The sequence below is a fragment of the Molothrus ater genome, chromosome 8 (assembly GCF_012460135.2).
Source record: "Molothrus ater isolate BHLD 08-10-18 breed brown headed cowbird chromosome 8, BPBGC_Mater_1.1, whole genome shotgun sequence".
Taxonomy (NCBI): domain Eukaryota; kingdom Metazoa; phylum Chordata; class Aves; order Passeriformes; family Icteridae; genus Molothrus; species Molothrus ater.
The window spans coordinates 31,158,222-31,302,400 of NC_050485.2; the positions used below are offsets into that span (position 1 = coordinate 31,158,222).

General features: G+C 43.2%; 1 protein-coding gene across 3 annotated transcripts; it reads right to left on the reverse strand.

Moving 5' to 3' along the window:
- Positions 1-29,297: 29,297 nt before the first annotated feature.
- Positions 29,298-110,585, reverse strand: FGFR2 (fibroblast growth factor receptor 2). 3 transcript variants are annotated; one of them, XM_036385652.2, is made up of 18 exons: positions 110,190-110,585; positions 105,706-105,962; positions 90,539-90,805; positions 89,743-89,817; positions 82,718-82,887; positions 76,623-76,746; positions 58,821-59,011; positions 56,126-56,270; positions 53,715-53,911; positions 45,357-45,508; positions 42,619-42,740; positions 41,866-41,976; positions 40,921-41,111; positions 37,938-38,060; positions 36,605-36,675; positions 34,731-34,868; positions 33,836-33,941; positions 29,298-30,282 (listed from the first exon to the last, which is right to left on the reverse strand). In XM_036385652.2, exons 2-18 carry the CDS (start codon positions 105,878-105,880, stop codon positions 30,118-30,120), a joined length of 2,523 nt encoding a protein of 840 aa, XP_036241545.1. In that variant the 5' UTR covers positions 105,881-105,962; positions 110,190-110,585; the 3' UTR covers positions 29,298-30,117. The 3 variants fall into 3 exon arrangements, with proteins under 3 accessions (XP_036241545.1, XP_054371587.1, XP_036241548.1); XM_054515612.1 differs by lacking the exon at positions 56,126-56,270 and adding an exon at positions 57,839-57,986 and having other exon boundaries at positions 45,357-45,507; positions 53,708-53,911; positions 110,190-110,451; XM_036385655.2 differs by lacking the exons at positions 89,743-89,817; positions 90,539-90,805.
- Positions 110,586-144,179: the final 33,594 nt, after the last annotated feature.

Here is a 144,179-nt window from a genome sequence, read left to right on the forward strand (position 1 = left end):
TTTAGTCACTGTTGACTTTTCCAGCATTGGTGCCAGCTTTTCTCATCTTGTTGGAAAAAAGAAAAACCCACAGTGAAGACCCTGGCAGTGCTATAGTGGAGGTTTCATGGTTGTAGAAATCCTAAAACTATCATGTATTCTTCTAACACATGTGTTTGGGAGTGCTAAAACACTGACTTCACCCACAAGTAGTTCAGCATTTTTCAAAGTTCCACTTCCCTGCCCTCGAGAGCTTTCTATCTTAAACAGCAAAAACAAAAGAAGGAAAGAGAACAGAGCAGAACAGAAAAATATTTCTTTTTAAAAAAAGACTCTGGTCCTTTGTTTCATCATTTTTGTCAGTAGTTGTAAACAACTTTTATTGCAACAGTAAATGAACTAGTATGTCTATGAGAGAGCACTGAAAACTAAATATAAAACAATGTATAATTACTTTTCAGTAATTAAATCTTTCTTCTGTCCTTCAACAAAGGTTGAAGGTTGAAAATACCTAGGAATTGTTCCCTGGGTTATAATAGGAGTCAGTCCAAATTCCATTAGCTCTGGTGGGAGATGGTTCAGACCCACAGTTTTATTCTGTGAAATGAATGGAATAATTTCCCAAGAAGATGGCACTGATTCAGGAAGACTAATTGTAGAATTAAATATGAATAAAGGCATCTCTAAAATTATACCCCAGTAAGGCTGGTGAACATTTCTTACTCTGTAGCAATACTACATTTCTATACTGAAAAAGTTCTGTAGTATCAACAAATGTTTACACCAGCCCTGATGCTAAAAATATTAAGAAAAATAATTTGCTACATGAAATGCAACACTTGAAACATGGATTTATTTGATTTATGAATTAAATTAAGCACATTTAGGAGTTTCAGTGCTAAGGAATGTGTTATTACTATTGCTGTAGTAGGCATAGCAGTTCTGCTCAGAGAAGGATGCTGGTAATTCTGAAAAGAAATGATCCAGAATCTCTGCAGACGTCCCTGGAACACCAAGAGGAAGCAGAGCACCTACAAATTCAGTTCCTGAGAGGAGGAGGCAACTCAGACAGCTGAACTGGCATGGGGGGGACTGAGAACAAGCAAGGATAAATGCTGCAGTGGACCAGGCAGGGGTCTCTGGGAGGTTTTTTTTGCTCCATTACTCAGAACAGTAGGATTTGAAAGCATTTTTCCATTAAAATAAAAAAAAATACACAAAATGACAACAGCGAGGCCCAGCTTTCAAGCCTGCATATAAACATCAGTGCTCAGTTTTGAGACTTGTGGTCCTTAAGACCTCCTATTTTATTTTCAAACAGCATACCCCCTGCCAAGAAGTTACATTTTTTCCCTCTTTAAATAAGCAGCTAGGGTAATGGCGTGATGAACAAGTTTCATTTCTTTCTGTTCAGCTTTTTCCATCTTTAATACAGCCTCCAGCAGGCCAGATGGCACCAATGCAATTGCTAGTAAGTCAATACATCTGGCTGCATTCCTGAAATGACAAATCTGATGGATAGAGCCCCAGCTCCTATACAAAGCCTCTTTTCAGAACGCTCTCCCTGGTACTTGTCTGCTTTAAGCAAAACCTAATGTGTGAAAACAAAATAAAATTGAGCTCTTTCAGCACCCTGCGCTAACGTTTCATTTGCAGTGTTTTTATTAACGCTGCCCTGCTCCTGTACCTCGGCCCTGCTCTGCCCAGAACTCACTTTTTGGCACAAGACAGGCTCTGTTCCTCCTCTGGAGCTGCCAGCAGTTCAAAGCAGGTTACAATAAACACTCTGGGTTTTGCTCATTAAGAGCAGCAAGATTGTTTAGGAAATTGTCCTCGAAGAGAAAACAATCTGAGAAAAGCAGAAATTGAGCAAATGTTTCTTTCAGCCTCAATCATGTCTCTTTGGGGGTTGGAAATAGGTGTGAGCTCCTGGCACCAGCAGAGCAGGAGCTGTCAGCGAGGCTCTGCGCTGGTGCTGCTGCAATCCCAGCCACGCAAGGTGCAAGGACTCGCCCAGGACCCGTGGGTTATTCACAAATCTGCAGATAAACCCCTGGGGGGAGTTGTTCAGACCAACAGGAGGGTGTGTGCTGCTCTGATCTTTTAAGTTTTTCTAAGCTTTCTGATGTTTATATCCTTATGACAAACTTTCTCACACACTTGATGTAAATAACCTATTGTTTTGCATTCTTTTATGGAAGAAGAGAAATTTGATAGACTGCTGCTTTGTCCAGTGTCATTGGAGAGGTGGCACTGTCACCCTCCAATCCACTGTCACTTTTAGAAATCTATAAATGTTAAAGTCAGACATTAAAAATTCTCTTTTTACCTTGAGAAAACTGCGTGCCCACGTCGTGTTATTTCGTGTCCTATAGTAACAGGAGTGTAGCAGAAAATCTGCAAAAAAACCAAGTCAGGTGTTACCCATCTACAGAAAACTGCAGCCCACAGCATCCATCAGGTGTTCACCACCTCTTAGACAGCATTAGACCTCATCTTATTTTATAGCTATGACTTGGGAAAGCAACCAGCAGCAGATAAAACACAAAAACCCAAACTTCGCCAAAGAACTGCTCTGTCCCCATAGTTGTATTTCACAAAAAACATTTCTATTAAAAATATTTATTTGTATAAAAAATAAAATTAAAAATATTTATTATTAATGTAAAATAAAATTTCTATATTAAAATATATAAAAATTATAAATATATATTTGATATAAAATATAAAAATATAAAATATATATTTATATATTTTATATAAGATATATATTTAATATATTAAAATATTTAAAATATATTTCACCTCACTCTGTGAAGTGTGATGCTCATAATTTGTGTTTATTCATCACTGACAGACTGGTGGAAAGGGAGAATTTATTTCTGTGGTAACTGCAGTCCCTGCCATGATAAATATCAAACAACTGACCATTTTAAGTTATGTTACTTACACAAGAAGTGGCTCAGTCCTTGAAACACCCTTAAAGAAAAAAGTACTTTGTCTCCTGACTATACCTGCTGAAGGCACTGAGATGGCTCAGGGAGTAACAAAGCCATGAGGAAATCCAAACACAGAAATCAAGAAACTCATATTATAACCACTCACTGCAGCAGTTAACAAGGAGTGAGTAAAATGCTGTGTCCAGTGGGTTCAGGATCCACCATCCCATCACAAATACAAGCCATGATTTTGGGTCTGAGCACCCCCATGGTGAACATTTCTGTCTGCAACCTGAGCTGGAGAGTCTCAGCCCAGAATATTAAGGAGTGGAACAGGCAAAAAATGTCTGATTTATTGGGTACAGTCTTTGGGCATAGAAACAAAAATGACGACAGCGAAGCTTTCCCAAAGTCTGTGCTCTGTACCAGGGCTTGGACTCCCTCACTACTCAGGGTTTTCTTCTTAAAGGGGCAAAGCAGCTCAGGGGGAGCATTTCAAAGACACCTCCTGCAGCTCAGAGCTCATCTCCAGGCAGAGAGCATCCTGTGCTCAGGGGCAGATCCCCTCCAAAAATCCCTGCCCTACTCTTCTTAAGGCTTTTGGGATCCTGTCTCAGCTACATCCCACATGGAGAATTAAGTTACTTGCACAGGGGCCTTTTGCATAGCTCAGTAATATCAAAGTTTAACCTCTATTTAAGCTGATTTCATTGTTTTAACTTTATTTTTTATGAATCATGGAAATAAAAGTTATTTAAGCCTGCAGCAGGACTCAGGGTCTGGGATGTACAGCACAGATAAGGACCCATCTGTCCATTTCTCTGCACCACAGCATCTTTGGCCTGTTTCTCTCATATGTGTTTGGGGAGGAAAGGAGAGGAGTTGTGCTTTTTTTAGTCTCTTGCTAGATGATGTGGGTAGCCCTAAAAATCAGATTCACATTTTTTACATTTTTCAGTGAGCAGCGAAAATAAAATCCTGGGCCTTATCAGTAATTTATGTGTAAATAATTTCAGCATTATTTTAAAAACAGCATTGCAAAAAAATACTTCACATACCTCAAATATCAGCAATGAGCAATAAAAAAAGAAAAGAACTTTTTCCTTACCATATAAATTAGAATGTAAATATCTATACACAAAATGACACATGGAAAAACCCAGCAATGGATTATTTAAAGTTATCACTAAATTTATGATACAAAACACGAGTCTTTACAGTATTGTTTCCAGTGGTGAAGACACTGAGATTTCAGACCTGAGGGTTCACATAGTGAGCTACTATTATTTAAAATACCACCAAACATCAGAGAGATCTGTAGAATTTTTCTCTAAATATTTTACCCAAGAGTTAAAGAAGCCTAGACCTGACAGCTATCATTATGAGGAGTGTTTAGAAGAGGAAAATTGAGAATAAGAGAGCACCCCATCAAGTATGAGGGGCTCTAGGATTGGAAGAGAGTGAAGGAGCTTATTCTTCACAGCTTTCCATCACGTTTCCCTCATTGTCTTACTGCTTGTAGTTCTCACTTCTTAGCCAGTATTTCACCTTTCAATCTACTGCAACCATTAATTATTTGACTTTTAGATTCCTTTAATCTCTCCAGGTTGCTTGTCTAGCTGTCCTTTGACAAGATCTTATATGTGGGTGAATATTTTCTATTTTCTCCATTCGTTTTTATCAAATGACACATTTTAAATTGCCTCATTTTTCCATGCAATTTTTGCCTAGGAGTGTAATTGCTGCAAGGACTTAAATCATGTAATATTAGAACATTCTGAAATAGCAGTAATGATCTAAAAATAGAGAACTCTTTTGAAACAGCTTTCAGTTATGGAGAATCCAAATTATTCTAATTTGGAAACACATTTAAGCAAATTTGGATATGCTGTGCAGCCCGTGATTTTTCACCACTTTCATTTTGCACAGCCACGTTCCATGCTGATCACCTGAAATCAAAACTTCACTGGCCTTGTCACCCTCCTCAACTTGCTCAGTGAAACAGCACTGAGAAATTGCCCTGTTTTTGAATATTTATCCTCTGAGTCATGTACTGAAGCCTAAAACCCAGTGATTGAGGGGGAGTCTCCACACATTGAGTCACCTTTCAGGATTTGGCCAGGGAGAAAAGGAGAGCACGCTGGCTATGTTTGGAAAGACCCTGGGGAGAGAAGGGGAATCAAAGAAACCACTTTGAATGTGCTGATGATAGTAAGATGAGCATGAAAATCCGTGTTTTACAGGCACTTATGTCCCATTGGAGCTCTTTTTATATTTTAAATCTGCCCTTAGATACTCAGGTGATAGGAACTGTGGCAAACAGATGGTACCCAGCCCTGGGAATACTAATTATTAGAAAATTAGCACAGCTGAAAATGACATAATCCAAGTAAACAGGGATTGTACGTTAAAGCTTGTGCATTATACAAAATAATAAACAATACACTTGTCTTCTGGTTGAGTGAATGGACAGAGGCCTGGAGGTGGTTACTGCTCTCTCCCTTTTATCATTGGGCTTGATGAACTTTTCCAGTCTTTTCCCACTCCTGAGAGTGGTGCAGCCCCAGCCTCCACCAGAACTTCCAGCCATTACTGCAACATTATTGTTGATAGAAGAGAAATAAGTCCCAGCCACATTAGCAATGCAAATATACCTGAACTTTGGCTGGTTGTATTAGATCTGATGCCATTATGGAGAAAACCAGTAATCCCACTGTCATCTATTCCTAGGAAATTTAATTAGGCAGTTGGATGTGGGCACTGCTGCTCCATGATTAGCACATCACAGGGATTCACCATCATTAGCAAAGGTAATGACTGTTTATCTCATCCCTCAGGACCTTCCACCAGCTCTGAGAGCTTCACCTCTCTCATTTTCTAGTCTGAGTGGAGTCAGGAAGGTCTGGGAAAGGCTGTGGGATTTGGAGATTGCTCCTTGGAAACACGTGCTCAATAAGGAGAGGCTCAGGCATAACTGACACAGTTAAGTCTGACCCACAAGGTTTTATTCAACACAAAAAATGATGCTGGAATCATAGTTTGGGTCTTTACCTGCTTGGGTTGATTTTCTTAAAGCACTGGGTGCTTTTATCTGTTTTTCAACAAATAACATAGGGCTGATAATCAGTTTTGTGGGATTCTGAGGTTTTTTGTGCAGCAAAATGCAGTGGGGTAGGAGAGTCCTATCTCTGGCTCTCACTGCACCTCCTCAGATGCAGCATAAATGTCCTGGATTCAGATCTCCTCCTCCATGGAAAGAGCCCCCTGGCACCTGATACCCTGGTGTATCTGTGTAAGAGATATCATGTTATCAGAACAAAGCAGCCCATTGTTTTGCGTTCACAAGAAGTTATATGGATTAAATCATTCACCAAAGACTGTGGTTCTGGGGAAAAAAACAAAGTAGCATATATGAACATAATAACCAAGTATGTGTCCTACCATTTTGGGTTTTGTTTCAAGAGAAAACAGAAAATTGGAGATCATATCTAAGCAGGAGCAACCTGTGGCCATTATAAATAGAGGCTTTTCAAGGTCCATTAAGCACTAATCATACCTGAGATTAAGGGGAGAAGGGGGAACCACAGGTCTGAGAATGTTTGAAGGGTACATTTCATACTAGTAAGAAATTTAAGACAGAGACAGGTCAGGCTGAGCTCTGTTTAATTTAAAAGATACTCATCTCAAGCGTTAGTCAGAGGTCTCAGGATTCTGCATGTCTTTCTTGTTACAGTGCACAAGGAAAAAGTGAGGAGAAAGAATTTCAGGAGTAGAAAGAGTAATACAGTCCTGATTCAGACCTAGTTTCCTCCCTTTCCCCCAGAAAAGCACAGTTTAGGAGCCAGCTCTAGAATTATTCTCACAAGTTTTCAAGTGGAAGGGCCCAAGGCCAGGTTGTATGGGGCTTGGAGCACCCTGGGATAGTGGAAGGAGACCCTGCACAAAACAGGGGGTGGCAGCAAGATGATTTTGAAGATCCCTTCCAACCCAAAACACTCCATGATTTTATGATTCTGAATGTTGTTGATCGAGATGTGGTGGACTAAGCCCTTTTCTGATCCAGAGATGGGGCAGCTCAGAGGTGTTTTAAAAACTTCTATTCCATTTTCAGTCTCATGAGAAAGGTGAGACAGTACAGATGTTATAATTCACGCCATCACAATCAGGAGCTAATTATTTCTTAATTACGATACATTATAAGTCTTTCTTGGCCTATCAGCTTTTGCCACAAATAACCATGCTGTAAATGCCTTAAAGCCAATCACCTAAAATTACCCCTCATGGGTCCTACTCCAATGCAGCTTTCAAAATTCTATTTCTCCAAAGTATCTAGTCTTTTATGCAAGGCCCTCCTTTGAAACTCTCAACAATGTCTGTCCTATTCCATGACATTTCTAAGTCATTGTTTCTTATCTCAAGGTTTGCATACAGATGCACACTGTGTCAGCTTTCTGTCAGGCTTTGAGAGTTTTCTACATTTTCCCACCTAGATGGGCAGTGAACATTTTAAGCTGAGCCTAAAGGTGAGGATCTGGTGGTTTAGCACCCAGCTCTGGCAGCCTGCTCTGAGCTGGATTATCCAAGAGCCAGCAGCCACCCAAGGCACCAGGCACTCATCTCCCTTCCAACCTCAACGCTTTCCAACCACTGAATCCATCACCAATTTGGATAAGGGACCAGGGCACTCAAGGGCTTGATCCAAACCCAGCCAGACCCACTCAGCCCCAGTCCAGCCTGGCTCTGCACCCCCTCACCAAATTCCCTGCAAGAGCCAGCCCAGGCCAAGGCAATGCCAGATCCCTGCTCCACCGGCTGGGGAAACAACCCCAAAACAAGGTCAGGCAGCAAAACATCACCTTTGAAAGAGAAGGAGGTTTCTGTAGCACATTATCATGAAATGTAAACAGCAGTGACACCAGAGACAGCAGAAGTTTGCAGCTGGATTATAAACTTTCTTCCATCCCCCATGCCTAGGAATAAGTCATCCAAACAAGCCCTGGCAGTTTTGACTGCTCAAGAAACTTTATGGCTGAGAGCTGCACAGATGATTTACTGCCACGTCCCCTTTTCCCCCTCAAGCCTGCACTAAACTAAAACTTCACAATTGTTTAATGGGGGACAGCACACCCACCTTCTTCTTCTTCTTCTCCTTCTTCTTCTTCTTTGTTTTTTTTTCATTTTCCTTCTCATGAGGAAACTTGTTTTACAGTTCTTGCGAAAGAATCTGTGACGTCCTGATTACAACGTGGAGCTGTAAATCCAAGTCTTAAAAACAGTGTCTGTCTTTTTGGTTTTTGGGGGGTTTTTTGAGCTGTTTTTTTTTTGTTGTTGTTCTTCTTCTTCTTTTGTTTTTCGGTGGTTTTGGGGGGTTTTTTGCTTTTTGTTTTTTCTTTTTTGTGCTCAGCCATAGCACGCTTGTTTTAATGAGCCAGCTGTCTAGGTATGAGAGCACACAAGCAGGGAGAGAGAGGAGATAAGGCAAAGCTCCTGCTGCACCCCTGTGATGGATGCTGCTCTAGCAAAGCACAGAGCTGCTACTTAAAGCTGTTTATAAACTTCAGGCCAGCTCGTTTGTGCTTGTGAAACAGCCTGAAAAATGAAGCTCCAGGCCAAGCCCTGGTGCACAGAGGTGCTGCAGAGCAGATACCATTTTAACAACATTGCCTTCACCAGTCTGACATTTAATTATGGAAATGCTACAAGAGTCTTCACTTAGTCCATGAAAATTAATGCATGAAAAATAATTGGTTTTGTTCTAACTGGAGTAGAACACAACATCAAAGGGAATGCAACCACCACTTTTATAGGAACAGGTGTTTCACTGAATAAAATGCTTCAAATTCAACACAAAATATTTCATCTGGGGTTCTGAAAACTGAAAAAATCTCAATTCTCCTTTCTCCAGTTTCAGTTTTTTCATCTCCCTTCTGTTCTTCCTTTCTCTCTCTAAAAAGAATGAAGCAGTATGAGATACTAGAAATACAAGGAAGTCCAACTTTTTGATTTCACTAAGAGTTTTTAAGTTAGAAAAAATTACAAACATTAAGATGTTATAAAAGTGGGATTGAAACATGATTGAAATCATGTTTTCCCAAGGAAAACATGATTTAATGCTTAACCTCTAATTTGGAGCAATTTTAAAAGTAAAGTATTTGATGTGTAGATCTTTCAATAAGATATAATCTCTCAAACAATCACAGAACAATCAAAAAATATTCAATCTGATTATTTTTTTCAATGAAGTTTTCATTCATCTCTAAATAGCAACGAGGTCTTTGGGGAATAATTTGTTTATTTTTTCATTCATTGTGACAAATGCTTGACTACACCATGAGTTTTGCTGTTGATATTAATAATTTACTTTTCAGATTCATATACTGCTGTTTCAGAAACAATGGGGCTGACCTCTTCTGTTAAGAGCCATCAATGAAACAGCAATGTTTATTTATTTAAAAGAAAAACAGCCTGGTCTCTAACTTGCTTTGCCCAAGATAGAGCAAGATCTCAACAACAATCCACAAACTGCATTTTATATTAAAAACCCAGAGCTACAATTTAAATCTAAATCAAGGTTTGAATTTTCTTCAGAGAAAAACTCCTCAGTATTTTTCTGTTAAATCAGAGCTTTTCCAAGATCAACTTTTAAGCAGAGTTTTCAGCACCTTGCAAATAGGACTCCAATGGTATTTATATTTATATATAAATATATTTACCTGTCACTCTGACCCAAATCCCAAATGACTTTTCAGTTTCACCATTTAAGATTGAGTCTCTGTGAAATTTAAAGGAACTCTAAAATGAGGACAATACCTGATGTCTGTATATGGTTTTGTCTTTGTTTAGGAAAAAAAAAAGAAGCAGCAGGGGTACACATGATTTTATTTGAATTCAATCATTTTTTGTAATCTTTTCTTTGATGCCTTGGAACCATAATCAGAACGCAGCAGAAAATGAAAAGTCACTTGGCAAAACCCAGCAGAGGCTGAGAGTGCAGGGGCAGAAAATCTCACAGAGCTTTGGAGAGCAGGGAGATGTTCAGATCAAAATTCCCAATCTCAGACAAAGAACACCTCTAGTAAGTACAGAGCATGGACTGCCCTCCTGTCCCAGGTGGGCATTAGAGGGGACATGGACGCCTGTGTGAGATTAGATCCACACCCACACCAGGATGTTAGCTGCAATGCCATTGTCCATAAGCAGGAGTGGATAGCAAATATGGATTATGGTGCCTTCTGAAAACTCAGAATCCTTAAACACTGTGTTGTGCTCTTATGGCCTCCCTACTCCCCATAAAAATATAAATATAAATAATATAAATATAAATAATAAAAATATAAATACTCTAAATATATCTATAAATATAAATATATAATAATATATCAACTATAAATATATAAATATATAAATGTATAAATATATAAATGTATAAATATAATATATAAATATATAAATATATAAATATATAAATATATAAATATGTATACACACCAAATCTGGACTATCTAGGCAGCCTCTCAAGCCAGCCATGTGTAAAGTTAAACTTCACATTAATGGATTAATCAAAAAATCTAGGACTTTTCACATAGACTTATTATTATTTTTAAAAAAATTAATTTGCAAAGAGATCAGTCATGTAAGGACCCAGGGACAATGTCACTTTTGGAAATGCTCAGGAGAGGAGAAACGTTTCAGGCTGGGAGAACACTGCCTGCCCCTTAGGAAGGGAAACCATTAAAGTAAACAAGATTCTCTCATTTCAGAAATATTTGAACAATGGTTAGTTTCAGTTTAGCTGCTGAACTTTCCACAGGCTGGCTGTGCTCACAGCACAAGGTGTACCAGCCCTGGAAACCCATCCATCAAGCTGGAATGGCTCTGCATCTGCTGCTGGAGCTTTTTTTGACTCAGGCTGCACAATTTGAGCCCAGAAAGCGCCAGAACTCTGATTTTAGCCTGGATCTGCAGCCTTTAAAGCCCAGCACAATTTCCTGCACCCCAGCACCACCATCCCCCGCACCTTTCACAGCACACACTCCACTTTTACTCACCACTGCCCCAAAAAACGCTGCACACACATTTCTGGCTCCCAAGGAAAACATCAGGGAGTGGGTGTACTTCCTTCAGATTGCACTGTGCTCAAAGATAAGCCAAGCACGAAACAAAGAGCACATTATGAGCAACTGGAATAGCTGCTTCTGAGGTTTCCAGTGCTGCAGTAAGTTTAGAGTGAAGTGGATATTAAGGACAAACAGCCACTTTCCTGATTGCCAGCTCTGGCACGGCTTTTTTTACTGCGTGAATCAGGAGAGGACAGAGCTTGCTGATAATGCTGAGCTGGTGGTGTTGGTCAGTGAGGGGAAGGTCAGAAATGCTCTGGTGCACATCTGCTGGAGCAAATACCATGTAGGAAAGGGACAGAGAGGTAAATTTACCCAGGTTTGTTATTTTTCAGTACATCAGAGCTCCACAAAGCCTCCCAACAGCCTGGCTCACTGGGGTGGAACACCCTGGGTGAGATGTGCTAGGCAGGATGAGCTCCAAATGAAACTTACCTATGTTGCATAAAATCTTTCATCACAGAGGGATCTAGCAAGCTTTTCTGCAAGAAATCCTCTCCCACTTCTGGTGTTTGCAAAAAGCTTCTGGTACTTGGCAAGCTGAGCATCTTCGAGTTAGAAAAAAGACCTTTTATTCATCTCATCAAATTCTTTTTGGTTTGTGTTGATATGAAATTGTTAAAAATCTCCATTTCCCTTCTCCAGCCTGCCAAAATAGCAATTAACTGCAAAAGGTGGCTGATTAAAGTCTCAAAGCAACACAGAGCTTGGAATGATTTTAGCTCTAAGTGATAGTCTCTGCAAGTGAAACCATTTGTTTTACACTCTGTTATCTGGAATGTACTACCTAAGAGCAGCTTGTAACACACAGAGATTAAGAGCTGTGGCTTAGAAAAGAACTGTGAAGGCTGCATTCAAACCTTGGGCTGTTTTTTAAAAGGAAGAAGAAAGTACCATAGAAAAGTTCTGAACTGAACTTTACCATGAAGTTGTGTAGAATAATTTGCCAAATAAGTGCTGAATAATTGCTTGCTAAGACAGCACAGAAAATCAGGGTAGTTTGGTTTTAGGGGTGTTTCTAAGCATTATAGTGAATATACCAGCCCTAACAGGAAGGTAAAGGTTTCCCACATTGATTTTTCCCCAGTATAAAATTTGGACAGTGCTAGGATTGCCACTCTGAAGGATCTGGCTGCTTTAGGCAAGAATACACCAGAATTAACCTCTGGAGAGATTCTATCAAAGCTGTCCCTGAGTCAGTGTTGGCACTGTACATGATGCAGAATTGTCCTAGTGACAACAGCAAATCCAGTAATGACAGATGGAGAGATTTCTAAAATTACTGCAGAAATACTTCCCCTGGAGCATCACCAAGCCAGTAATACCTCCAGAGTTTTAGGGTCCCTGGATCCATGAGTTACATCAGGTACAAGAAATGACATAGAAGTCATGAAAGTCACTCATTGGCCATTGATTTTTTAAAATATCACATACATTAGCAGGCTCAAGATATGAAAAATTATCACAGTCATGTGATCCAGAGCAACTGTGCTGCCCTGAGTTCAAATATAATGTGGAAAAGGGTGGAAGCCTTCAAATGGACTCTCATACTTACATCATGTGTTACCATAATCCAAACCAGTGTAGAAACATCAATCACATGTTTTGATTTTTTTCTGTTTTTTTAAGTGGTTGTTCACAAATTCAAACCACTAAAAGGAGCAAAGTAGGGGAGAATACAAAAGTGGTCGAATAATTTGGTTGTATGCCTTATGATTGCACATATTACATTTGATATCTACATAATTCAGATAATTAAGCATCAGATAATCCACACAGCCTCTGCCTTGGCCATTTTACAGGGATAATATTGTCACAAGAATGATTGAGAACAACTGGCATGGTGTAATGTGTGGCTCTTTAGAGCCTGCCAATACCCCAAAGTGGGGAAAAGACCCACAAATGCATATTTAAAATTAATGGCATAGGAAATCTAAAATGACATGCATTTAACTGCACAAGAAGGAACAACATTTCTAATAACCTCTGTCTCAAAGGTCTGCTAGGCTGAGACAAAACCTGACTTTGAGAAGCAAGGTACCACAGAGAACACAGGAAGGAAAGTACTGGGAGTGGAAGGAAACCAATTTTTCCCAACTACAAAACCTGGTTTGTGTCCAAACATTCATCATGGGCAATCTAGGAAGACTTTCTTGCCACCACACTCCAGTTCTCCTAGAAAGCCAAAAATCACTGACATGATAAAAGATGTTGGATCTATCATTCTTATAGCAGGAAACCCTAAAGAAAATACACCTCTGTAAAACTCAGCAATTAAACATGGCTGGATTTTGAGCTTTCCTTGACATAAATAACTCAGTTTTTTTCTAGTTTCATCCTTTTGGATGACCTGCCATATTCTAAAAATTATTTGGTACTTTTTCTTAAAGTATCAATGTTTAGAGTGATCATATGAGGCTTCATTAGAAAAAAGGTCTTGTAAAGATGAACTCTAAAGATCCAAACCCCAGAATTTTATTAAAAAATATCTCAGATTTTAGCTGTTCTAGCACCTAGCTAAACATTAGAGATGTGTAGGACAGACAAGGGGGTTTGTATATTCAGGTTTAGCAATAGTGAGCTACAGACTTGATTTTTATTGTCAGAACAGATAATGATAGTTTAAACTTGAACACTTCACAATTTAGATCCTCATCATGCTATAATGTAGTGACTTTGCAAATTAAATGGTGTCCTTCCATTAAGTACTCCTACTGAAAATATATATCTGAATGAGAATTGAAGTTATTATAAAGCAGTTAAATATTTAAATCTAGTGTTCTAGGATTGTTAAGGAGTTAGATTTGCATTAATAAGAATTTCTTTGAGTTGCTAAAAAATCTGGATTAGAGAGAGGATGTCGAAGAAAATTCTGCTTGACAAACATAAGCCACACTTGAAACCAGCTCAGAAAAATGTCCGTAATTTACCTTGAAAGCCAATGGAGGGCTGACTGTCATAGAACAAGGCTGAAAAGTGTTGGCTGGCTTGCTAAATGCAGCTCGTTCCAACTCTTGGTGTATTCATGCAGGACAAACATCAGCTTTGACTCCTGAATCCCTGCTCTGAGCCTTCCCATTTCCCCTGGAGGGACCCCACCGACTGCAGGACACATGGACAAGTTCCAGTCTGTTCCCCTGATGCCTTAAGGAGCTGGACCTGAGGCCAGATGGAGTTCAGAGGAAAAAAGTGAATATTTACTGAAGTGCCTTCAAAGGCCACACCCTGGCAGTGCACAGATGGCCCCAAGATGGAAGCAAAAGAGCTTGGTCAGGACATCTCATTTTTATAAGTTTTAGTCCATTTGCACATAGGAGTTACCTGTCCAATTAACAATTTCAAATAATGAAGTTTCATCCTCCTTGCTTGCTTGCCTGCCCTCCTCTTTTCAGTTGTTTATGCTTTGGGCCTGAAGTTTGAAGAGATTGTCCTTGAGTCTCCAGCTAGAGCAGGATTGTTTTGTCTTCACCACCCTGTGAAAAGATCCCAGTAACACTTATAAATATAAAGCTAAAGCTGCACACCAAAAGAGAACAGAAAAACTCAAAACCTAAGGTATCACTCTGGCAGCCTGGTGAGAGCTGGCAGAGGTTTTTGAAGGCACAGCCCACGTGCATATCTCCTGTGCAGAAAAGATTCTTTGTTCAAAGCTCACTGCCTCTTCTTCCTCTCTCCAATTATCTGCACCCAGCTCCAACTTATGGTGTGTGTGCTCTTTGCACATTTCCTCTGCTTAGAGAAAAAAGAAATCAACCCCCCCCCCCCAAAAAAATACTCCCACACCCAACAAAACCACTACTTTTATAGCCATAAGCCAGGTCTTACACTAAAAATGAGATTTGTATTAAAACCAGCAGCTGGGTACCTTAATTCCTATTTTCCAGTGTCCTGTGATGTACAGAGCAGCCATGAGCTGTGCTACATTTGGGGTGCAATATTGTCTTATTTCACAGGACCCTTTGCATGTACCCTCTGTGCCTTGGTACAGGGGTTTTGCTATATATTTATTTCAAGTCCCAGTGCAGCACAGAAATGGGAAAATGCAGAAGCAAGGATTGAACTCTCAGTGTGGAAGGGGAGGTTTGAAGCAGGACCAGCCCAGGAGAGACTTTCAGGAAGAATAAAAGAATGATCAAAGTATGGAACTTCCTCAGGACTTGGTTTGTTAACGTTACCACGGGTTGGTGAACGTGAGGTATGAAAAACAAACAGATCCTTTAGCCATGTGAGCAGATTCCAGGAAAAATCACCCAGACTGAGCCTCTGCACATGGCAGAGACCTCACAGCTCCACATTGCTGCTTGTCCCTTGTGGACAACCCCAGTTTGCATAAGAAAATATTCATCTCTATAACCGCCTCCTTCATCATCATTCCAAAAGTTTTATGGTTTTATGTGAGTATGGTGGCATCCCTTATCAGCAAGAATCAGACTTTTGGACATGGCAAGCAGCAAGTTTTTAGGTTTTAAAAGCTTAAAGGAAAGTGACTTTGGGGAAAAGCCTCTGGGAATGGGGTGTAGGTAGACAATGGTGCTGGTGGTTGCTGTACCTAAACCTCAGCAGGTTCTCCTGTCTCTTCTCAGGTGCCCTTCCCTGTAAACCTGCAGGAATCCTCATCCCCAGGCTCAGCTTTCCAGGGAATGATGAGGACAGGAGAGGAGAGACAATTCCAATTCCTTTGTGGAAGAATTTTAAGAATTTAGGCAAATATTCATCAGAAACAAGCCAGAGAGCTTATTTCACCTCAACCATTTAGAAGATGGAAGGAGAAAGGTCCCAAATACTTCTGAGATCTCAACAGTTCCTGAAATATCCAGAAAAAAAGAAAAAGAAAGAAGAAAAATGACCTGAAAATGCAGGTTTCAAAAATAGCTGACATACTTTTCTCTTTGCTATAGCAAGCACAAGCCACAGGAGCAAGTTGAAACCCTGCCCTTTCTTTGCCCAATTATTCCAGTGAGGCAAAAAATTTTCTCCCTCCAAGGTGAATAAACTTCAGCCATAAGTTAAGTCCTGCTTAAATATTGACACAGACCAGTATATTCTCCACTACCCAGTGTTTTGTTAGCAATTAAAGTATTAGATAACAAGGCACATGTACACAGCTGGATGGAGAAACCTCAAATTTCTGAACAGCGGCCCAGTTTCAAGAGTCGGCATGGAGTCCAAATGACCTTTATCTTGCCAGTGTTAACAAATTTAGATTAAGTACACAGATACCAAATTCCTTGCATGATTTATCGACTGTGTAATGCTAATTTTTGCACCCATACCATTTGTACAGGCTCATTTTACTCAGCCCTGTATGAAGTACCACGTCAAGCACGTGGCAGTGCTGAAGATGAATAGGGAGGTTGGGTTTTTTTTCTTGGACTGTTTCCCCCTCTAAAATAACCTGTGAACACCCTGATAATTGGAAAATCACAGAGCACACCTTGCAGGGCAGGTGGGCAGAGGGGTCACCAAGATGCTGCAGAGCAAGGGCTCTGAGTGGGATGGAGCAAGGACCTGCTTGGGTGCTGCCTAGAAGGTGAGGCCAAGGTCCTTCTGCATCCTCAGGAGAGAGAAAGAGAGATGACAGATGGAAACAGCAACTTCATTCTGTAAATCAGAAAGGAGTGAGAAGGCTGACAGTGGAAACAGAACTGTCCTGCTTTATTTAAAGCAATGCTAAGCACTAAACTGGCTTTGACATGTAGGTAAAAGTGAAACTCAGAATATTGCTCTACTCTCCAAGGTTTAAAGCTCTTGTTAGAAGCCTTGTTATGACATCAAATTCCAAAACAAATGCATCTATTTCCAGATGTCCACCAGTAGTACTTCAATTAAATCTGTGTTTGTCTCTGTACATCTATGTCTTTCTATTCAATGCTCTGAAATAATTACATTTTCATTTGTAGGTCAAGTCTGGCAATCAGGATGTAGCAACATCAGCCTTCCTCCAAAAATAAAACCAATTTTAAAGGTTTCTGCTTTCACACCCTCCACACATGATCATCCCAGCATCACTGTTCCCTGCCCACCACTTGCACCAGTACAGCATTTTGCAGTGGTCTGATAGAAAGTGCATTGGTGAAGTCCTAAAAGTTACAAAACTGAAAGCAAAAATGTGCGTGCAGCCTTGTCCAGAGCTGTGACTGTAGAACAGGGTTCTCAAAGAGCCCTTGCTTGGCTGGGTGATCTCACACCACTCATTGCACAGGGAACTCTCTGCCAGCTGATCTGGTTCCTCACTAAGGCATGGAACAGCTCCTTGTATTTCAGAATAATTCATTAGTGACCCTCTCAGCCCTACAGCATTTGACTCTCCATATCACTGTATGAAAACCCACCCCAGCTCTGTTTCATGGGGTATTACTCTTAAAGAACAGCAGAGCAGCCCTGTAGTTAAAGTGGAATATTTATCCATACTCACATTGATAAGGAGAGGCAGTCATAAATAACATTTCTATCCTGGTAAAAATAAGGGTTTTAAGCATGGTGCTATAGTAGCTGTGTCTTGCAGGCTGGAACATGCTGTGTCTCTGACTCTCCTTTCTATGAAAACTCAGAATAATTTTTAAAATTAACCAAACACAGGTCTGTATAAAAAGAAATCATTGAGGTATACAATTCCCTGAATACAGCTGTGAGGTCAGGAGGTCAGACACATGCTGTGTGCCAACAGCAAAAGGTTAGAGTGGATTTTTAAATCCATTATGCTCAAGAGTATGTTCAAAATCATGAAGAAAAGGTTTGCTTCTTATTTGATATCCTCACAGCACATGAAAATCCTGAACACTAAACATGGATTTATATCAGAAGACAGCTTCTTTATGACAGAATTATTTTGTAATCAAATGCCACAACCAGGTACCACAAGAATAATTTAATGATGTAGGAACACAGAGCTGGCACAAAATAAAGTACAGCTCACAACCTCAGGCTGTGTAAACTGATGCAACTTCCTTGGTTATCCATTTATACCCTTTTATTCATTTACTTTGGTAATTCAGAAACCCAATTTAAGATTTAATATGATCTCAGGAAAGAATCCATAACCCTCAAACATCTGCAGTGATAGTCAACTGATCAATACAATGATGGCATTCACATGAATTTCAGCAGAGCACAATTGAGGGCTTGTGCTGAGCTCTGGGATATGTGTGATAAAATATTTTGGTTTAAATCACTCCCCTCTGAAAGCTAAACCTAATCTAGCAACTCAGGATTCTGGCTTCTCCAGAAGGATAAAGGAAAACAGATTTACCAGGCTGCAGTTGGGAATCTCAGTTTTCTGCCTCATGACAGTCAGTTATTCTAGAAACTCAAGTTTATCTGTCGGGCTTTGTGCTTATTTAGGAGTTGAATGAACAACCTGATTTCTCAACTGAATGTTAGAGACAATAAAGTGTTTGACAGGTTTCACTTCCTTGACTGCAGAGACTCCATGAACAGATTACAACCTGGGTTTGGATGCTCTCCTTAGGAAAACCACAGCAGGGATATTTTCTTGTATTTCTTTATTGCCCATCTTTCATCAGTTTTTCATGGAGCTGCTGAACTCTCTGTGCTGAAGCCATTTTCTGTGACACTGATCCACCCCTGTCTCCCCAGATTTATTTCTCAGCCGCTGCTGCCAGGTCGTTGTGCCCCATTGCCTCACACCCACACTCAGCCTGTGTGAGACAGCCTGGGGACAAACCCTGGGCACAGCCTGCACAGCAGCACACAAACATCACCTAAAATAACAGAAACTGTCCCCAGTGCCAGCAGAAATCCTGCTGTAGAGCCCAAGTGCCCTTTTCCACTCCCACACCATCACCTGAGATCTGCCCCTCCTTTGGCATCACAGGCTGATTTCAGGACTGGTGTGACCACTCTGCGGATGAAATGCAGCCTTCAGCAAAAGGCAGGAACAAATACATTTTCTATGCTTTTTCTTTTTTCCTCCCAGAATTATTCTCCTGCCATGCTTACAAGGCAAAACTGGCAGCATCATTCCCTTGCTCATTGTCACTGCTGTGATCTGACAGAAGTGCTGCACTCACTTTTTTCTCCTTTCTTTTTTAAGTGTTGGGCGAATATCTGCAATACAAAAGTGGCAAATACAAAATTCAACTTCTGCTGATGCAAATTATTTTAAAGGCTGCTTTTATACGTGGTCAGGGATGGCAAGGCTACAACGCTCTTGGTGTGTGAGGTCCAAAGTAGGAAGAAAAAGTGAATTCACTTCAAAACCTAAGCAAATACTCATGGAATATTTTGGCAACTATTCACCAGGTCTAGTCTGCATCACATTTTTAATCTGTGTCCATCTCTCATTGCCAAACCAGTGAGACAATCCTGCTGTTTAGTGTTGTCCAGAAAGGACAACATCTTTGCAATGCAGAATTTGGAAGGGGATTAAGCAAAAAAAAACCCCTCCAGAATTAGTTGCCAATGGTAAGAAGTAATTTATTTATATTTGTTTTCTCCTCCTTGGCACATTTTTGGCTTGAGCACTGTCTGCATGAGCATGGAGGTGGCCCCAGTCAGGTAACCCAGACCCATCCTGCCACTGAAATAATAATGCTGAGAAAGAATAAGCAAAATATGTAAATAGAGCACACTTTAACTCTAGCAAATAATTTACAGTATGATCAGGAGTGACTGAGAGTTAACAGGAGATAATAATTGCCCTTCTGCACTAAAGCATGCTTGCTCCCTCTCCTCATCCTCATGGTTTTGATTACCTTAGGATAAACAGATTGTTCAGGAGGAGATAAACTAAGGACAACACCTTTGAGTTGGGAGTCTGGTTTATGTCCTTAACCAGTGAGTTTGGCAACTACACTTTGTTATTTATGTCCCCTGATCCCAGTTTGCATGCCAGGATATAAAAAATCCCAACCAAAAAAAACACATATCAAAAAGCTTGTCAGTCCTGTGGTGGCTGCAGACATGGCTAAATGGCTTTGGATGCCTCTTTAAACCCCCAAAAGTCCTCACTGGAGTTCCTTTATTGCTGCTGGCAGAGGAGGGTGCTTCATCCACTGGATCCTTTCAGACTCTGAGGTTGCTGACATTCTCACTGCATTCTGTGCCAAGTTTGTATTACTATATCTGTAACTTTAAAAAAAATGGTTTCAGGCATCCAGATATCCTGCTGGTCATATGTGCAATTTGGAAGCAAACATCCAATGAGAATAGTTTCTCTAAAGGCAGTTCCAGTAAGTTTGCATTAATTTAGGGGTATTTTGCATGCACCTCTTAGATCCTCAATGTCAAAACTACATTTTTTATACATTCATTTCATCTTTATCTAAAACAAAATACAAATTGAAGAGCCAGTCTTTTCTGATACAAACAAGAAGCTGCTGGGCTGTGTATGGAGATTACTTCTACCCCAAGAAGGCAATTATTCCACACACTTAATTCCAGCCTTATCAATTAACTTCTTTGATGGAAGGAATTTTATCTAGTGGAAACTGGACAGAGATTTAGTCTGAAAACTTCCAGCATTTTGCCAATGAACTCGTTGCAGAGACTCTACTGTGCATATCCAAGGTCTCCAACTATTTAAAATTTAACAACTCCTCCAACCAAGTGTAAATAAAACACAACAAAAACTGTCCAGCAAGTTCACAAATCACATTGAAGGAGTAACCCCTCATCCATTGAACAACTTACCCCAAATCTTTCTTTACCAAATATTCTTTTAAGTCTAATTAGGGGATCTGAGCAGAAACCAAATTTCTCTTCTAGAGCAAGTCATTGCTCAGACATGCCAGTAAGGACAAGGATATTGTGGTAGTACATGAAGCTCATCAGAACCTTTCATAAAATTGGAAAAAAAGAAAACCAGGAGGTTTTTGTGCTTTATCTGCAAAGCTCAGGGACAGTTGTGCCAGCAGCAGATGATTTTGGTCAGGGAAGGCTGAACACGAGTGGGCTCTTTTCATTGCCTGCCAAAGCAGAGCAGCCTTGGAATGTTCCTGTAGGAAGGGGAAGAATTAGAAGTGTCTCTCTGAATCCTGCTGTTCCAGCTGCTTCTCAGACTTTTGACTTCAAACTACAATCCAGCTGCTGGTATTTTCATTCCAATTAAGTTCTGAGTGTTTTTTAAACAAAATATTTTCACAGACTGACTATTAAACGATTTCATCATGATCTGATTTCAAACAACAAATGCTTACTGAACTGCAGAGACCGAGTCTGAGAGATGAAGAAACGTGTTTTTGGAGATTATAAAAATGCTAAAAGGATTTAACTTGGCAAGCAGAGGCCTGAGAGCTCAATTTGACTCAAGGGATGCCAAAGTATTGAGGGCTGTGGTAAACAGTAACCCAGGCCTCCTCCATAAGCTGTCCATTAATAAGGGACCTGAGGGACACATTATAAAATTAACAATTGGAAAATTTAAAACAAATCCAAGATTCCAGCTGAGAGCGTGCAATGTCCAGGTTATATGGTCAATGCAGTAGCTGTCTTTAGGAGATCATCTTGCAGAGAACCTAGAAGTGAGGTTTTTTTGTTCTAAAACAAAAGTGAAATGCATTTTTTGGGAGGTAAAGTAGGAACCAGTAACACCAGGATGAGAGCTGCTTGCTGCTGAAGCCATAGTGCTGATGTGGGCCTGGCAGACCTATCTTGGGGAGCTTTAACAAGGATGGGGTTCCCTTTTGGGGGAAAAAGCAAATCAGGGGGAGCAGATTTCCCCCATCATCTGCTTGTTCCCCTGGTGCTGCTGCTGCAGGCAGAGAAGCTCTGCTGGGTGGCTCTGCAACACGAAGCAGAGAAAGTGTCCATAGGGAGAAGAAAAATCTTACAAGCAACAATCCTGTCAAGGAGTTGGATTTGGAGTTGCAGGGCCTTTCTGGGCATGGAGCATCAGGAGAAGCAGCTCCTGTTGGACTCCATGGTCCAGGACTCTGGGCAAGAATTGGATCTCGACCAGCACAAGGTGAACACTCACCATCTTACAGGGTCGCTGCAGGATTCCAGAGAATCCAACACTTCTCTATCAGTTATGGGGAAAACATCACCATCTGGATTCTGCAGCCATTCCATCTCCAGGGGAATGCTGCTGGTTTTTTTCAGCGTGCTTAAAGCCAAGCATTGCACCCTCCTCACCTCTCTAAGAACAGCATAAAATGGGGATTTAGAGATGGAGACAACTTCTACACCACTTTACCCTGAAACCATAGGAAGCTCAATCATATGGCTCCTAGCAAAAGGCCAATTTTAATGGCAGCAAATGTCCTTGGACTCTGCTGAGAGAGATCCTTGTTCCTTTTTTAACGGTGAGTCTGGAGCACTGGCTCCACAGCACAATCAGAAGAGAAGTAATTAAGACAAAGATGAGTTTGTAAGGAAAAATAAATACACAAAAATAGGAACTGGCCTTTGTTGACTATCAAACACAGAAGTAGGTTCCAGAAACACCATATGAAGTGACCTAACATATGGATCAAGTAGAAGGACAAAATCCTTTTTTTTTTAAGTTGTTTGCTTATTGCTGTGGAAGTTGATTCCCTTTTTTTCCCCTCATTCTCAGAAAACTGTCAGGCTTTTCTCCACTGAGTAAAGAAGTTCTTGGGACATTGAAGCTTCCCAAGTGTGTATAGAAATATATTCTTTTGTTTTTTGCAAGAATCAACCCAATATGTGAACTGCATAGGAGCACAGGCACCATTACTTGAGTGTCTTTCTCTTTTCATATTATATGAAGAGCATATAGTAATATTCATATGTTTGTAGTGGTAACAGATATAACAAAAATATTGACATTTGTTAATGTGTGCAAGCTCAAGGAATACCAAGCATTTCTCCTCAAAAGATACACCATGGATGGAAGAATAAAAATTTACCTTTTTTTCTGTTTCATTTCCTGTGTATTACAGCCGCTTTGTGGAAAAAGGATAGCTACAAAGAACAAATAAATAAATGACTAAGTGAAATTAAGCTGCTTCTGGTTGATGGTGGTTTCCTGGAAGTCAGCTGGTGGACTAAGGCTGTACACAGCAGCACAGTGGAAATCAAGAACTCCGGAGCTGATTAAGAAAGGGTTTACAAATGCAGCAGGCAGCTCTGTCATGTTTGCATGGAATCTTTGTTGTTAATTAATGAAGTGGGAATGTTCCCCCTGAAAAGGAGCATGCTGTTCATGTCTGCTGTGCCTCTCAGAGCAAAAGCAGACACTGAGACTGCAGAAACCACACAGATTTAGCGATTTACCACTCTGGCATCTGATGCTGCTTCTACCCCCGCTTCTACCCCAGGACTGAAAGTAAACCCTTACAAGCTTCTCTTCCCCTTGGCTCTTTTTTTTTTTTAAATCCATTTAGAACCTTTGAGGGTGTATTTTGAGAGGCTGGAAACACCCAGGAAAAACCTGGAAAAACCTGGAAAAACCTGGAAAAACCTGGAAAAACAAGCATCTTTGCTTTGTTTTCACTCCAGGCCTCTCAATGCCCCAGCTCTAGTGACGTCTGAAAAGGATTTTGTGAGCAGAATCTGGAAGCTTCAGCCCAGCTGATTGATTGTGTTTAATTGCCTTTTGGTTTCAACAAGCCAGAGCCATAAATCTGCTCTGTGTCAAACAGAGGGAGTCGATTAATGGGGCAGTGGCTGTCTAGTCAGGTTACAAAGAACTCTCAATACAAATACAATTTTTTTTCCTTTTTTACAAGAAATCTCAATCGCAAATACAAAATATGGGTGTTTGAGGATGTGTGGGTTTTAAACTACTGAACCAAAAAGTCAAATGAAGGGCAAGCAAAGAGGAAAAAACCCCAAACCACCCCACTACTTTTAACTCCAAATAATAACATTTTTCCTTTTTCACCATTTTACCATTTTAATCTGGTTAGTAACATTTTTATTGACCCCCCTCAGAACCCTGTCATGATTATGTCCATTATGTGATTACCAAATATTTATATAGCATTACTCCCCTGATTTAAAAACCTGCAAACAGGTTTTTAATTTCTTTACAGAATTTCTTGTACAGACCTAGTGTGCATACATAATTAGAAAGAAATATAGTATTTTTAGTGAAAAATATGACAAAAGGGCCACTTAACTCTAAAGAACAAATCAACAGATTATGTTTCATTGACCAGTTGATAAATAAATATTACAACTCCACTGACATGACTGAAGTCTTGGATTACATCAGCTGAAGAAGCCCCACCATTTGTTATAGCAGCTGTCAAGGAACAAGTCTTGGAAATTTTAAAGGAGAGAGAAAATACCAATTTGAAAAATATATAGGCAAATTTTTACTACTTACAATTCCCAGCAGAAACCCAAATGTTTGGGTTTTTTTTTTTTTCTCAGTTGTCTGACCTGAAAAATGCAAATACTTTTTAAAAAGTAACTTACTGAAAATAACTGAAATAGACTCAAGAGAATAGGTAAGAATGGGGAGTATTCATGAAAGAAAAAGCTTCAGCTTTGTCACTGCAGGCCAGGTTTTCCCCAGGAGGTTTTGTGGTGGTGGAAAACTATTCTCAAGTGCTTTTGGCACCCAGGATTTGGCACATGACCCTTGAGACTCTGGGACACCATGTAAGAACATGAGCCCCAGTTTCCCCAGCAGGGTCACACCTGCTCTGTCCAGCCTTCTGGGCACACAGAGCCCCATTCCCATGGCAGAGCCCTCACTTACTGAATTTGGTATTCAGCAGGCAATTCGTGCATCTCTGGGCCAAGAAACTTTTGGAATAAGAAGTCCTGCATGCTGCTGAGAAACCCTAAATAAATTATAGTTGTGCCAGGGAAACACATCTAGAGAAAATATTGCACCTTGGCTACCTTCTCTCAGATGTCTTTAAAACAGTTTTGGGGGAGTATTGATTTTCTCCCCCCCCCCAATAAATTGTATTTCCCATTGGTTTCTGTATAATGGGCCATGGATTTCCAGCAGGACACCAGGGCTCCTGTTTGCTGGCCTCTTTCTCCACCCTCTCAGACAATTCAGAGATGCCCCAGCAGAAGAGAGGAGCTGCTCCCCTGCCACAGAGAATTGTTATTCCTCCCTGGAAATGAGGACTTTGGAAAAGCTTTCCCAGTATTTCACTATTTCAAGGAAAAGAACCTGGTCCCAGCACCCAGGCCTGGGCAAGGGAAATGGGACCAAGTCCCTCACAAGCCATCCCAAAAACCATCCTGGCCCCTGGCCTCCCTCTGGTTCCACTTCTCCTCTGGAAATAAAACATTTGAAAAGCAAAATTATTTGTGGTAACTGGATGCCACTTGGAGCTAGTCTGTTCTGGTTTGACAAAATCTAAATACTCCATTTCCTACTTTGACATTTTATGCCATTGTTTACTATTAAATAGCTGCAACATAAAATGGCTTCATTTCCTTCTGTCTTTATCATTCTGATAAAGTCAAAATACTCCATCTGATAAAGTCAAAATTCTGATAAAGTCAAAATACTCCATCTTCTGCAGGGCACTCTTGCTCTAGAAGGCTTCTGACAAAACACTGCACAGGAATCCAATCCCAACATTTTTGGCCAGCTGTGATAATCACAAACAAGCCAGGACCTGACATTTACCATCCTTAATAGAGGGGGATCTCTCTTGTTAAATGCATCACTAAATTGAATTTACTGAACAATACATCCCACTGACAGCCTCCACATGTGCCAGCACAGCTTTCCAGGACTCTGCTGCAGATCTGGGTTACCTTTGGCCAACAGCACAGATTTGCAAAATCACAAAGTTTCAGCTGGAAAGGACCCCGGAGATCATCTTGGCCAACCTTGTGTTGAAAGCAGGGCCTTAGATGAGGTTATCCACGGCCCTGGCAAGCCAAGTTCCTGAATATCTACAGCCAGGAAGATTCCACTGCTTCTCCAGGCAGTTCATCCCAGTGTCCAAGTGGTCCCAAAGTGAAGAAATTGCTCCTAAAATTCAGATAGAAGTACCCTGAAGTAACTGGTACCTCCTCCCCTTGTTCTCTCAGCGCTGTCTCCATCTTCTCTCTCCTCTAGGAGCTCTACAGAAAAGGTTAACAGGCAAATCTAATAAAAGGGGATAAAAAAGAAGAATTGCTCCACAAAATCTGCTGCATTTAAGCTGCTTGTAACATTCAGGACTCGTGGCAACAAAATCTCAGGAGTACAGACATTTTCACAGGCAGTCTTTCCAAGAACAAACTGTTGGAGGCACCTTATGCCTCATCCCAACAACCTTATTACATTTACTGTGGAAAAATCAATGAATTTTTTCTAATTGTTAGATCAAATTATGCAAGTACAGAACTTCCTGATTATGGAATGGACAGATGACCTTTCAAAAACAGGTGTTGGTTGGATTTTTTTCCCCCCTTTCTATGGCTGGGGGTATTTTTTAATGAATAGCAACTATTTACTTCTTTTTTTTTTCCTCAAGTATGTTTGGCCACTTAAAAAATGTAAAGAAAACTAAAACATAATAAAGTTACTAGGACTTGTCTTCTGACAATATTTTCCTTTTCCTAATCAGACTTACACATAAAATTTCCTGCACTACAGAAAAATCTTTAAAACTCATCACTGGTCTTAACCTTCTCTTGGTTTAATTTATCACTTTGAGATCATTGAACCTTTCACTAAAATGATGCTCTCTAAACCTCAGGGTTCTGTGGTGCTTTTTTCTCAAGGGCTAGACATGAAAACTGCTGCATTGTGCACACAGCTTTGCTCATCTTGCTTCCAGAAATAAAACAGTCAATTTGTTTGTCTTTAGGCAAATTTGAAACTCCCAGCACAGCTGAACTCTTTTGTAAAGGCAACATGAACCAGATATTGGATGGTATAACATCAACAGAAGAAAGAACAAGCTGTATTCTAATCTGATGCATACAGCCTGTGCTATTTGGTATATTACAGCCAAAAATTGCAGTCTTGTCTGATCTATATCACCCCTGATACTTGCTAAATTACAGTAAAAAAGTGGAAACCCTCCAAAACAGGCAATATCAACTTGTTCACGGATTTGAGCTGTAAGAAACCGCATTTCTACATTATTTTTCCATATATTACACAGAGTTGATTCAAATCAGTACCTAAGGGAAGGACAAAAACCAAGGAGATGCTGAAGGGAACTGATCACACACAGAACACGCCCCTCATTATCCACATGTTTCAGTGTAAATCCACTTCCTGACAAAATGCACTGCTCCCATTAATGGCAACTTTACTTTCAGATGAGACAGCAATCCCAAATCCTCAAGCCTTCTATTCATGAACGACCCACAGGTAGGATTTTGAACAGGTTTCAGTGCCGGTTTTTATTTTCTGGTGCCTACTTTCCTCTTGCAACTCCACACACAGAGGATAATCTGCCTCTCCCCAAAAACTGAGGCTTCTGTGCCCCGCCCTAGAGGCAGGGTTTCCACAGAAGGGGATCAGACAGCAGGCAGAGGAGAAGAAAGTCTTCAGACAGCAAGAAAGAATAAAAACTTAATCCAGGGATTACAGCATAAAATTAGGAAAAAGACATAACACACTTCAGATAACATTTGTGGAACTGTGGAATACCTCAAAGGTGCACATCTAACTCTCTGAGAGCTAAAAAATGAACACAGAAAACCCAAATCACCTGTTTGAAACAAAATCAGGGCAACAAATAAATTTCCATTAATTAACAGCGCCTTTCCACCACATTTCTGTACATTTTCAACTGTTTTTTAAAAAAGGTACCAAAGCAGAAGAGATGCACTTAAATCCATTTCAATACAAGCAGAGCAAGATTCAAGATCCTCTGAGAGCCTTTAAAAAAAAATCTTAAAACCAGACATGTGTCATTACAGCCATTGTGGTTTCTGTCACAGTAGCCACCACTGCTGCTGATTGGAATAGAGGTTGTGGGGAAAGGAAATTATGGTTTCCAGTGAAAGTCAGTGGGAATCTTCCAATCAGATAATTCTTAATTGAAAACCACCAGTTTTTAACAGGAATTTTTAAAAGAAGTTTCTTAGCGCTGGCATGGGGTTTTCAGTCAGAGTAGAAAGAGGCAGAAAGGAACCAAAGAACAGTTTGGTGTCTGAAGCACTTCCAGAGCACATCCAACATCCCTCTCCAGGCTAACCTGCAGCAATGTGACCATAAAGTTCTGCCTCAAGCACAGGCTGTTTTGGGGTGTCTTCCTTCTGCTTTCAAGTTTAAAAAAAAAAGGAAAAATACAACAGAAGACTTTTAAACTCTTGCCATGACACCAAACTTTTTCCCTCTTTCCATCTGTTATGATTTTTTTAAAAATCTCCCATGCAAATGGTCGTCCAGCTCCCCTTGAATGAATCAGAAACCTCACTAATTAAAGGATACAGCCTAAATAAAAAGAGAACATACTTTAGGTCTGCATTATGAACACTTCAAGCCATTTTCCACCCAAGACTGTATATATGTTTACTCAAATAACCCATGCTATTCATGAGTAGACTTTTAAAGGACAGAGGCAAAAGCATTATTCCTGAAAGGATTGCTTTGTGATATAGGATCTATGATAAGGTCCAAAGGAAGCTTTTCTGGACGTGTTCCATCGCTTGATGTTCAGGAAACCATTTTGTATGACACAAAGGATTAGGAAAAATAAGCTGCATGACATTTATTTTGTAATTTTAACATTAATATCTGTAGAAACATTTTATTGTCAGTACAAAAGTTAACAGATTTTAATACTTATTTTACCCAATTAAAAAATTATTTAAAAAAAAAAAACCCAAAAAACAAAACAAACACACCACCACATTAAACAGTGAAATTTGCATTCATATTCCATGGCCATATCAATGTGAATGTTCTGAAAGTAAAAATACAAGATTCTGTAAAAAAGATGCAAACAGTGATATTTCAGCAGCGGCCAGTGCTACACCTACTGTTATGGAATGGTTCAGAAGGAAATACTGGAGTCAGCATGAATTAATCCCCTAAAAAGATGCTGATATTCCTATGGCAAGCTGTCATTATAAACAACTTCTCTCTTTTTAACTTAAGTTACAATAGAGGGATAAAGGCAAAAGATCCAGGCCAAAAGGTCTGGAACCTATTATCCAACTGAGGCAAGAGAATTGTAGATAATTTGATGCATGTGCAACTCAGGGTAGAAGCTCAGCTCCTTTTAGAGCAGTCTGTTCTGCTGTGCCTATAGATCAATCCATGTCTCTCCTTACTTTAAGAACCTTCTTCAAAATGTCCTTTATTTTCTTTATTTTGGAGTGGAACGACTCTGCTTTTTGGACCTTAAAGGAAAAAGACTTTCTTGTTAAAGGATTTGGTTGTGATAAGAATAATCAGCTGACACTGCAGTTTTTAAACACAAATAAATCAAAAGTTTAATTTCCCCAAATTAGTTATATACTGTAAATATTTCTTTTCTTAAAGATCTGAAAACTAGTAAAGTCTGAGCAATATATCTACTAGTCCTCTGTGCTGCCTGCATAGAAATGCCATTTAAATTACAAAAACACAACAACCCTATAAACGATTAACTGTTTTGTACATTACCAATTAGTTAATAAATTAATGATATACCATTTTCCCTGAAAGCAAAGTATTTTCCACCTTTGGATGGTGAAAATTAAGAAATTCTGTGTAAGAACAGCATTTAGCAAATAGCTGTTAAAAAAGAGACTAATTTGCTAGGTGGATTGGGACATCCATTTTTTAAATCAATACAAAAAATAATTCATTGTAAATATATATAATATATATTTATACATATTTTTGAATATATTTACATACATCCAGCACCTATATACTGCATTTGTGCTCTGTAAGTGTGTGCCAACATATATTTTCTCCAAATATTACAAAATAAACAAGAAAGGCAGACCCAGAGTTTGCCTCAAGTCCAACTGGTCCATTGTACAAACAAAGTCTGTTGCAGCTCACAGGAAGCCAGAAAATTGATAGCAATGGGTATCTAGACACAGCTCATAAACATTCTTCTTTCTTGGGAACATCTGAAAGCTGCAAGTGATGAGAATCTTTATGTAGATTTCCTCCAAATTGTTTTTTTTTTTTCCGCATCTCCTATGTACAAGCAGAAACATGAAGGTCCTGGAGGAAAGCTTTAGCTTTGCATACGGTAGGTAGCTTGATGTTCTTGCCTCTTTTGTTCCTCTTTTCATGTTTTCACACTCCCGTTCATGTGCTGGTACTTGGGGAGACAAGGTTCGTAAGGCATCGGGTCGGGGGAGAACACGGAGTCGTCCCCCGAGGAACACGAGCTCCTCGTGTCGGGGTAGCTGGGTGAATACTGTTCCAGAGGTCCACTGAGGTCCAGATACTCCTGTGGCAAGAGGAATAAAACCAGTTTTTAGTCAGTGAGGAGAGCTGACAGTAAAATGTCACCACTGCGCAGATTTTGGAAGAGAGCGGTTTGAGAATGACGCTCGCTCACAGTGAATCAGCTGCGTTCAAAACTGCCTTGTTGCCTAAATACCTCATAAAACAAGGAGCTCGACTAGGGGAAGAAAAAACAAGCCAATAACACGGTATTTTCTGAACTCCAACATCACCAGCATTAGCTGTGTCAGTGGGAATAAACATGGCAACCACATCAAAAGAGGGCTTTTCACTCGCAATGATAAAAATGAAATTTCATCCTAAATAGAACCATTTTTCTTTAGCACATGGTAGTGATTTGGAGAGGGAAAGACGCTTCCAACTTTGTATGCCTTTGGTCACTTTGAATCTCTGTTTTATATTCTGTGATATTAAATTTGCGTTTCAACATGCAGTGGCATACGTGCAAAAAAGATCTGAAGGAAAAACAAAATCAAATTCACACGATTTGGGTTTTTGACACCACATATTTGTGTCTTGTGCGTCCCAGAGTAGCCATGACCAAAGCAGTCATTAAAAAAGGAAATATCATCTGCTGAATCCAAGTTTTGGGTTAAGGCTCTTTTGCTAGAAACAACAGTTTTGGCAAGAGAATAAAGTTATTTTTCCCCTTGAAATGTTCCTTCTCTTTTAACTTCTAAAGGCAGCTGCATTCATTTAAATGCAATCTCTTCATTTGCTAAACCACAAGTCATGATCGCACTGACGAGTCGAGTCTTCCACCTCAGTCAGTATTTTATGCTGCTGTGCTTAGGTTTGGGGTAATTTAGTCCTTTGGCTAACATTCCTTTTTTTAAGTCAGAGATTCAGTCATTACCATCTTAGAGTTTAAAAATGGTCACCATTTTAAAAGGAGGGTGTGGTATGTTTTAAAATGCTGGAAAATTTAATAGGGACCAAAAGGAGGGAGTTTGGATCTATTGATTACTGACTATGTGGCTGCCCAGGCTCTTGAAAAATCCACGAGGGCAATCCTGTTACATATTTGTGGATTAGAAAAGCAGCCCTGTGTGAGCAGAAATAATCAGACATTTTCTAAATAGATAGAAGAAGAAAAGATCCCAGTCTCTGAAGAACCAGGACTTTCCCAGGGGCTATCAGATATGGCTCATCATATGAGAAGACTTCATGTAACTCAGACATGAATTCAGCACTGAAGATATGGCCCTTATCCAGTGTCTACAGCCAGAGTCACACCAAGGGCCACAAGAACCAGCACCAGGTTGGTTTCTGGTGCTGACAAAGCACCACAGCCACGAGGCTGACTCCTGGTGACTTCTGCTCATGTGGGTCACAGAAACATGGGAATGGACGTCTTTTGGGAAAAAAAACACAGCAAGAAAACACATTAAAAACCCAACAAGCAATGATTCGACATGGTAAGGAGCGAGGTGTTACTATTTAAGCAGAAATCATTACTTGCACAAAAGCAGAAGAAATTATTGGCTACCCCAGCAAAACGAATTGTTGGGTAAACCAGACTGAGCCAGGGTTATTCTGGGGGGAAAGGGAGAGTGGGGAGAGGACAAGCAGAAGTGAGCCTGGAGGATCTGCACTTCAGGAAGACCACGCAGATTGCACAGAATCAGAGATCTCCAAAGGAGGAAAATGGGACACGTTGGAGCTCTCAGGAGGCACCGAGATGACGACAAGCGCTCGGGAACATGAAACGCGCTGCAGAGACAAGTGAAATGATTTGCTTTCTATGTCCAGGGTAAATAGGACAAAAGCAATAGCTGATGTTGAAAGATTAGAGATTAGGAAAACAAAGCAACAGGCTGTCCAGAGGCGATGCCGAAATACAGCAGTGGAGATCTGTGAGGACAAGTTACATAAACATCTGTCAGGAATGACAAACGTATAGTGGGCCCTGCCACAGGCCCATCAGATGGACTGGATGCGCTCCTAAGCTTTTTCCAGACGTTTTTTCCTATGATTCTAGTCTAAAGCAATTTACATAACCCTAAAGGCCTTTTCAGGTTAACTTTGAGATCATTCCAGGTCTATGAGCACTACGGGGTTGGGAAGGCTCGATGGTTAAACACACGCAAGAAAGAAAGCAATATCCTTTCCCAGGCTTGGAATTGCAGCCCAGAACCTCCCTCTTGAATTTGCAAACACGTATCCAGTCCAAGCCACCCAGCACTCTGCAGTGGCAGCCAGCCCACCTCCAACTGGTCTTGTGAAATCATGTATGAATTAGGCAGGAGAAGATGCAGGGAGTACTTGATGAGGTGAAAATGGTAACAGGACACAGGGCTACATCCATGGCTCCAGAGAGAGAGCATATTCCTTCATATCTCACCCTGAAGGTGCCACTTTTTAGAGAAAGCCTTAAAAACAGAACCCAGATAAATTTACAGCTGCTACTGAAGCCAAAGAATCTTTTTCAACCAGATCTGGGCAAATGATCATAAAAAATGCCACCTCTTTATTCAGGTTCTCCTGTCATCTCCATTGTGAAAAGGCTTTCCCAAAGCTGCTTCACAATCCATTTTTTATTTCTCTAACAATTGAAAAAAATTAGAACATAATAATGTTGAGGAGCCACATAGAGTGATTCAAATCTTTTTTTCTACAAAGAAGCAATAACAAATACCAAAATCTTGTTTTGAAATGGTCAAATCCAGTTGTTGCAACTTCCCTGTGTAACTGCTTTGTTCTTTTTTTGCTCCCATTAAGCATTTCATTTCTCATAAATAATAGGAGTTTGTAGAATATTTCTGGGACACCAAGTATTGTCTCTCAAAAGAAATTTCCACCAAAAGAATCAACATTTCCATCACTTGTGATTTTTTCAAAGGTGCACATGGTTCACTGATAAGAAGACTGATTCCTGTGTGAATACCCTAATCAGTGTGCTCCTTGCTAAAACTAATAATATCTCAGACCTCTGAAAGAAAGCTCTTCAAATAAAGCCTTCCTCATTCACACAGCCCAACCTGAAGCAGTGCTAGGCAGGACCTTTGGATAATTGGATGGCTGTTTGCACATCCCCCGTGGGTCCTCATTCCCTCCACAGAGAGCTGTTGCAGTGAACCTAATTCACTCTCAGACACATCATCTGAAATCTGCCATTGACAGTTTCTCCTCTCCTGACCTACATAGCATGGCTGGGAGTCAAACTGAGCCAGCAAATGAGAACCACCAGAACTCCACACCCCTCCCTCACGTGCAATTCCTGCTGAAACACAAACTCTGCCCCTCAACCTGCCACGTGCTTGTCCCTCGACACTAAAAGCATCCAGAGATGCAGCGAGAAATAAACAAAAACTCCTCAAAGATGTGTTTCTTTTTAGTTACATAATTCCAGGCGTAATGGCAGGAGAGCCAGGATTTCATAGGATACATAGCTTAGCTGCGTGTAACCTCAGAGGACAATGACAAACAGAATAAGGAGTGAACTTGAGCGGGATTTCATAATTGAAAAAATTCCATCTGTCCCCTGAACCATTTTTCCTGATCAGCAGCTTGTGGGGGGGAGACAATTTACCTACCTCATTAGTTGTGAGAGTGAGAATCCGATCCAAGTCCTCCACCAACTGTTTGAAAGTGGGTCTGTGAGAAGGCACAGCATGCCAGCAATCTCTCATCATCATATAGCTGGAAGAAACACACATTTGCTTGGCTTAATTAAAATCACACATCCTCCTCACAAACCTTTCCGTGCACAGTCAGTGCTGCCCTTCACAAGGAAAGCAGCAAGCACACACATGGGCCACTGAAAATCCCACTGAAATCCTGGCCAGCACTCCCTGCCTCACAGGGGCTTCCTACTCCTGTCTCTCCCTTGCTCAGTGTCTAAATCACCTTTTTGTGGGCCCAATTCTGTGGCCCAGCAACTTCAAAGGCATTAAATTACAATATTTTTAATATGTCAGGGATTGCAGTCTTTGTGAAGAGATTAAAACGCAAAAAAATTTAAATAGAGTTAAGGTCTGTATTGGAATATCTGAAATCACACTCCCCACACCACCAGGAGATAATGCTGTGTTAACACAGGAATTTCAGATGTATTTTGTTCTGTATAAAAGCAGCCTGATGTACCTCATCTTTGATTAGTGGTATGTGCAACATTTATGAATTTCCATGTTAGTAACATTAAAATCAACAAATATGGGCAGTAAAAACACTGACAGAGACTGGCTTGCAGATGATTTCTTCTTTCTGCAATAGGATCACAGCAGGGTGTGCAAAGAAGCATCCTCTGCCAAACATTTCCTGAAATCCTTCCCATACCTTCTCCTTACCCACCTACACCCTCACAAATACCCTGAACTTTTAGAGTCAAGCAGTTCTGAAAGTGTTTGATTCTTCAGGGGGTATCACTAAACACATGAACTCAGTGCAGCTGTGCCCTGCAGCCCTGGCACAGCAGGGCAGGGTCCTTACAGCTCGTTGGTGCAGTTGGCAGGTTTATCCATCCGGTGCCCTTCTTTAAGCAGCTTAAAAAGTTCCTCCACTGGGATTCCTGGGTAGGGTGACCCTCCTAAGGTGAAGATCTCCCACATTAACACACCAAATGACCAACTGCAAACCAAAGAGAAAACTGCATTAGTAGAACTCCCTGGAAACAGAGATCCCATCCCTCCTAGAGGTGCTTCAGCCAGGTCTGCCTGCCCAGAGCAGGACAGGGATCTGGGAAGTGCATCAGACGGAAGGACAGCATTTAGGATGGGGACTGACCCCAGCATGTTCCCAAATACCCTCTTTGCCTCTGTGTGCTGTGCTCTGAGCACCCGGGGGCTACTGCCCAGCACTGCATCTTCACAGCTTAATGACTTACAGAGCCCTCCCAGCTCAGCTGGGGTGCAATTATGTGGCAGGATATTTTGGAAAAAGCAGACTGTTCAAAACAAAAATATTTTGCGTCACCCTGCCTTTCTTTTACTTTTTTTTTCCCTCTCTTTTGTTGCTAACTTCTTCTGCTAGGAAATGAAGAGGGATAATTTTTAAGCCAGTTTTCTGCCTCATCCTGCCTGGCTGGCAAGCTGGGGCTCAGTGGCAGGCAGCTCTGCCAGGTGAGCACCAGCACAGAGCCTCAACTGGCTCCCCAGCTCCTCTGCAGCTCCCCCAGCTCTGCAGCACCGTATTTTAGTAAACTGTTTGCACAAACTTACAATAATATTATCTTTAGCCATCTTCAAAGCCACCATGGGGCCAAGAGTCTCCAAGCCCCAGCTGAAATCCTCGTGTTCCCTGGCTGCTGAGGAGCTCAGGCTGACTCTCAGTCCCGAGCCAGTGAAGTGGTTTACTTCACAGTCACTTAAATATTTTGCCAAGATGTTCTTTTAAAACACAAGTTTGATCCACCCTTAACCTGTGTATATAGTTTCCTTTGTAAATGATGTAGAGATTGCAGGAAACGCCTCAGCAAATGATTTTCTTAAGGAGAGAGCGGCTTGGAAACTGCACCCAGGTTAAAGAAAGAGGAGATAATTCTTATTTTCTCCATCCTGCCTTTTTCCTTTTTAACCCTGCACTGACTTGCCTAACCTTTGGCTCCTCTGTTGGGAAGCATCCAGCCCTTTACAGTTAATAGCTTTTCTTGGAGAAATAAAAAACAGAATCTTCATCTGTATTGCATAAGAAATAAATGTCTACTTCAAGCACATAGAACTGTAATAGGAAGCAGAATAAACCCTGAGCAGTTGCATCAGCCAGTGGCTCTGTGCACACATTAAAAGAGTTTTGAAGTGTCAGAGTCCAGTGATTTCCTATTACATGTGAAGTACTGCTGGGAAGCAACTCCACTTCTGAAAATCAGAGAAAACTTTTCCAGCGTACCCAGCCTACGTTTTATTGCACCCAATCTCAGCACAGATTTTTATAAGAAGTTTTCAGGAGCTCTCTTTTTTTTCTCATTCTTTTCTCTCTCTCTCCTTTTATTTTTTTAAACCTGAAGGAAGTCCAGAGCATGTCAAAAGGCAAGCAAATTAGATAGACTCTTTGTAGCTGCACATCCGTAAATAAGTTCAAGGGGGGAAACTTCCGCAGTGACAGAAGGAGGTTAGCATTTTCCACCTTTCATGTGCTTTGAAGCTGGGCAGATTAGTAACAGAGCACTGGTTAGCAGTCTACCATAAAATCCTCACTTTCTAAGGGCAAGTCCTGTTCCATCTATTAATACGTGAAACAGAATGAAAACTCTTAAAGGTAAAGGACAACAGCAAAACATATATGAAATAACCCGAATTTTAACAAACACAAAGCAAAACAACCCCCCCTTCCCATGCCCAAAACCCCACTGAAATCAGGCCACTTACACATCACTTTGATGTGTGTAAACTCTGTCAAACAGAGCTTCTGGAGCCATCCACTTTACTGGAAGCCGTCCCTGTGAGTTTGGAGAGGAAGAAGAATTAAAATGGCAGCAATTTGCAGGATGATTTCTCTAAGAGCTGTCTGCTAAAGCAACCAGCACATAATTTACCTTGAACGTTTTCAGTGAGAGAACAGTAAGATGGGCTAAAGCACAGAGACTGTTATAAAAATGGATACAAGCACTGAAGATAAACTTAAAAGCAATAAAGAGTTCCCAAAAATTTCCCAGATTGCTTGCAAGGAGAATGATAGAAAAAGCAGATCAAAATCAAAAGTATCATTCTGCTATGGCTCTTTAAAGATAAAAAACCCCACAATTAATAAACTTCTGAAAAACAAGCCTGCCTGCAAAAATGAATTGATTACTAAATCCAAAAATTTTGTTTCCTGTCCCAAAGCTCAGAGTCAGAGCTGCCTGTTGCTTTCCACACACAGAGCTAGGAATTGCACTGGGTCTGAAATGAAGACGGTTCAATCCCCTCCAGTGCTGCTGTATATTGTGGTTCTGGCTTCTGGAAGTAGGCAGATGTTACCATTAAAATGCCACTAATCACTTAGTGATTTTCATAAATAAGCCACTTAACATGATTGTTAATAAGAAGTCAGATTTATACAAATAAAATCTGTAGAAGTCAATGAGTTCTGCAGAGTTCCCATCAAAACCCAAGTGCAGCTCAGCAGGACCTTAAGAGATCCCCTGAGGAGGTGTCAGGAGCTCAAACCAGGTATCAATGCTACATCCCAAATGTTTTATCTTCCTGATTTGGTACAGGCTAAGCAGCAAAACTGTGACAGTGTGGGGAGAAAAATAAATTTCCTCTATCTCCACTTTGAGATCACCATCACAACCTGTAATAAGCTAAGTACAGGCAGAAGGCTGAATGTGACATCACCACAAGTAAAGAGGATTTTTATTGTGCTTGTTGCTGGCATTGTTTGTATTTCAAGATCCTAGGCTGGGTGCTAAACCAGCTGGGATCAGCAGGAATATTTCCACTTATTATGACTGACTGGAGTCAGGAACACAATAAAAAAAAAAGGTTATTGTATTTTAGCATTTCTAATCCTCCAATATGCAGCCTCTTTGCTTATCTTTTTAACCAACTATCCCTGTAAGAGGAGACAGAAATGCTCATGTCCTTGATCCCTGTTTTTTTGTCTGGGATGAAAAGTGAGTCTGCTGTACAAGAAGCCCATTAACTTTACAACCATAGTTCTGAAATGAATCACTGAAAGAAACACTTGTTTCCAGAGATTAGAAAACCATCCACTTACATTAGTAGTCTTTTTATAATAATCTATATTGTTGATGTCTCTGGCTAAACCAAAGTCTGCTATTTTCATGACATTGTTTTCCGTTACCAAAACATTTCTTGCGGCCAAGTCTCGATGGATGCACTGGAAACAAAAAAAGAAGAAAAAAAACAGCCCACTGAAATAAACTGCAGCAAAAGTGGAAGTGCTTCAACACCACAATTAAATCTCCTTTATAGATTTTAAGCTAAATTTCCAGGTGGGAAAACCACACATTCACTACAAGCCTGTGAAATATGATTTTTCTTAATTATTGCAATCCATCCCCTCAGCTGGTGTTTCCAAGCTGTACAATTTCCAAGCTGAACACTTTCTAAGAAGTGTCTTAGAAAGCCCTGGTCTGCTTAAATCTTATATTTTTGCTAAGGCTGAAAGCTGGGTGGTGACCCAGGTTGTGCCAAGCATTTTGTGATGTACTCTCCTTTACATGTGCCCAGGTACAGGTATAGCAGTTTCATCAAAAATACTGTTAATGAACATTTTTATTGGGTGGCTTCTCTTAAATTATATTGTCTAAGCAGAGATAAAAGCTGACATCCAGTCTGAACCAGTGCAACTGTTTTTAATAGAAAAGATATTATTATAATTGTGAGCAGCATGTCTAGGGTGTGTATAATTATTTCGACCACAAGATGATAAAAATGCAATTATGAAAAGGAAAAGAAAAAAAAAACCCAAAACAATCAGGGTTTGACTGTTTTTAAGATAGTTTTGATACTGAAACTAAACCTATTACCTCCTGGGAGATGTTTCCTTCATGCCAGCGTTACCCTGACACTGAGGGGCCTCTGTGACTGCTCTGGGTGTTAGTCCTGTGTTCAAGTAGCTTTATTAGGGTCGATATAAGGTGGCAGTGAGGGCGTGGTAAGAAACACTGCACTTTGAATCCCAGCAGGGTATTTTATTTATTTTCAACTTAAATGTATATTTTTTCCCTCCTCAGTTTTGGATAATTCTTGACATTGTATAGTTTTATTTCAATATGTGCATAGACACACTACAAAATGCTATGTAACAACCAGTATTTTTTCTTGCTCTTTCCTTGCCCCAGCAAACTGCTGAGATCTCTTTTCCCACATGGGTAAAATGAAGTTTCTGCTCCTCGCTGGGTTAGCCATGGGGAACTGCCAGGAAAAACCTGCTCCAGCAATGCCTTCAGGAGCAGCCAACAGTGCAGGATTTCTGCATCCCACCAGTCCTCTAACTCAGCATCAGCAGTGCTATGGTGGCAGAAACAACATGGGCCAAGCTTCCTACTTTTAAAATCATCCATCCAGCCTCGGAAATGGGATACTGGTTTTAAGTACAACTGCCTGTAAGGCAAAAACTTCTTGTGAGGCAAAGGGTAAGTGAACAAACATCACCTTCACCATTTTCTTTATTGAAGTCTCAGTGAGCCCCTTTATTGGACTGAAATAACAAGAACACTGCGCTTCTCACAGCTCATGCATGATGGCAATACCACGAGAAGAGCAGCTCTCTTATTATTCCAGCTCAGGAAATGGATCCCTAAGGGGAGAGGAACGGGTGAAATACAAACAGCAGTGGTGGGGTATCTGGAGCACAGGAATGCACAGCTCTACTCTGTGCTGCCCCTGCTCTCCCTCTGCCTTGGGCAATGCCTCTCAATCTGCCCAGCTCAGCACAGCACCAAGTGCTTTTGCAAACAAAAAAGGCTGCAGTGGCTCCTGGGAGTGTCCTACAGCAGCACTTCAGAGCTCCTCAGGAGGACACTTGCTCTCAAGATGGCTGATGAAAAGATTTATGTTTTCCTTCCACATCAGCTCTGTTTTCTTGGGACCTGGCTCGCTGCCAGGCAGGAGTTGCAATAATTTCAGAAAGAGATATCCTGAGGTGTGTCACCTAATCAATACCCCTGCTTTACTCCATTAGAAGAGTTGTGCCTTGCTGTCATGCACATCACCCTGCTGAGCTAAGATTTACTGTTTCGAAACAAAAAGAATAAAAGCAAAATTAAACCTGGATTCCCTCTCTTCCCCAACCTCTACAAGTGCAGAAAAAACAATAACAAAATCATGACTCCACACAACAGGAATGGAAGGTTACACTCAGCCCTGGTCTTTGGTTAAAAACAGCTCCATACTTGGGAGTGGACATGACTGGAAATCTGTATAAATCCCACTAACCACTCCACACCCTGCAGGAAGTACTTATCATTGCTATCTGCTGCTCTGGTTTAGCCTTTGGGTCCAAACATCACCCAGGGTATCCAGGACGGCTCGTCCACTAAGCCACAGTATGTTTACAGAGTTAGTTATACAGGGCTACTTAAGGTTTCATAACTGTGATTGAATCAAAATGCTGGTTAAAAAGAAATGTTTGAAGACAGGCTTTAGAAATAAGTGTCTGGGGACACGACAGGATAAATAAATTCTTTCAACCAGCTCACTTTCCTGAAACACCAGTTTACAGTAAAGTGTATCATTTAAGTGACTAATACCCTCCACTTATTTTTGCCTCTTCTGCCTACTCTTTTTGCCCTGCTGACTTGGGTCTTCTCAACCCTTGCCTGTTGTTATTCTGTAAGCCCTTTCAGCCACTGAAATCATTTGTTTTACACCACGATGTGAAAAGATTTGGTTGGTTTGACTGGAAACAGGAGGCAAACAGAGGCTGCTGCTCATGGGTGGAGTGATGTGAGTTGTGTAACCAAGTGACCACCTGTGCTCCTGGATTCAAACTGCAGATACATGCACAGTATTTACTTTAAATGACCCACTCTGGGCTTTATTTCAGCAATACTGCTAAACAAAGATGAAAAACCTTTTAAGTGCATGAATTTTCCCACTGATCTGCAGGGCTGTGGATTACACAACCTCTTTGAGGCAGCTCCCTCTCCCCAGCAAACTCCCGAACGCGAACGAGACGAGCGCAAAATCAAACTGAGAGAAAAAAAGCTCTGTATTTGCTGATTTCCACCCACTTTTTGGGAAGCCAGGTACTCCATGCCTCGTGCCAGCTGGTAGGTGCAGGACACCAGGTCCTTGAATGTCATCTGCTCCTCGGGCACCCTGTTGATGTCGAAGGAGTACTCCATGCCGGGCGGGCGGCGCGCTCGCAGGTACTCCCGCAGGTTCCCCTTGGAAGCATATTCCACTATCACATACAAAGGACCTGGGCATGAAAAGAACCAGTGGCAAAAGCAGGGTCAGGTACCAGGGTAAAGTGGTTTTTATGCAAAAAAAAAGCTTTTAGTGTGCTATGATTAATTAAGCGAATCAGTGAAATGGGAAAATGGCAAGCACTGCTTTAAAAAATAAAAAATAAAAGGTTTGGATATGAGGAAGTGATTACCCAAAGCTCCACAGCAGGAGTGGCAGAGCCACAATTAGTGCCTTAAAATACCTAAACCCTGCCCCAGTGCCTGTTCCTTTCAGACCATGCCATGTACTGAAAAACAAATATTTTCAATCAAAAAATAGCCTGAGATCTCCAAAGGAAAAGCACTTCTTAGTTGGTTTTTTTTTTTTTTATTTCCAGAGCATTATGCCATTCTGCATCACTTTATGTAGCATAATTAGCTTTTCCAGGAGTGAAAAGTACTCATTTCAAATTTGTGGGGTGCAAGTTCTCCTAAAGCAGGGCTGACAATGCAGAACAGCAGACTTGGATAAAGGCCCTGCAAAAGGTCATTTGTTCCTTACAGCAAGGGATTAGAGAGTTTTCATATGATACAGGACCCTTTCTCATATTAAGGCTGCAACTATAATGAGAAACAGAAGTTAAAATATTGCTGTTAAGCTAAAGAAATACCTAAAAATCCTATCACGGCATGACTGCTTCCTTAAAACCTCTTGAAAAATTATGATTAATGAGACTTTCACAGACCTGTTGGAAAGTCCTGGTTTACTTTCTTTTCTCTACTCACCATCCTGGGTACAGGCTCCAAGAAGATTGATGATATTTTTATGCTTCCCAATCATCTTCATCATCTCCATCTCTGACACCAGGTCAGACAGGTCTTTTTCTGTGGCATCATCTGTAGAAGACACAGGTTCAGTTCATAAATTTTAGTGTGCCAGCCTGAGCTGCAGTAAGGCTCATCAGCTGGTGTAAAATATGTGTGGCTCAAAATGCGAAATATGGGATTTGTTTTCCAGTTTACACTGCACATCATATACTATGGGCTGCCAAAAAATAATCTCAGCCTCTTTGGTGGACTCTTCAGTGTTATTATGTAAAGTGGCAGCACAGCAAGATCAGACATAAAAAAGCACAGCAAGACCAGACATAAAAAAGCTGTCCTTAGCTATCAAACCTCCAATAACACTGCCTTTCCTGCAAACTAACCTTACAATTAAATTCAAAATAAATTGGTACCAACCACCTGGACTGAATGGGCTCAGATCTACACAAGGATAGCCTCTGACATGAAATAAACTGAAAGCAGAGAGACCCACACGATGCTAATACATCTCCTGGCTCCCAAATACTCAGTGCTCAAGATAAACAGGCTGCCAAGGGTGCAGATTTACACCCCAGACTGCTGAAGGCTGAGGTCAGCTATGTGCTCTTTGACCCGCCCGCAACGATGACAGAGTTCAGATGCCACAAAAGAAAATTCTCTGGCTGAGAGCCGCCACACTGCCCGTTCTGATCCCTAATCACCCAATTTTCTTACCTTTCAACATCTTCACTGCCACGGTCACTGCTTCTTTTGGCCTGTCTTTGTCAATCCCCACTGCTTCAGCCATGACCACTTGGCCAAAGCAACCTTCTCCCAGGGGTTTGCCCAGCGTCAGCCTGGAGGTGCAAACAGCAGATTAACACACAGCATCTGCTGCAGGGGTGCAGCCAGTGAAATTCCAGGGCTAAATATAAAAACCTTTCAACTAAAAACCTTTCAACAACTTGCTGCAGCGTGAGGGAGGGGTTCATCATATGGAAGCAATAAGGGCCTGGGTGCGCGTTGGTTTCCGTGCGCGCCGGGGTGCGTTTTCTTAGGGGCGGTGGAGTGAGCATCTCAGAAAGGCACAGCAGTCACCAAACCCAGCTTTTGAGCTCTCCTCAAGCCTTGTGGGGAGATGCAGTGTGGAGGGGCAGAGCTTTGAAAGAGCATCAGAGCACGGCTGGAATTGGGGAGCAGCCAGCGTCTCCTGTCACTGCGACAGGGCTGGTCATCTTTGTGTCCACACTGACTGCAAGGAGGTGACAGTCAAGTTTCAGCCACAGAGGGTCCAGCACAGTGGCTCCTTCTTGGCTGCAGGCTCTTTACAGCCACAAGAGTCTTGGCTGAGGGGACCAGAAGGAGCCTCCTGTCTGCAGAGCCCAGGGTCTGCTCAGAGAGGGGAGGCAGAGACTGGGAAAAATAAACTTGGTTGTAATCACAGCACCGACATCAAACCCTCCTAAAAGGAGCAGTCACTAAGTGGGCTCAGCAGAATGCATTTTGTGGAGCATGTTCCTGGTTGCAAAACCTGCTTAGATCTAACAGACAGACCTAGAGATGTCGATCTCAGCTTCATGAGGAGAAAGAGATGAAATAAAAAAGAAACTTGAAAGCCTCTGGGCAAAATCTTTTTGATTCCAGCCTAAGTGCTTAAGGGCTAGAGCCAGGCTCCTTTACTTGCAGAGAATACCTTGTGACATCAGCAGCAGGAATCAGGGAGGATGCTCAGTGAGTGTGATGCTGATAATGTTATCCAACATAGGGGCCAGACTAAAGCATTTTTGTAAACAAATTTTTAAGGACTTGACTTTCCATGGTCAACAGGAGGATTTCACAGATATCACAAATGTTTGGACTCATTCTCAAACACATGGACACCTGTTTTCCACCATGAAGTACAGGGAGAGGCTGTCATGCCATCAGCAGCAAAGTTAGATGAGGGATAAGTGATTTGAAACCCTGCTTATCTGCTTGGGCAGGGGACAGAAGTGAGGTGGCTCCTCCTGAGGGCAGCCAGCTCACTCTGTGACATGTGGGCTCTGGCTTGGTGAGAATTCCTCGAGCTGTTTTGGGCTGGTTTCTAAAGCAAATGCAAGTTTTAAAAAGGTGCAAAGACTGAAGGGCAGCATATGCTATGCTGAGGTCACCCTGCCTTTTCTCCAGAGCTAAAAACTGAATTTAGGGTCTTGGCAGAGAACAAACATTTGCATTGGAAACTGGTTAATTTATGTGCTATTGCCCTGCTAGGACCAAAGTTACAAACCCCTCATTGTGTGCCTGCTGCCCCCCAGCCTAATAAACTGCCTCTAAATAGCCTCCTTTCATTGCAAATCTGCTCCCCCTACATTTGTGCTGAGCACTGGGTTTAAATGTTTAGCAACTCTAAAATTTTCCGCATTTAGTCGATCCCCCCAGGGCAGGGGCTGACAGGAGCACATATACAGACCCCCACTGTTGACCAGAATGCTGCAGGTGGCAATTACAGCCTTGTACTCTTGTTTTCAGCTAAACCAATCAAATAATTTCCAGAAGAGTTATCAGAAAGCTCAAAATGACAGTTTATCTATTCAAAAGTTACAACCCTGATCTTCCAGAGAGAACTGCCCATGATAAAAGGTGTTATTTTCTCAAAGTACCCTAAAGACTTCTTAAAGCTAGCACTAATTCTGCTAAATAATCATGTTCATAAAGGTTCTACCTTTGTTAACATTATCTCTCTTTTGCATGTCTTTTTCCATATTAAGGAGTACGATTACAGTTTTAATTAGATTATCCAAAGGTCATTTTGCCTGTTAGTCAACAGACTTTGAAGAAAATATTATGTAGCCATGTGAATTTGAATATATCAAAATTCAGCATGCTCTGCTTGAAACCCAACACTTTTAAGCCATAGAAATTGCACATGCATGCATCCAACGTGCGAAATCTTCCCCTAAATTAAAAGTAATCATCTCCATTAATACATGTCAATACAAACTCAACACCAAATCCTACCCAGAGATATGACAGAAAGGATTGTACAATATTATAATTTAGATTTTCTCTATCTCATACATATTGTATTACTTGTTTTTTAAAATATTAGCCAATTAAGTACTCAGCTAAGAAACATGGCAAAATCAACACTGCTCTTCAACAGTGCTTGCATGTGGATATTTTTCCCAGTTTGGATCACACCAAATTTTCCTAAATTACTTCCTAACAGAGGAGCTACATTTCAGCAGAGCATCTCAAAACCTGCAAGCAATCTGAAAACATAATCAGGACTGCAGGCAGAAGAAATTTCATTTCTATTTAACCAAACTGATCTCAGACAATTGAATTGAATCTTCAGAGCAGCTTCAGGCAACTGAGATTTTTCTTTAAACCAGAGGAACCCTGGGAGACGTGAGGAGAGATGCTTGCCCCTGCCATGTGCTTAGGGCTGCTCAGACACACAGGAGTGGTGTCAGGGGAAGCAAGCCACGTACTTATCCCTTGGGAACTCCCACTTTGGGTCTTCTGGCAGTTCATACTCCGAGACTCCTGCCAGCATGGGGGCATCAGCAGTGGAGGAGAGGCGGGTGGTGATCCTCACCAGGGGCGTGTTGGAGTTCATGGAGGAGCTCGAGTCGGCCGACACCTGTGGTTGCAATGCAAGATGCAACAAGGAGAAAAAAAAAAAAGATGGAGATGTAATCTTGGCCCAAAAGCTGAAAACCACCAGCAGCTGATACTAAGCCAGCTCAGAACCCTGGTGTTAGGAAGTGGCTGAATCTACAGTCTTGGTTCTAGTGCTCTCTTCTCACATTCAGCCTCCCCTGTAAGCACAATACTGGCTCTAATGGCTGTCAATGCTGTCAGTCTGTCCCATCAATCAAAAAACACATATTCCCTCAGAAGGTATTTTTGCTTATCATATTAAATTTTTTTAAGGAAACTGGCAGTATTTACATCACTCCCCTCAGATATCCAAGTGAGCAGCTTATACCATGAGCAGAGGTGACCATTAAGTTCTCCTTTTCCACTCCTAGTTGTCCATGTCACCACGTCTTTTCCCAAATCAGCACACCCAGGTGGGGTCCATCTCTTCTCCCAAGGAAAAGCAACAGCACAAGAGTAAATGGCCTCCAGGGGAGGTTTGGAATGGAGTCAAGAACAGCTCCTTCAATGGATGAACTGTCAGGCTGCCCAGGGCAGTGGTGGAGTAACCAACCTCAGAGGGATTTGAAATATGTGTAGATGTGGCACATGGGACACGGTTTAATGGTGGTCTTGGCAGGGCTTACACTTGGACTCAACAATCTTAAAGGTCTTTTCCAGCCTATATGATTCTACTACTTTCTATTTTCCAAGTGCTCAATACTGAAAGCATCAAAAAGCTATCACAACACTTCAGTTTTCAATTAACTACATTCTTAGCTAAAGACTCTACAGGAAATGTAGGGAAGAGGTCCTAAAAATAACTCAGTTTTGAACCTCTGGAGTGTGATTTCTCATCAGCTCCAATATCTTGCTTAGAGTACCAAAGGTACTTATTGATAAATATCCTGAAAAAAGAGGCTGCTGCTCCATCCATGTGATTTGTTTTGGTGTGAATCGTCTGCAAGGCTCTTTCCTCAAGCCTGCAAGCAGCAGTCTGACATCTGCTGCCCTCAGAGCTTCAAGTGAATACTAACACAAAATAGAAATGCTTGTATTGCCAGTCTTCCCCTCCTGAGAGTGAATCCTCCTTCTCTCCTCACGATCGCGTCTTGGCCCAGCCCAAATCTGGCAGCCAGGCGGGGATGAAGGAGTCACAAAGCCACCACTGGCACCCATCCTCACTCCAGGCAGCAGGAGGTTCTTGTCTTGAGACCAGCTGGAAGCCTGGAGCACCAGAGTGCTCCCACGCTCATCACCTGGATGAGGATCAACTTTGCCACCAGGTTTGCTTATCAAAATGTCACCATGTTGCAGCTTTGTTCCACAAAATCAGATTTAAAAAGGCATCTTTCTAAAACCGGAGGTTAAGAGTGGAGAGAGGTTTCATAAGGGAGAAAATGTTAAGGGTTGCTATCAAAAAATTAATCTCGGTAACCAGATTTGCAGCTGACAGACCTTTCCTGATATCAGAAACAGCTCCTGCACACAAGATGTGGCCATGGAAAGAGAGAGTGAAATTGCACAAACACAAGGCCACCATTCAAAAAAGAAAGGTGGACTGCTTCTGCCCCATTGCCCCATTCATCCCACCATCATGAATGTTAATAATATTTACTTTCAGCAAATGTAAGTACCTGGCACATCCCTCTAGGAAAATAAATCCAGTGACCACTTGGGACACAAACAGAAAAGTAGTATAAAAGCAGACTATGGAGCTGTAAATAAATCAGTGAGTGAATATTGAATGGAGTCCTGAGAGAAAGAGAGAGAAGAGAGAGAAAGAGAGAGAGAGAAAGAGAGAGAGAAGAGAGAGAGAGAGAAAGAGAGAGAGAAGAGAGAGAGAGAAAGAGAGAGAAAGAGAGAGAGAAGAGAGAGAGAGAGAGAAGAGAGAGAAAGAGAGAGAAAGAGAGAGAAAGAGAGAGAAAGAGAGAGAAAGAGAGAGAAAGAGAGAGAAAGAGAGAGAAAGAGAGAGAAAGAGAGAGAGAGAAAGAGAGAGAAAGAGAGAGAAAGAGAGAGAAAGAGAGAGAAAGAGAGAGAAAGAGAGAGAAAGAGAGAGAAAGAGAGAGAAAGAGAGAGAAAGAGAGAGAAAGAGAGAGAAGAGAGAGAGAGAAAGAGAGAGAAAGAGAGAGAAAGAGAGAGAAAGAGAGAGAAAGAGAGAGATGCTGCCATGCCCAGCCTGCAGAGGGGAATTCACCTGCTACTGCTGCACCAGTCAGCAGGAGAACCAGGGCTGCAATCTGATCTGCTTTTTTTTTTTTCCTTTCCTTCTCATTTTCATTATTTCACAACAGTTTGAAAATGATGTTTCATGAAATGAACCAGCTCAGCACCAAGAAATGTGCAAATCTCCAGTGTGGCAGCTCCTCTGCCCTTAACCCTCCTTTCCTGAATTCCACTTTTCTGCTATTTCTGGCCTCCATTTTTTCATCTCTCACCACAAACCTATCAATACTCTATGACCACTTCCTCCATATTTCCAAAATCTACCTACTATTCTCCAGTCATTCTACCGAGATCTTTATTCAAATTTTGATTCTTATATTCTTAATTAATTAACATTCCCCTTTCTTCTGCACCTGTCTTTGCCATTACAGCCATTGTTTTCAAGGGACAGATGTGAAACTACAAAATTTAGATACTATAGGTGTCAGAAATGGTCCAGAATTCTGGGTTCTGGGATTTTGTTTTTTGGTTTTTTTTTCCATGAATACTATCATTGTACTAGACACTGTCTGGATCTCTTCCAGAGTTTCATCTCTTCACTGGTTTTCACACTCACCATTCAGCAGCCTTAGCCCGGTTAAAGCCTATAAATATAAACTTGCAATAAATTGAAATACTCCAGTGATGCATTTTAAACACAGAGCTTAAATAGCAATAATGCACAGAAAAAAGCAGATTGAAGGCTCTGCCAGTTTCCCTTTTAACACTACTCCACGAGTTTACTTCAGAGCAGAACTGTGTGATGGGCCAGAGATACTGGAGGTAACCAAAATGCATTAAATGATGAGAAATCCAGAGGAACTGCTCCATGTGTGGGAGAAGACAAATGGACTGCACTCCCAGGGAATATTCCCCTGATTGATTAACTGGAGCAGTACAAGGAGTTACAGCAGCTCAAGGGCTATAAAAATCTGCTCCAGAAAAGATGAAGCCAACCCAGCCTGGCCTGTGGCTGGGGGAGATTTTCTGGTTTGAAATGGCCTCTCACCTTTCCTGCAATAAGAAAGAATTAACCTTTGATCTCTTCCCTTGAGCATTTTTTTTTTCACTGCCTTAGAGCACACTATAAAAGACTGAGGAAAATCCTACCTATTCCAAGGTCAGTAGACATGGTCAGCTTTAATCTACATTTAAGTGGCAGCTTTCTATATGCTTTTTATTCTTTTTTTCCAGCTTGCCATGTGCAGCTCTGCTCCCCAACCCCTCACCATGCAGGTTCACCTGACACAGGTGAATTAAACATTGTGGGGGCCCACTCAGGGCTGACACCCTGTTTTAGGTGATGACACTGCTCTAGGGAGGCATTTCATTTCTTAATTCAAGGAAGAAAGGTGAAAGTCAGCTTGAGTTGAGCTGAGCACTGAAAGAACCACTATGGTAGATGTTAACCTCAACAGGAAGGCAGAGCCCCACCAGAAAATATTCCTTGTGTGCTCCCTCTGTGCTTTTAGCAGGCCAGAAGTGAGAACAGAACCAGCCTCAGACAGACCTTCAGCTCCAAATCTGCACTGGAGAAGGAGAAAAGCCCACTGCACCCAAACCTCACCCATCAATGCATGATTCTATCTCCATTTTAACTACACCTTCTTCCCCTGACCAACACACTGTGCTTAATCAGCTCCCAGTTAATGCTCTACAAGCATTTCTAAGCAGCAGAGCATTTAAAACAAACAAATCTTTGCTGGAATCTTTAAATGCCATGTGGCAAAATCAGCTGCAGAGCAGTGTGTAATTGTCTGTAATTGATTATGAAGGGTGTTTTCCTCCACTGATAATTCATACCATGTCCTGGAGACTAGATCTGTCAGTTCTGGCACTCATGCTGGGACATTTTAGCAGGCATGCAGTGATTTCCTATAACTGTCAGCCTTTTTGAAGGCTCTGCAGTAAAAGTTAATTTGAAATCATATGCATATTTGTATATTATAATTAGTAAATAATGCTGTTAGCTGTTGGTAGGAGCAGCCCCATCTGAGTGACCAGATGCAGGTAAATACAAGGTTAAATGCACTACACAAAATTGAGTAAGCCTAATGTTAAGTACTGACATTTAAAACACGTGCACCACCCCTCCATGAAAAGCACTCATTTGGAAACACTTATACACAAAATAATATCCAATAAGTACCACTAGACAAGACAGTGGTTTCCATAAAAAAAATCCAAGCATAAAGAAAAAAATAAAATAAATATTTAAGGTAAATAGCATTCAACAATATCTTACTGACAGTTGTGTATTAAACTTTGTACTTCATAGTCTATTCCTCTAAAAAAATTATAATTTTACTACTCAATATTACATGAAATACTACATTACTTTCCTTTTTCCTGATCACTTTTCTTATTTTTTACATTTCTGCTGCCATCATCATTTTGAATTATTGAAGTACCATTTTGAACTATTCTTCTGGGTGAGCTCAAGCCTTGCTTTAAACTGATCAGTCTTTGTTCATCACAAATACACCCTTTATATCTCTATGAAGGATTAGACTCCACAACAACAATAGGCATAAATTAATGGAGTGTATTTTACATCAAAAGCATAAAAAAAGGATCACTGCTTCCTGTTTAAGACACGTGCATGTTGAGGGGGTCCAAATTTGACAGATTGACTGTGACAGCCCCAACAAAAACCTTTAGTGATGACAAACATTTGTACTTGACTTTGAGCAAGTCACAAGAGATGGGATTGTCTTTTTGTCTGCTTCAATTACAATTTATCTGCTAAAACAAAGCTTCTACAAAAGAGATGTACATCCTATTGAAGGCTACTCTGTACTCTTCTGGTTCAGTGGCCCTGTCACTTAAAGCCTGTCCTGCAAATCAGCTTGTGAGGCTCAATCCCACAAATTTCTTCATCCCCTCCCTCTCAAGCTGGTACCTCCACACAGACCATGGGTAACACTTGAACTGCTTTGATGAAAAGAGGAGCTGCCTGCTGGATTTCCCTGGAAAACCTGAAAATTGAGTACCAGATCCTGGTGAGGATTGTAGGGGATGGGAGCTGATAATTCCTGACTTCATCCTGACCCTTCCTACGAATGCGAATAGAACTGAATTTTGGCAGGGAAAAAATGCCTGCATGTGGGGAATGATAAAATCCTGTGGTAGCTCAGGCTAAGCAGTGCAGGAGGATCCAAACCAAACCATATGTTACTCAGCAAGACTCTTCTCCTGCTCAGACAAGATGGCATCAGAGCCGTGCAAACGCCTCTCTGTGAACCAGGATTATTTTCCAGCCCAGATCCTCAGGGACCCTGACCCAGCAGCAGAAGAGCTTTGAAAACAATATCAAGAATTTCCCAATCTGTGGCCTCATTTCTCTGGAATTCCAACAAATCCCATCACCCAGCCCTGGATCCAGCCCCATTCTCACAGCCTACCTGCCATGAGCATCTCCTTCCCTCCCATCCTCCCACCTCATCCCTCCCACACGGCACAAAGGGAAACCTCCCGTGATCCACAGATAAATAAAGGTTTAGTGACAAAACCCCACCAAGTTTAAATACAGTCCTCTGAAACACAAATAAACTGGAACAAAGTGAGCTTGGTGGCACAATAAAACAGGGTTGAATGATCCAGAAACACACACCCTTTAAATAAAACATCTGGATTATTTTTCAATTCTTCGCTTGTGACAACAGCCCTGAAATCCAAAACCAGATTTAAAAGATGCAGAGACTGAAGAGCTGCTGCAGCCTCAGCACCAAGGAGAAATGAAGGAATATTCACAAGCAAATCTTCAAGGACCGCTTGTCTCATCCTGCCTTTGCAAACTGACCAGTGAAATCATAAACCAGAAATACAGACTGCAGACAATACCTACAGTAGTTACATTTTCTTCCATGCAAGCACAAAAGCAGAGAGACCTTCAATGAGCAACTGCTGCTAACAAAACAGTACCAGGAACAATTGGGAGCAGTGGGATTTTTGCTTAGGGGTTGAAATATCAGTTGCACTTTCAAATATAAATCTTTTTTTTAAAAAAAAGTATTCCCACTTTTAAAAGCCAAATGCCATTTCGGCTAAAAAAAAAGTAAAAAAACTGAAATGAATTGATAAACCCCAACGTGACAAACATGCTGTAAGACAGTTTCTTCCCCCTGTGAAAACAATAGCTTTGGAGAAGGTCCATATTGCATCATTTAAGGATAAATAGCTAAACTGAGGGCAGTGGTTGGCACTGCTGTCACATGAAATGAAATAACACTCTGCTCCCCGAGGAACCATTTCCAGCTGACACAACTGAGCTCACACCAAACCCTAGGTATTTTTTAGACCATCAACTTGTCTCTGAGTCATTAGGCTTTTATATTCAGGCAGAAATCTAATAAATGTCTCCCATCTAAGCAGTTGATATGTATCTCTCTCTCTCTGGCTAAGCACACAACATCTGAAAGGCCTCCTTTGTCCAGAAATCTACACAGATTTCTAGCCAGAGAGATGTGTGAATATTGACCTGAGGGCTCCTCATCACTCTTTCTTACACACTCAGAGTGAAAAGTCCCTCTTTGTCCCAGTGATACTCAAGCAAATGAGTAAAATCATAAAATTAAAAAAAAAAAAGAAATAAAGGAAAAACAACAACCCAAAGTGGCAAAGTCAGTCAGAAAAAAATAAGAGTAACATTTTTTGCTCATATGACAAACCAAATATCTTTCAGATTGAAAAACATTCAGGTGCCCCACCTCAAGATTCTGTAAAATACTGAATTTCAGAGGAAGGTAGCTAAAGTATTCCACTCCCTGGTGTTTTTAACCAAGGAAATTCAGACACCATGAAACAAGGGTGCAGAAAAATGTTATGCTGTTCAGAATCTCCCACTCTGTGTGCCCATACACCTCATTTCAAACACCTGCCCATGCTGAAGAACCCTTTTTAAGGTACACGTATTACTCTGACAGTGACAATATTCTGGACAGGCTGCAAAACCAAATCTGCAGAAATCCTGCACCACTTACTCATGGTGCAGATGGACACAAAGTGAAGCCCCACATCCCAATTCCCTGAGCAGAGCCTGGATCCAGCCCCCCCACCCAGAGATTTTTTGGCTGCTGAGGTGAACCCCAGCCTCAGATTCCAACTTCCCCCATCCTGCAGGGCTGAAACCTGGGGGTGCAGAGTCTGGCCTCAAGACCTATTGCAAGAAAATCAAAACCTATTAAACTCCAGCTCCTAAAAACACCACAAATCCTTCAGGAGAGGACAGTGTGTGGGAATGGAGGCTGTTTTGGCAAGTGGTGGCCTGTGATAAAGCCAAAGTCCTGTTACTTGTTCAACTGGTTTGTTGCTCGTGGCATCAACCCCTCCAGAATTGCTCATTGCCAGCCACAAACAACTGTAAAATGTATTTCATGTGATGCTGTTGTGTGCATTTTAAATCTGGCACTTGCTTTTGTTTCTTGCTCAAAAGCATCATTATCTTAATCAAGCTGTCCAAGATCTGATATAGTATCTCCCCTATTTTTACTTTATTACAGTCTTTTTTCTATTTTGGGGTGTTTTCTGGATGCCTGGCTATGAAAGCCCCTCCCTTTAGTCTTCAAAAGTCTTCCTGAGAAATACCTCTCTGTATCTGGTACCTAGTTACCACAATAATAATCACCTTAGAAACATCATAAATATACAATTAAATAGGATTCTGTTCCAAAGCCCATTAAGGCAGTAACATTTTTTCCATTGACAAGCTGCGGGATCAGGCCCCCAAATACTCGAAATACATTTTTTTTTCCCCATCTCCAGACTGCTAACACAGAACATACTTCAGTTTTTACATTTCTCCCTTCCCTAGTAACAGCCCTACCCTGATTATCTTGAGACACCCATCGCTGTGCTAAGACCTCCTCTCCATCCCACCCGCAACCCGCTACAATTTATTAACTCCCTTCTTCTCTTCCCTTTCCTCAGCAGGAGGGATGTGCTGGCTCAGTTGTTGGGGTAAGAAAAAAGCTTTTTGAAACTCTTTATCTACTTTCTGTTACCTGTCTGCGCAGGGGGATTCGCTTGGTCAGCTTGTGGACGGCGGGCTGGCTGCTGAAATCCGGCTTCTTGGTGGTGCTCTTCATGCGGCACATGATCACTGTCAGCACCATGCAGGCTATCAGGAACACCCCTATGCAGTAAATTGCTATTTCCAGGTAGTCTGGAGAGGTTGGGTATTCCTTTTCTTTCTCAGGAGCTGGATGGGAAGGTTTTGGGAGGGAACAATCAGGCCACAGGGTTAGCAAACAGGGCAGCGTTCGGCACAGCACTTGGAGCAAAGTAATGGTAAAATATAAAATATAACCAATTCTTGTGTGATAGTCAGAGCACTGGATGTTTAGGCCATCTTGTAATCTGAGAGTAATTCTTTTTTCCAGATTACTGCTTTGATTTTTATCTGAGAGTAGTTCTTTTTTCCAGATTACTGCTTTGATTTTTCAGTCTGCACTGAGTGTGAGCTTGTGCATCTATGTATGCGTACACAAACATACACATGTGTCTGCCTAGGTAGGCACACATACACGTTGAAATATTGCATCATTAAGGATAATTTTAGAGGGAAGCAAAAACTGTTCAAACTAGGCTCAGGTTCATTTTGTTACTCGAGTCAAAATGTAAAAGCACTGCAATTCGTGTGAACCACACAAAAGCACATCCAAAGATAAAAATGTGAATTAGCTAGCCTGAATGAAAAGTGTCTAAATTTGAAAATAAATGTTTGGGCTCGAGCCTGCTTGAGTCTGCCTGTTTATTCAAAATTTGCAGTAGGATCTCAAAATACAGAGGGAAGGGAGGATGCAGCAGTCCCCCATCATGTCTATAAACTCAGCTTAGGGGTTTCAAAAGGGTTTCAAGGAGCTGGCTGTCCAGCTGCTCAACCAGCTGTGCTTCATGCTGGGTGCCCAACTCCCCTGAGGTCCTTTGAGGAGCCCAGTGCTGGATTAAAAAGCATAATTGAGGTGAAAAGGAATTGGCAGCGACACGTTAATTAACGAGCCCTCTTCTGCAAGGACTGTGGTCTTTCAAGTAACCTCATCAGTGGTTATTGGCCTATGAGATTAGATTTGGGAGGGAGTGGTTCTCCAGAGCTGTTACTCTGATTGAAACCATTTTGAAGCTATCTTCAAGACAGTTATATGTGCAAACAGTGTCCCTAATCCCTTATCTGGGATTCAACCCCCGGATAAACAGCATTCCACAGCCATCAGCGGTCACTCCGCAAGCAATGCACGTTTCATGCTGAAATTTTCTTGTGCCTTTCCAGGCTTAGAAAAACACTTTGTTTAAGAAAATTGGTTAAAAAAAAATGCTGTTCAAGCACTTGCAAAATGCAAACACTGCCAGCAGAAGCAAGCTCTACACAAGCACTGCTCTGCCTGCTTGGTGACACCTCACAGGCTCGGGGTTCAGTTCAGAGTGAGATGGAATAAAGCTGCCTTGTTCAATATATTTCAATAAAAGGTAAGAAATTATCTGCAGACAGTGGGAATGTTCAACTCCCACACTGTGAGGCTCAGCAACACACACATGCAGGTTTTGTACCTCTTACTTAGGATTAACAATTAATAAATGTTAAGCACAAGATGACCCAGCAAACCTCAGGTGGTTCATGTTTTTTTTTCCAAAGGAACTCCTGAGGCAGCTGCCAACAGTTATAAATGAGAAAATTTGACTAATGTCAAAACCAACTATGGTTACATCTTCTAACAGCTGATAATAATTTTCAGGCAATAAAGCACATTGATGTTTGTTTCTTCTAAGGACAGAAACATCATCAACCCCAGAACAGCAAGACATGCTTTGCAGTAAAAGCAAATGACTACTTGTTTCCTTAGAGCATGCAATGTTTAAAGATGCACGGAGCCGATTCCCAAGATATGGAAGGCACTGCTTCTGTACATGATCCTCTGGCATTCAAATTGGAATTTCCACGAGAGATTTGCATGATAGGTAAAAGTGAATTGAAGTACACCGAACAGCTCGGGCATTTTAATGAGCCAGTACATAACTATGGCCAAATTAGTTCCAAACTTTGTAACGAACTCAATTTCATCCTCTTGACAAAGTTTACAATGATTTATGGGCTGATTTTCAGTTGTCTCATTGAAGTGCTAAGGAAATGCAGCTCCTTAGCATTTCTGATGATGTAAAAACATTTCAATTAAGTGCAATAGCCACACATCCCACACCATTTTTTGTTGTTGTTGCTGTTTGATTTTTGGACTTGCAAACACGTGACAGAACAACTCACTGGCTTGAGACAACTGCACTTAAAAAAACCAAATCAAAATCATTGTAAAAGTCCTTTTTTTTTTTTTTTGGACACAGAAGCCGTGCTAATTCTGCAGCAATCAACAAGGGGAGGGGGGGGAAAAAAGAGGAAAAACCACAGAAAGAGAGCAGTGTATACCTGGCAGAACTGTCAACCATGCAGTGTGAAAGGATATCCCAATAGAATTACCCGCCAAGCATGTATACTCCCCAGCATCCTCAAAAGTTACATTCCGTATATAGAGAACCTCAATCTCTTTGTCCGTGGTGTTAACACCGGCAGCCTAAAAAAAAAACAAGAGGGAAGCAAGAGAAAAAGCTAGACACTGAGAGAATTTTTGTGGATAGGGAGGTGGAGCCACAGGGCTTTGCACTTGGTAAAGGCAGAGGTGGAGAGATGCAAAGCTCCTTCCCCATCCACAATCCCTCATCCAAAAGGCGTTTACCAACAGGTCCCAGCTCACCTCAGAAAGTAATCAACACCCTTCACCAGACCTAAACTCACCACCTAAACATGCATGCAATCAAAAGACATGGAAAAATTCACCCACAAATATTTTTTTTTTCCTTCTTCTTTTATGACAAGAGAAAGTTGAGAGAAAAACAAAGAGAAAACAAAGTAGGACAGAACGTGGGATCCTTCACGTGTAGAGACCTGTTTCAGAGGAAAGAATTTACCATAAAAGCATACTCTAAAATGATTAAAAAGGGGTGAATTCTGCTCCAAAAGACAACTTAGTAGCTGTCTTAGATTGTATGATCCTTGCATCACCCACTGCACTGCAGTTTTGAGTAGTAACTACTACTGTACATTGTGAAGAGTTGCCAAATCTTGTTTAAATCTCAAACCTGGAAATATTTGATGGTTTGCCTAGAAGCAGAGTGGGAAGTATCCCAACTCTTGCTCAAAAATCAGAGATCTTGTTCAGTTGTGGCTCTCACAGGTAAGACAGAAAATACTTCAAAGGTTTGAGAACCAGGAGATGAAAATAAAACATATTTTTCTACATCTTAAAGGTTGAGGAGAAAAATAACTCTGCACGTTTTGTGGTTTTTACTGGTCATCTTCCAGACTTGTTGCTTGACATTGTGCACCAATCCAAGTAGCAGTGATTATCCAAACTGATACAAACGGAGTAAATCTTAGGTCTGGAACTTCCCAGCTGCCCCAAGATGGGCACATCAGGGCATCAGCATCAAGATCTCAGTGATGGAGGATTAGAGAAATTAATGTTTGCTACTTTTGATCTCTGTTCCATTCAAGAATGTTACTTTGAAATACACAATCAGGGAATAAATACCTTTTTATTGGACAATTTGGAGGTAAATTTAGTTGTGGGCTGCAGTCACAGGGCTGCCTGTTTTTATTGTTACTGCTGAGTAAAACCCAGTTAGTAATGGGTGAGTAAGACCTGGAAAAATCCTCCCACCTGCACAGTCACAGTGACTAAACTGACCTGACTTGTGCTCCAGGGGGTTTTTATGTGAACAGGTCATACATATACACACCTATGTGTATATATAAATACACACTGCTAGGCTGTAATTACATTATTCAAGGAGTACCCTCTGTGTGAACTGCAGAGTATGCAGAATTAGCAACAGAACTGCCCAACACACACACAGACACAAAGACACCAAAGAGAGAATAAAGATCAGCAAACAGAAACCAAAGCAGTGCTTCTGGTACAGAGGATATTGTGGGAATTTTTCCATGGCTGCTGGTGTAACACCAGCTGCATCACCAAAGGAGGATTACACATATACCACCAAGGCCAGAGAGTATCCTACAAGCTGCCTGCAGTCTCCCAAAGCACCATTTTTTCCAGCTTGCTTTAAAAAACGTTGTTACCTTGTACACTTGGCAGAACAGAGAGCCAGGCAGACTGGTTGGCCTCCCCTATATAATTGGAGACCTTACAAATATATTCTCCAGCGTCCGCCTCTGTCACATTGTACAGTGTCAGCACTTCAGCATTGGAACTATTTATCCCCGAGTGCTAGAACAGACCAATAACACAGGAGAACAAGGTCACTGCTGCCCAGAATGGACACCAATCTGTCTATGGTCCCACCACCAACACGTCACCAGAATATTCCACATCAGCCTCTAAACATTGAAGGGTTCGGGGGTTTTGTTATTGTTGTTTTTGGGTTTTTTTCCCTTTTGGTTGTTGTTGTTTGGTTTTCGTACATCCGCAGCATCACACGAGGAGTTAGAGAACAGCAGCGTGGGGGGGAAAGGAATCCACCTGGGCAGGTACTGCATGGGACAAGCAGGTACAGAGCCTGTCAGAGTTTTGGCAATGCCACCCAGCTTGGAAAGCTTCAGTTTCCCTGGTCAGGCTTGCTCCAAGCTGGCAGGAATGACAGTACCAATACACTGCTCCAAACCAGACATCTCTGCAGGCTCAGCATCCAGACAGCCCAGTCCTCCAGCAAGCTTTTGGCAGCAGCTGCCATGTTTCTTTGAAATCAAGAGGCTGAAGAAACATGAAAGAAACGGAGTAGATTGTCCCAGGTATGTTTTGGATGCTTTCTACCCATACAAAAATGTCAATGATGTTCTTTAGAAGGACTTTCATTTTTTTTTCTGAACAAGTCATGCCTGAAACATTCAGATATAAAGGACCTTTCATGGAAATAAAAAGGAGCAAAACAGTGTCTATAAGCTGCACAGTTAGCATTCAGACAAGCAAACGTTTATCTAACTCATCATTTCACTTCTAACATAAACATCTCCACTTTCAAAAGAAGCTCAGAACTCGAAACCCTTGGATTTACACCACGCTCTAAAGAAGGCATCACCGCTGCCGGCATCTGCGAAGCCTCACCTTTAAAACCTGGAGATAAGGGAGCCCATCTGGCCCGTATTTACTGCCATTCTTCTCCACGTGCTTTATCCACTGGATGTGGGGCTGGGCATCGCTGTAGACCTTGCAGACAAACTCCACATCCCCCCCGACCACGGCGGAGGCGTTGGCGGGGAGCCCCGCCTGCAGGATGGGCCGGTGCGGGGAGCGCTCTGCTCCGGCAGGGAACGGTGCAGAGAGAGAGAGAGAGAGAGAGAGAGAGAGAGAGAGAGAAATAAAGATGCATAAATAAGCAGGGCTGCCAAGAAAACTGTAAGTGAACCCCAGCCAAAAAGCCCTGTAAGCCTGTTGGCTGACTCCTCCGAAATAACACCGCAGCCAAAGCGTGTAACAAAACCTGCAGTTCAAAGGAGATGGCTTAAGCGCTACACTTGTAATTTAAAGAATAGCCATTTGTGGGGAGGGGGGGGGGAAAATAACCCTGCTTAAACACTTTGCTCGTTTTCCATGGTTTAACTCAGCCCTAACGAGGTAAAATATCTCCTCTTGGGTTTTTTTAAGCTACCGTAATTAAGTTACCTCTGAGTTCTCAAACGTCTCGACTCGGCTAAACCTCCACACATTAAGAAGAAACATTGTTGATTAATTTTGATAAATTAATTTATTCTTTTTGATTAAGAAGAAATAGTATTAACACACATTAAGAAGAAATACTATTGATTAATTTTGGATAATTATTGATTTAAAACACATTAAAATAAACCAAAAGGAATTTCTCAAAAGTAGCAGCAGAAGCCTCAGCGTGCAGGATGCACAAATGAGGCAGCTCAGCTTCCTAAAATGCTCCAATCAGTGCCACCACCACCACTGCTCTCTGCTTCACTCAGACACAGCAGCAGAAACACTGCTTCATTCTTACTCTCACCAAAACACAGGCAAATACAGAGTTCTCTGGAAAACCGAAGTGTATTTAATGTGAGCCAATTCAGCTTCTAATCTATGCCCATGCATAAGCATTTCTCACACATTTTCAGTCAACCTCTCATGGGGAGCAGCTGAGGGAATTGGGGCTCTTTAGCCTGGAGAAAAGGAGGTTCAGGAGGGACCTTCTCGCTGCCTACAACTCCCTGACAGGGGGTTTTTAGTCAGGTGGGAGTCAGGCTCTTCTCACAGGTGACAGGTGACAAGTGACAGGACGAGAGAGGAAATGGCCTCAGGTGGTGCCAGGGGAGGTTTGGATTGGATATCAGGGAAAATTCCCTCACCAAAAGGGTTGCCCAGCTTTGGAACTGCCCAGGGAGGGCATCTAAAAGTCATGTGTGTAGATGTGACCCCTGGGGATGTGGTTCAGTGGTGGCCTTGGCAGTGCTGGGTCGATGGTTGGACTCAATGATTCCAGAGGGCTTTTCCAACCTAAACAAATTCTGTGAATCAGAAGTGAAATGCTCACTAGCCATCCCCAGCCTCAGCTCCCCGTTCTCCCCTGCTCCAGGAATTCTTTCAAAGATAAGTAAAAAACAGCAGACCTAAATATTTATTTTTAGAGGCTGTATACTGTAAAAGCTCTGACATTACAAGCCAAATCAGCTGAATTTCAAACCAAGCGTTCCTTCTTAAACATACTTGTCTCCAATAAATTGTTTCACAAGCAAACATTGTGAGTATAATAGCAAATAATGATGCCATTGAACAATGGGATCTTTTATACAGTCCAATATATTTGGCATGCAGCAAACATCTACTGGGAATTTATTCACTGAGGCTATGCTGGCAGCACACTACAAAGCAGCAGTCTTATTTTACTTGTGGCAAAAGTGCATTTGCAATGCAGTTACTAAATTATTCCATGGCTATGTGTGTCATTTTCGGAGATCTAGGAACAGTTTCATATTTTTTAATTTGTAAATTGCAGTAGAACATATAAATTATTATTTTACGGTTCTGGAGAGAACTTTTAGTTTCTCACCTTATACTAAATAAGCTCTAATTCCATCTCCCTCATTCCTTCATTTGGGTACAAAACCAGCAAGCAAAAATCTCTCTTTAATAGAAACCTTACACCATCTTCCAAAACTTATTACAGCTGCCTTCGGTATAAAATGAAACCTTAGAGAATGTTATTTAAAATGTTTTTTAGAAGTCAGTAGGCCTCATGTTTCATTTCTCCACATCAGGGTTTGATTTCCTTTGTGACCTTATTCTCTGCCCTTTAACAAACCAGAGAATGAGGCCTGAAACATCTTGGAAACGTTCCTACTATGCCAGCATCCACACACGAGATGTGTTTAGTTTATCCTGATAGCCATCAATGATTTAATATTTTATTGATGACTGTCAAGCATTTCCTGTACCAAAAAAGAGGAGGCGAAGCAAAGGACTAAAAGCAGAGTTCTCACACTCTTGGCCCTCAGTTGCATTGAAAAAAATTAAAGTGTGTGCATACGGGTGAGTATATATGTATGGCCATTTGTGAGATTTCTTCTCTAAAGGCAAATGTGTTAAAAATAAACTTTTGTTGCTCTCCCCCACATGGATCAGTGTTCACCAACTCCTCCACTCCAGCAGAGGGGAGCAGTCCTGTGCCCACACAGGCAAACAGCACAGGAGAACAAAACCATCACCATGCAAATCCAGCGGGGCTTCATGGCAAACCTGGGGTCCAAGGAGCCCACAAAATACATTCAGGACTGGGGAAAACAGCTACAAGAAACTTCCACTAATTACCAATGACCAAGCTTAATTGTGTTCAGCACCTTCTCCTGGAAACCCTCATTTCAGGATGTTATCCAGAACATGCAGAAGTTATCCTACTTCTCTGCAAACCCACACACATCTAAGGACTCTGTTAAGCACAGGTACTGTCAAAGCCATATTCATAAATCTCACATCACTATTCAGCATTTAAAACACAAGCTGCACATTTGTAAGCAGATATCATCACTCAAACAACTAGCTGCACTAATATTAGATGGAAACAGTGTGTTCCTTTTTACTGAGCACCAGCAAAGGAGTCCAAGTTGCATTTAAACAAATCTTCAAGGCTGCTGAAAGTGATATTATCATTACTGAATAATTATAATCAGGATCATCACTAAAACATCGTGACCATATACATCTCTAGTTATTTAAACAATATTTTCATACAAAACAAGCTGGCAACAAATCTCATAGCTCTGGAGCCTGATTTCACTATTGCTCTTGTTGTTTAATATTGAAGAAATACCTTAAGAAATAAATATATGCTGCCTGAACACTGACATTTCAGTGTTACAGTCTCACTGATGACACAATTTGTTATAAAATCAAGTCAAAAACATATGCTGTAATTCAGAAAATCACCCCCAACATGTTTCATGCTGGTTCCCACTATAAAAGATAGACACCAGCTTGTAGTTTAGATACAAAACTAACATCATCCCCATCTGAGGAATTAGTTATCTACAAAACAGAGCCAAAATGATATATATGAGCTATATCAGATTCAAGGCTCACATGAGATATATCAGATTCAAGGCCACAAGCACCTAAATTTTACACCACCATAAAAGTGCCCAGGGCTTGAGCATTTCTGCTCACTTATCTGTAGGCAAACAGAGTCACTATCTGAAGGGATGACTGACAAAGAGACCTTGCCCAAAAGGCTTAAGAGGAAGCTGTCATTTAGCCTGTTAATGTTAAAACTTCAAAATACCTCCCTCCAAGAGATAAAACCACAAAGAATCCAGGAAAGCTGGAAAATTCCAAGTTCCAAAAAAAAAGAAAAAAAGCTGGCACAATGGAAGGAGCTCCCCAGGAAGTTCCAAGTACTGCAGGAGCCTAGAGATGGTGGGAGCCTGTCCTGGTACTGGAAATGATTGTTAGAGCTTACACACTTCACAAGGAATCCTGAGAACTGGCTCCATAAGGAATTTAAGCCCTGAAGAGGGGATTCCTACAAAAGGGAAAGACTCTTCCCCATCTTGGCTTTATTTGCATTATTGGAAGGGAAGGGAAGGGAAGGGAAGGGAAGGGAAGGGAAGGGAAGGGAAGGGAAGGGAAGGGAAGGGAAGGGAAGGGAAGGGAAGGGAAGGGAAGGGAAGGGAAGGGAAGGGAAGGGAAGGGAAGGGAAGGGAAGGGAAGGGAAGGGAAGGGAAGGGAAGGGAAGGGAAGGGAAGGGAAGGGAAGGGAAGGGAAGGGAAGGGACCATAAGAGGTGAAGATGCTGGGGTGTGGAGGTGGGTGACAGGGGCCAAACCCCAACTCTCAGAGCCAAGGGAGGCCAGCAGACACCAGCCCATCCATCCCTCCCATGCCCTGGAGCAGGATGGAGCAGCCGTGGCAAGGGAGGCTGCTCGCCAAGAGGGGAGATGCAGGGCAGGAATTGCTGCTGTCAGAGGCCACTGGAGAGGGATTGTGGCTGAGAGAGTGGCACTGCTGCCACCAGAGAGCCTTGGCAGGGACAGCAGACAATAACCCCGGAAGGGGGGAGCTCCAGGACTTGGCCAGGCCAAGTCTCCTTAGCAACCTGGCTGTGCCAGGGGCTGAGAAGAGCTCTGGGAATTGTCTCTCCAAGGCTCCTTGTCACCCTAGCACAGACAGTTCAGGACCTTTCACGGGAGCTAAAAGCCAGAGCCAAAGCCCATTGAAGTCAGGGGGAAAACTCACAGGGAACTCAATGGGCTTTGCATAAGGCATCCGATTCACTGGAAACAAGAAAATGAAAACTACTCTTATTTTCTGCTTTTGAATGTGCTTGTTTCCTCTCCTTGCAAATGTGTGATTCAAGTGTGGGCTGGAAAAATAAAAGCTTAATAGCAAATGCAAGACCAAGCATGAGTTCTGGGGACAATGGAGAGATCCTCAATTAAGGGGGGAAGTGAGGGAGGAAAAAATTACCTAATTTTTAGCTAGGCACATTTGTCAGAGCCTTCAATCACGGTTTTGAAATGTTACTGACTTCTAAGGACTCATCTTGATGGCTGCCACTGAGCCACTACAGAGGCATCCCTCAAATGATGCCTCTGAGCACCAGTTCTGGATCAATAGCCCCTGGTAGAGGTTCTGTGCATTCAGGCATCACTAAATGAGAAATGAAATAGTTCCAGCTGTCACTGAAAACATAGACCTGCCATACCCTCTTCTTGCCCTGGTCAGCACAGCACCCTCAGCTCTAGTTGCTTATTCTGCCCAACTCCAAGCCTGGGAAACATTCAGCAGCAGCCTGGAGCCTGTGAAAACACTATCCACTCCCAGGCACCTTCCCTCAGAAGCTGCAACATCTGCTGCTTTGGAACATGCTAATTATGCTGGAAATTATGGGTCTCAGAAGCATCCTCCAGCATTTTAGGCCAGACTCTAATCACAGCCTCTTGCATTGGCTTTGGCTTCACGTTGTAAACTTGCAAGATTGAGTTGCAAGCCTTAAAAAAAAACAATTAACCACAGCCTTTTCTTTGCACGCTTGGACTGAAACATTCCTCCCCTGTGTTTCATCTTCACCAACGAGCAGCACTTTCCCACCATTTCCAATGAAGTGCCACCCATCTCTGGGACATCTCTGGGTCACCCTGAGCCCTCTCCAGCAGTGTCACCCATCTCTGGGTCACCCCGAGCCCTCTCCAGCAGTGCCACCCATCTCTGGGACATCTCTGGGTCACCCTGAGCCCTCTCCAGCAGTGTCACCCATCTCTGGGACACACAGAGCCCTCTCCAGCAGTGTCACCCATCTCTGGGTCACCCTGAGCCCTCTCCAGCAGTGCCACCCATCTCTGGGACATCTCTGGGTCACCCAGAGCCCTCTCCAGCAGTGTCACCCATCTCTGGGACACACAGAGCCCTCTCCAGCAGTGTCACCCTTCTCTGGATCACCCAGAGCTCTCTTCAGCAGTGTCGCCCATCTCTGGGACATCTCTGGGACACCCAGAGCCCTCTCCAGCAGTGTCACCCATCTCTGGGACACCCAGAGCCCTCTCCAGCAGTGTCACCCATCTCAGGGACACACAGAGCTCTCTCCAGCAGTGTCACCCATCTAGGGACACACAGAGCCCTCTCCAGCAGTGTCACCCATCTCTGGGTCACCCAGAGCCCTCTCCAGCAGTGTCACCCATCTCTGGGTCACACAGAGCCCTCTCCAGCAGTGTCACCCATCTCTGGGTCACCCAGAGCCCTCTCCAGCAGTGCCACCCATCTCTGGGACATCTCTGGGTCACCCAGAGCCCTCTCCAGCAGTGTCACCCATCTCAGGGACACCCAGAGCCCTCTCCAGCAGTGTCACCCATCTCTGGGTCACCCAGAGCCCTCTCCAGCAGTGTCACCCATCTCTGGGACACCCAGAGCCCTCTCCTCATGCCCTCATCCAACCATACCCGTGGGATTTCCAAAACTGCTCCATCAGGAAGGGCAGTTCTATGGTAACTTTTCAGGTGATTTAACCACTGAAGGCAGGAAGGTGAAACCTGTCAGGTGTAGCTTCCTACAGTGCACCCTGCAACACCTCAAAGCTGAAACATGATTTGCCCTCAGAAGTGGCACTAGTGACCATTTCAGTCACAGTCTGAGGGAACAACTCCCTCCATGTGTGCAAGCCACTCTTTGTGCTCCTTTTCTGACATCCCTATGGAGGCTGTACATGTGGGTACTGTTACTGCTGGCTCTGATGTTGGTTTTGGTGACGTGGGTACCGGCTACAGGACTGGAGCATGTACTAAAGCCAAGGGGCCAGCCACAGGATATCAGTGCCTGATCAGCATCTATTGGGGTAGATATCAACCATGAGAAGAAAGATGATACGATTATTAGATCCTTGCTGTTCAGTGAGCAATGAGTTTCAGGTTTCTGTCCTGTGCTAGCTGACTGCAAGAGAACCAGTCTGCAAGGAGAAACACGAGGATTGCCATCCTTCATGAGAGATCCCACCTACACCAACTGCAAATCCATTCACAAGCACTCAGAGGCTGGATTAATCATTGTTCTCCCAATCAGAGAGCCTTTCTGAGGTGAGTTCCAGGAGCAACCCCAGAATGAGGAACTGCAACGTGGTTTTCTCCACAAATCGTGCATTATCCGAGTTCATGCACTGGACCCTGTTTGGAACCACACTTGCACTCCTTGAGGTGGTGATGATGGGATGCCAGCCCCCACAGGAATCTCATCCTTGAAGGCAGCTCTCTGCACAGGGGCCAAGCCAAACCTCTGCTTCCTCTCCCCAGCACAAAGCCATTGCTTAGGGGATCCTGTGCTCTCTGAAATCCTGGAAGCAGAACACTCCTAACTCCACTGTTTGCTCTGTGGCATGGTGGAGGAAGGCTGAGTGCTGGCTGCTCTTTCAGAAGATCAGAAAGAACCAAGCAGGTGTGGCAGAACACCTCTGCTCATTAATGTCACACACCAGGCAGCCATGAGGCAGGAGCTGAGCAGGCTCCACCAGCTGCACATCACTTTGGGCTCCTCTCTGCACAAAGTGAAGCACTGTGTGTTGTTTACAGCCAGCTCAGAAGTGCTGCTCAGCTGTCATGCTCCATTTCAACAGACACACACACAAACCCCTCCAATCATCACCTCCTGGGTGATTTACACACGCCAAGGTAGAGCCCACAGCAAGTTAGGGATGATGCTCTCCTCCTAAACTCTGCAAAATCACAAGGTGCTTGAAGGCTGGAAGGATTAACATCACTGTCATGGAACAGTAAGAGATAAAGACCATCCCTGGCAAGAACACTTGATAAAGAACAGGAGCCTCTCAGGCAGACCTGCAGAACAGCTCATGGATCAGACAGCACTACCAGTACTGATGATATCACACTTACAAATTTTGGCATCTTTTAACCAGCAGGCATTAGCCAACAAATGGCTCATGCTACTCCATGTTCCAGTACAGCAGGAGTCTCCATGTGCAGCATTTCCTACTGGCCCAACACCACCTGAAGAAATCATTTTGGTGGCCAAAGCTCAAAGGGGCATCATTGCAGCTGGAGCTCCAGTGAACCTGGCACAGGGACCTGGGGCCAACCTTCATCACCATTATCTAAGCTCCCTTTGTCCTTTAATCTAGAAGCCCTTTACACAAATTTGAGGCACTTCTTGCTACCTTGTGTCTCTCACTCTGGTCCCACCACCCAGCTCTGCTCTGGTTTTTGGGCAGTACCAGCAGTCAGCAGGGAGTGAGACAGCAGGGAACCAGACTCCACATATCCCTGCTGTCACTGAATACTTTCCCAAGAAGTTAAACATTTGAACATCATTAAAGAATTCTAATGCTAAAGATTAAAGTTCTGACACATATTTCAAAGCAGAACCCATAGCAAAGCCTCTGCCACTCCACCCAACCTCCTTGAGACACTCAAGCCCTCCTACTCACCAGCCAAGTAAAAATCTTTACAGAAGTTAAGCAGGTGTGTTCACACTCTTTGTCCTTGGCTTCACCACCTCCACCTCTGATTTTAAGTAATGGCACTGCTTCCCAAGCAGGCAAGGCTCCCACTGATGTTACCCATCTGTTTCCTTGGATAGCTCTAAAGCAGAGCTTCAGCTCTGTGTCCTATCTGCATTTTAGCTAAAAAATCCATCTCTGCACACCTTTACACCTCTTCTTCACAGCAGAAGAGACAGCAAGCAAGACTGACCTATTTGGCTTGATACAAAGCCCACTGATGTCAATGAAAACAGTACCAAAAAAAATTAAAAATCGGAATCAGAACTAGTTAAAAGCTGTCCTTTCAAATCACACATATATCTGAGGGTTAAAGAGACAGGGACATCCAGCAAGCCTGAGGCTATGGCAGGAAACATGAATGCTCTTGTTTTAAAACATTAAATTATCAACAGGGTTTTAAGACCAGTTTGTCCTTAAAAGCAAAGCCCTATTGTCAGGCTGACAGCGTGGGCTTCATCAGCCCCAAGGAGCAGAAAAAGTCGTAGCAGCAAGAGTTGTACAACACTAATCTTGGAGCTCCCTTGCAGTGTCCCTCACACTGTGCATGCATAAGCAAATGCTTCATACATGCCTGAACAAAGGGTGGAGAGGCCTTATTTTAGTGTGAAAAAATTATGGCAAACAGAACAATGAGAGGCTACAATTTTCATTGATATTCTTTTCAGGGTACCCTAAAAGAAAAAGGCTACAAGAGAATATGAAAAACAGCTTGTGACTTCTCACAGACAAGTGGTAAAATTTTATTGTTCTGGCTGTTCCCAGAGACTGCATTAATTTTACACCCAGAGATATCATCCTTTGTGCTGTGCACAGCTCCCAGCACTCAGCTGCTGTATAATAACCAGAGACAATGCTGGGTCCAGCATCACTGGAATGGGCTCTCCAAAAGGCTCTGCCAAAGGTTTACTGCATGCCTGGCAAAGAGCATCCCTCCCACAGGGATATGTCCTCTCCCAGCTGCAGTGGCTTTAGCTCACCAGTGCACCCAGTGATGCCATAAAGCACATAGGGGGAGTTATTATTTCTGCTGGTATTGTGACCCAACTACAGATTTCTCATCTGCCAAATTCCCTTGCCTGAAAACAGCTCTGTCTTTAAAGTAAAATGGAAAAGATTATGTAAAGCTTTAAAAGCACTCCTTACATTTCTACACTTCTCTCCCCCTCTTCTTACACAGCACACTTGCTCTATTGAGCAATGCAGGTGTGAAATTATTGGAAGCACTGTGGAATTCACCCTTCCCCAGCTCCCTGCCAGACACAGCCAACCAGCAGCTGACTGACCATACTGACTGTGCATGTGTCAGGGCAGGAAAAAAGCTCCAGCAGCCAGAATTTCAGTGCTGGACAGTCCTGGCTCAGCCTCATGACACGTCTGTGTCAGCCCTCACTGAGCCCTTTGGGCTTCCCTTCCCTGGTGGTGAAGTTTGGAGACATCCCTCCATCAGCACCACATTCCCTTTGGCAACACACACAATCCACTTCAGATGCTGAAGACTGCTCATGGGAAGACCCTGACTATATATATTTGTCATTTTATTTCCAGTACTTTGGGTAAATCCAAGTAAATTTCGCAAGATGCAGCAGCGTTCAATGGCTGGCCATGCTTGGACACAAACTTGGTGCTCCAGAACTACAAAGTTGATTTATTAACTTTCCACAGCTCTTGTCCTGGTTCTGGCTGGGGTAGGTAATTTTCTTCCTGGCACTGTACAGTGCCCTGTCTGGATTAAGGATGAGCATCCTGTTGAGAACACACTGATGGTTTGGTGGTTGCTGAGCAGGTCTCACACTCAGTCAAGGCCCTGTCACCTCCTCCTGCTGCCCTGCCAGGGGGGACAACTGGGGGGCACAAGGAGCTGGAGAGGGGATACAGTCAGGAGAGCTGACCCCAGCTAACCAAAGAGATATTCTAGACCAAATACTCAGTGCATAAATTGTGGAGAAAGCTGGCCAGGAGCCACTCAGGAACTGAACTGGCTGAGCACCGGTCAGTCAGTGGCAAGTTTTTCACTTCATCACTTGACTTTCTTGAGTTTTATCTCTCTCTCTTTTCCTTATTTTCTTTTTCATTATTACCATTATATTTATATTATTAAACTGTTCTTATCTCAACCCACGAGTCCTCAGTTCTGCCCTTCTGATTCTCTCCCCCATCCCATAGCAAGAGTTGTGTGGGGCTTGGTTGCCTGTTGGGGATAATCCACACCATTCCAGCACCTCCATGTTCCTGCCTTTCAGCAGAAATGGACAGAAGGAAGCAGAGACAGAAGCACCACCAACGGCCTCTGGCCGAGCAACAGGCGCCAGAGCTGCTTTCTGAGAAAATGTCACTGAAAAGCAGTTGGGGCGGTAAAACCCATTTGCTGGGATATTCACTCAAATATAGACATAGGTATGCTCATAAGTATCCTAGGTGCACAAATATCAAAGGAAAGCAACTGCTGCAATGAAATTATGTTGCTTGATAATGCACATAATCCAACTGAATAGCAGAAACAGTGCTGCAGGTATGGACACTAAGGAATGCATGGAGATTCACTTATAAATGCAAAATACACAAAAGAACTGATGTTTTGATCATCTTATTTGTGATGGTGATTAAAAACCTCCTACAAGTATATGTAATTTTAGACTTTTATAAGCATTTTGTACAAATTATAGATTACTTTATTCCAACTAATACACTGTCATGTTGGGTTCTTCCCTTTGCTAAAGTTCTGACAGCATCAGTGTTTTACTTTCATGAAAAGTCAACAATTTCAACATATTCATGCCACCCTTTCAAAGAGCAATCTGAAAAAAAATTAACTCAGTATCTTAAATTTACAGAGCAGTTCAATATTCAAACGTGTTTACCAAGCTCTGATTTTTTAATGTGCTTTTTTATGTTTAAATGGAACAACAGCTGTGGAAGCTGCACCACAGGAACGGTAGCAATCCAAAGATGACATAATGGCTTAAAACCCTCAAAAGCTGTAAATCACAGCCACCTCTGGATGCCAGGTCACACAGAGTGGTCTGCAGAGCAGAGAAAGGAGAGGAGACCAGCACTAACATTCTAAGTGCAACCTTTTTCTTCATTAGACACAGAATTTAACACTTTACTGATTTATTTGCGCTTCTCTACCGCCAGACTCCTCTCACCTTTCTCACCTTGGTAACAGCCCTTAATTTTGTTTTTCTCCTGGATTGTAAACTTTGTGTTTGTCTTTAATATGTCATCATCCAACCTGTATCACAGTTCATTTACAACTTTTCTATATTTATATTAATTATTTTTAGCTTGGGGTTTTTTTCTGTTTTTTTAAGACATAGCTTTACCAATTTACTGCCAATTACACTTCCATTTTTTCATTAATAAAGCTGTGAAAAAAGCCTGGATCAGGTCAGAAAGCCCATCCTATTAGGCACAGATATGGCTTTTGGCACGTGCCAACTGCACATTAACAAGGCAACAGGTCCTGTGTTTGCATCTTCAGACAACTCCTGCAAATTCCTACTTGCACTTCCACAAGTAGGATACAGCACAAATTAGAAGGCATGATTAAAAATTATAATAACAGAGCTGAAACAATATCCTGTTCATCACTCATCAAAAGAAAGAGAAATAACTGCCTTGGGGCTGTAATAAGACAGAAAGTGGGACAGGGAGACCAGTCCTCCCCAGCAGACTCTGCAGGAAGCATTCCAAACATGACAAATTCACTGTTCACCCAGCAGATGAAGTAATGACACCAGTATTTGTCCATAAAATGTAATTTAGCCAGACTACTCCAATGAAATCAGAAGCTTTAATGCTATAAAACTACAGGGTTGGAATATTTTTACCTTATTAAGGAAGTGGAGGGGGGAACCCATAAGCTTTCATTTTGCCTGAGCTGAACCATCACAGTGTGGGCTTTGTTTTCAGGAGCAAACCGCACAGCCCCCAGCGCTAAACAATTTGCGTAATTCCTCCTGAGATGCACACACCTTGCCAAAAGCCTGGTGCCAGGTGTAAAGTCCACACTCTGGGCTTATCAGCGCATTAAATAAAAGCATCTTCCCTCTCAGCCTAACCAGATACCCGAGGGCAGGCATCAGCCTGGATTCCTTCACGCTTTCTGTCCCTGCCTCATCTTGCCCCGCGCCACAAGCGCCGGGTGAAGACATCAAGCCAAAGCTTGTCCTTGTAAAGAGCCAGTCAACAACTACAAGAGAACATCTGCCAGAAATGCAAGTTTAGGCTTGGTTGTAATACCTGCCCTTAACTCCTGCCAGACATTAATGATGCAACACCCAAGGCATGTTATTGAGTTGGTGTCAGTTCCTTTTTTCGTATGTAACCCGAATCCTAAAAACAATTCTTTGGAAATTAAGGGGAGAACTGTACTTGAGTCAAACTAATTCTGAACTTTATTTCAACAAGCCTCAGCAAAAGGCAAACAACAGTCCATATGTTTCTATGAATTTGGGAATGACAAAATGGAAACATGTCTTTAAAAAAAAAAATGTGCTCATGCCATGTTCGCAGCTAGAGACTGGGAGAGCACATGAAAGTCCAAAAATAAAACTTGACTAGAAGCAAAAGCAGGAGTTTTTCCTTCTGTCTAAATGAAGGGAAACATAAACAGTGAAGGACCAATAGCAAAATGTCGATTCCATTTTAGCAAGATTTTTAACAGCATGCCGTAAAAAAAAACAAGAACAAAATTTATCCTATAGCAAATAGGGTATCTTATAATATCCTAAAATACATCCTCTAAACCCACCAAGAGTTCAGAATAAAAGTGTTTTTCTGTACAGCCACCAGTAAAATCACTCATACATGAGATTTCTAAGGCACAAGCTTTAAACTGAGAGTCATTTAAATGCTTTCTGGGTGAGAAGTTACTCTCACACTGGTTTTATATGAAAATATGAATTACTGTTAAGGGACAGCTGTGTTGTGCTCTGCCACCCCTGGAGCTCACTCCTCAGCAAAGAGAGCCAAAGGCATGGCTATTAGTCAAATTTGGAACTGCTTAAAGTACTGCTAACCTGGCTGGAAAAGGGCTTCTTTTGGAAAAAAAAATATATTTGCAACATATTCATTTTTATAGCAAATAGCAGGGTCATCATATATTAATATAATTCTTTGTAGAGGTGTTGTGCTATAGCAGCTGCTTATAAATCCCACTAAATGAGGTAATGTGACAAACTTCACCTGAAACCAAACCATCTTTTGTCTCCCAGGATGACAACATTAAATAGGGCAGAAATGGCTACCTGGAGCAGGACTGCTCAAAGAGTAACCTTCTTTTTCTTCTGCTGTTAAAACCCAAATTCAATTAGCTCCTCCATGCTCAAACAGAACTGCTGCTGCTGAAATTGCACTCCAGCAATAATTGCCATCCAAGAGTGATCTAATTATATACAAGTCTCAGTGGCTGCATTCCCACGTTGCTTCCTACAACCCGGATTCACTACAATGCAACTCATAAGTGAAAACCACATCGTTTTCAGTCCTTCTCCCTCAAGGTTGCACAACTTTATAAACGTGCACTGAGAATGGAGTTAGTCTATTAGTAAGCTTGCCATAAAAACTCAAGTTTCTACCTACTGTTAAATACAAAGGAGGAGAAAAGGCACTTCAGCTGCATGTAAAAAAACAGCTAATGGGCTAAGCTGTACAAGGGAAAGAAAGTTCTTTTAATTAAGGTACTGGATTAGAATTCAAAGACCAGCTTTGCTTCTTGGCTCTGTCACCAGCTTCCTGCGTGACCCAGGGCAAGAAATTTCATCACTCCACAGCTCAGGTTTTCATCTCTAAAATGGACAGTGACATTTCCCTCTCCTGGCCTTGCTGTATTTCTGTTGTAAGCAATTCCTGCGTGCTGGCATGTTGCCCTGGACAATAAGTATCCAATATTAATTGAAGGCTCTGTGTACTACTCTAATAAAAAGCTAAAATTGACTCATCTCCCTTTCACAGCATCCCGGTGGAGTTTTGTATCACCACCATTTGCCACTACTGCAAACACATCTGAGTCCTTGAGCAAAGCCCTGCTTCAATCCCCACTTGGAAATGGAGAAGGAAGGAAAAGGCCATTGATTGGGGTATCCCAAACATTCAAAGAGTAACTTGGTCCAGCACAGAACATCCTGGCCAACTTGAATGGGCCATTCCCTGCTAACACAGTCACTGCGCACAAGTATCCTGTGCAGTTGAGAGGCTGCCAATGACTTGCTGCTTTTTTTTTTTCTTCTGTATTTTCTACTCCCACTGTAAAAAAAAAAAAAAATCAGTGCAAGGGTTTTGCCAGGTCTGTAAATTTGAACAAGACCATCTGAGCTGACTCTAAAGAGTTCTTGCAAGTAATTACAAGGTAAAAATGAGAATACTTCACACCTACATTCTGACTGAAAACTTCTCAGCCCTGCTGGCTCCAGGCTTTTAATTGTCAAAAGAGTTCAAGGTTTGGAAAGTTATTGGCATATTCCTAACTAGCATTGTGTCACTATTTGGCACGATTTTTGCTGGGATACCTCCCAACTCTGTGACATAATCAGAGGGTTCTCTACATTACACCATATAGTCAGATGCTCATGTTAGTGTAATATGTTACCATGTTTAATACCATTTGCTATTACTTACACTTAATCAGCTCTGGAACCAGTTAAACCATATAGGAAAAGTAATTTCAGAGGCTTTCAACTGACAGTTTTCTACACAGAACTTGACCTAAAATTACGACCTGAAGTTCGTAAGATGCGGTCTACGTAGGCAATTGCCTCTAAACAAACATTCATAACTCTCCACAACCCTGTGGGAACTGAAAATCCATAGGAAAACAGAAACAGGGAACTGAAAATTCATATGAAAACAGAAAAAAGGGCATAAAGTTAACTCTGTAGAACTGTCTCAGCTAGAAAAACTGTCAGAGTTTCCCCTTCTGGCCAGCCTTAATTTACTGCTTCAGCAATTTTATGCTCCACAATTACTGCAAATCTCCAGCAACAGAGGAATGGCCGAGCACTCCAACATCAACCCCCCTTTAGGTTAAAATCCCAATCTCTTGAGAGATTCACACTAAACTCAACCCAAGGTGCACATTCCCATGCACAGGTTTCCAAACAGACTCACAATTACACCCTTGAATGAAATTTTTTAAAAAGAGTGGTGAAATTACTAAGTATGCAGGACTCCAAAACTCAGGTTGTGACCTGCAAAAATAATTTTTGGACTTCTGCTTTCATTTCTTACAGGACACAAGCAGTGTTCTCTGGGTGCCATCAGCTGGGTACCCAGCACCCCAAACCTCTCATCACTTTCGAAAACCTCAATATTTACTTTCCTGCCTCTCTATAGGAAAGGACTAGACATTTAAATAAATGACATAATCCTTACTACCATTCCATTCATTCATGCAGGTCACTATAATTTACTGCCAGGAAAAATAAACTTCTGCAAAATATTCCTCAATGCAAGACATTCAAAAGGCTCAAAGCAGGAGAGGAGGTGAGAGGGATTCTAACAAATATTTGCTCAAGTGACTGCATCATCCATGAACACATTTGCTAGGAAAAAAAAAATGGGTGAAGAAATTTATGGCCAACACGAAACATGCCAGGCTGGGACAGGAAAACGAAGAGGGGGTAGAGAAGGGGAATTTTTAACCAGTTTCATTTCAGCAAGGAAAGGTTTTTAGAGCCTGGCAAGCCCCTGCAGGCAGCCTGAGCCCTGGGTGAGGTGGCCAGCAGAGGACCACACCATGCAGGACACAGCTCACTACAACAACTGACACCCATCCCCGGCAGCCGTTGCTGCTGCACCCTCCATAAATTCTGTTTAAACAAGTGTTCAAACAAAAAATGGCTTTGCCAGCTCACCTCAACCATACCCAGAGCTCACTCTGTGACAAAATATTGCCATGGCCATGAAAATCCTCACTGCTTTCAGTGCTGACTGCCCAAACCCAAGTACAGGTGAGTTGGGTGGTTCATGGGCTCTGAAGGACGAGGGCTGGTGGTGGGGCTCTGGTCTGATGGCATCCTCATCCCAAAGTGGTCTTTCTCCTCCTCTGCTCCACAAAGACTAGCTCTCCTTGGCATTTTCACAGGGAATGTTTCCTTTCGTGCCACCCAAGAAGCTGGCACTTTGTCTTCTCTTGGATTTGGGTGTTTATGCAGATTTAGGTGGTCTCAGATGAAACGAGACACTACTTTTAAAGACCATCCAAAACAATGCAAGGGATATATTTTTACTCATGCAAAACCAAGCAAGAACTAGGGAAATCAACATTTTGTCAGCACTTAAGCCCTATAAGCCCTTACAGTAAGATATAACACTTACAGTAAGATATTCTAGAAGAATCTATGGAGTTGGACTGACTGTCACCAACCAAAAATAGCATACAATAATCAACTTAATTTTTGCTTTCAATAGTGATTGATCAAAAGTTCTATTCACAGAGCTCATAATGCTCAGATCACCTCACAAAGGCAGAGAGAGCAAAGCCCATTCAAGACGTACTTCAGAAACCATGGCTTGTATCCCTCAAGGTCCTACAAGAAAAGCCACACTGGTTATTTTGGACAGCAATGCCTTCAGAGTCAATAAAATTGCTCACACCCTTCAAGGCTAATCAAAAAGACTAGAGGTGAACAGAAATTATTCCTGAGATTTCAAGCTCTAATTTAGCTAACCACTTAAATAAATATCTGTAAGCCTTATTAAAGTCAACAGGATTTAGGTATTAATAAGGTAATATTATTAAGCCTGTGTTTAATAGTCATGCGTAATCACAGCTTTGCTACTACTTAAAAATTCACACAGCTGTTTAGAATTTGTCCTCAGGTGAAACACTTCTGAATTTTTATCATCTGTGTTTTGGGGACTGCTCAGAGCCCACCCAACAGGCTCCAGTCAGATTTCTGTTGGACTGCTGTGAATGCAAACTGCCCTTCCTGAAGCTCCAGATCTGCTCTAGCTGCAAAGTCAGTATCTGGCTTTTTATTAAAAAAAAAAAAATCATTTCAGCTATAAAACTATAATAACAGGACTCTAAAGGATTGGTTGACAGTTTTCATCACTGCAGTTATTAAAGTCTGTGTTAGTACAATTGTACAAGTAATAATTAAATTGTAATACTAATGATTGAAGTTGCATCAGCAAGTATTATTTGGTCATCATGGCAAACTTGTGGGTGGATGTTGCACATGGAAATTACACCTTTTGCCAATGCAGGGGTAGATTAATCCTACAGGCACGAGTGAGACAGATGAATATATAAAGTTATGAAGCAATTGGCTGCGCAGTGAAATCTCATCTTTGGAGTACTGTGAAATCATCTCCAAAATAAACGCGGAACGTATCAGCTCAGCTCCAAATGGTTTCATGGAGAAAGTCATTAGTGAAAAACAGTATCCTGCCCATGAGAGCTGCACTTACCAACCACGTCCAGGTGGTAGGTGTGGTTGATGGACCCGTACTGGTTCTCCACGATGCACGTGTAGTTCCCCTTGTCCGATGGCACCACGCTCTCCATGATGAGGCTCCAGTGCTGGTTGCGGACCTGGGGGATGCAACCAGACAGGTTGGATCTCCTCAAGCAGAGTTTTACCCTCTCCCCTTCAAAAAGAACTGTTCCTTGAATAATTATCCTTGTGTAATTCACAGCTGGAAGCCTCTCCTGTGCTTGTCTGACGGTTCTGGACATTGAAATTATTTATGCTTGATCCAGGACAGCATGGCTGCAGAGTGAAAGCTTTCACACCCTCTGCTGTAAATCTACCTGGCCCCTGCTCCAAGCACTGCAGATGTCAGTGCACACTCAGTCCTCCCAGGCTGAGCAGGATGGCACCAATTAGCAGCAGTTGTCTTACTGGGCTTTACCTTTCAATCCACTCTAAAGTGAATGCACACCCTCAGGGCATTCCCCATCTGTCTCCAAACAGCCACCTGGTAATAACTACCCATCAGCAAGACAGGATGGACATGATCCCCTAAACATTTAAGTCTTCACCCCTCCTAAAAGCTCAATGACACAGCTCACATTTTAGAGAAACTGAGGGGCGATGTTTGGGATTCCTCCCAAATACCTCCTGCTGCTCTGGGGTACCCCAAGAAAAAATGAATCCTAGAGTCATGCTGCCTCATGGAAAATGCCTGAAAAAATCTTCATGGAAACAGGGCATAAGGATATACATTTATCTCACAGAATCCCCCTCAGACAGAATTTATTAAAGGCACTGATTCTGTTCCCATTTGAACTCCAAAGGAGCACTGGCTTTGGTCTCACAGAAAATAGGATTTAGCCCAGTACTGGAAGGATACAGAGCCATCCTGTACACACATATATTTCCTGCATCAGAAGTTGGCTCCCAAAATGACCTTTTGCTGGCTATGGACTAATTCCTTGTTTCAGCATTACATTTTTGACAAAGTGCTCAGAAAGCTTAACATTCTCTGTAGCTGCAGTGCACAATTCTTCAACTGCAAAGTACATATTTCAGCAAATGGAATAACACAATCTGCTACAGTCATTTTAATCAGCCAAATGGAAAGCAGTAATTCAGTGCTGTACACCAGAAAAAATTATGGACCATTCAGTGACGCTTCCAGTAACCATACATTCTTAAAACATCATTACAACTATAGCTATGAAATCCTGCATCGTGCCTGACTATTTTGCAGGTCCTCATCCAGCAGAAAAAGCTGCAAAGGGCCACATCACAGTGCCAAGAGCACTTGCTGGAGGTAAAAATGCCTTCAGTTCAAAGCTTGGAAGAGAAGTTCTCTCTATAGGCAGCTCCTGGCTTTCCTAGTTCCCCCTGCTAGTAATTATCTCAATAGCTGGATATGTCTCTTATTGCTCAGTTGTGGACTAATAATATTAGCTAATGACTGGCCATGTGGGCTCTGAAAAGTTAAGAAAGTGTGGGCAAGAGTCCAGCAGGAGAAGGTGCTAAGCTAGCATCAGAGAAATGTGTGACACAGCCTCAAAATCTCCAGCCCGAACTTAAGGCTTCTCTCCTCAGCCCCTCATGTTGATGGTCAAACAATTATAGTGGTTCCATCAAAATGATATCTTGATTTTTCTTCACATTGTGAAGAGCTAAGGGATAAGTTCATAGAACTAGAAAGAGTTTATCAGTGTTATTTTAACATCTTGTTGTTCTGCTAAGCAACTCTGAAAGTCAAAGTTTGGGTCAGAAAGAGCTGCTGTCATAAACTGTTGGTAAATAAATACAACAGCTACATATTTTGAGTATTTTACTTCTTTGTGATTTATTTTGAAGGACACTTGGTCAAAGTGGCCTGAACTTTCTGCCATTACAAGTTAAAACACTCTTCTTGGAATCAGAGTTTTTAACCAATCTGATTGTAAAACAGGAAGACCAGATCACAGTTCCACAAAAGTTAAAACAAATAAAAATTGTAAACAAGCTGCAGGTAATTAATTTGACAGGAAAACACAAGAAATTGTTTATGCTCAATAAGAAAACTTAACTTACAGCCACAAGTGGATATACTGGATGGGAATATTAAAAAGTATTTGTGCAATTTCCCTTCTTGTAACTCCACGGACAGAGATATCTTTATAACAAAACAACAGCTTAAGCCACTTTGGGTTAAGCTAAACAACTGCTGCAGAGGTCCAAAGCAGCTATGACACATTGCCAGACAACTGGATTTATGGCAGGGATCTGGATCCAACAAGACTGTTGGCTTAGTGCTTCGTGGCTACAAGTGCAGCATTGCAAAGTCCAGGAAAATCCCCCTTTGCTGGGGATGAGCAGCCTCTTCTCTCACTGAAGATTTCCAAATTCAAAATTTCATTCTCAGACATGCAACAGTCCAGCCACATCCCTGCACCCACACAGCTTGAAACACAGGCTTTGGTGATGTGACTTTTTTATGTGAAATGCCACATCCCTTAGTCCAGGTGTTTTACTGACTAGTTATGGACACTCCTAGCACTTTATTAGGGGGGAAATCTTCTCCATCAAGGTTTTAACCATTTCTCCAAACAATCTCCCCAAAAGATTCAATTTTTAAACTGAATTATCTGTATGAAATGCATATAAACTGCACTCATAGCTTGGAGGTGGGAAACAAACCCTTGGAATCAAAATGCCAGAGAACTGGGAAAGGGCAAGGAATATTTCATATAAACTTTTTGCTTTTGGAGTATCCCATAAAGAACAGTGGACAGTTCTGTTCAGTCAGTTGTGTCTTCACTGGAGAGATAATGTCATGAAAACGTCACTTAGCTAAAAATGGATCAATTTTATACTCATTTCAAAGCAAAGAAGGATTGGAAATGAAAATACAACTCTCCACAAAAGCAGCACAGTGCAGACTGTGAGAGGTACTGCTGAGACAAAGAGAACAAGTACAGAACACCCCTGGCAAAGGCCATGGGCCTGTGCAGTGCTCCTGTAATGGTAAATTTTCTTACTCTGTATTTACCTGGCTGAATTTAAATGTGTTTAAGACAGCTGCAGTGATGAAGCTTATCCAAATGCATAGGGGCAAACACACAAGCGTTAATGCTTAAACAGTACCAGCTGATAGAAGTGCATTTGCTTTCTGGGTGGTGTACAGGAAAGAAAAGGCTCCTGTGGTCTCAGAGAGGATTTAGATATCAACTCAAAGAAAATATAAAATTCCTCTGAAGGCACAAACAAGAGTTATCATCACTTCAAAAAAATCAGAGTAAAAATGAATTTATATATTCAATAACTGATCCTGTTCTCTTTATTTTAAGGAGGTTGGGTATATCTTGAAAGATCATTAACAGATCAATTTTGAAATTCACCACCCAGAATTAGTCACAGTGCAGGAATTCCGCCCTGGAAGCTATCTTGGCCAGAACATACACCCTCCTGCTAGCCTGCCTGAGTGCAAATTGACTCAAGACATTCCCCAGTCAAAGGGACAAAGTGCTACAGGCCACTATCTGATTTTGATAAAAACAATACACCAAGGGATTTCTCAGCTCTTAGCAGGAAAGAGGTGGCTGAAGGATTACTGGGAAGCTTTACGTTTTCCTTCCCTTCCCTTTGTCCCTTAAGGCTTCAAGGGATGATTGTCTCTTCTGTCAGATATGGCCAGGTTTGGATCCAGCTATTCTATCCCAAAAATTGTGAATATCTCCATCAAAAATGCCTTGCAGAGAGCAACACTCAGATTCAAGACAAGCTAATGTGCAAGATTTAGCACGAGCTGCTGTGACACCTGGGTAAACACAGACCAACACTGATAGACTCAGTCCTTCCTGAGGACTCCTTCATCAAAAGTTCATTGGCATAGTGATGTCAAGAAAATACAATTCTCTCTGTTCTAGTATAATTTTGCATGAGCCCACAGTGATTTCACCCTGCCCCTAGAACAGATGAGGACACAGCTCAAAAAAAAAAAAGTTCTGGAGTCCTCAGTCTTTAACACCCATTCACTGGGAACAAGCTTTCATCTTCAAAGATGATTATTCAAAATGACAGAATGTAGAATAAACATGGATTTGGTTGATTTGACAATGGTAAGTAAATCCTACAAGATAATTTAAAATTTAATGTCTTTGTGAGCAACAAGAGAAGTCTGGAATCCTCAGCTATGTGCCCTCTTTTTTCCTTTGGACTAAAGAGATAGAGGAAGTTATGATTTAGAATTAGAGGTACAGACTTCACAGGTATCCAGCTGGCTTTAGGAGCAGGCATCTGTGGCTCCTTCCCACAGTACATACATACCTGGGAAACTGCATACATTTAACACACATGACCAAAAGCTTAATTTGTGCCACTTAATGGGCACAACTCTAAACGATCTCACCCAGCTCCCTAACACTAGCAGTGCCAGCACAGAGCCTCACATGAGCTGATTTACCCCACCAAAGATCCCCCTCCCAAAGCAGACACCAGGTACCTCCATCCTGCCTCTCTAGACACACATTTTCCTTCATGGTCTTCAAGAGTGATATCTTCATTTCCCCTCCATCAGATGCAAAATGTTCAAAATAACAGCCTGGTTACCACCAGAACAGTTACTATTATTTTCCAAGACAGGATTAGCTTGGTTGGGGATTTTTTTTCCCTTAATTGGTGCTTTTTTTTGTTTTTAAAAAAGCACTGAGAAGGGCAAAAATCACTGAATGGGAGCCAATTCGTTAACACTCCACAGTGTTATGAAAGGCAGAAGGTGTTGCCAGGTGTACACTCATAAGCAACAGAAATTTATGGTGTAAGCAAACATAGATGGAAAAGTCTACTTAGATAATTAGTGCTCATGCAGGGAGACTTTCTGGGCTCTGCTCTCTGCTAACACAAATGTTGGAAAAATTGACACTTTCTACAGTAAATCCAGCTAGAGAGGAAAGGAGACTGAGGCTTGTCCTCCTCTGCACTGGAAAACAGATTTTGTGCACCGGGCAGAACCTGAATCAACAGCTCACAAAGCAATGGCTCAACCAAGGCAGCCCCCCAAAAACACTGCAAACCATGGGGGCAAGGCAGTGGTGCAGGACTGGGGGGCAGCCTCAGGACTCAGAACTGAGCTCTGCCTAGTAAAGACAGCCAATTTGTGTCTAACAGCCATTCCAAACTGCTCGGAGCAGCTCAGCACAAGCTCCAGGATGGGGATTCCAACCCTGACACAAGGGGACTGCCTCAGAAAATTCTCCTCTTGGAGGAGGAGCTGCTGAGGTGTCGGGGACATGAGGAAACTGCTGAGAGTAGACCCAGACAGGAGGTGAAGGGGAGTCAGAAATGGCCATGCTTGAACAGCAATTTGCCACCGAAGTCACGCATTCCCAGTTCCTTGGAGGAGAGGGATCAGATGACCGAATCCTGACTTCTGACCTGACCCAGGCAGATACCACGAGGTTAAAGGTCTGTGCACTAACACACAGAGCAAGCTGGCCTCCCTAAAACTCTCTCTTAATCAGTAACCACCAACTCAGAATAAGACATCTAATCTGAAGCCATTTAAAATTCAAACAAACCCTTCCAAGTAATTGCTGCTACTTTCCCCTCAAATTCTTCTTCCCATTTCAGTTTCACAGGCCATAAACTCTACAGAAAATAATAACTTTTGACTTCCAAGGCTTCCTTTATTAAACTGCCTTACACTCACCAAAGCGGATGGCCATGTTTTTAACAATGCAGCCAAAAATGAATAGAGCAAAACAGTCTTAATCTGCTTTGCTAGGTCAGTCTTTAGTTTTGCAAATACGTCTCTATAAATAATCCTTAGCTGCACTGCTAGACTAGAAGCTTGAATTTCAGAAAAAAAAATAAATAATTAGTACTCAGTAACCGCCAAAGAAACCACCCACCCTTCCCCAGAAGAAAACAACCACCTCTTTTTGCTTCCACGTTTGATCCAAGGCCATTAAAACATTTTCTGTTGACTTCAGCAAGTTTTTGGTAGGTTTTTGAGTTTTTTAGAGAGGGAGGAGGGCTGGTTTTGGGTTGTTTGGTTGTTTTTTTTTTTTTAACAGCTGTGGTCAAGAAGAGAAATCACAAAATGCCATGGTGAGCCCTTACCTTGTAGCCACCAATGCGATGCTCCTGCTTGAACTCCTTCCCGTTCTTCAGCCAGCGCATGGTCGGCGTTGGGTTGCCCATGGCCGGGCAGCGGAACTTGACGGTGTTGGCGGCCGGCACGGCGTGGAGCCTCTTCTCCATCTTGTCCGTGTGTGTCCAGTAAGGTGCCCCTGTTCCAAAGGGACACATCCAGAAACATCAGCACTTGGGAACTGAGCTCCCCCTCCAGCCCCTTCCACCGGCGCACAGAGCCGCAGGGACCCGCTTCAAGCAGGGTTTGGAAAGGGCACACGAGTGGAGATCGGCTGCTGCAAGTGTCAGCCAGGGTTTTGCAAATGGCTCAGTCTGCTGCTCTGGGTGTTTAATTTGTGACAAAATTCCAATAATTAACCACAGACAACTTTTGTTTTTGTGTATGTCAAGTAAGACACAGGGACTTTGGACCTTGAGCTGAGTTACTGCAATGGTTCAAACGCAGAATTTTTGGCCCTCAGCTGTGAAGCCAGACAGACCAAGACAGAAGATGCTTGGAAGCATCAGCACTTTCCCCTTCTGTCCTCTAGTCTGACAGCAGCTAAAGCCTGCAGTGTGTGATGCCAAGGTGAACTGTGCATAGAAACCACAGAAATGTATTTACAAATGGAACATATTTCTGAAATCTTAACCCAAGCAGAGGAAACCAAAGGAGTAAATGTGGATCACCAAAAAACATTTATCCCTTTGGAGGGGTTTCCCACACTAATGAGCCTCCTGAAGTCCAAAGGGTCAGTGACATCCAAAACCATGGCATAAAGTGAGAGTGCCTCTCTCTCAACACACATTTTCTGAGGTGATCATTTTCCCAGACCCTGGCATGGCCCTCCTGGCTCTCGCTCACTCCTTGCCATGTCCTGGCCCAGCCTGTGCCCACATGAACATCATGAGAAGCACATTTGTCATGTACCAGCAAAGGAAACACAGCAGAACAAAATTTACAATTGCCCATATGTGTTTACCCTCACAGAAGTAAACTTGGATACATAGACCCAAAGACAAAGTTATCCCATCCTCTGGATCCTTGCACAGCTTCATCTACATTTCTTAACGACTTCATGGCACTGCTTCAGTCATCTCACCATAACAGTTTTTTTTTTTTTTTTTTTTTAGTTAAATATTCAAGATCTATTTAATAGTAGGAAACATTAATTTCTTTTACAATGGAGTTTTCCTGAAGCAAATCAGATTAGCGTGGAATTTTTAGGACTAGAGGGGTCCAGAAAAATAACTCCATTTCTCTCAGCCCTGTTTCATTTCCTTCATTAGCAGGCCAACACTCCACTATAAATAAATTCTTCCGTTCCTCAAATATTTATAGCAGTTCTTACAATCAGTGCAAACTCAGAAATCCTGCTACCCCCCCCTCTCTAAATAAAAATACAGCTGGACAGAAAATACAGGAATAAATCCTTTAACAAAGTCTCTCTCAGTATAAAGAAAACATTCTAAAAGCAAGTCCTATAATGATGCTATGAACGATAAGTGTTTGGGTTTTTATTTTGCCTGAAGTGGCAATTAGTGTTAAAATTAATGAAGTAGAAAAGCAAAGCAAATTTATGCATGTAATCAAAATAGAAAATCAAGTAACTATTGAACATTTAACTACAACACTAAGAAATTGTTACGCAGACTAAAGTGAATTAGAGATGCAAGGAAAATCACTGTTAACATTATTTGCTAAAAGCAGGATCACATTAAAACAACAGAAGACTTTAAACAAAAGCCAACCAGAGGAATCAACTCCTACACGCAAGGGCCAAATTACATTACAAGTACACCAGGCAAAGGCAGAATTACATACTGGTACTGAGGGATTAAAAAGCTGTTTTCCCTGGACTGCTCAAAGTCTTCCACAAGGCAACCACTGCTGGGCCCTACTTGCAGCTCCCACAAAGCCAAAGCAAACTGGGGCACATCGAAGACAATCAACCACCCAAACCAGTCGTATCAGCACCCCATCCAGAGCAGAGGGCTTGCTTTAGCCCCAGGTGGGTACTGCCAACCCAGCAACTCTGCAGCCAGCAGGGTCACTTCTCACCACATCCATCACACAAGCCCCTCTCACAGGACAGGGCACCAAGAGCTCACATGCAGCCACTGGCCAGCACAGCCTCTGAGCCACGGGCTCCACGGCCCGCCCATGGCAAAGCTGCCCTGCAGCCCAAGGATGGAAGGGCCAAGCTCTGGGAAGCTCCCACCAGGCTGCAGACTGGGACCAGGGCTCTGGAGTCAGTCAGGGTGCAGCCACCAGCAGCTCCCCAGATAAAGCTGCTCACACAGCCAGGTTTGTACTGTTATGGTCCAGCCCATCCTCTGGTTTTCTTGAAAATAACTATCCTTTCTATCAACAACCTGCTCCTGGAATATGCTCCAATACAACAAATGAGCAGAGGGAAATCTCTGACAGAGATGGGTGCAAAAAAGAGGCAAGGCAGATGCAGGCAGGAATGAAGAGAAGCAGCTCCATTTTGTGGAACAGCCCCAGAATGGGAGAAAGGCCTGTTTGGAAACCTTCTCTTCACACAACCCTCAGCATAACCTGCAATGCTCCTAAATTACAGGTCAGCTTGGAGAAAAACATGCAGGCATCACATATGGAAAGCACCATCTGAAAATGCTCAAGACATCCTACATTTGGCAGCTCCTCAGCGTGTTCAAGGAAAAGAGGAAAAGGCAGCAACATCCACAAACCATCACACTTGCCCTCAAATCGTGCTTTCATCCAGTGATTGATCTGATCAACACACAGCATTCTTCTTTATAGATTAAATCATCATAACCTAAAACACCTTTTAGTGCTTCTATTTGTCTTGAGAGGAAAAACACCGAGCTTCACTAAAACTGATAATGAACACAGTAAATGAGTACCAGGGGCTGACTGCTCTCACGGGCCACGTCCATCACATCCCATCACTGCCACCAGAACAGGTGAAGTAGGTGGCACCACTGCTAAAAGTTCACAGCAACCACAGGGCAGACTCCAGCATGAAGCAGCAAGGAGCAGCAGGGGAACGGGTGGGAATTCCTGATTGCTCAGAGTTCTCATTAGTGAGGAAAATATCCTGCTGACCCACACTGCACAGACATTACATCTAATCAGCCAAATCTCCTGCATGTGAAATTGAAATTAGGAAGCCCAGGGGACCACTTCACTTCAGGACTCTTCAGTTTTTATTTGGACTTATCTAATACAAAGAAACACAAAAGTAGTCAACTCCAAGCCTGCTTGACGAGCTCCTCAAGCAGGCAATAGAGCGCCATAAGTGACCACATCAAACCCCTCCAAGGTTTTCAGTACTATTGTATTTGACCTTTAATTAAAAAACACTTCTAGGCAACATCCAATTTTTGCTGCTCCCCTGAGTGGGTTTCCACTCTACAGGATTTGATGAATTTGAACCTTGTTTCATCCTTTCTGAAACTTTTCAAGGCATGAAAGGAACAGCATGTGGATTACATTTAGATACTTTTTTGTTCTTGGTGCCAATTTACCATTGCTTGGCCCAGAAGAAATTGTTTAAAGGGCGATAAGGAAAAAAAAAAAAGTCATAAAGCCTCCAGTTGCCTGACCAGAATTCAAGGCAGAGCAGCAGCATCTTCAGGGCTACCCAGAGGTCTACAGAATAAATTACTTGGTGGACTTGATTGCAACCACCACGACAGCTGCTGCCTTGCCAGTATCAGGTCAGGAGTATAGAAATCCCTCAAATTAGGGCTACCTCTCAAAATCTCAACAAGGACAAGGCAGTAAGTGCCAGCAATGTCTTTTCCACTGCTGCCAGAATGATGATCATTAAGCTTGTAAAACCAAGTCCTTGGAGATGACCCTCCAAGAACCAAGCTAAGGCCCATCTTTAGGGTAACAAAGGGGAAAACTTGAGTTGCCAACAAAGCCATTTTGTGGAGAAAGGGGACTGTTTTGCAGTGGAACCAATCCTGCACCTTCCCCACGAGCACTAATCCCTTCAACAAAAGCTGGAAGTAATAAAAAGCTATTCAGGATGCAGTCTGGAACAAATCTACCACAGTGTTTTTTCAGACAGTTAAAGTATCTGTCAAGCTGAAGGGACAGCAAACGCAGAGTGAAATCTGCTCTGCGTGCCTCTCACTGAAAAATACACACAAGGCCAGTGGTCAAATGCACATGGGTACACACCAGTGCCCTCCTCTCCCAAGAAGAGCTGCTCTCACATCTACAGAGTCACTACAGCCTCCACTGACTCCAAGAGCAATTGTGTTTTCTGGGCAGCCTCGAAAATTACACTAGATTTCCTCAACGGCCTCTCCACCTGCATTCAGAAACCTTGGCCTCCGAAATATGTATTTGCAACAGAGGCAAGGAAAATAAAACAGCTCAAAAGAATACTTAGCAGTGTAAATAAAACAGCTCTAAAAGGTTTGTTTTAGTTTTAAGTATGCAGGAATGAGAATGCCAAGGTTCAGCTTCCTGTTGAAGGCACTACAGCCATTTCCTGCCTCATCTCATCATAATTAACATGCCAAGACAGCTGGACTTTATCAGAATTGTTTCATCAAAAAGCAACAACCTTTGAAGACTATGGCCTTTTGTTTCCATCAGTAAAGGCATAACCAGGCCAATTTCCATTGCTTATCCTTAATGATCACAGCTATAATTTGTATGCAAATTATCAGTTAAATCATTTGAGATCTGCAAGGCTCATGATTGAGGAAACATTTAAAAGACTTCTGTAGAAGAGCAGCAGCCAGGGCCCATTGTGAGGTCGTGGACTTTGCCAGGCTCAACACCCCACAGGCAGGGAAGGTAAAGGGCATTTGGCCATTGTGTACTGCTCCACAGCACACCCAGGGAAGACACAGCTCCTGGCTCACTCCTCCATCTGCCTTGTAACACAGTACCTTCAATTACCTCATGTGGCCTCTTGGATGTGATAGAGAACTTGGAAGAGAAGAAGGCTTACAAGGCACACCACACCAAGTCCCACCCTGACTTTCACACATAAATTGCCAAATCACAGCCCTCTTTCAGCAGCCCTGTATTATCCAAGGGAGTTACTGTGATGCAACTCTTCACTGAACACAGAGTGCTTGGAGGGACACGGTGCCGCGACCCTTCAGTCATCGTCCTGCTTCCAGCTCAGACCCTGGGAGGCTTTGCTGCTCCCCCAGCAGACAGTGGGCACCTTTTAAAGAGCAATCCATCAGGAATTGCTTGTGGAATGCTCTGCTCAGGCCCAATTCTGTCTTTTGCAGTTTCCTCCCTTCCATCTCCACAGCTGCGCTTTCCCCGCCATCCGCGATGTTTGAACGCTCACGCCTGAGAGGCATCTTTCACTGAGAGCAGGGAAAGTGTGCTGGCCCCTGCTGCAGCACACACCCCTGTCCCAGCAGATGGACACTGTCAAGGGCCTTTCACCAGCTCCCCAATCAAGATTGATTAACAGTAGCTTAAAATGATAGCTCGTTTTACAAGAACGTCATTAGCGCAACCGCTGGGCACTGCTCCCTGTGGCTGGAAGGGCAGGAATCCTTCTGAGACCATTACAGAGCACAGCTGCCTTGAGAGCAGGTCCTTCACTTCTTCCAAAAGCCATTTATGCTCACAATGGATCACCAAAGCCACCACTGCAGATCAGAAGCATAACTGTCGCCGAAAACGTCGCAAGCCTTTTTCTGACCAATACCAGTAAAGCTTTAAGGAACAGCAAACATCAGAAATGTTTCCTAACAGGAATTTCTAACCATGGCTCCATTTCAGGGCTGAGCTAACACTGCCTGGATTGGTGGGTTTTGCCTAGACAACCTCTTTTAAAAGCAGTGTCCCTTCTCCAAGCCCTCCAATTCTCTTTGCCACTGCATTCCTCTGTCAGGGCAGCCTCCAGCTGCCTGATCTCAGCCCCTTCCAGAGGCACCTGTGCATCAGCCCGGGGTTAATCACACTAACAGATGGCAGGGGCCAAACAGGCAGCTAGGAACTTATATCACTTTAAATAGCATCTAATGTTTCACAGCTTCAGGCCAGGGGCAGCCGCACACAAAAGGCACGAACAGGGGCAGCCCAAATCAGGCTCGTGCTTTTTCACCTGGACAAGTGCTCCAAGCTGCAGGGCAGCTGCAGCTCCTGACCAGGCTGAGCAGCAAATACACCCCCTGCCCACTGTGGGTGCTGCTCACTGACATCTCCCCCAAAGGATTTCTGCGCTCTCTGTTATTGAATTTAGCAGGCACCAGCAACAGCAAACCACCAGTCACCGAGGGGGTTTGGCAGCACTGCACAGTGGCATCAGGAGCCAAGATGAATTTTATATACTTTTTTTTTTCCTCTTAGAGAGTGCTCTATTTAGAGCTTATTAATAGCTTTATGAATTCTCTAAAGGGGACGAAGTTTAACACATTCAGATAGGTCTAAGACTCTTCTAGCCCATTTTCATCACACCTAAGTAACATAAAATGGGGGTTTAGCACTGAATCACCTTCTTTGCAACAAACCTTAAGGTCCTTTGCAGACAAAAGAGCCTCATTGTCTCCAAATTCATCCTCCTTGATGAGATTTCTGTTGAGATTAGGGATTGAAGGATTTACCTCATTACAACTTATTTTTTTTTAAGTTTTCATACCACCTTTTAACAAAATGAGCTGGATCTTTGTTTCTTCTGTTAAGTTTCTGCTCAGATTCAGGAAAAGTTAAGTTAATCTGTCAGAGCCTAAACCAGACAAAGACCAAACTTTGATTCAGAAAGAAAGGAAACTGCAGAAATGCCAGCAAGAAGGGAAAAAAGAAAGTACAGACCAGAAAAGCACGTTCAAAAGAATATTAGTTTATTTTTATTTTTCTTTTCCAAGTTACGAGCTACGAGAAACAGAAAACAGAGGAGAATAAGATACAAAGATATTTGACAGTACATGCAGTTAACAACCAAGAAGCTCTGAAGACAGGAGTGCAAGAGATGGGACATAGTTTTCCACGTGGATCTTGCTAGTGACTTCTGGCAGTGACTTCTGTTACTTACTCATCTGGTTGCTGTCATTCACAAAGTCCTCGGACCCATCATTGTCGTCTTCATCATCCCCAGAGGAAAGAGCATCTGCACATTAAAAACAACCAAGTCTTTAAACCAGCCTAATTTTTGGTTTTTTTACAGAAAAACAAATTGATAAGCTCTATCTTGGACTGTATATTAAGAAGAACAAGTGTTTATGTTAGTTGTGCAGAAGCTAGAGAAAAAGAAAATCCAGCCACAAAATGCTATTTCCACGTAAAATTGTAACAAAACTAGCTAATAGTCCTGAAGTGCTACAGACTTTCCCAAGGGAGTTTGCTAATTACAAAAATCTCTTTCTCCTTAATATTTTAACTTCTGTTACAGAAATGCAGTTGAACAGAACTGAGCATCTCCAGAAAAATTTATCTCTAAACTTGAAGGACGTAGAACACACATTTTCCTCTTCTGATGCATGGGGCAAAAACCTGTATTCATTCTACTGGCTTTATCATCATCACAGCAACTCTGTCTAATTTAATTCTGTCAGAGTGGCATAAAACAGAGAGCTCTACAGCAGCTGTTAATCTCTGTAGAGCCCTTGGAGCAAAAAGGAGTAGACACAAACTAAGCCCATTTCAGGGTCAGGACAAGGAGAAAAATCCCCAAAAATTTGGGGATACAATTTAAAATTTGGGGATAAAATTTACACCTACAGAACTCAACTCACTGTGCCCTAGTGGACTGTTTCATGTAAGGTCATAAAGCGTCTTAACATCACATCTTACAGCTTCTGCATGCAAAAACCTGCGTTTGACTCACTCACCTGTAACATTTACAATGAAGTACAGAGTATCACTGTCTAGGGTCCTAACAGCAGTGCAAGCATAGAGGCCCGAATCTCTGGCTGTGGCATCCTTAATTTGTAAGTACTCCCCAATAATCACTGTCCTATTGTCAGGCCCCAAAGGGAGCCCATCCTTAGTCCAACTGATCATGACGGCGTCTCTCAATTGACAGCGCAACTCAAGCGTCTCTCCTGGAAGTGCTGAGTAAACATCTGGCTGAGAGATTTGGTATTTGGTTGGCGGCTCTGCGAAGGTGGAAGGAAAGGAGGAAAAAATAGAAGAAAGAGAAGGGAAAGGAGAGAATTTCCAACACAGGTCAGTCAAGGCCCTTTTCATCCATGGAAATCAAGTTACGTTAAATTAAAAAAAAAAAAATGTTTTGTCCAGATTAGCCCAGTGTTCTGTGTTATTAAACTGAAGTTATTTCCAAGAAGTTCACCACAAGTAAAGCTCAGGCACTTTTGATCAGTGTCTTGGCATGTCCCTTGTCCCCAGTGCCACACCAACACATTACTCTTCTCATCAGTCACAGAGAGCAGGGGACAATGGGGGTTGCAGAACCTGGAGGCTTCAAAGGACTTGTAGGAGAAGGAGGGGTTCAAAAGGCAAATTCCATTTTCTGTCTTAGCATTTGGGTCCACAATTCAAATGAATAATTATCTTTCCCCACCTGATTTTATTTTAGGTTGCTTTTTAATTTTTAAAACCTGGAAAGTTCTGTTTTGAAAGAAAAGGATGCCCAAAACCCCCTTCACTTACTAAGCTAATAACCATGAGTTCCTATACACAGAATACATGATGCCTTTTATTTTTCTCCCTGTGCTCATCACAGTCTCTACATTTCCATTCTGCACTACCAGCACTTCTCTCCATGGCATTAACTTTTCCCTTTAAATTCTTTTTTGCTTCATTACTTATTTCACAACCTCTCCCCAGTGAATACAGCAGAAACCCAGGAGCACAAGCAAAGCTTTCAGAGTCGTAGTACGCGCAGAAGTTCCGAGCGCGATGGCTCATCCGTCAGCTCCCTTTGGTAACAAGAAGAATGTCAAACCACAGTCTTTTTCCAAAAAAACATCCTTGGGAGCCTACATCTGCCTATAGTTACTAGAGCTTCATCCCTGCCTTGCAGGGCCAGCTCTCAGCAGGGGGAAAGATCCAGGCAATCCAGACTGTCTCCACAGCGCAGAGGGAAGGCTCAGCACACCTACCATGAGCTCAGGCTGTCCCACAGACAGGCACAGCTTCTGGGGCTGGTTTGTCCCTACCACCACACTATCCCTGTCCCAAGGGCCTCGCCAAGGGAGGCAGGAATGGTAAATAAAGGAGAGAAGCACAGAGGCATCTTCTGTTTGCTCATGGGGAGGGTCAGAGCACACAGACAGCTGCTCCCCGCGCACCCCAGCCACGTCCTGCCCTGCACAGGCACAAACTCTGTGCCTAGGAATCAATAAAACATCTCTCTGGCTGCTTGGGACTCTGAGGGAGCACTGAAAGGTGGCTCTTTGATGTCCACACTTTCTTCTAAGAATGCCAAACCCCTGAAACCAGTGTTCCTCCTCCTTGGGTTGTTATTTTTTGTATCACACTTTCAACAGGGAAGCCTGAAACAAGCACCACATCCTAGCAGGACTGGAGATGGGAGTCTGGAAATGCTGAAGTTCTGTCAGTAACTGAGTTTTGTGCAGCCCTGAAAGGAACAGAGAATTGGACTTGATGGTCCCCATGGCTCCCTTCCAACTCAAAATATGATTCCATGAGCACCAGAATGTCCAGCATGGTGGGGTGCTCATGCATTTAGCTATCAGGTTCTACTGATGGACTTGGAGACCCAATTTCTCTCCCACTCATCCTGCAATCCTGTCATTACAGGAATGTGCCATATCAAAGCTTCTCCTGCCTTTTTCATTAGGGCAAACGTGTTTTCCCAAAGAACAGATTTGACACACACATCACACCAAGGTGGCACGTGAAACCCATCCCAACACAACCAGGTACAGAGACTGTAAAGCTTCTTGGATTTAGATTTTATAACAAGGTCTCTAAACTTCCTAGCATGCAGAGTTCCGTCTCAAGAGTCTAGGACAGACTCCAATACAGATTTATACCTCTTATAAACCAATTCAGTCTTGCTGATACAGTCATGAACCCACAGGTCTGCAATGCAGGTGTTTCACTGAGTGCTACATTATGCTCTTAGAAATCGAATTTCCAGAAGGAGCATGGGCTCCTTTCTACATATATTTCATCACAGTAATGAGTGTGTTAGAGTCTGCTTGAGAATTTTTTTTAATTAGATTTTACTGTCAAATAAAAAAGGTACCTGATGCCAGTTACCTAATTTACTTTGAAGCTAGTAAGAATTCTTTGTAATGCTCTACCTGCAAAAAAATTTCTTTTACAGAGTTTACACTGTGCCAGCAATGTACTGGAGTCAAAAAATATCTGTTAAAACTTCTTTAAAAGCCACCTTGGGTGATGATACCTCAAACCTCCTTTAAATGCATTAAAGCCTTCTGCTGAACAGTGCCAGGAAACTCACAGGATGAGCCCACACACAATTAAAAGGAAATTAAAATGAAAATAATTTTTGAATATCACATCCCTGATTTCATCTCTTTTTAAACCACTAACTCCAAATTTGCACTGAGTCTTTCAACACAAATCCAAAACCAAACTTGAGAACAGTAATTTATTTCAAAATTACAATTTAAAAAATTCCTTTTACAAAGAAAATTACTGGTGCACTAAAGGAAAAACAAGTTTCAAACGGGTATTAGCATTTGGTATAAATTATCCTCCTCCATTTCTTTCACTTTAGAGTATCAGGGAAGATGCAGCAAAGTGTTGTCATGATATAATGAAGTCATGTTTGGAAATTGTGAATTATTTCAGGTAAGCCCTTTGTGTTGCCAAACTAGAATGTAGCAGCACTTAAGACTGTCACTTTTTATAATGTTTGCCTATAAACTTTTTTCCAGTGTGGGTTTGAAATGGTGCCCAAAAGCAAACAGAGAACAGGTGGGATTCTGAGGCATGAATCCACCCAACAGCTTCACTGCGAAACTCAACCAGTTCAAACTGTTCAGAAATTCCCAGCAGCACATAAACAACCTATGCTGCAAAGTTAACTCTCCCTGGGACACTGCACAAGGATTTCTGCACTGCTCTGAGATTTAGGGACAAATTTTGAACTCATGTCCATGCTGTACCATCAGTGGCTCCCCTGTGGCTGACAGCAGGGTTCTGTCCCTGCTCCACAGGCAAGGCGTGATGACCTGCTATCACATCCAGCTCCTCCATCCCTCCTGGAAGCTTCCTGGAAGCTCTGGACCCTCAGCCATCACCAGAGGCCTGTGAACCAGCCCTTTGCTGGGTTGGTCAGGTTAGATATGAAGAAGTTTCTACAATGAGGGTGGCACTGGCACAAGTTGCCCAGAGAGGCTGTGGATGCTCCATCCCTGGAAACATTTAGGGCCAGGCTGCACAGGGCTCTGAGCAGACTGCTCTGGCTGAAGATGTCCCAGCTCACTGCAGGGAGGTCCAAACCATCTAAGGAGGCACAGGATTCCTTTCTAAGCAAATCCTGCAAATCCTGTAACTGTGGCATTGGATCCTCCTGCAGAGGTGCACTGCCTGACTGAATTACACCTGTCTGTCACCCCTTAGAACACCAAACAAGCAACAAAGGCACACGCAGAATGACTCTGGGTGTTCTTAGTCACTGCAGGACAGGGAACACTGCTTCTCCTATTTTCTGCTCTCAGCTACATCCTTATTTGTAACAGTGGTGCACACAATGTATTTAAACTTTGTAGGTGAAGCTGTTGAACAATACTGCCATGGAAAACCAAGCTGCTGTTAAATAAACAGCTGTGAACTTTTCCTCTGCCTGCTCATACAGCCTCACAGCATGGTTTATGCCATCCAGCCATCAAGTGGAGTAAAGACTGTTTGTATAAAAGCATGACCACAATAGAGGACTGGGGACACTCTGACTGCTCTATTTCAGATTATTAAGATATGCAATTGTATTCCAAATCACGTTTCTGTTCCAAATTCGGTCACTGAGAGGTTTATACTTCCTTAGGTTTTAAATTTATTATTATCATTATTATTAGTCTCCATTTAATAAAATGTTAACAAAGAGCTGCTTATCTTAAGTCTCAAGTCATTTAGTTACTTAGTTACAGAGGCAAATAATGAAACGATCAGCTAATAGCTAACCCCAGCAAAGATTCCCACAAAACTCTCCAGAACACAAAAGCCTCAGACCCCATCAAGCCACTTTCACTTCAAAAGGCTTTAGTAAATAACTAAACACTCACCACAGTGTGCCCAGAAGGGTCAACAGACCTGACCTGTCAAGAATCCAAGAGGTTCATTGCAAAATTGAATGTCCCCACAGGGAACACCAGGCTGCCAACCACCACCACCACCACCGCTGCTGCTTCTCCTGCCCCTCCTCAAGGCTCTCCTGTCATTGAGGGAAGTCCAGCAAGACCAAACGACATGGAATGGGGATGTCAAATAGGTCTCATGACTTTGCAAGCCAAGCCTGAGGCTTCAGGCTCTCTGCAGAAGGCAGCCCAGGTATCACCAGTCAGGTGTGCAGCCTTCCCTCCCACCTGCCAGGGACAAGATGATGGGACTCTCCCTTAATTTAAGCTGGCAGACCAATATCAAGAGGATCTCCATGCCCTCTTCTGACAATGGATGATAAAATCAGCCTGCAAAAGACACAGCCACCAGTTTAAGAATGCAGAGAGTCATTCCTGGCCATGGTGACCACCACCTCCCATTAGCCAACAGCAAAACAAAGGCTCCTTAGACAAAGGGGCACAAAACAGTGTTTGCAATTCATCCATCAGCTGCTCCAAAGCCATGGATTCCTGCTGTCCCATTTGTACTGCTACTATCAGCCAGCTGCCAGCTCTGCCCAGCTCTGCCTCTGCCAGGCACCATCAGGAAGTCTCTGTTCTGATGAAACACTTTCCTTTCCAAATTGCTACAGTTCCTCCCATAATTTTAAAACACTAACAGTTTACTATTTTTTTAAATCCCTTGTCCCTGAACAAGACTCCACAGAGCATGAACTGTTTCCCCCCATCTGAGGTACAAAAATATTAGCTGCTCAAATCTGAAGAAAAAGATCTGGGCCTTGTAGAAAAGCTTCAAACACAAAACTTGAAAGAGCTATCCATGATAGTTACAAACATAAATACATAGCAGATTCTACATCTTTACTTGTTCCTTTAACAGAAACTCCTGGGCTGCTCTATTAGACAGAGTTTCACAAAACAAAGGGCCAGATTCTCCAAAATAACTTTTTCCTGGCATGTTCATTAGTATTGTTATCCTTATAGAATAAGGACATAATCATCTGACGGGTAAAGAGATGAAACCAGACCAAAAAGAAAAAAAAATTTATGCAAGGAACAGGAATAATCCTCTTGCCCTGGAAATGAACATTTGCAAAATAAAGTTGCCACATCATACGTGGCTGGTGCTCCAGCAAGTGTTGAGCTTCCAGCCACACTGACCTGGACCATGTCAACTCCTACTGAGTGCTACATATACTAAAACCATCTAAAAAAAGTGAATCTCCTCCAATTGCAATAACTTGCCAATGTCATCATGGGTAAGGGAAAATATTACACTGCACTGTATCTTGTTTTCCTAAGCTTTGAAGGCTTAGAAAAATAAAAATTCTGGTGAGCAACAAAGCATTTTGCCACTTGCCGGACTCCTTGGACAAGAAAAAAAACTTTGCTAAAACCAAAAATTGCCCCCATGTGATTATATCCCATCTGTCTTGGGTCAGCAGGGAACAGTCCCCAGGCAGCATTTGGCCCTGGCTACAGCCACCCAGACCTCATCACACCCAGCAGAGGAGGGCAGTGGGACCAAACCTCACGAGGATGTTGGCTGACACAGGGTGAGGGACATGAAAACTTTCATCAGGGCTTTGACCAAGCCAAGCAGTTGGGTGGATGTGTCTCACTCACCCCGTGGTTAAGGAAAGATTCATTCCCAAAGAGAAAGAAATTATACTTGTCTAGGCTTCGTGCAGAGATGAAAAATTCCTATAACCCGTAGCCTGCTTGCTCCTACCTGTCTTTATAGCCGTGGTTGTTGAGTTACGGCTGCACAAGCGCGCAACCGGCGTCAAAAACGCCGAGTATCACATGCTCCTGGGCTTGGCCCTGGGCTCTGTGCTGCTGGAAGCCAGGCCAGGGAAGACTCAGAGCATGCCAAGTTCAAAGTAAACAGCAGAGAGACCAGCGAGGCCACCTCCTGCTGCTGGGAACTGCCCTGGCACTTTCCTGCTTGTCCCCATTCCGCACGGCCAGCTCCTTGCAGGGTGAAGGGCTCTGTACACAGCAGCACCACAGCACTGGTCTCAGATGGGGCCAGAAACAGGAAAGCACCAGGATGGCTTCTGCACAAAGACTTGGCAACCATGGAGGGAAAGAGCACTCCCAAACTTGAGAAGCCACACCAAACCCCCTAAAATTACCTGTGCTGAAATTTCATCAGATTGATGAGAAACTAAGGGCCATCTTCAGGATGTGAATGCTCGGTTCCAGCATTCACCAAATCTTGACCATTTCTGTTCAAGTCATAAACTCCACCATCTGTCTAAAGTAACAGAGTGGGAGTCTCTGCTAAGTGAACTGAGGAGTACAACAAACCTAAGACACATGTAACACAATCTCAAAAATAATTAACTGCTCTTCAAACTCATTACAGAAGAGTCTTCTCATGTAACCTATTATACAATACAAAGGGGAAATGAATCACGTTTTGCCAGAACCTCAAATGAAAAGCTGAAAAAAAAAATTAATCTTCTGTTTCTAAAAAAGCAGAATTTGAAACTAGGAACATTTTCTTATTGTTTCTTCTTTCAGCAAGAGCAGAACTTCAAATCTCCCTGACTGAACTCTGCACGTAACCAAGTGGCAGAGCAATTAAACCAGCTCCTGTTGTTCAACCCAGCCTTGAAGTGTGCTTGGGAAAGGCTCCATAATAAGATATACAGCCTTGGGAAAGCATACCAGCACGTATATTTGGTTGCAAAAGGTTTTTCTTTGGCTTAGTATTTTCTTCCATCTATTCCAATCTGTAGCACTTTTTCAGGTTCTTTATTTGCATTTCAAGAGCAACATAAAACCTGAACAGAACATAGCATAGATCCAAACATAAAAAGAGAATCTTTTTCTTCCAGTTTTGCCAAAGTCCATGCTCTGGACTATAACTGCTCAATGTGCAAAAGAAATAAATTACAACTGGGAGGTTAAAAATTGCACAATTCAATTTTGCAGTGTTAGTTCTGGATGCAGAGAACATCTATTCAGATTCCCTACAAGCAAGTCAGCAGTTGTTTCTTTTGTACACGGTCCCATTTTTACTTGACTATACAAATCCTCTTAATTTTAGCAGCTCGTCTGGAAGTCTCATCTTGCCTGTTGCCCCGAAATTCATCTCCCCCCACTTCCTAAAGCGGGATTTGAAAACAGGCACTGGAAACAATATCCCCAAAACATCCTCTCAGCATTTTTGAGAGTCCCATCCACAACACGCTGGGGTATAAAACACGGGATATTCTCCAAACACTTCAAAGCCTCAAGGCATACCAGGCTCCCTTTCAACCCAGAGCAATATTTAGGCAAGAGGCATCATAGCTTGTTTAATTCCAGCTCCACACAGAGGACAGTCTCCAGTGGGGACAAAGAAAGAGCAGCACAAGCCCTGAAGTGAAAAGCCAGGCTGGCTACCTGCCCTTCCAGGTGGCACACAATGCTTCACCTGAAATTCCAGACACCTCCATCACTCCTGATGGTACCAGTGGCTCCTGGGCACTTTGCCATACTAATGGAAGAGTGCTCAAACCTTCTGAATTGCCAGAAGAGCTATTACAGAGCTGTTGTTCACTGCAGATTTATTGGAGTGTCCCCATGTTAATCCTGCACAGCTGAAATACCTGTGCTACCCTGCTGAGTAAACAATATCAGGGAAATCTGGGTACTTCAATACTGTAGTATCTCAGCAGCACTAATTTTCATAAATAAACAATGTTTAACAGAACATGCTCAAGAATTACTCAAAATTTGAACTGGGTGTGAAAAATTGTTTTCAAGAACTGTCAGGTGGCATTCAGGATTAGATGTCGTGTTACTTTCCTTGAAACAAATTAAATATTGCAACACTGAGCCACTGAGCAGGGCACTTTCCAAACTTGCAAAGCCAGTCTCCCAGAGCAGGTTCTGCTCCTGCCCAGCAGCAGGTCCTGCCAGCAGCTCACCTCTCCACACAGCCCATCCTAAAGGAAGCCTAGCATGAACATTTTCTACCCCACAACTTTTTATTACAGTTTAAAAACTGAGTTGTTGCATGGTGTTCTGATCAATTTCTGTCTGTCCAACCACAATGGAAGTTCTTACAGCCTTGTGTCCTGGTGGGTGCAGCCCACCAAGGCATCCCCAGCCACAGCATCCCACTCCAACCCCACTCAGAACCAGCCACAAATCCCCTGGGAGAAAGCCTAAGGTGTCACAAAACTCTTTTCCTACCTTTTCCTATCATGTAACAAAACTCTATTCAAAATAGAACAGCTAAGAGGAAAAAAAAAAATTCAAGTACAACCAAACTATGATTTTCTTGTTCTCAACCAGCCTCATTCATGCTCATTTTTCTCCCTTCCCGTCCTCCGACACATTTCCCTTTCCAGTAAACCCTCACAAATGCAAGCCATTTCTTTGGTACAAAGGAATTTTCCCCTCTTCCCAGTTCTTGTGGCTTTGCTTGACAGGGTCAATGTCCCAAACTGATGAGCCAGTTCTTTTGTGGGGGAGGAAAAGCAATAATTACACACAACCTGCAACGAGTGAGGAGGGGAATGAAAGTAGGTCAGGCCTCAACTCCTCAGCTTCACTGGGGTTCACCAAATGCTTTCACTTACAGTCACTTTAAAAATACAATTAAAATAATAATAGCACAGCAAGTGAACAAAGCAGCACTGTAGAATTCAGCTTTCTGTCCCTTTCTTTGATATGGATAATTGCATTTGTGTGGTGACAAGAGGCACAAAAACCTGAACCAGCAGAAAATGAAGCCCACAAGATGCATCCCAGTATCAGGTGCTCTGATATTCAGAAGTCCAGGAAAAACAAAACCATTAAAAAAGGATTCTTTGGGGAAAAAAAAAAAAAAAACACCAAAGAAACCACCAGTGATAATTAAGAGATGGGAAAGGACAATCTGGAGACATACATAATCGGTTTATGAATTATAAGGTGGTTTTGAAAGTTTTAAAAGAAAGGTCCACATTAAAAAAAAAAATCCACTCCTCTTACAGAATCTTGTTTTGCAACTGTCCTGGTTGGGAAGCACAGTCCCCAAGGAGCAAATGCCAAGGCAGTTCTGCTGACGCTCCCAGCCCCGACTGAAACCCGAAGGGCCAAACTTCCAGAACAGCTCTGGCACTCCCAGTGCACGTTTCGTAATTATAACAGGAGCTGTTGGCTGCTGAACTCCTGCAAATCTGGTCCTTATTTAAGATCTGACTCTTACAAAGTCGCTCCAAAGTTGCTCAGTTGCTCCAACTTCTCTTTCAATCAGCTTAAAAGTCAGTTTAGTCCCTGGTACTGCAAGACGGCGGCTGTGATTTGGGGAGCATGCTGTGCCAAATCTCCCCAAAAAAAACCCCACTGCAAACACACCCTGCAATGTGCTGGACCTCAACTCAAAGGCCTCAGTTCCAAATCAGTCCCCAAATTGCTCAGAGGATGATTTTACACTGGGAGGCTCCGTGCCAAACCAAATACTGCCCTGTTTCCCACCACCAACACAAATCAGAGTCCTCTGCAGAAGATGTTCCCACTTGTCCAGCTGGGATTCATGGTCCCTTTTCAGCCTGCATTTTGCACTTCTTTAATTACACTGAAATAAATTTTCTCCCCTAGTCTAACCAGGTGTGCTATTACACACAGACAAGACATAACTTGCCGAAGTGGGTGATGGTTCTTTTAAAAACACAAGACTTAAACTGCTCAGGAGCGCTGCTTCGAAGAAAGTCTCTTTCACTCAAAAACTTCAGTTTTGAAGAGTCTCAAAATGTTAAACACTTGAAAATCTGACACTTCCAATAAGGAATTTTTCCCTATAAATGACAGAAAAAGACACAGTTCAGTATTTTTCTAGCATTTCCATCCAATCCAAAACTAAATACTCACTTTAAGAAAACACTAATCTCTGAATGTTTTTGTTTAAAGCCATTTAAAGATCATTTCTAGTGAAGCTGGGAAGCTGGAAATAGAAATAAGCTCATTAAGAGCTACGCTATGGTTATTATTAAAACACCACAATAGTCCATCTTCTCATGCATACACAACCTTGCATAACTGGAGATGTCAGCATTTTCATTGTAAATTCTGCTTTCAGAGGTTTCAAATTTGCCTGTAAAAAAGTTGTTATGGCCTGAAATTTGTTGCTATTTCCCTGCCAAGGAAGAACTATTTTAATATTAGGAAACTATGCATTCATTGGAGTCGGCCACTGGTTTGGGGTTTTATCTATACAAGTGGTTTTAAAAAAAAGAATAAAAAGATAAAAAAACCTCACAACTCAGCATCTTCGAAAATCTTCTGGCTCAAAAAAAAACCGAAAAAAAAACAAACCCTCACTAAAGGAATCAAATTCCCAAAAGTTAATAACCATTATACTCCTTCAGAAAGCTTCAGCTGTATGGCAGATAAGCCTAAAACATGCAATTATTTCTGCTACTTTGCAAAATAGTAGCCACACTGAGAGACTACCAACTCCCAGTGTCTCATCAACACTGACTGTAAATAACAACCCTACCCACGTCCAATTAGTTTGAAGCTCAAGACCATGCCCCTGCTAAAGGGGTGCAGATTTTAAACACAGAATGGACACATTAAGACTGATTTAATCTGGCTGCTTGTACAATTCCCCAGAATCTCAGCTAGCAAATCCTGTACTGGGCCAAATAACTTACTGAACCAGATCCCTGAAAGGGCAGCCAGCCCTCACCCGAAGCTGTGGGGATGTCACATTCCTCCATAATGGGCTTTAATAATTGCCCTTCCATGAAATAAAATTAAAAGGAAAAGAAATTAAAAAGATAAAGCCGGCTCTGATTTAACTAATAGGTTTGAATTCTTAATTTAACTCACAGATATCAAAGCCGCTGTTCTCGTTTGAGAAAGAAAAAGCCAAAATAAAACAGCCAAAAGGGAACCCTGGGTGAACCATTTGCTTTATTTTTTTCCTACCAAACTAGAAGCAGCATTCTGGTGCTTCTACACCACCTCTGTCCCAGGAAAATGATGGATGTGCAGGGTCCCCCCCAGCCCTGTGACCTCTCAGCAGGGTGGCCCTGGCTGGAGACAACCCATGGGGACAGCCCAGGATGGGGAGCGGGACAGGGGACATCCCACCACCACAGCATCCCTCCTCCACTCACTGGAGCACCTTACAAAATCCCACATCCTGACCCAGGCAGGTCACAGCAGCTAAAGAAGGAGCTCCAAGTGGACAGTGCTGACCACTGTGACCACAGGTGACGTTAATCTTTAAGCACTGCCAACATTTACACAGAAATGAAGGTACATTGCTCATATTACTCAACATTTTTGCAGAAAGGAGGGTGCTGTGCTGAACATACTTATTTTTGGATGTTGTTTAGTGTCAGCAAGTGGCTATGGCTGAGTAAATCCCATAGAAAAACTCCTTATTCACTTCCACCATAAGCACACGTTACCCCTTAAAGGGGATCTCTCCCCTTCCCTGCTGCTCCTGGGAACCTCCCAAATTTAGGACCACTCTGAACTACTGTGTTTTCCACAGGACACAGAAATAGGCTGTCCCTTGTGGAAAGCTTAAATTAATCCTTTGAAATTTGACCTAAATTAAAAGAATTGAAACGCGTTGTCACCACACCGGGCGGGGGCTCCGAGTGGGTGCTCCAAGGACGGTGTCAAGGCATTGCATGAGGGTAAGAGACCAAATTAGCTCCCCAGCAGGGTGATAACACACAGCCTGGGCAAGGGGAGGTCAAGGGAGAGCTCACTATTTATCAAATATATGTCCAAACTAATTATTCAGTTCACAAAGTAAGCCTTGAGCCCATGTGTGCGGTCAGAGCCCTTGTGAAACGCTGGCTGCCATCAAAGGCCTGGGCACACACAGGCTCAGAGAATGGTGCCTTTGTACACGCTGGGGGAGGCTCGTTTCTAAATGTTTAAAAGCAGAAAAAGTCTCTCTGCTCCCCTAGGACAAAAAACATGTATGTAAACACTTGATGTGAGATATAATCTGAGAGCTGACAGTCCTCACAGAAGTCCTACAGGTCCTGTTTCTGCTCACACAGCTCAAGAGCCCCAGGTTTTGCCATCACTGCTTGGGAATAAAGCACCACAGCTGAGATCCACCACGCTCAGGATCCCACAATATCAGCACCAACGTTACCACTCACAATGGATCAAGATGCCATTTTCAATGTAAACACTTTCATACGGAGCAGAGTAATACCCAATGGTCACAGAGGGAGATTTATTTACTCAAGACTGACTGAGAAGAGCCAAAAAGCACAGCACTCCCTTAATGCATGACATCTTGCACATATCCATCAGCTGATTATCCTGTTAGATAAATACTGCTTGAACTAAAGCACATACTTCAGTATTTTTTACACATAGCCAGACACTCTGAAGAAAATTATTTCAAATGCCCCTAAAGTTACACATGGCTGAGAGAAGGTATTTTCTCTGTTACACCCAAAGGAACAAATCTCAATTCCTGTTAATGTTGTGTACAGCTTTTCCAATAGTCTGAGTCACTAAGACAATAAACAATAGCAATCCAAGCACCTTGTATTAAAAATAAATAAATAAATGCAGACAATTCAGGGCATGTCCGTGAAGGAAGACTCAGGAGCAGATCAGCAAATGTCACCAAAGGTCACGGCCCTGCCGACCTCCTCAGCTGGCATGAAATGTCATAGCCCTAATGACTGCAGCCAGCACCCCCACCGAAAATTTACATTATTGGAGCACCTGACCCCCCAGATTAGCTGTGTCCAAAACGTTCTGGCATTTACTAAATTAAAAAAGAAGTCTGCTCTGTCTTTGAAGAGTTTTTTTGAAGGGTTTTTTTGGTTTGGGCTTGGAGAGTTTGTGGGTGGCAGTGATAGAACCCAGAGAAGGAGATTGTGTAAAAACTTGGTTGTGTTTTGGTTTGTTTTTTCTTATCAAAGGGTTTAATAAAATACATAAAGGAGGTTTTATTTCCCAAATCTCAGATATAAATCCCACACAATTCCCTGTATTCTGCAGTATAAAAGCTCTTATTATGCCATTAACTTAGAAGCGTTTTCTGATTTTTTTTTCCTTGTTTCTGGTAATGATTTGGGTTCTCGCATCTAAAATTGTTTCACACCCGTAACATTCCTGCCCAGGAAAGAAGTTTTAAATCTTTTTTAACAATTTACTCTTTGATAAAACCCAGATTCCAACCCCCAATATATTCAGTGTGTAAGAGACACATTCTCAAACCATGCTTTCCAAAATAAAAGCTATTCTTTCCCTGAAAAGTTGCAAAATTATCAGCCACCATTCAAAAAATATTACTCTTCTTCCTGTAAGACACTTCACCAGTCTTCAATTACATTATTTCTGACTTAACCCTAAAAACTAGGGGACCTCACTACAAAGCTAGTCTGAAACCAGAATTATTCATGATTTTGTCAATCTCCTGAAAAGCCAAAAAGGCACCAGATGTTCAATTAACAAATCATACAGTAAGTGGCAACAAGAGTTGGGTTTTTTTTTTTTCTTTTTTAAATCTCAGGTTACCTTTGAAAGAAAAAAAAAAAAAACGCAAGCATTTTTGCTATCAACAATCTCTGTGGCTGACAGATGACAATATTGCTATTCTCTGAGAATTTTTTTTCAGGAACGTTTGCTAGGGAAGAGGGCTCATCATCTCTAAATAGTTCATCCCCTGCCATCAATAAAAATGTACTTGGAGTGGATTCTAAAAATGCGTTAGCTGGTGACGTCTATTTTTAGAGGCAGTGGAATAGAAGCAAATAAGTTTTGCATGAAGAATTATTAAATAAAAACAAAGCTGCATCCATGGACATGAGTAGTAGAATGTGTAAAGGCCAAACTCTCTGCAGCAAGCTTGCCAGGTCAGAAATGCTCTGTGGACTATTAGATCAGCTTGACAGCTGAGTTATTGGAACTGTGATCACTCCTCCAAAAGACAGATACAACCTTATGAAAGAAGCCTCACTTCCTCCCCCAGATGCTCAGAGAGCAGGAATGATCCAGCACAACACAGTAAAATCATTCTTCAACACAATCAGCCCACAACAATAAAAAAGCAGCCCCTCCTGAGCTCTCCAGGGAAGAAAACCACTTTGCAAAGCTTGAGGAACAGACAAACCTAGAAGAACATACCAACAAGTGCAGGCTTAAAATAGGAGATTTTATCAAAACACCTCTTTCAACGTGAAGGTCTAGATTGGCCTTTGCTCTCACAGCAATAAACTCCAGCCATTCTATTGAGATCTCAGCTTTCACACCTTCAGAACTTGTGATCCAGACAGTGGAAGTTTGTCCTGAGTACAAACACCAACAAAGCTGCAACAGCATTTCTGCAGAGTGCCTGGCAAAACTAAACATTCACAAATGAAAACGACTAAGATTCATTTTTCTCTGGACTCCTCAGGTTAAGACAATCCCAAAGAGCAGCAGCCACTCATCCACTTCATTCCTTGAGACAGCAACACACAACAGCACGAAAGTGCCACGGACTGGTTTCCTTAAAGACCCATTCCTGAAAACTTTCATCTGTACACTTTGATTATACAACGTGATGACAGTCCCAAGTGAAATCACTGACACCACTGGCTTGCACAAGAATAAACAAACTCACGCTTGTACAAACACAGCCCGGGCGAGAGCAGGGAAAGTCAGAAACCGTAACTCTCCAGGGCTGCTCTGTTACTTGCCTTAGATTTACCAGAGCACACGGAAAGATCTCGACTTCTATTTCAGATGTCCAAGCGTTTAAAATTAACTTCTTTTAAGGAATTAAGTATTTGAGAGTGATTTACCTTCGGGTTCCACCGTGGTGTCTTCAACAACTAAATTAAATGAAGGTCGAGCCAGGGAAAGTCCAGCCATGGTGACCACCACCAGGCAGATAAGGCAACCCGAATCCCAGCTGACCATCTTTTTAGAGTAAATTCCTGGTCCATTTCCATATCTCCATGTGGACTTTAATCCCATCTGAGCACCTCTAGAGAAGCATGGAGAGAAAGCTGTGCCTTCGGCCAGGGTAATGCCTCCTCCCTTGGAACGACGGCTGCTGCTGCGGGGAGGAGAGAGATTTAACACTGTCAGCAAAAACATCTCCAAACACAAACCAAAAACCTTCATAAAGCCTCAAACAGAGCTGAGGTGAGAGGGAGGGGAGCAGGAGGATGGGAAAAATAGTTTTCCAGCTTCAAGAATATGTGAAAAGTGAGTGACTTTTCATCTTCTGTTAGCAGTTTCCATCATCACCTGAGGCGTAACCAAGTCCTCCTTGTTTTCACAAAATCACTTCTCAGCACATATTGAGAGTTATTTTACTGACAGAAAAACATACAGGTTTTCAAAAATGAGAGGCACCCACATGTGCAGGCACATAACCTGTAATGCTACCAAATTACCACAATTATACAAATTATATTCTTGTTATTGTTTGAAGGTTTATGTAAGTTTGCCTTGTTTTTCATTCCTTCACCTAGGCAGTTCTGCAGACAGATGAATTTGCAGGAATTCAGTAATTTTCCACAAGAAAAACAGTTGAAAAAACATACTGCTTAGACTTGGAAAAATCTGTAAGACTATTTCAACTCAGGACTTCCAGCTCCCCCCATGGATGTACCTTCTTCTGACTCAGTTTAGTGTCCTTTGGAAGCCCCTGAGTCCTGGGCAGGTGAAAGGCTCAAGTCTTTGCAGTGATATTGGTTTGCTACACTGCATTAATTAAAATCTGTATAAAATATGGTATAGATTCCTGTTTCACAGGAGACCTGCCCAGCACCACTTTCCATCCATGCATGCCAAGCTATGTGCACAAAACTTTCTTTGCTCAGTCTCTCAATGGTGCTTATTGAGATAGACATTTTTTCCTCCCACCTCTGAAAAATATATCTTATTCACAATAAAACAAATTTAAATGGATGGAGTTAAGTGGTAACCCAGCCATGGTCTGACAGAGAAGTGGCACCAAAGGAACTGGCACTCCCTTCAGGGGACCCTGTTGCCTCCACACTGAGATGATGCCAGGTGAGGGTCAGAAGAGCATCCTCCTCAGAGGGTGATTTAACAGCTCAAGCAGAAAATTAGACCTGATTTTCCGCTTCAGAAATAAAAGTAAAACCTCAGTAAATGGATAAAAAAAGTAACTGCAGCAATTGTTCTAATCTGGTCAATGATTCATCTTAGATGTGATGAAACTCAACTGAAATTTGGAGAGTGCTTGTCTGGAAGGGGAAAAAATAACACAAAACCTCTTTTTCCCTCCTGCCCTCAACACTTGAAAATTAAAAACAAAAAAAAAAGTAAGAGAGTATAGAGATAAAGTAAACCTCCAAACTCCTTGTCATTGGGATTTGGTGTGGTACCTCAGCATGCTGAAACAGAGACACAGATTCTCCTTTTATAAAGCCAACCATTTAAAAAGTTGATTCTGATTTTTATTAGCCTTGTGCTAGCTGCCACGAAGTTCACAAACGCTGTTGAGGCATCTTTTACGTTGGGTACTACACACAGTAACTTCTGGAGTCAGTAGAAACAGGTTTTGGATGGCATAAAGAAGTCACTTGAGGAAAACAACACAAGGTGAATCCCTGCTACTTCAGGGCAAGCTTTTCCCAACTCGGTGGGTATCACCTCAAAGCCCTGTCCCTCCTGTAAAGATTTCAGCCTGGCTCCAGCACCCCAGACCACAAGCTAGCAACTACCATTAAATTTCCAGTGAAAACACCACCAGACCACTGCACAAACATTTGCCAAGAGCTTGCCCAGCCCTTCTCTAAATAAGCACAGAGCAGGTGTAGAGCTGAAGAGAGCTCTGTCTTTGGGACCAGTCTGTGTGTGGAGCAGGACTGGAGCAAACCCCCCTGGATGCCACCACCCAAGTCCACTGCCCTCCTCGCTGTCTGGCAGCCACAGCCCTGCAGCTCAGTTTATCCAGCTGTAAAGTGGGTAGAAACCCCTAATTAACAGCCTGGGTGTAATGCTGATTTAATTTCCATAAATCATCCTGTAAACTCCGATTAAAGTCTACGTTGATAAATGCAAAATCCCATCATGGTTTTGCAGAAAGAAAACATACCAGAAGGCCAGCATGTATTTCAGACTCCGAGAGCATTAATTCCACTGACATTCCTGCAGTTTCCAGACTACACTAAACCCCACTGAAAGCACATTTGTGGTTCCTATCCTCACCATAAAGCCTGAAGTGCGGCACAAGGCTACTCGGCCACGCATCTCCTCACCTGAAGATTTTTGTTGCCTCCTGTACCTCAACATCTGCCGGCAGAAAGAAGAGATTCTTCATCCACAGGGCAGCAGCAAACCCAAAATCCTGGCTTGTGAAGGTGCAGCAACGCAAAAATCAAAGCTCTGCACCCATCCATGGAGCCAAAGCACTCTACCACCAGGACAGCAAACGGGCTTCAAGGGTTGCCCTCTCCCAAAAGAAGTGGAGTCCAGCGAAGATGAAACGAAACCAAATTCTTTTCGTAGTTTAATTGCCAGAGTTGCTGGGGGACGAGTCCCTGGAAAGACCTCCTGTGCTGGATAATTATGTACCTCTATCTCAATGTTTGGAACACAGCCCCAGCATGCTTTTTGGCCTCCACAATTCTGGCTTCCTGACTACAATACCATAATCCCTCCTGGAGTCTCAGACTCAGTGAAAGCCACACGTAGTGTTTATTTTTCCCCTTGAAAGGGAACTCTGTCTCTCTTCTCAGCCTACACTTTGGGGAGGAGTTGTCAGCCCCCACTGATTGATGGCTCTCCTTGCCACTCGCTCATCAAGTCAATTTTCACCTCGTCACATACCTGCCCAAATTTTCTTTGCCAAACTGACAAGCATGGGAAAGCAGACTGGTTTGGGAGCCCAACCAAATTCCTCCAAGCTGTACTTCAGTTTAAACACACTCGCACACACAAACAAGTAGTACTTGTTCAGCAGTGGCATTAATTAAATTCAATGCTCAGTGTTCTTTTTAATCTACTTGCATTGTTGTTTATAAGATGTTTATCACTCCCCAGGGACAGTACGATTTGTAGAGTATGTTAACCAAATCAATACATTGCTCACTGTATAACTTTTCAGCATCTTTCTCAATTAGGCGGGGAATAGCAAAATCTGAGTGAAATATGGATCTTCCCTCCACAAAGAAACCTCAAGCGCTCTAAAAGCTCAGTAGCTTCGTCAGAAAAATCCAGGTAGATGAAGCTTTGAAGCTAACAGCTTTATGTACACAATTCCACTGACAGAGGAATTGTGTATGGACAGAAAATTCAGAAATATACATCCGTCTATAAAAACATATATACACATATATATCTAACAAGACTCATCAGCAGAGTTCAATCTCCAAGCAAATCTGAGCATCACAGCTATTAAACATTAATTCTGAAGGACTAATGGGAACCGGCTGGCAGCTTCAGTACTTTTTCATTGTTTGAACTTCTTTCATTTGCTTTCCAGGACTATCCTGTTTTTCTCAAGTCTTTTGCCACCAAGAGATCGGGGAGGGGGGGGAAAAAAAATCTGCATTTTAATTGACATTCCAGAGAGCGGGAGAAGTCCAGAGGCTGCTGATTGCTGTCTATTCAGCCCAAACAGGCTTTTCAGATGAAAATGAGAAAAGGCTAGTGGAAGATTTACAGGGATTTGGTACAAAGGAGACAATAAAGTTTTAAATGTTGATAGCGTTTCACACCAAACGCATAATGGGTCCCAGTTCGAAGGGGCCGTTTTGCATTTAAATATATATTTCATTGATTTCTCTCCCTCCTTATCTCAGACGGGGCGGTTGTGCTCCCGCAGCACGGCGGGGCAGCACCGGGCTCCGAGCCGGGGCCGGTACCGAGGCGGGGCTGAGCCCCCCTTCCTCACTCAGCCCGTGCTGCCCGTCCTGCTGTCACCGCTGGAACCGTCCCCAGAGACACCCGCGGGGATGCGGGGAAGGCAGGGGAACAGCGCTGCTGCTCGGGCTTCCCCCCGCACCGCAGCGGCCACCGAGTGACCACAGCCCGAGCCGCAGCTGCAGCAGAACGGAGACCCGCACCGGGGGATCCCGCCCCGAGCCCGCACCGGGGGATCCCCGAGCCCCGCACCGGGGATCCCGCCCCGAGCCCGCACCGGGGGATCCCCGAGCCCCACACCGGCACTTCCCGCCCCGAGCCCGCACCGGGGGATCCCGAGCCCCGCTGCAGCGCGCACACGGTGCCGAGAGCACGGCGGGACCCCCAGCCCAGCCAGCCCTGCCCGGGGCCGCCCCTTCCCCGGCCCTCCCGCTGCCTTTACCTGCGGCGAGAGCGCCGGGCGGGCTCCGCTCCGCGGCGGCTCCCGGGCTGGGGCGCGGTGCCGAGCGGCGGCTCCCGGGACGGGGCGAAAGTGCCGTCACTGCGGCCGCGGTCACTGCGCGGGCGGCCCCGGCTGGCGAGCCCGCAGCGGCGCAGCGCCGCGCATCCCCCGCGGGACGCGCCCGGGGCAGGCAGGAGGGCGGCGAGGCGAGGCAGGAGCCGGCCCGGCGCCCCGTCCCGTGCCGTGCCCTGGCTCGGCCGCAGCGGCTACCGCCTCAGAGGGGCGAGCCCGCCGTGCCCGGCGCCAGCTGCCTCCTCCCCCGCGCGGGCATCGCCGAGCAGCGCGCCGCGGGTCCCGCTCCGCTCCATCCAGCCGCCCGCCCCGAGCCGCCGCAGCTTTGTCACGCCGACAGCCCCCTCGGGTGGGAGGTGGGTTTTCTCTCCCCCCTTTCCCCCTCTCGGCGCACTCCTCCGGCTCCTTCCTCCTCCCCCGGTCACTCCCCCCGCTGCAACCCGAGCCGTTTCCTGGACGGCGCTGCCGGGCTCTGCCAATCGCCGCCGAGCCCCTTCCCCCGCCCGGCCCTCGGGGCTGCGGAGCCGGGAGCCCGCACCCCGCCCGAGGGTCGCGGATGCCCCCGCGGCGCGGCCCCGGAACGCTCGGCAGCGCCGGAGAGGGGCAGGAGGGGAGCGGGGACGCCCCGCTCCGGGTGCTGCCTGCCCGGGGGAGCGGGACGGCTCATCCCGGGGCCACCGCAGGGCTGCAGGGGCAGGAACCCCGCGCAGCTCCCGGACGGGCGCTCCGCTGAAAGTTTTCCAGCGGGTTGCAAAGGAAAGGAAAGGAAAGGTGGGGAGCGCGGAAAGCACCACCGCTGAGGGTGAGCCCGGGCTGCGGCACCGGCACCCCGGCACTGGCCAGCATCTGCATCCTCACACGAAAATGGTGCCAGCTCAAAAGCGGTCCTCGAAATCTCTCCTGAAGTGTTTCTGGCTCAGAAGCCATGGCTGGCCTGTGGCCAGTTCCATCTAGAGAGGGTGGTCGGATAAGACCGCTCCAAAAGTCACTCTCATGAGCTTCTCAGTCCAAAGCTTGATTCCAGCTGCCCCGTGAATTGGTCTGAGAGTGCACATTTAATACCTGTGTGGTGCCCAAATGGGAAAAGTTGTCGAAAAGTTATGCAAACTTCATTTGTATGGACACACAGACTTAAAACTGCATAATATGGGTATTCAGAATTCAATATCGCTTAGCCTGATCCTTGCTTAATAAAACATTTGCTTTAGATACCATCAACTAAAAGGTTTTGAATATGGAGTCTGTGTAATGCTTGCTTGTGTAGAGTCAGCTTGACAACAAAATCAATAAGTGGTGCTTGTCTCAAATTTAATCAGTGTTGATCAATTTAATGTTACTTTATTTAAGCTCTACTGTACATTTTATATGTTGTGTGCAGTATTGATCAAGGGGATTTTCAAGGACTGAGGGCACACATCGCAGTATAAGACTACACACACCTAGACACCAAAAACTTGAAAAGAAGTTTTCTGTAGAGTATGTGCTTACCTCCCAGCATGTATTTTCCCACCACTACTGCACTCTTTATGAGGGATGGCAGACAAATTTGTAATTGATTGGAAACACAGGTTTAGTTTTTTGGTTTTGGGGTTGGTTTTTTTTTGTTGTTGTTGTTCCTAAAGCAACAGACATCTGAATGTTCTAATTGAGAAGCTGAGATGTCACAGTCAAGATCCAATTTTCCCAGCACCGGGCATGTCCATCGCCCATTGAAAACATTGTTAACACATTCTCACATAAATTATTGTCTGGCACAGGAAGCTGCAATACCTTTCCCCATTCATCGATATCTTTGCATACTCTGAAAGAAAAGGAAGCATTCCACTAAAAATGACAAATCAGAACACCTATTTCCAAGGTCTGGAAGCACTTGTCAGAATTTATTCTTTTGGAGGATGAAAAGATAGCAGTCTATCAATAGCAGCCTTTTCTCTTAAATGAGCCACATTCTCCTAAAGTGGCCCACAACAGCCCAGCTCCTCAATCTGAGAAAAGCAGAAGCATGTTTGGAATTAAAGGGGTGGGGGGGGGAGATCAATTCTGTCATCATATTTAGGCTTCAAGAGATCTCAGTGGGCCCAGGGAGCCTTTCATAGCAGTTAGGCTGCTGAATGAGAGCATAATCTCTTTACAGTTTTTTCCTCCTCCTCTCAAAGTGGCTGGGATCCTTTCTGTGAGCCCTCCTGCACGTGAATGGTGTGGCTAATAAGCCTATTAATGAGGTTCCACAGCAGAGTGTGAATAGGTAAATAAGCCCCAATCTGTTGAGGTTCAGGAGCAAGGGCAGTAAAGCCATCATGAACTAAAGGTGACAGTTTGAACTGAAATAGGAACAACAGCTCCAGGTTTCAAGCGAAAGAATAGACAGACAAGGCACACATTCAGGCTCCTTCTACCCCCTACCGAGTCCTATTTTCTCCCCCATTCTTCCTCCTTTATAAAATGTCTTGAGTAGTCACCCATTTTTTCAAAAGCTCTTGAGACGTCCTTTTTCATCCTGGCAATGATACATCAATAGGGAGGAAGGAAAATGAGGACACCAATGCTCCTTTGCCCCGCAAGTTTCAAAAGCAGGAACAGCGCTGTGTGCCCTCGCATATGGAAGCGGGGGAGGAGAAAGAAAGTTAAATTGAATCTTTCAGCCCTGCCAGCTCTTTGTCGCTGCTGTCAGCCCAGCTCCGGTCCTCCCTCCGCACGCAGGCAGGGATACAGTTAATGTTCAACAGGGGCAGGGTCCCAGCCCTGCTCCAGCTGCAGCGAGGGCACAGCTGGGCTCGGCCAGATCCCCAGCCAGGGGCACGCAGAGGAGAGGAGATGGATTCACTGCTGCCCAGCATCTCTTTTACCTGGCAGGTGAAGATGTGCCTGACTTAGGGCTGCTCCTGGGCTGGACTCAGCAGAGCCCAGCTCATCCATAAAAGCCCAGCTGGAAGGGATGAAGGCAGAAGGTTCAGCAGGTGACAAACAGCTCGAGAGATGGGGTGAGATGGGCAACCAGCCCCTCCGAGTAATGTGGGAAAAGTCACCTCGGAAAAAAGCACAGCACAGAGCTGCTGAGCGCTCTCAGTTCTACTCCTCGCAGACTCTCTGGCATTTCTTTCAAGTGCTGGAGATATCAGGGCAGCCAGAGCTCCGCGGGACCCGGCTCCTCCGTGGAATTCCAGCGAGGAAGCAGCCCCGGCTCCTGCACGGTGCAGACAGATGGCAGGGGAGGCCATGGGTACCCGGGGGATGGAAGTTCTGCAGTACTGATCTGTTCTCCAGGTGCAGGACCTGCTAACGTGCCACAGTTGCATCTGATGAAAACAGGAATAAAATGCAAGAAGTTAAATCAGCAAAAAAATGAAAGAAAATGAAAGCCCACACATTCAAGTCTTAGAGGTCTAAGGGGAAAAACTCTCTAGATCCAAATTCAGCCACACACATCACCGAGGGTTTTCTCCATGAAAGACAATGGGAATCAACAATTCTTCCCTCTTATTCCAACTGTCCCATCCAAAAATTTCTCCTGCCCATGCTAGATATGATTAAATGCTTGTCTAAGATTTCTTTTTATTTTTTAAATTTTCTTTTCTTTGAAGTTCTTCCAAAGCTAGTGTCTAAACCCAAACTTTGGCAGCTAAAATATTTACCTGGTTTCCAAAGTGTTTATGGTTCTCTTTCCAGGCATCTTCAAACTTTTTTTTAGGGTACCAAGGAGCAAATCATAGGAACCCACTTCTGAAAATATTTTTTTTTCAAAGACAGGCAAAGTTGGTCTATAGATTTTTCACTGTCTTAGGGAAAAGTCATTTCATACAAAAGCAACCCCATTCTAAAATAAAAGCTACTGCTAAAAGAGAGGCTTCCATAGTAGTTTTCTCCAGGTATTACTTCAGGAAGTTGCTGAACTGAAAAATTGAGATAACAATTAACTATTTTAATGAAAATAAATCCAATAGTTATCCATGAAAGTGTGAAGCAGATGGGCAACCAAGTTCTTTTGCAGGAAGACGTGTATGGGAAGGGGGAGCTGCAGTTCCTGGCCCATCAAAGGATAGTTTTACTGGGTGTTTATCAAACAAGGAAACCTCATTTTAGTTAACCTAGAGAAGGGGGCAAATTAAGTGCTTTTGTCTATCAATTTTTGATCTTCCTCTACATTATGAACAGTTGAATATTCTAGGAAATACTTCTTCAGGCAGTAAGGCTAAGTAGTTGAGAAAAAAATCTTATTTTGACTGCTGCTTTGTCAATGTCTTGTAATGGCATTTGAGTATCAACACTCCCCTTGGATTGTTATGCCTTGTAGCCATGTAACCTTTCTGCTGCTCCTCTCATTTTGTGTGTCTTAAGGAAAATATTCCAAACAAATATTTGTTGTTTTCATTACAGTGTTGCAAGATATATTTAAACAGGAAATATGATGTGTTTTGAGCAGGGTATTACAATGGGATCCTGGACATTCAATGATTTCTGCCCTTCCCCATTGGCTTTCCTGGGAAAGGCACTTAATTTGTCTGTGTCCAAGATCTCCAGCTATGAAATGAGAATAATAGATGCTTCCTGTCTCCCACCCTTTATCCAGTTCATCTATTTAGATGGTAAGCTCCTCATCTCTGACCATGTTTTTATGCATGGCTTAGAACAATAGGGCACTGATCTCAGCTGGAACCTCCAGGCACTTCCATAATGCAAATATTGAATACTAACTAATCAAAATAAAAGAAAATCCTCAATTTATTATGTATTCCCTCATAAAGAATTTGTCACACACTGTCCTGGTAGAGCACCCCTGGTTCTTGGGGAACAGTATAATTTCTAAACAGAGGAAAGCAGCATCCATTGGAGAAGATCTTTTAGCAGTGAGCTCCTTTAAAGCAGACTGCAGAGAAACCCTGTGAATAAACTTCTGAGTGCTGAGCAGGGGACAGCAAAACAGAGCCAGACTTGTAAAAATGAGAAGACAAAGGCTGCAAAGAAAATTTCTCCCTCTGTTACAGAACTTGGTTATATTTTGCTTGTTGGCCCAAGCACTTCTCATTTCTGTTCCCAGCTGATCAATACCCACTGGTTTGTTTTACTGGAGCCCTGTGTCTCACTGGACCAGCTGGTGGTTGTGGCAGCTTCCCCTGCAGCGTTACATCAGATCAGATTCCTCTCTGGTGACACCGCAGGGTTCAGCAGAGGTGCTCCGACTTCCAGGCACAGCCTGGGAGCAGGAGGTGTGAAGTCAGCCTCACACCAGGGCTCGTGTTACAGTTTAAACCCTGGAAGGAGCAGGAGACTGGAAGGCAGGAGCCCACAGTGTGGGCACTCTATTCTTTCTGGGCAGGGTGCTGTGACCCAGCTGTCCCACAGCACCAAATCCCAACAGATCCCTCCTGCTTCCCAAATCCTCTGCTGCAGTGCCAAGCTCTGTGTTTCCAGTTCTCTCTTCCACAGGCCCAGGTGCAGACACAAGCAGGCACAGTCACTCTGTAGCAGTTAAAAAATATAAAATAAAAGTAATTCTCCTACTTCCCACCTTGGGTAATAAAGCACTGAATGCCTACAACTATTTCCCTGCCTCATTCTTCTTAACCCTCAAACATCTTTCAAGTCAGCATTCTCCAGGCAGTTAATATTCTTTCTCCTCTCCCCATCCTTTGCACATAATTTCCCTTCCCTATCTCCTAGCATAGTTTTCACAGGAATTTGCTTCTTCCTTTATGTGTCTCTCTCTGTGAAAGCCATGCCTTTTATCAGCTCCAGTCCCCACTGGATGGCCTCCTCCTCCACTTAGCCAGGTGATTGTGGTGCCCACAATTTCACTGGATTGCCTTGGAGAGCAGCCAGTGGTCTGCCCAAGAAAGTCTCCACAAACCAGAGATGCATCGAGGTTTAACAGCCCTCATTTGTTAACTCTGTAACCATGTTCACAAGCTGCAGTCCCCAAAAATGGGATGGCAAGGTGATGGTCAGGCAGATAAAGTCCAAAGACAATTTTGGCTTGGGGAGTTTCTTAAAGCCTCCTTTCTGTGACTAAAGAAGCCACAGAAAGGTTTCCCACACTCAGACCCAAAGTGTCCTTTTTCCCTGCTCCCACAGACCCAGAAACACCCTTTTCTCCTTCATTCTTTTCTTTTTTAAATAAAGAGTTGCAGGGAAGCTTGCTTTGCATGAAATCCAGACTTGCATTACTGAATATTCATATGCATATGAATGAATATTCATATATGTATAAACACACAGCCATATTTCAGGGCTTGAAGAGAAGGCCTGCTTTTGATTTAGATAGCCAAGCTGAGGTCAGATTCCATTTCTTAAAGGACAGCAAAGGTCGTGTTGGTGATTGCTGGATGAGAAAAACCCAAAAACCCTCACGCTGCTCTCCTGATGCCAACTGAGCAGAGATCCTGCTGGAGACTCCCAGGGCTGCTGAACTCAATGGGTCAGGAAATGTTTTGCACTGTGGGTACAAGTAAAGAGGCCAGAAACTTGATTACAGGGGAGACTTAGTTAAATATTCACTGGGATTCATTATGTGAAAACCACTAGAAAGGAACAAGTTGCTACAGGAAGGGTAGGGCTGTTTTACTCTTGCTTCTGCTGTGAAATGCTCCTGGTGGCTGCCGAGCCCAGCTGCTGTCCTCTAGTGGGAGGAATACAGCAGGTCCCTGAGGATGTGCAGCAATGCTTTTGCTGGTTTTTAATCCTGGTGCTCCTTTAATTTCCCAAGGAGACCTTTTTAGACCCAGCCCTGTCCCACAGGTGTCCCCCATGGGGGTTTCATGACAAATAGCCTCTCCCTACCTTCCCCAGCTGGATGGGTCCCAAAATTTTGCAGGTCCTTTGAAAAGGGCCATGATGTTGATTGGTGACAAATGATAAATCTCAAAAATCTCTTAAAAAGGGGAGGTTTTAAACAGGGCTCCAAATTTTTACTGGAATATTCAGCCTCCTTATCTGCAAATTAGAGCAGCAACACATCTGAAAGCAACAAATTCAATTTTGGCCACAGAGAAAAGAGTAGCAAGAGTGAGGAACTGTAGAAATACTCATCCCAGATTTATAGAAAGCATTTTTAGCTCTAAAAAGAGTTTTTCATGGCATGCAAAGGGTGAAATCCTGTGTTGGCCAGCGATGTAGCTCTGCCTTAAAAACATACAAGGCAATTTCTCTCCTGTAAATTTTATTCCCTGAAGCCTTACATTCAGCGATCTACTTTCTGAGGGAAAAAAAAAAAAGAAAAGAAAAAAATAGGCATCATCAGTCCCGCCCTGCTTCACATGTAGCAACAAGCTCCTGGTTAATTCTAGAAAACAGAGAAACTGAAACATTTTAAACAGAAACTGCTGTGATCGCCAGAGTACAACCAAGGAGGGTGGGGGGGGAGGAACAAGCAGTGAAAAATTGAGCTAAAAGCAAAGGAGCTGCATTTGTAATTGTGTTCAACAGGAAAAACATCATTTACAGATAACAAGTAATGCAGGTTTAACCCTATCTCGGCAAACAAACGAAAAGGCAGGAGCAGCTACCAGCAATGGGTTTCTTTCCATGCCACACGAGTGGCCAGGGGTCAAGAGAAGGGACAAAAAGGAAAAGAAGCTGAAGGAGGAAAGGAAGGTGCTCATGTGGTGCTCTCCCTAAAACTGTCACGGAGCCGTGACATGATGGGGAAATACAAAGTTTCTTTGGGTAACACAAGGTTTCTTTGCTTTCTTCATTCCTGCCTTGAATACCCAGGTTTCTGATTGTTTAAGGGGTAAGGAGCAGACCAGGAGTGTTTTCCAGAGGCGTGTGAAAAATGGGGTTAACCTCCACTTTCCTCAGGGAGCAACTTGCAAAAGATCCCATGCTATGATCCCATGTGCTTAGAGACAGACAGCTGCTTTGTACTCCAGGAAAATCTGTCTGGTCATTGGATATGTTAAATCCAGGGTTCAGTATTGAGACTTCCTTTTCTTGGATGCTGAGAAGATCACCAAACTGGCCAAGCAGAAAAAGCCTTCTGATGCCCTCGCATCCAAAACTCTGGCAAATTTGCCACCCATATGGAGCTCTTCTGTTAATAGAGAGAATGGTGGGAGAAGGGAATTAACTTCACCAGAGGGAAAAACTCTTCCAAATTCCTCATATCCATGTTAGAATCATGGAATGGTTTGAGCTGAAAGAACCTTTAAAGGTCAGCAAGTCCATCTTCCCCTGCCATGGGCACCTTAAACTGTCCCAGGTTGCTCCAAACCCTGTCCAGCCTGACTTTGAACACTTCAGGGATGGGGCAGCCACAGCTTCTGTGAGTACTGGGTCATGTCCAGTTTTCCTCCCCCTTTCCAGCCTGCAGCACAGAGCTCCAGCTGCAGGAAGGGATAAGCCTGATGCTGGAGGAGAGGCAGGAGCCTCCAGGCACTGCAGACCCCATTCCTGGGGGGCTGTGCTGCCTCTCCCTGTGGGATCTGTGGGCTGGGAGCTGAATCTCATCACCAGAGCAGTGAGGAGAAGAAGTGCACAGCTGTTTGCATGATACATATCTTGGGAATAAATAAACCTCATCTCCAGTGCTGCTGCTTTCTAAACATCTATAGAGACGTGCATTCACTCCAAACATTCAGAAAATAAACAGAACGGGAGCTGCTCAGTAAACCCTCCTCCAGCCAAAAGCCAGCCCTGCAAAAGTGTCATCTCTCAACAGAATCCAAAATCTCATCAGACTCTGACATTTGTCTTTTTAAGAAATGCTGTCTCCATTTTCTGATGCAGAGACACCTCAGAGGCTATAGGCTTAGGTTTCCTAAGCCTGATGAATGTTTTTCCACAAGTACTGGGAGGCAGAAGGAGGTAAAGAATAGTTAAATGCAGCACAATTGAAAATGCCTCAAGCTGCAATTCAGATGGATTACAAGATAACCTCAGTAGTTTCAAGAATGTAACAAGAACAGCCCTAAATCAACATAAATACTTGCTCAACCATTTTCATCTCAGGATTAATGTCAGATTTTTTTTTTCTTTTCTCTTATGGCATTAAAACAATTTTCCAGCTTTTATTTTTTGGCAAAGTATTTGTAGTTACTGGGAAAGGGGGATGAGAATGGTGATGAGGCAGGGGCACTGGGGTCTGTACCTCCTCTGGAGAGTGGGAATGGAGCTGGGCAGGTGAGGTCTGGTGCTGGTGGGTGCACCTGGGGGATTTGCTAGGGTTTGGAGGGGAGACAGGCAGATGCCTCCTGCCAACCCTCTTTGTTTTTACCTGCTGAGTTTTGTCACAAGGCAGCTGTGACCATTTTCACTGCTTTCTTGAAGGTTTTTGTTTAAGTTCTGGTGGGCCATGCCCACGCTACATTCCCACTCAAACTCAGCAGCACTGACAGCCTCAGAAACCCTTTATTCTGGGGTAACTTCTGGAGATTTCTTTATACTCAGAGAAAAAAAAAGATCCCCAGACAGCCACCTGTGGCCTCTGGGATAAATTTCTGCTTTATGGTCGCCTGCAAGCTGGCCTGGAGACACACCCTTGCTTGCTGGAGTACAGATAAGCTTCCAAGGACTTCAAAGGGATTGCTGAAGCAGACTGTAGTGGATTTCTGCAGAAATGTAATGCACAGCATGTGTCTGAGGGGATGGAGAAGAGCTGGGGTGGTTTAGATTAGATAGCACTATTTGGCTTTCGAGGGACTTGAGGAAGTGAAAGACACGTAATTGTCTTTTAGAGTGTAATATTTGACTTCACCCAACATTGCAGCAAAGCTTGTAGATAAGTAGCAGAAATTATTTCCTTGTGAGGACTGGGTACCACTTCCATATGACAAATCTCCCTTAGAGCAGTTTTCCATCCAGGGTGTCATTGTGCTGGAGTAAGGCTCAGTTATACACCTGTCCAGTTCTAGAAATTTATAATTGAATTTATTATTGCTATAGAGCCCCCCAGGACCTTTTCTTTTATTCTTTATAGAATTACAGAGTCCTAAACTATTTGGGTTGGAAGGGACATTAAAGATAATTTCATCCCAACCCCCAGCCATGGGCAGGGACAGCTTCCACTTGACCAGGTCACTCCAACCCCAACCAACCTGGCCTTGAACACTTCCAGGGATGGGGCAGCTTCTCTGGGCTACCTGTGCCAGTGTTTCACACACTCATTGTACAAAAAAAAAAAATAATTCCTTATACCAACCTTCTTTTAGTTTGAAACCATCCCCTCCCTTGTCTGATCACAACCAGCCCCGCTAAAAAGCTCATCCCCAACCATTCTGGGCCATTGCTCATTGCCTCATCCACTTGGGGTTTACTGATGGTCTTTATTCATTGTTTGGTTCCACCTCTGCTCTGTGAATACACATAGACAGGATTTTACATATTTGTCAGGAGACTGTAGTCTGCTCTCAAAGTTTTTTCTTTCTATTTAAAGTCAATAATATCTTTCAAGAGTTAAACAGTAGGATGAGTTTCTTCCCCTGAAGGAAGGTACACCCAAATAACCAATAGCCAACCTTTACTCAGCTCCTCCTTAGGTGAATATTCCCTATTTGATATCAAGATTTATTTTCCTTGAAGAAATGTGCCAGACCATGCCAACAGCATGAAAAATCACTGTGAATTTGTCAGCAGGAACATTTGCTCTGGAGTGAGTACGAGCTTGAAGAGCAGAGCCAGAGTCAAGGCTGGGACTGAAGATTAACTGTTTGTTCCATTAAATAATTTACTGGCCAAACACAAAGCAGTGTAAAGTGTGTGTGTCTCAGGCCAAGAAAGAAACATCTGCCCAGCAAAAATTACCTGCATGCAGTCCTCAATTGCAGGCTTTGAAATTCCTTGTATAAATCTCATCTCCTTGCCTATCCAGAGGGTTTTATTCCCACTCTCCGGTGAGCTACAATCTTCAAATGCCACTCTGTGCATCTCTGCTGATGAAAGCCACAAAGGCAGAAGAAAATAAGAACTTTCACAGCTGCCAGCTCACAACCCACCAGAGCTTTTCAGGTCTGTGCCTCACCACCAGTAAAAAGAACCTCTGTTAAGAAGATTTTTCTGTCTATTTTCAGTAAACACAGGGAGATAAACATATGCAGTTTTCCCCAAAACACTCTCCAGCAAAGTACTGGTTTTGCTTCAAAAAGTAAAATTCTTGCTGGTAAATAAATTTGTTTCTCCAAAGTGAATAACTTTCCAAATGAAAGTGTGAATTTTTCTGTTCATTTCAGTAACTACTGGGCAGTAAGGTTGAAAAAGCAATAATTTGTGAAGCTGTGTTGTACACAATGAAGAATAATTTAGCCCTGGCAAAAGGATGGATCCTGCCTTTAGCATGCTGACAAATGAAAGAATAATTTTCCAGTATTTTATCCTTTGGACATTGCCTGCTTTTCACATGAGGTAAATTGGTATTTCAGTTCTCCTCTAACCCTGCTTTGCTCACAGGTTAAAAAAAATAACATTTATTAGAATGACCTCCTAAAGCACAAGAGAGGGAGTCTGACTGATGTAATTTTGGGGACATGGTCTGAGGGTTCATCAAACCCACTGACTGAATAAATCTAAGTGTAAAATTATGGCAAATACCGGAGTCACTACATCTATGTCCCCAAAAAACACTTTCTTGTTTACCTACTAATTCCAGAGTATTAAGAGAAGACTCATTATTCACAGACAACATAATTAAGTTTGGCATTCCCTGTAGACGTTCATTCACCACTATCATAGAGACAGAGAAAAGTCAAGTAGACCTCACATACAGGACTTTATCTTCATTTTCCTTCAAGATCCTTGTACAGAAACAGCTGAAACCAGTACAAGGGTTCATCTAGATCATGAACAGTGGATTAATTTAGTTGATTTATACCATGCTGGATGAATTTGGAGGATGCTCTTGGGTTGTAGGGGTGGTTTCTATGGGATTCTATCAAAGGTCCTTTTCTTACTTGCCTTTTTTTCCCCTTCTCATCACAAGCCTGTTGCTGCCTGTTCAGCACTGCTGTGGTGACAGCCTTGGCAATTCCTGCCAGCCCAGGTATTCCCAGGGATTAGAAACTTTTCCATGCCCATACCCTCCCCAGCTCATCTGCAGGGGCTCAGGAGCCACTTGGGCAGGTAGCAGTGGTTTGGATGTCACTGCAGTTCAGCCACAGCCCCTCCACAAGAGGCCAGGAGGAGGAGGAGGAGGAGGAGAAATCCTGCTCCAGCCAGGGAGGTCTGTGCCCTGCCCACCATAGGGGCTTTTGTAAAATTCCCCTCTATGCTAAGAGAAGAGAAGAAAAATATACTTAGCAACTCCAAAAGTCACTACCACCACTGTATTTTGCATTCCTTAAATATCTAAGCACACAAGGATTGTTTTTGCAGGAAAATGAGTAGAAAGAGGGCTGCTGTGCAGTTCATTGCTTGGCCTGGGGTATTTCCTGGTGAATTATCCCTTAGCACTGGTGTTCCATCAGGCAAGCAGTAACCCATTCCCCAGGACACTAAAAGGGATCAGGAGGCTCTCTAAAGGTGAGACAAGTCCCTTTAAGCCAAGTAATATTTAATGTCAGGGAGAAGTTATTGGAGGAATAGATACAGAAGTAAAAGCACATCACAGAAAAATTCAGAAAATGCCATTTGTTCTCACTTTTCCTCCAGTTCTTCGTGCAGGAAAGATTGAGTTAAGACTTAAAGCATGAAGGTAAGCAATGCTTTAGTACAGCATTTAAAACATTTTATTTCACCCAACTGGAGACTTGCAGCGTCTTGTCTGAACTCCTGCATTGCCTGGGTCAGGTACTTGCTACCAGAACCTCCAGCATTAAGACCATAACTTCTGGTTGAACCAGATTATTTAGAAAAAAAAAATAACCCCATCTTAATTTAAGTTTTCAAAGAGAGAATTCGTCGTATCCCTAGGCAAATTGTTTCAGATATTAAATTCTCCAGTGGCCAAGAATGCACACCTTATTACTGGTCTGAATTCTTCAGCTTCAGCTTTCAGCCACAAAACCTCATTATAGTTTTGCTTCATTAAAGGGTCCTTTCCCCACACCAGAACCCTTTGCACTAATGGTTTGTCACACAGAGAAGCACACGGGGTGATGCACATACTGTCAGGGAGAGACTGCACGCAATAGCCAGTAAACTCTGCAAATTTGCTACATTTACAGGAATTTCCTGAGTAATCTAAATCAATGCCAGTTATCCAGTCTCTTGTTTAGGCAAATTAAACATCTGAAAAAAAATAAAACATGGTCAGTTGTGCTTTCAGCATGCACCAACAGCAGGGACAGCACTGCATCAAACGTCATTAAAATTAGACATTTATGGAAAGGTTTGGGTTGGGTATTAATAAAAGGTTTTTCACCCAGAGGATGGTTGAGCACTGGAACAGGAGCAGTGGTCAGAGCACCAAGCCTGACAGAGCTCAGGAAGTGTTTGGACAACACTCCTGGCCCCAGGATGGGATAGCTGGGATGTCCTGCACAGGGCCAGGAGCTGGACTGGATGGTCCTGATGGATCCCTCCCAGCTCAGCACACTCTGTGATTCCATGAAGTGACAATACCAACACAAACCTGAAGCACTATGGCACGGCATGGCTGCGCTGTCCCCACTACCCCAAAGTACAAAAAGCCCTGAGCTGCAGAGTCACAATCCAGCAGGAGCACGCACCGCCAGTGGGCCGCTCCTGTGCCTGTCTGCACCTCACAGCTCAGGGAATTTCTGTTGTGTTTGGCACGGGAGATTTGAAGGCAAACAATGCAGCACCTGATTGTTATTTTCCACTGGCCTTTGGGAGGCTGCAGAAGGAGCAGTGGGGTGAGGCCAAGCCGCGCCGGGAGCGACGCCATGGCTGTGGCGTGTTGCAGCTTGACGGCTCTGGCGCGTGGGCCCTGCTCCTCCTCACAGGCTGGCTGGCAGCTCCAAGCCATGGCAGAGCACAAAGTTAACTCCCTGCCTGCCTCCTGGAGCACCACATGAGCTGGAAGGATGACCTGCACCACAATGGTGCTGCTGCCTCGCTCCTTCCCCTGGTGAGGGCCCTCAGCGGGCGGTGGTGCACTGATGGTCGCTTTGCTGGGTGAAGGAGGACGCAGGTGAAAGAGCAAAGCCCCTGGAACAGCAAGAGCTCTGGGTTTCCACATGGTGTTTGCTCCACATGAACGTGTTTGGAGGTGATGGTTTCGGCTGTGGTCAGTGGAAGGATGACCTGCACCACAATGGTGCTGCTGCCTCGCTCCTTCCCCTGGTGAGGCCCAAACAGGCCTCAATGGGCTGTGGTGCACTGATGGTCGCTTCACTGGGTGAAGGAGGACACAGGTGAAAGAGCAAAGCCCCTGGGAACAGCAAGAGCTCTGGGTTTCCACATGGTGTTTGCTCCACATGAACGTGTCTGGAGGCGATGGTTTCTGCTGTGGTCGGTGGTGGTGACGTTGTAGCTGCCATCGGCGTTCCCAGAGGAAGCTCTGCTCCAAAGCAGGGCCTCCTCGGTGCTGAGGCCACATCTTCAAGGAATTAAACTGCACTGGCAAACAGGGGCTGTGTGACAACACCCCCAATCTATACCTTCATGGACAGCATGAATTCAGTCAATGAGGCACTGGGTGCTCTTGGTGATAAATATCCCATTACCTATGATTCTTCCATACCCAGTGATTTTGCAGAAGGCACAATTCATTTTTTCACTCAACTTATTATTAAGATGTGTTTTGGCTCAGAGACAGCCCCAGCTTCAAGAGTTCTGCTGGTTTTGGGGTTTTTTTTTTTCATTTTACAAAGGCATGTAGTGACAAGACAAGAGGGAATGGCTTCAAATTGACAGAGGGCAGGTTTAGATGAGATATTAGGAAGAAATTATTTACTGTGAGGTTGGTGAAACCCTGGAACAGGGTGCCCAGAGAAGCTGTGGCTGCCCCATCCCTCTGAGTCCCAGGCAAGGCTGGACAGGGCTTGGAGCAACCTGGGACAGTGGAAGGTGTCCCTGCCCAGGGCAGGGGTGGAATGGGATGAGCTTCAAGATCCTGTCCAACCTAAACCATTCTGTGATTCTATGACCAGTAAATTGTAAAGAAATGTGCTTTTTGGTCTTCACCCAACTTTTGAGCAGAGGAATGGGCAGAGCCTAGCCCTTCCAGCAACTCTTTCAGCAGGGAGCCAGAAAGGAATTCTTAGGGAAGCTGGAAGCGTCATCTCAAACTGACAGGAGGAACATCAACATAGAGAGAGTTGAACAGCAGAGTTCCCAGACACTGAGTGTTGCGTTATTAGATAATTAGCTTAATAGTAATATTAGATATTAGATCAATATTAGATATTTTCATTAATATTCTTGGTGCAGGAAATAGGAGCACGTTGAATTTTGTTGATAGCCTAAGACTGGAAAGGACTGTCAAACACAAGATGATGGGAATGTCTATTCAGGGAGAATGGGATCAGATCAGACAAGAATAAAAAGACTGAATTCATTGGTACAATGGATAGAGTTGTGCTGCTCAGGATTAATAGTAACAGTTATGCCAACTTTACCAGCTGGCAATGACAAGAAAATGTAGAACACAGGGAAGTTAGAAAGTTTTGAGATATTGAGAGAGATTCTAGAGTAACTTTCTAGATAGTAGAGAGGGCAAATTCCTGCCTAACCTTAAGCTGACAGTGATACACAGAGGACTACATAAGGTTATGATGAGCTGATGATGGGGTTCAGAATCCCAGGTAGGAGCAGGAATTTCAAATTGTCTGCTCTACAAATCAGTGGGTGCCTTTGCTAATGAAACCCTTTTTGTGATTACTATCTCCACTTCCATTTACATTTTTTAGGGTCACCACTATAATCAAGCTGAACACCATGTCTCCATATATACATTTCTTTACAAAATATTCATTCAGAAATGTTCAAAGCAGACCTGGCTCCAGACTGAGGCCTTTTCTTACCTGACAGCAGAGATCTTCCTCACCCTCAGCAACTGACTGAGGAAACATTTGTCTACAAACAGGTAATTTGGGGTGATGATAGCCTTTGTGTATACAAAACACTGCTGCATTAAACACATCACACACTTCAGAGGGAAAAGGCAAAGTACATCAGGTCAGCAGCTTCTGAAGTTTCTGCAGCACAGCTGGATGAAAGTAAAAGCCACCCTTAACAAGGGGGTGATACTGAGCCAACCAAAGAGCACTAAGAGTGGAGCTGGGGTGTAGGTAAAGACAGGAATATGCTCAATTCTAAGCAATTTGCACTCAGTACGTGAAGGCTCTATTTCTCCTCTGAGCAGTAAGATGTTTCCAGCAAAACCTGGGTTAGAAATAGAGATATTTGCAATGCTTTTATTACCATTATAGTTCATCCAAGATGATGTGTCTGGTTTGAAAGTCACAAAAAAACATATTCTTGTTAAAAATGCTGCCAAGAGGCTAAATGAAAACAGCCCACTGCTGAATCCCATGTTTGCAGCATTACCAGTGGGTTTTTTCAAGGGTGTTTATATAGACAAAGTTTCATTTAACAAGGCAAAAGCCGGAGCTCTCACATACTCCATTATTTCTCTGCAGGTCCTTCTCACCAGGGTTAAGTCTTTACACTACTTCCAAGCAAAGCAGCCAAGAAAAAGAAGAAACAAACGCTACTACTACTGAGCACAGAGGCCTCCTTTGCAAGAAATGTGATTTATGGAATGAAGTTCCTGGCATGTCTGCCGCCGGCTGTCACAACGTGCGCCTAAAATCCAGGGCTGAAACATGATCCCCGCTCCTTCCAAGATGCATTGTGGCTTCTAGCAAGTTCTTCTGGAAGCACAGGCAGCTCTTTGCTCAGGAGCTGGGCTCCTTCTGTGTGTTGTCTCTCAGAGAGCTCTTTGGGGGTGAGGACCCTCCTAATTCCCCACAAAGCTGGTGTTGGTGAGCCCTGCTTTGCTGAAAGTTCTGGAAACTGTTCTATGTAGTTTGGAGAACTGATGCACTTGGAGAGACACAGAGCAAAGCTCGTCCTGGTATCCAGAAGAGGTTTTGTGTTTGTCCTGTCTTTAGCTCCCCACATTTGTACATCAGAAACCCAGTCTCTGTGAATTGAACCATGGTGGAGGCCTCTTTCCTTATGTTCACAAACTGGCAAGGAAGCAACAGCAGCTTGGGAGCTCTCTGGCCTTTGCTGGCCCTGTTGAGGTTGAAGGTATTTTCATTCTCTTTCTTTGGGTTTTCCTTTTCTTCTACATGAAGGAAATGCCTTTTCGCCATTAAGCCTTTCCTCAGCTGCATTTTAAACCCAGAAAATATTTTACCTCTAGCAAATTTTACCCCCTCATCATTTTTCTGCTGTCTTCAAAGCCAGTGAGACAGCAGCATTTTTACCACCATGATCTGCCTCAACTTGCAACAACAGAAACCCCACCACTGTGAGACCCCTTTTTGCCAGCCTTTTCCCAGCCCTTTCTCACAGGTGATCCCATGGGAGACATCCCCCACTGCTGAGAGTGGAGGTCACCAGCTCCTGCTGGACTTCATTAGTGAAAACACACTGTGGTTTTGGATAAAACTCGTGATTTTGGATAAAACTCGTGATTTTGGATAAAACCCAGCGTATCAGTTACACAGAGGAGTTGCTAACGTGCATTATCTGCTGATGAACAGGTATTTTCTAAGAGTGGGAGCAAACAAACCCACAAAACTTTCTGCAAAACAAAAGAGCCAACAGAACGAGTCAATCCAAGCCTGCCTGACCGTTGACTCTGTGCTTGCTTCAGCAGGTTCTGGCTCTGGCCCCACTCGAGCCACAGAGTTTTGAAATCCATGCGTTTCTTCGTTCTCATCTTTCAGCTTTGCAGTAGACATTTTTTCCCCCACAAACGTCTCTGAGGCCGTGTGGGACGTGGTCCAGCTCCCATTAAGGTCAGTGGGAGTGCTGCCACTGCTTCCCTGTGGGTCTCAGCCCTATCCCATTGTATTACATTTCTAACTGCAATTGGATACAGATTATTTCAATTTTTTTCCTCTCCTAGTGCCCACAATGGGCAAAGTATTTTCCAAACAGAAAAGGTCCCACTGCCTGTCCCTAAATCTCTAGAGGTACTGGAAAAATTCTTCTAATTAAATACATTTGACATGCGAAATCATAACTGTTCTCTAATAATTTCTTTTAAAGACTTCTCTCTCATGGAGCTTTTCTTAACTCTACAATAGCAGGGATTAAATCCTGATTCTGCTGAAGTTCATGGGAGTTTTTCCTATTAGCTTTGTTGAAGCCATATTGTCTTGCCTCATCTCCATCTTTAACACTACTGGGCCACTACTGAAAATGTTCTGACAGGAACCAACATAAAAATGTCTGGTTTGGGCGACTGGGTTAATCTTCAGAAAAAAAGTCAAGTTTCCCACAGAGAGCAAAACAATAGATAGTAGGATGTTAGCTACATTGTCTGATGTGAAGTGTTAAGGGAAACAACGGATACCAGGTGCCAGCCTTGACCTTTATATGAAGATTTGGAGATAGAAAGTTTAATGGATCATGGATATCCCAAAGTAGGGATTGCATGAAGGAAACACAAATTTACAGAGTTTGTGAATGGAGAATTCACTCTCTTCTCCATAACAAGCTGACCAGGGGGCACTTTGGAACTATTTGGGACTCAGTCTAGTCAGGAAGATTCAAGTGATATCTGCTAGCAACCAGGAAAAAAACTGACAGTGACTAATTTGGGGAAAGATATGGATTTGTTGTTACTGTGCACACATTGCAGTGCCACAGATGAATTTCCTCACACAGCAGTGCTGCTTTGTCACCAGTCAGCTCCTCCTCATCTGGAGTTTTTACTGACTGACAGAGCCTGCTCTGCTTGCAAGGGCTGACCCTAAAAGCAGGTTGTGATTGATGGCAGGTCCCTGCTGCCAGAGCAGCCTCTCCAAGTCGCCAACTGTGCACTGGCCTCAAGTTCACACACAGGCTCACTCCGTATTTACTGAGGTCAAGCAGGCTGCATGCATACTGTATTTACCAGAAAAATATCCATGCCTGGGTGTCATGAACCCAAAGGAGGAACTCTGAAACCACTTCCTGCTGCTTGGAAAAGGGCAGAGCCTGGATGCCCCCTGCTCAGACACATCTTGTGGGAAGGAGCCCTAGCAGGGTTCCAGCAGAGCCAGCATGAAGGTGTGTGGGAGAGGCTGCTTCTGCACACTGATTTCTGATCATACTCACTGCCATTTAGATCAGCCTTTAGGTTAATTAATTGCTGTGGCAAAAGGAGAAAAAAAAAAAGTTTGGGCATACTTGGAGAGACATAAAGAATGCCATTAATTAAAAGAGATGCCTGGAGCTTGCACAGCAATGTCTAAAGTGATGAACATCACTGGGGATCAGTCTCTTCTCCCAAGTAACAAACTACAGGACAAGAAGAAATGGCCTCAAGTTGTGCCAGATGAGTTTAGATATCAGGAAAAGTTTCTTCTCTAAAGGGTGGTCAAGCATTGGCGCAGGCTGCCCAAGGCAGTGGTGGAGTCATCATCCCTGGAAGGTTTAAACATCTGGATGTGGCACTTGGGGACATGGGTTAGTGGTGGCCTTGGCCATGCTCAGTTAATATCAGGCTCACTGGAGGCTTTTTCCAATCTTAATGACGTTTTCATTCTGGGATTATCTGATGATTATATTGATGGCAAGCCATCAGCCAAATCAGACCTCTCCAGGGAATCTGAGAAGAAGCAGCACACTTTGTCTATTTCTGTAACAATTTTAAGCCTGGAGAACAGCACTTTGAACACCCCCAGTGGTTTATCTGTAGCTCTCAGGACAAATGCCATTGTTCTTGACCTGAAAAGCAAACCTGGAACCTGAACTCAGCAGAGCTTTTTGTTGTGCACAGTTATTGAGCACATGTGTAAACCCCATTGAAACTAATAACCTCCAAGATATACTCACTTTATTTGTTCAACAGGGATCAGGTCAGGGATGTACTTGAAATATCTCCAGAGTTTGAGGAACTGAGCTAAAATCACAGATCTGTCTTCTATTCTCATGACTAACACACTCATTAAGAAAATTCTTCACTTTTTCTGTGTCATCTTTTATAATAAAGGCTCCCCACAACAGCTGTAGACAAAATTCCTCTCCTGTTTAAGGGCACATAATCCTCAGCATGGGCAATATAAACAGGTTCAGCCACATAAAACAAATATGGATTTTGCTGGTACTTTTTCCATATCGAAGAAAACCTACACTAGTTTTTGTTTTGTTTTTTTTTTTTCTTTTAAATATCAAAAACATTTGGCTGCATAAGCAGCCAAGAGCAGTTATATACTTTGTAAGTATATTAAAAGTCAGAATAGCTGCTCATGAACATACTGAATGGATTTTACTCGTTTCCCATAATGGAGCCCAGGCTGGCATTGCTTTAGACATTTTAGTGCAGAAGAAATGTCAAGCATGCACTCATCCCCTGACTGAAGTTCAAATCAAACAAACCAGGCTAGACAAGCTAATAACAAGCTTTGTTCACTCCAGAATGGCAGCTATGGAAATATGCCTCATTTTATATATTATTACATGCACAAGCTGAAGAGGCCACTGAAAAAGCAAGCAGCATTGTTTTTCTTCTTTAAATCACCAGTTCCAAGCCACTTATCTAACCAAGAATAATAATTTAAAAAAATATCATGTTGTACTTTCAGCATGGATATCTTCATAATTCAGTTTTCCCTCTCATAAATTATGATTCATGTAAGTAGACTTTTTTTACTACTAGACACTGGGAACATGTATGGAAACCAATATTACCAAATCTTGAAAGTGAATTAGAGCCACTTTTGGGGGGTTAATTTATAAAGGCAATATGACATGCCTTAGTTGTTTGCAGCTCTAATGTCAAAATAAAGAGCAAGAATAATTTATAGTTCGCTTCTTATATAAAAATTAACATTTAAACTTGAATTATTTTACAGCTATATTTAAGAGGTGGTCTGGAGATGGGAGAACACTGAGAATGCTGCTGGCTCAGTCTTCAGGGGTGGTTTGCAATTTCCCTTTCCAGGAAGCAAAAGCCCCTTTTCAGCTGGTGTCTTACAGCTTTGCAGGGTTCCTGACTGAAATGGGAGGAAGGCACATTCCCCTCCATGTGCATCCCTCTGCTCTACAGGAAATAAACTGGAAGCAGCCCTGGTGTGGCTGGAGATGCCTCCAGAACTGGTCTCTCAAAACCAGCAACCCAGTGCCTTGAAGAAGTACATACATTGACCTCTTTCCTTCTGAATTCCTACGCCTACATTCCAAATATTTACCCTAGCAAACATTGCCCAGCCTATGATTCCAGCTGCAATCAGCATCTTGCCTCCCTCTGCCTGGATGGTTTGGAGGCCTTTCCAAAGGCCCCTGGATGCCCAAAGCATCCAGACCTGCTTTCCTCCACAACAGCTTCTTATCACAGCAACACAAAAGGTCACAGTAACAAGCCTGCAGCCTCTCTCAGCAGAGGGAATAAATGTGCAAACAAAGCCATTAGCAGTTTCCAAAATAAACCCCTTTTCTCAGTCACCAGGAGCACAGAGTGCCATATATGCACTGCACAGAAATGCCTGCTCACGTGGCAGCTGAGCAGCTGTGGGGAGCTGAGAGCCAAAGCAAAGCTCTCCCTCTGACCGCAGAAATGCCGCCCTAATTAATTATTTTGATTCTCTGCGCTTAAAAGCATTGAAGATAAGCACAGGGAGATCAAGAGGAGGGCTTTCACCTGCCAGCCCACTTTGTTGCCCTCTCCAGTTAATACCCACGTACAACAGGTGTCATTTTAAAAAAATGGAAAAATTTAAATAGCTGTCCTGGAGGACGTACACAGAAATTACCAGGGAACCATCTGTGCCACAAAACTTTCAGCAGAGACACAGCAGCCAGACAAAAAGAGAATCAACAGCAATAAAAGCAAATATTCTGAGGTAAGAAATGGCAAAAATGTTTGGGTCAGCACTGATAAAGATTTTTCCTGGTTCTTGTTTTCCTTATCAACCTGGCAGGAACAATTCACCCCTCTTACACTCCCCCAGTGCTCCAGGGCAGGGGACCCTCTCTCCCCTCTGGCATCCCTGTGGAACTCACTCCCGCTGCCCAGGAATGTCTCATTTGTCTGTCCTCTGTCCCAAAGTTTGTTTTCCTGCTGCTATGGTTCTCCTGTTGCTGGAATAAACATGAGCTAAAGTCTCCTGCATGACTCAGGCTCCATTTGCTTTGGTGGGAACTCCTTGGCACATCTGGGAGACTCAAACCAGGTCCTCCAAATCCCAATCTTCCCAAACCCGGCCTTGAAATTTCTTATGGATTTTGCAGCATGAAACCAAAGCTCACCATCCTCATTGTCTCCCACTTAATCTCTTACCTTCAGATTACAGGGCTCATGGAGCAGAAAACACATCTTCTGGTTTAAAAAACTGCTATCTTTTGGTCAGAAGCAAACAAATAAATCCATGTACGGCTCCGTTTGAAACGAGCATTCAAACAGCTGAGGAGGAATTACATAATTGATAGCGGCAGGTATTAATGGGGCAAACAAATTTAGAGAGGCTGCAATTATACCCAGGTTGCACTTGTTTGAAATGTTAACTGTTTGATGAGACTTAACACCCAGCTAATGAGCTTTTAAAAGTAATTCCCACATGCAGCCACCTTCCTTTGCTCACAGAAGGGAAGAAGAGTGTCTGGCAATTGCCACGGCCATCAATCCAGGGCTAGCAGCTAATCCTGTTTTATTACCATCATTAGCCAAATACACGGAGCATCCACAGAGCAGCTGCCTGCTCTTCCTCTTTCTCCCTCTCTTCCTCTCCCTGCTCTCCAGCCTCTGCATCCTCACACACAGGATAATGCTGTCAGTCCACCCAGGTTGCTTTATCCAGGTGCTGCTTTTCTCCCTGTTATCCATCCCACAGGAAAGGTGTTCAGGTTACACAGCTGGCCTGGGTGTCTGCCTCCTGCTCCTGCACGTACATCTCCTCCACCCGGAGCTCCAGGAGGGGCTTCCTCACAGCTTATTTAGTTCTGAAAACTGAACTCCCTTTCCTAAGGCTGGATGTGGCCACTATTCCCCAAAAACTGATGCTCTATAATCAGCAGCTCTGACCTGGGCTCACTCAGCCATCCTCACTACTGCCCTTACACTTTGCCCTCGCCCAAATTCTCTGTAATTCCATTAAACTTGCACTAAAAGGGTCTAAAATAAAAAAAAAAAAAAAAAAAAAGAGTCCTTATAAAAAAATCCTTACAAAGTTTAAAATACAAAAGACTAACAGAACCAAGAAGAGAGCATGAACAGAGTCTGCACTCAGGGGGAGTCTGTGGGGATTTGCAACACCTGAGAGGTGAAAATGTGCAAAGATCTAGGCCAGGAAGCAAAACTGGGGAGAGTAATCCATGAACATTCAGTTTAGGTTATTTCAGGGGGAGATTAGGTGAATAAATGAAAACCATCCTTAGAGCCTTGCATGAAACAGTTTGCAGGTTTTATTTATTCAACTTTAGCTGGCCCTTGGACTTTTTTTTTTCCAAAAGGCATTTGTACCTTCATTAAAAAGGTGGCTAAAGAATATTCTTTGGTACTGGAGTTATGCTACCTGCATGGCAAGGAGCAGGCAGCCTTCCTTCCAACCTGCAGCAAGAAACAAAAACCCAGCTCACACCTGCACCAAAGAAAGTAAACAAATGCACTGTGAGTTATGGGACCTTCATTCTCTCAGCTGCCTTTGCTTGTTTGCTTGCCCAGCTCCATTTCTTCATGGCAATGGGCCATTTAAAAAAAATCTTTATCTGCTATTTACACTCAGATTTTGGTTTTACAAAGTCTCATGGAGAGCACAAACCAGCACCTTCAAGACCAGGTGCCTACTGCTGGGTTTCTCATTGTGTGCTGTGCAGAGCCATCCAGTTCCTCAGAGTATAAATCCTCATCAGACCATTTTTTATACAGGTGTGAGTTACCTTTCCTCCATTCTGGATGCTTTAAGCCAGGCATTCAGTTTTTGATACTTTCAAAGCCTGCCCAAGATGAGTCACTCTAAAAATTTCTGGGTGTATTGATCCCTGGGCAGTTGCCAGTGAACTGCCCAGGGATCAATACACCCAGAAACTTTCTGGGTGTATTGTTCTGGGGCTGGTGTGGCAGGAATTCCACCATCCTGGTGCTGTCTGACAACCAGGAATATTGGCAGATGAAAGGAGCAGAGTGACCTTCCACCAGACTGCAGGGGACAGAAAAAAGGGAGCAGAAAATGCCATAAAATAACCTTACCACCATCATATGCTAACTTGGCTGGCTAAAAGCACTTTTTTTCCTGCATTCTTCAGCCAGCATCAAATGACAGAACCAATAATGTTATCATGTGCCAGCCTGCACAAGCCAGGCCTTGCTAATCTCTCCTCACTGATTCTCTCTGCGCCATGCTGCCATCCCAAAGGGCTGAATTGTCCCTTTGTCACCTCAGGTACAGTCACCAGCCCTGGTACAACCCCACTCCCCCTCTCCAGAGCCCCCATTGTCCCTGGTTGTTTACTGTGGGTGCCTTTGCTGGGGGACAGCTGGTGGCTTGTGGCACTGGCCATTGTCCTGCTGCCCAGCAGGGCCCCAAACAAAGCTCAGCAGTGTCTGTGTGCACCAGCAGCTCGGATGGGGAGGGACAAGAGAAAGGAGATTGCTGAAGCCATGGTTTATCTTGCATTTCCTTCATGATATCATAACCTTAGAGAGGAAGGAGCTGTGTCAGTGTAAGGAATTCAGCTGCCTGCATCCTGCACTCTGCCAGCCACAAGAGATAAAGGGATGCTCAGCCAGCCAGCAGTGCTGGGCTCTGTTTGCAATATATGTTCTATATATTCTCACATCACACCGTGTAATGCAGTGATCCCAGGCCAAAACCCTAATTCAAAACAACCAGAGGGTGGGGGGCTCAAATGAAAACTCTCACTGCTGAGAGTTTTCACACACTCAGCAGTGGCCTTGGTGCTGGTTGAGCCCCAGTTCCACCATGAGGGTCTGTGATAAGGGACCAAGCACTTTGAAAATGCCCTACCAACCTTTCCTACTTGGTGGAAAAGTTTTCTGCAGTGTTTATTCTCAACTATGTAGAGAGGAGGAGACCAAGGGGCAAGGAGAGCCAGAGTATTTGGGGTTGTCAGGAATGGGAGAAAGCAAAAGCAAAAGCAAATTAATAAACTGCTTTACTTTTAGATGTGTGGGACAACTTTACAGACAGAAAGCCACAGGCACAGCCCTGAGAAGCAGCAAAACAAAACTTCCCATTACCAGAGCAGGAGAAAGATAATATTAGGCAGAAAGGAAGAAACTGAGAGATGAAAAGGTTGAAGAACTGGGTCATCTCATCAGTAAGGCAAATCCATACCTTGAATTAACTGCATTTATGCAGTCTGTAGCAGTTTGTAATTATGTTTTGTAATTGTTTTATTCCTGACAGGTGGCATGATTTGAAAAGCATGTAAGAGTGGCTGAGTCAGATCCATCCCACATCCCACAGGACCAGCAGTGGATTCCTGGTTCTCCCAGCTCCTACCAACTGCCTGGGAGCTTTCTGAGCAGCTTTTTTCACCTGAGTCATTGCATTTCACAGCAAGTGATGATGAATCCAGCCTTCATTCATTTTCTTAGTTAATTTTAAAAAATAATTTCTATTTCTGCCCTTCACAATATCCTGTGGAAGTGAGTCCCACCATTAATTTTGTGGTAGGCAAAAATATTTTTTCCTTTACTTGCCTCATGTGCTGCTTGATCTTTGTACTACTTATGTTTGTTTTTATTGTAGCAGTCAATAACTGTGCTCTAATTGCATTTGCCTTATGGGCCTGATCAGGTTTTCCTCTCTCCTCCAGATCAGTAGGAGGACTGTTCAGCAAACAGCTTTGGAAAGAGGATATTTCCTCAAGGAGTAGGCAGCAAGGAAGAAGGCAGAAAAAAGAGACATTAAGAGCAACGTAACGGAAAGAGCAAGACTCTGGGAATTGAAAAGGTGTGAGGCACGGCTTGGGGTTGAGTGATTGATGTGAGGTCTTAAAGCAAAGCCCAGACTGTGATGAGTTTCATTTTCATAAAAAACACTGCAGTCATTATGTGTGGCCAGGAGACTGCACAGCACTAAATATTGCTGATGTTTAAGAGCTTCTTTTTAAGAGCTCAGGCCTTAAAATATCACGTGTGGGCAGCAGCAAGCAGTTATTTGTGGTGAGTGGTTACCAATGGACAGAGAGCCCAGCTCATTGCAACTTTATTTTCTTCCTTTGTACTGCTCTTCCCCAAAATGTGCCAAATAAAACACGTCCTCCCAAACAGACCCGCTATTATTTTATGGTCTCACCATGCTGGGTTAGAAATTGCAGTGTCATGAAAACATCCTTTAAATAAATAATAAAACAGGATATTCCTAAGACAGGGTCTTGCATCTGGAAGGAGCCTGCACAGCCTCACAAACCCCCCACCACAGCCTCTGCTGGGAGAGGTAACAGCCCTCAGCAACGTTGCTCAGTGGTTCAGGCCAGCAAATGTGGAATAAATATTACATGGTGTTTAACAAGGCATTTTCCAACCTAAATGATTCTGTGAAATACAAATTCCACTCCATTTCCAAGCTCTGCTTTCATCTGCAATGAAGAGCTTTTCCCTGTGAACATCCCAGCAGCCCATGAGAACACACAATGTGCCTTCTGCACCGTGGCTTGCTGATCACCCTGGGTGTGCTTTTGTAGAAGGAAAATTTCTGCCCCACAGGTTTTACAATCTGAATTGCAACAAGGCAAGGTAATGAAAGCAAAAGGATGGAAAGAAGAAATTGAATCTCAAGACATAGAACTACAAATATGATTATGTCATGATGCAGGTTCCAGACTGAAGATGGAGAGGAGAACCAGAAGCGTACCAAGATGGAATCATGATAAGAGATTTACAGTTTTTCCAGGAGAGGAAAAAGTCTTTGTCTGATACATTCAAATGAGTCAAGAAATAAAAATAAATAATAAAAAAAAAAGCAAGCTCAATGCCCAGTTGTATATGTAAAAGAAATTTCTAAATTTTTAGGCTGGACACAGCATTAATCATGATCTAGACTGAGAACTGCTGCTGAGAGCACAGCCCCAGAGCAAAATGCATTTCCCCTCTCGTGCCTGACTGTAAGTGATGCTTTCCTGGCATGAGTTGGCTTCTCTGGGGAAGTCTCCTGCCCCCAGCCATGGTTGGTGTGTTTGGGCATTGGGATCACCCCAGACAACATTCACTTCCAGCTGGGAATCAGTCAGATCACCAGGATCACAGTCCCACAGGACAGGGGAGAGCACATCCCTAGCCTGATGAAGCATCAGTTGCTTCTGTGCAGAGACTTAATTTTTTCTTAATAAAATAAGACAGCACCTGTGAGAGTCATGTACCTTAAAGTAAGTCCAATCATTTTGCTCCATTGCACATCGTCCTGTGAGTTAAATCCATCATTCTGTGACTGAAGTAAATCTGATATGATAGGATCCAGCAGTAAACACAAATACCAGTGATTTCTTCAAGGAGTATCCCAGCAAAAAAATACCTTCTCCTTCCATACTTATTACATACACTTAGGAAAGAAATGAAAAAAAAATATTATTTTTTCATTTTACTTCTCTGACTTTTTCTTTGAGATGTGCAGTGACATTTCAGGTAAGGCAGCAGACCAGAGCACCATTTTCCCCATCATTATGCAGAGAACAGGGGCTGCAGTTTTAAAATTTAACTTTTTTTTTTTTTTTTTTTTTTTTTACCAGTGACAACAAGAGCAAGCAGACCATGCCATAAAGCTCCTCCATGTCTTCTTCCAAATTCTGCTGCAGCACAAATGCCAGTAAAAATAACAATTTTCTGCTGGGCTGTGTGGAGCAATATTCCCCTGGAAGCAGTGTTGAGGCTCTGGCTGCCCACAGGCACAGCCCCGAGCCATGGATGCTGCATACAAAATTTTCCTGAAGTTTTGATTTGGAAAATAAAATTAATATATTTTCAAGAATCCTCACTAAATGAAGTCTCATTTTTGGAAGTGTGTGGGTTGGTTTGGGGGTTTTGTGTAATAATAATAACAACAGTAATAGTAATAATTTCATTTGGGGCAGCGTATCAGAGCACTTAATTTAGGAAAGCAGCTTGTGATAAATGGGAAAGCTCCAGGGAGCGCTTAGAGATCCCAAAGGAATGACCAGGAGATAAGGAGCACAGGAATCTGCTCACCCAGGATGAGTGCAGAGGACCCAAAGCCTTCTAATGCTCTGCCCATATTCAGCGGTGGGAAAAGCTGAGCACATCCAGACCTTTAATTACCTAACTGTTCTCTTGGATTAGGCAGAGGTGGTGTTGGTGCTGCAGCAGATGGGATCTGCAGATCCCAGCTCACATCTGATTACAGGCTCAAATCTGTGGGTGCAAAATTAAAGGCTGAATTCCAACCAACTTTTAAAAGTTGCCTTTCAAGTGGTGAAACGAGAGCCTCCACCCATTCCCCAGCTGCTTGTGATTTATCTGGGCTGAAAGCTTGCCCAGCATCATTGGCAGGTAAAGAGGCCCTCAAGCCTGGTATTCGGGGCTAGAGAGAGTTAAGGGTACTTTTCCATGTAAAGTGGGTTTGGGAAAGGAATGCCTTGAATTTTGATGATATTGGCCTGGTTCTCAGCTCCAGGGCGGTAATGCAAAGCAGCACTACTGCATTCCACTTGCTGTGCTGAGGAGCAAGGATTAACCACAAGTGAGCAGTGGAGGCAAGTGATTAAGCAGCAGGGCTGCCCTCCCTGTCCCTCCCCAGCGAGGATGAACAATGATGCAGCAAATAACAGGAAGGATGCAGCAGTCAGGCAGAAGCTGAAATGTTTTTTTTAAAAAAAATTATGAAGTCACTTTTTCTTCCTGGCTTGGGAGACTCAGACAAAAACTGTTTCCTTCACACTGGATGAGCTCTGCAGGGTCATGTCCATAGCAGGTATTTTCAGTGCTGAACTCCTGTTAACCAGCCTTTCCAAAACTGGGCCAGGACAACACCCACCTATCCTAATCCTAATTCTGAGCTCCTTGCAGTGGGGAGCAGAAATCAGGATGGCTTTGGACAACATTCTGGGAACGCTGGGCACAGCTGAAGGTTGGCAGAGGAGACTCAGCTTCTGGGCAGAAAGCTGTGAGGAGCTTTGCTCAGTGCTGTGCAGAGCTCAGTCTTTCCATTCAGAGATCCAGGCCTGAATGCAGTGCCCAAATCCTCTCTCACCCTGCAGAGAGCCACATGCTTGTTTTCTTGGGAGGGGATAACACCAGAGGCTCTGGAATGGCAGTGGTTCCTGGCTCAGCAGCTCAGATATTGTCTCATGGGCAGGGCTGGAGGTGGAGGAAGGTAGAAGCTCTCTCAACCAACTCCAAGGCCATATCCAGGTTTTAAAACACAAATAAGACCTAGAGGGAAGCCTGCCCCAGCCCCACATAATATTCTTGTGATTCTCAGCAGCTCTGCTGCTCCTCTCCCCTCCTCAGCTGGCACTCACCAGGGCTGTCAGCTTGTTCACCATATCAGGGGAAACCAAACTAGATCAAACTATTCATTCTGCCAAAAGGAGAGGAAACATCTCTCATCCCTTTGCCAGCAGCCAGCCATGCAGCTCCACCAGGCTTCTCCCACCAGCAGCCTCCAGTGCAGCAATCCAGCTGTGCCTCAGCCCTGTAACCTGGCTCCACTCCATGGGAATAGGGCTGCTCCCTGTGTGCTCATCCTAGGAGATTGGGAGCACCTGGCAGAGTCCCTGCAGCCATGTAGGGGACACATTCCTCTGCAAGGTCTGCTCCATTGCTGAGGACTGTCTGAGATGCTGCTGAATATCCCATTTGGCTCCACAGACATGAAACAGAGCAATGAAATCTGGGTGTCATAGACCCAGCACAGTCAGGAAATGTCTAATGTTTGGGGAGCAAAGGACTGGCCCAGTCACTGCCCTCCTGTGGAGAGATTCATCTGCTCACTCCATAAATGCTTTCCAACCCTCTGACATCACCAATGAAGCCCTCAGGTAATCAGAGAACCAGAGTGGTTTGTACTGGGAGGGAAATTAAAGTTCCCACACAGTTCCAGACCCCCGCCCTGGGCAGTCACTTTTGTCTCCAAGTGACAAACATCAGCAAAAGAGACTTTTCCCCTTTCTCCTGTTGACATCACCACTTCAGACAACGGTCTTTTGGGAACTAGCTTCTTTTTAGAATTTAACCCTGATGACTCTTCAATCCTCAGGAGCTTGAGATAGTCCCGGGAAAGCCTCACCCTCAAATCCTGCATTTTGATTACATTATTCTCTTATATCAATGCTCCTTCAGTTTTCCAGGTAGACACCCCTCCTGGGCTGCCAGCAGGCTGGGAATGCATCATCAGATGGAGGAGAGGAGAAGGCGATGACTGAGGCTGTGGGGAGAGAACCACATCAGGACAGGAATCAGGAATCAGGAGGAGGAGTGGTCCCTCTGAGTCACTGCTTCCCCTGGCGGGATGGATTTATCCCAAATCAGGCTCCAAAGACAACACTGCAGCCTCTCCTCCTCCTGTGCCCAAGCCCAGTGCCACATCCCCGGGCCATGCCCACGGGCTCACATCACCTTTGCTTGCAGCCCCAAGGGAAGGAGGTATCCTGGTGGCCACACTGGGGTGGCACTGGGCTGACCCCTGGCTGATGATTTCACTGGCCATTTCTTTGATAGCCATTATGATTTGGATGAAAATTCTGATTTCAAATCCCTAATTTTAATTACGTTTAATGACAGGCTTCTTGTTTCTCCCTGCTTTCTCCCTGGTTACTCACAGTGAACTGAAGAGCCAAATTTCAAAATTAACTCCGGTTTCCAAATTGCCTTTCACACTTGCTGTTAATACCATTAGTACTTCATGTTATTCCCATAGATACATGACCAGGCAAACATACACAGTCCCTGCCCTGCAGAAATTTTGGTAGAACTTGAGATGTGACAGGGAACAAGCCCTGACAGCGTGGGGGCTGGAGTGAATGAGGTAATGAGTCTGCAGGCACGTGCACAGCACCGTGCATTTCTGCTGGGAGATTAAACATTTTTTTGTTGTTGTTGTTGTTATTTATTTAATTATTAAGCCCAGAAGAATTTCTGTCAGTCCTCATGGGGTCTGGAACCATGGTTTTGATTCAGGTCTATTGCTTGTGTCTAAACTAAAAATGGAAAACAGATGGAGGGTTATTGGATGGCTGCAGCAGAAGCTGACAATCTGCTCTGTCCCTGCGTCGGCAGGGGATTGAGTGCTGCAATATGTGGAATCCATCCCTAGCTGTGTGTCACAGGTGTTGATCCAGTGTCTCTGCAGAGAAAGGAAGCAGCCAGACTTACATCCTCCAGCCAGACTGGCTCTGAAGGTTACTTACAAAGGAAAAGAAGATAAAAGGGTTCAGTTCGTGTCCATCCCGAATCTTCACCAAACCTAAAACCCCTCAGTGCAGCCAGAATCAAAACCTGCTCTGTCTGCAGGAAATGGAAGCTGAGGTATTTAACATTTAAAAACTCAATAAATTAGAGTATTATCAAATCCTCTGTTTTGCTGTAACTGTGTTATCAACAGAGCCAAGGAGAAGGCTGGTGATAAAAGACATAGGCTGAATGAAGAAACCAGTCTTTCAAGGAGCAGCAAATAAATCAGGTTAACACCCAGGGAAGGGCAGTATTGGACAATGCTTGTGAGAGGAGATGGATACAGCTCAGGTGTGCTTCTGCAGTGAAGGACAAGGAGGGGCTGAGCTATGAGGTTTTTTAACATGGATATGCAGTATCTCCTTAAACAGCTTAGGGAACAAAATATAGTGCCAAAATTATTTGTGAAATCATCAAGGCCACAGAAAATCAATACTTTACACTTCTGTTAAATACATGTTGTACACACAACTCACCTTGGCAGCATTCATGCCTTGGGCTCCCTTTCAGACCAATCACTCTTTTTGAAATCTCCATATCCCAAGTTCTCATGGTGAGAATTTCAGAAGTGCTTTGGATGTGACATAAATCCCTACCCAGCACTGCATGGGCAGTGCTGGGAAACCTTCCCCAACCAGGCAGGAGCATTTCCTGGGCCAAGCAGAAGCAACTGCACATTCTCAGGGTGATGCTGCCCATTTGGGTTCATTTAGCTGAAACCTTTGGAATGCAGGAAAGGAATTGGGATATTGGTGAGGGTCTGGTAAGACCAAAGTTCAGAATTCATCTCTGCCCCATTGAGACACTGCAAAAGGCATTTCATTCTGCTTTTCAGGTCCTCTCTGTAAAGGAGGAGCAGTGGGATTCTTCCTCCCAAATGGAGGGAGATGCAGCGGGCCAGGTCATCACCACGTGGCAGATGCTGCACAAATGTGGACAATGGTTGCTACAGAGAAGTGCTTTGAGTTGAGGTCCTTTAAAATTCTCTTACCAAATGAAGGCTGAGATACACTTAAGGCTTGAGGAGGAAATTTAATGCAATATCTTCTAGAACTGTCTGTAGAGAGGGGTAGGACAGTTTCTCACCCATTGCTCTCATCAGGGTAGAGCCTGCACCATGGATGCTGCAGACCAGCAAAAGCTGCACATCCCTGTTCTCTGCAGAGTGGAATTAAAAGACATTTCTTGCACTTCAGGAATCGTGAACTTCAGCAGGCACTCCCTGCACTCTCAGCCTGCTGAATACCTGCCAAAAAAAGAAGCCTATCATTTCTGTAACAGCATGCATCTTTTGTTTGCCATGGTATTTTTCAGGGGGAGCATTGAATCTGCTTTAGTAAAAAATTAACATCTGGAGATTCTCAGTTTTGAAAGAGCAGGTGATGTGTTTGGCAAAGGACAAATCCATGACAAAGAATTTAATAAAAGAGGGAGACAGGATAGCTCATGGGACCATTACTCTAAACTTCCAACTGCAGTGTGAAATGGTGCTTACCAATAGCAAATGGTGGAGTACTGCTCAATGCTAATATCCTCTGCATCACACCACTGTCCTCCTATTTACATATATATTAAAATGAACACCACTTCCCTGTTTGTGCTTTCTTGCTGGAAACATTCTGGGGAAACAAGATTATTAATGGAAAATTCATAAAACCAAGGAATCACAGGGAAATATAGGAGGGCATTTTTAAAATGTGAGTTCCTGACTTACAAGCATTCCCATTTTCTCAGGAATTCTGCTCCCAAGGGTTGCCTTTGTGACCAGTGTTGGGTGTTCACACAAACACACAATATATCCACAGTGATCCATTGCCTGGCAGCACACAGGAGCCTGCAGGGAAGGGGAGTTTGAAAGTGTAAGACTGCTGTAATAAATAAACAGCCAGCCTATCTTAAGGATTTATCTTCCTTTATATAGTCTTGCAAAAGTTATGATATATTTAATTTGCCTGTGGATAACATACATGGCAACTGAAAAGTTCAGTTTTGAATTTCTGTTTTGTACTCGCTCTGGACAGCTAAGTACCTTGGCCTTTGTAGCCACAGATTGTCTGGGACAACCCAAGAATCAGATCAGGCTCTTCCATCCCAAGTACAGACAACTCCTTGTGCACTACAATACAAAAAAAAAAAGTAATTTTACCCCTCCTTTTGCAGCTTCTTTCTGCTTTCAAAGGTTAGACTGGAGCAAACCTTGTGTATTTAGGAGCCTTGAAAGCACGCAGGACGTGTAATAAAGATTGTTTATAAACCAAATTCATCTGGCATCTCCTGCCACAAGTGAGGAGATTTCCTTGGTGGATCCATTTGGCTCCAGGTGCCTGCAGCCACTGCCATGAGCTGAAATGTGTCCAACCCACTCTCACTCACCCATCTCCCATGTGCTCTTCCAACAGGACACTGGTCCAGTGGCCACCCTCCAAAGAAGCTGCTCATTGTCAGGGGCCACCACAGCCGAATCGCACTCTTGCTGTCTGAAGGACAGGTGAAAGCAGAGAAGTCAAGGTCAAGACTTTCCTTGTCAAAGGAAAAGGTGAGAATGACATTTTCTCTCTCCC

What these genes read in the sequence shown, in the direction of transcription:
- FGFR2 (XM_054515612.1), bottom strand. Translation starts at nt 105,880, where the DNA reads ATGGGATTAAAGTCCACATGGAGATATGGAAATGGACCAGGAATTTAC. An exon ending in ATCGCATTGGTGGCTACAAG is followed by an intron (nt 76,747 to 82,717) that starts GTAAGGGCTCAC and finishes TGCATCCCCCAG; the next exon opens with GTCCGCAACCAGCACTGGAG. An exon ending in CCTGCGCAGACAGGTAACAG is followed by an intron (nt 45,508 to 53,707) that starts AAAGTAGATAAA and finishes TGCAACCACAGG; the next exon opens with TGTCGGCCGACTCGAGCTCC.